We start from the raw sequence: 144,179 nt of genomic DNA, 5'->3' as shown, positions 1-144,179 counted from the left end.
CTTCAGGAGGCTAACAAAAAATCTAAGAGGTACTTTGACAGGAAACGTCAAGAGGTTTTGTTTACGGTTGGTGACATGGTTTGGTTGTCCTCTAAGAATCTGCGGTTGAGGATTCCTTCTAAAAAATTGGGTCCCAAGTTTGTAGGGCCCTTTAAGGTGCTTCAGGTAGTTAACCAATCTGCTGTTAGGTTGGAGGTTCCTACCTCCTGGAAGATTAATCCGGTGTTTCATGTTTCTCTATTGAAAAAAGCTTATGTATCAGATAGAGACGCCACTGCCAATGTTCCTCCGGTGGTGGTGGACGGGGAATATGAAATTTCCCGCATCCTTAATTCTAGACGGTATAGAGGGAGTTTGCAGTATCTCGTCGCTTGGAAGGGTTTCGGTCCCGAGGATAACTCATGGGTGAGGGCAGATGATGTTTCTGCTTCTAGACTTGTCAGAGCGTTTCACAAGAGGTTTCCTGATAAGCCTGGGCCTAGGGGATCCGGAGGATCCTCATAGAAGAGGGGGTACTGTTAGAACTCTCCTGTTAGTTTTTTTCTATTATGCTGGTCACATGACCGTTTTTGCCTATTTAATCCTGCTCCGCCCTTCTGGCCTTGCTGGACTTCATTGTAATTTCTACTCTTAAGCTAGCCAGGTGCTTTGTTACCTTTCTCAGTTAGTTTAGCTAGGTCTTTTGACCTCTATGTTCTATGTTGTTTGTTGTCTTTTTACTTCTACAATTTCTGCTAGGAGGTGTCCATATTTCTCCCAGTCCCTAGTTCTTGTAGGGATCCCTCCCTCACATCTATAGGTCTTCGTTCAGACTAGCTGAGGACTTTAGCGGGTCTGATCGCAGGATCAGGTTCCCCGTTACATCGTAGGGATCTAGCTTAGTTCTATTGTAGGGACAGATCTCCTGTCTTTCCTTAGTGCTTGTAGCAGATCATAACACTGACGGGTGCAGAGCCTTCCCAGGCGTGGGTTCAGGTACTCGCAGGTCTGTTGAGCTTTCCTGCTATGCTCCTAGCAGGTCCCAACACTGAACAACACTAATCCTTAATGCAGGGTTTTTAAAGGATCTGTGGCAAGAGCCACTGGAAAACCCGGTTTGGAGGAAGGAGGCCGCGCCCACTGCCTTCCTGTAGCCTCTTCCTAGAAATGAAGGCCCTGCCGGGTTTTACTTAATCTGCCTTAGCCAGATAGCCTGACCAAGTCAATGATCACCTTCATTCCTGCATTGCAGCCGCAGCTGTGTCTGTGACTGCAATGCACTCCAATGGGTTTAATAGGTCTCTGTACACATTCTGGGGGATATATACCGTCCCTCGTATACGATCCTCGTCACCGCCTCACATATCCCCCCCCTCTGTTCAAACTTGTGGGGGTGAACATTTGTTACCATACAGGGTGCACGGGACAAGGCATCCGCGTTTGCCTGCGACTTCCTAGGCCAATGTTCTACAGAGAAACTGAAATTTTGCAGTGACAGAAACCACCTGGTGACTCGTGCATTCCTCTCCTTGGCATTCCTCATCCATACCAAGGGTGAGTGGTCCGTCACCAAGCGGAACTGACGCCCAAGTAAATAATAACGTAGCGATTCCAAGGCCCACTTAATAGCCAAACACTCTTTCTCTACCACGCTATCGTTTTTCTCTGCCGGGATAAGTTTTCTACTTAAGTAGGTGACCGGGTGCTCTTCACCATTCACTTTTTGTGACAATACCGCCCCTAGGCCTACCTCTGAGGCATCTGTCTGTACAATGAAGGTTTCCTTGAAGTTGGGGCTGATGAGGACTGGCTGTCCACACAGGGTCAATTTCATGGACTGAAAGGCTTCTTCTGTCTGAGGGTACCACCGAACCATTACCAATTTTTTTCGTTTCAAGAGTTCGGTCAGGGCCGTCGTTCTCCCAGCAAAATTAGGTATAAACCGGCGGTAATACCCAAGGATGCCAAGGAACGCCCTCACCTGCTTTGTACTTGACGGTTTAGGCCAGTTTTTTATGGCCTCAACTTTATTGATTTGGAGTAGAACTGCCATTACAAGGAATGATTATTGTTGATATTGATTGCCGAGAAAGTCATCCTATGATAACCTTAGGCACCAATGTGATAGAAAATTGTCTTAGAGAAATTATTGTTTTGTTGCAACAGGTCGCAGAGACTGCCAGTTCCAGTCAGCAGCGAGTTCTGCAGAAGGAAATCAGAGCCTTGATGAAAAGACAACAGGTAGAACTGTCTGGTGGAGAAGTTGGCAGTGACAGGATGAGTGATCCATTCCCCATTGCAATGCCCCCTAAGAGTGAAATGTTGATATGGTGTCGGGCAGCAATAGGTCTCAGGGGTCAAGATTACCAGGCCCTGGTAGAATCCGTGTACTCTGATAGTAGGCCCACCATCTTGACAGCCAGGGGGGTAGTCGATGTCCGCAAGGGGAGAGTACCGATACGCATCCTGAATTGTGGGGAGAAAGAGGTCCATTTACCCCGGTATGCTACCCTTGCTAAGCTGTTCATTGTCAGTAACAATGCAATAAAGGCAGTGGATCCCTTGCCTTCATACAAACCGGGGGAGGAAAACGGCTCCAAGGGGCAGATGGAGGATTGGTGTCAGAAGCTACAAGTAGGCACTGACTCCACCCCTTTGCACCAAAAGCATGGAGTATACCGGGTGGTCCAAGAATATGAGCGAGTCTTCAGCAAACACCCACTAGACTTTGGGCTGGTAAAAGGGGACACCCACTAGACTTTGGGCTGGTAAAAGGGGTCCAACATCATATCCCCACGGGAGATCATCCGCCCATCAAAGAGAGGTACCGGCCTATACCCCCAGCTCATTATCAATGTGCCAAAGGAATGTCATGGGAGATGAAGGAGGCTGGGGTGATCAGAGATAGTTGTAGCCCCTGGGCAGCTCCATTAGTTCTCGTTAGAAATAAGGATGGTACAATGAGGATGTGTGCTGATTACAGGCAGATTAACCGCATTACACATAAGGACGCCTACCCATTACCCAGAATTGAGGAATCATTAGCAGCATTGAGATCAGCTAACTATTTCTCCACTTTGGATCTCACCAGTGGGTACTGGCAGGTTTCTGTGGCAAAGGCGGACAGAGAAAAGACAGCGTTTACAACACCAATGGGCCTCAGCGAGTTCAACTGCATGCCATTCGGGCTCTGCAATGCCCCAGGAACCTTCCAGCGGTTAATTCAGTGTTGCCTAGGACACAAAAACTTCAAAACCGTCCTGCTGTAACTAGATGATGTAATTGTCTACTCAAAGACATATGAAGACCACCTGGAGCACCTGGCCGAGGTGTTCGAAGCCCTATCTGGTTATGACCTGAAAGTGAAGCCATCCAAGTGCCACCTGTTGAAGCCCAAGGTGCAGTACCTAGGTCATGTGGTAAGCGCCGAAGGTGTAGCACCAGACCCTGAAAAAGTCACTGTGATCAAGGACTGGCCAAGACCCTCCACTATTAAGGAAGTGCAGCAGTTCCTCGGGCTGGTAGGCTACTACAGGAGAGTCATCAAGGGTTTCACCAAGATAGCGGCACCCATGCAGGACCTCTTAGTGGGCCAGTCCAAGAAGGCCAAGAACCCGAAACCTCTGTTCAAATGGAGTAAACCAGAAGACGAATCTTTCACTCGACTGAAAATGGCTCTTACGGGAGACGAAGTCCTGGCCTACTCCGACTATGGCCAACCCTTTATACTTCATACGGATGCCAGCAACGTGGGATTGGGAGCGGTGCTCTCCCAAGTACAGCAGGGCAGAGAGAGAGTGATTGCCTACGCCAGCAGGAAGCTCCGTCCTACGGAAAGGAACCCCGACAACTATAGTTCCTTCAAGTTGGAGTTTTTAGCCATAATTTGGGCTGTAACAGAGCGCTTCAAACACTACCTCGCCTCCTCCAGATTTTTTTAAATCAAATATTTTTTATTGTTAAAACTTTTTTTGTAACACAACAGTAAAACAAATAAAACAACCCAACCAAAGAAGGGACCCAGTCCCTATTCTATCCCTCCCCTCACAACACATCGCCCTTTCAAACAAAACATTTTGAGTTAAATGTTCCACAGTTCTGTCCACAGCAAATTAACAATCTTACAGTATGAATAGTCACAATTGTATTAAGGGGTATCTAACTCTTGCTTTGGAGCAGTTATATGCATGTCTAAAGCAGCCCAATGTAGGATTTTTCACCTGTCAAGTAATCTATACATCAATCATAGCAGGCCAAGTCGAAATCTATGCAGTTCTCTGGATGCTAGGCCGGAGCCGTCAATCCATGGAGCCCATATTTTTTCAAATTTAGAGATGGCCTTCCTTTTCAGATATATACTTTTTTCCAGATTTAATAACCAATTAATCTTATTTATAAATTTCGTCACCGTGGGCGCCTGCTCTGATAACCAATGTTGGGCTATTAGTTTCCTGGCCATGTATAACATGCGTGCCACCGCTATTTTGCCATGTTCGTCAGTGCTCAGATCTTCTATATATCCCAGTATACATACTAATGGTGAGGGATCTGAATCGACTGAGTATGTTCTATCAATGATCGCTATTACATCCCTCCAGAAGTTTTCCAGAGCAGGGCAGGTCCACATCATATGAAGCATGTTAGCCGAGGATGTTTTACATCTAGCACATAGTGTGTCTGGTCGAAGCCCTATATCGTGGAGAAATTGGGGTGTTCTATATGACTGGTGCAGGACCTGTAAGTGGGAGAATCTATGGGACTCACTCAGAGATAACTGGGGAACTCTTCCAGTATTTCAGACCACAGCCCCTCTTCAATAGGGCCTATCCAGCCCTCCCATTTTTCTTTTGATCTTATGGGGTGCTTTGCTAATACCAGGTCCAGCAGACCCCTATAAAGCAATGAGATTAGCCCCCCAGAATTATGTGAGCTAGCCATTCTCTGTATTATAGCATTTTGAGGTACTTCATTATTCAGCACAAGACCCTCTGCCTGATATGCATGTCGTAACTGAAGGTACTTATAAAATTCGGTGTTGGGCAGTCCATATTCATTTTGTATCTGTGAAAACTCCTTGAGTAAATCTCCCGCTAAAACATGAGTGAATCTTTCTAGTCCTTTTAGACTCCAATTTTTAAACCCTTCCAATTTATATAGGTTAGGGAGCCATGGCGTTTCCCACAGTGATGTAAATTGTGAGATCCCTTGTATCCCCTGTAATTTCCTCACTGCCCACCAAAGTTTGTGTATTAACAGCATAGTTGGGGTTCTACAAGAGGGTGTCTTAAATTTGTAAGCCTCCAATGCTTCATAGAGTTTGAGTGATTTAAAATGTAATTGGAGTAGAAGACGTTGAGCCCCCCTCCCCCTCCAGGGTCGTCCCACCAACGAATATGCTGGAGCTGAGCTGCCATATAATAAACTCACAGATTTGGTACAGCAAGACCACCCATTGTTTTATCTCTTTGCAAAGTTTCCAGTTTAATTCTTGGAGCTTGTTTTCCCCAGATTAAGTCCCTGAACATGCCGTTTGCTTTAAGGAAATATCTCTGGGGAATCCATATTGGAGAATTATGCAATACATATAGCAATTGTGGCATCCAGATCATCTTGACCAAGTTAGTGCGGCCCACCACTGACAGTGGCAATTTAGACCACGTGTCCAGTTTACACTTGAATCTGGCCAGTATTGGGTTGAGGTTTAGTTTCTCATAGTCAGTGACTTTAGATGTTATATTAATACCCAAATATTTAAATTCATTGACCACTTGTAAGCCCGAATCAGTATAGTGAGGTGCATTAATGTTCCCATTATCTATTGGAAGCAATACTGACTTAGTCCAATTAATCGCCAAACCCGAAAATTTCCCAAACTTCTCGATTGTCTCCATAGCTACAGATAATGTTTTGGAGGCTTCCGCTAAAAATAGTAGTGCATCATCAGCATAAAGCGCAATTTTCTCCTCTATATTCCCTCTGCAAAATCCCATTATGCCAGGGTGCATCCTGATAGCCGCAGCTAGTGGTTCAATGGCCAGTGCGAACAGTAAAGGGGACAACGGGCATCCCTGCCGGGTGCCCCTCCCCAGTTCAAAGGCTGAAGACGCCCATTTACCCTTAATCGTGCCAATGGCCTCTCATATAGTAGCTTGATCCATGAAATAAATCCAGCGCCCATACCAAATTTCTTCAAAACTGCCCATAGATATTCCCATTCAACAGAGTCAAATGCTTTAGCAGCGTCTAGCGAGCAAATAACCCTGTCTCCTGCATTGTCCACTGGCAGCTGAAGATTAAGAAATAGTCTACGGATATTAACGGCTGTAGACCTAGCTGGCATAAAGCCCGATTGAACACTATCTGTAACATTAGATATTATGTTATTTAACCTGAAGGCCAGAACTTTTGCTATAATTTTAATGTCCGTAGGTAGCAGGGATATAGGCCTATAGGATTCGGGAAGCAATGGATCCTTACCCGGTTTGGGTATCACTACGATAACTGCTTCTCTCATTGAGAGGGGCAGAATGCCTTCCCTGGCTGCCTCCTGGAAGGTGCACAGCAATTGAGGTAGTAATATATCCCCAAATTTCTTGTATATTTCCATAGGGAACCCGCCCAACCCTGGTTATTTATTATTGGCCATTGAAGCTGTGGCCATTTGTAACTCCTCAAATTGCAGGGTACTATTTAAGTATTTTTTATCTGCTTCAGAGATAGCTGGAAGATCAATCCCCTCCAAATAAGTCAGGATTTGTTCTCTGCTAAATCGTGTTTTGGTTCTGTATAAGTCCTGATAAAATTCTCTGAAAGTATTTGATATTTGATCTGGCTGATTAACCATTGTACCTTCCTTATTTTTTAAAGCGCCTATAAAGGATGTCCCTATTTGAGCCCTTGCAATCATAGCCAGTAAATGCCCTGCCTTTTCCCCTTCTTCATAAAAATGTGTTTGGGAAAATAGTCGCTTATTCTTGGCCTTCTCCCTAATGTGTGTGGAGTATGCCTCCTGCGCCTCTTTCCAGGTCATTAGGTCCTCCTCTGTACCTGATTGGACAAATTTATTTTCCGTGAGTCTAACCCTGTCTTGCAAGAATTCCCCAAATTGGTTAGTTTTAGTCTTGGATCTATTTATAGCTTGTATCAGGACTCCCCTCAGACAGGCCTTCATAGCGTCCCATAGTGAGTTCTGCATCACAGAGCTGTTATTTTCTATAAAATAGTTTTGAAGAGCTGATGTAATCAAATTTGTTTCTATGATTTGCAACCAAAAGGGATTCATGGACCATCTAGTAAGGGTAGCTTCCATTCTGGGTAAAAGACTCCTCCAGATTTACAGTCTTCACAGACAACAACCTGCTGACGCACTTGGAGACTGCGAAGCTTGGTACCCTAGAACAACGATGGATGGCCCGACTGTCTAGCTACGAGTTTACCATCAAGTATCGGGCGGGGCATAAAAACACTAATGCTGATGCGCTGTCCAGGATGCCCAACTTGCCAGATGGGGCAGAAGACCCGGAAGAGCTGGAGGAGAGGAGGAGATAGAGCTACCCGCTTTCCATCGTCATGGGGTGACCCAGTGCTCCCACTGTGTGAGGGACAACCGCTCCGCCAGCAGAGAGGCCACGTTCAACCCATTGCCCCATCATGGATGGGCAGAGACGCAGGATAGCAACCTAGCTGTCTGCCTGGCAAAGGAGTTGCTGACGCAAACTGACTCGCACCCTGATCCAGATGCTCCACAGGAGACCCAACAGTTGTGGAAGGGCAAACTGTTCATCTACGAGGGAAAGCTGTGTCGAAGAAGTATCAACTCCCGGACACACAAACTGGTCTGGCAGGTGGTAGTCCCGAGGCGGGATGCGCCAATGGTCTTAGAAGCGTACCATGATGGAGCAAGACACTTCGGGTAGAAGAAGTTGGAAGTCCTGCTACGTGAGCGATTCTACTGGGTTGGCATGAGGAAAGCAATCGAGAGATGGTGTCGAGAATGTGGTCCATGCAACCTGAGACGGAAAGACCGTGATAGCCAGAGGGCTCCCCTGCAGCCTATAATCACCAAACAACCATTTGAACTGGTAGCCTTGGACCACGTGAAGCTAGCCCCAAGCCTGTCAGGCTATGTCTACACTCTCACCATAGTAGACCACTACTCCAGACTCTTGGTAGTAGTGCCAGTGAAAGATCAGACGGCTCAGACGGCAGCCAAATTGTTTCAACAACACTCTTGTCGTCCGCACGGTTACCCTGAACGAGTGCTTACCGACCAAGGTCCAGCCTTTGAAGCAGAGGTGTTCCAGGAATTCTGTAACTTGTACGGCTGCAAGAAAATAAGGATGACGCCGTATCATCCCCAGACCAACGGGTTGTGCGAGAAAATGAACCAGGTGGTGATAGACCTGTTGAAGACGTTGCCCCTTGAAGAACGTAGCCTGTGGCCAGAGAAGTTACCAGATTTGGTGGACCTATATAACCACATCCCGGTGAACTCCACCAACTGTACACCCGCTTACCTGATGAGAGCAAGACCTGGTAAGCTACCCATCAACTTAGACATGGGAGTGTTAACACCAGCGACGACATCACCAGATGCAGATTGGGATACAGAGCGGCAGCAACAATACCACAAGGTGCAAGAATGTGTGGAGAGAAGTTTGTCCCAGGCAAGACAGAAGCAGGAGAAAACTTACAATCAGCACGCACCTGCAGTTCCCTTGTCACCTGGAGAACAAGTACTCAAAAGGAAGAGACAAGTCCACAAATTAGATGACCAGTGGGAGGTTGAGCCATACACCGTCCTACCCTCAAATTACGATATCACCAAAGTGTGCCTCATCAGTAAAGATGGAGGGGAAACTTCAGCGACAGTCTCAAGAGACCACTTGAAGATATGTCCTGAACAGTTGAAACACAGAGAAGACCAAGACAGCCCTCAGCCCACAGAAGAGATGGAAGAAACGGTCCAGACAGTCCTTGGAGCATTTGCCCGGTCTTGGACACAGGTGAACAGAGCAATTGTGGTACCGGTCCTGACCTTCCTCCAAGCGGCCTCACCGGAAGTTGCAGAGGCTCCAGAACATCTGGAAGACCAGTCGGCCTCAGAGACAGATGCTTCATCAGCGGCAGATCAGGAGAATCTACCCTCTGCTAGCAGTGAACCTGTCGTACCCAGGGTGAGTCAAAGAATTCGTAGGAGATTACCCACCCAGCCTACCAGTGTTACCTCAGACTACCCGTAGTGTAGTTCACACGGAACCCACTACACCAGGGGTAGACACTAGGGACCAGGGTAGGTCAGTGACAACAAATGTACTACGTAGATCGACCTGGAGTACTAAAGGTCAGCTCCCTGCCTGCTGGAGGAACTAAAGTGTAGGTTATATATAGTTGTAACCGTTAAATAATCTGGGATATATATAGTTGTTAAATTTATGGACAATTGGACCACAGGACTAGGTGTGGTCAGGACAATATTGAAAATAGTTAATAATTGGCCTAGAAAATAAACCGCAGGCGGGGCTGAAGACCAGGCCCAACGAAAGAGTTCCCTGAAGCCACACCCAGGGACGATACACAAAATGGGTTGATGCGGTTCCCACCAGCCAAATTTAAATTATCCCGAAAAAGACAATTCCCGGATTGTGGTGTAAAAACTAAACGCTGCAGTGACTGCTATACGTTTTTGTTGTTTTTTTTTGTAATTTTTTATTTTGTAAACTGTTTGTAATGTGAATTGTTATTGTTGATTGTTAATTTTAAAAAAAGGTATCCTCAGTCCGGGAGTACTGAAGTTAACTAGGGGGGAATGTGGCACCTCAGGAGTCCGGTTGCCACAGTGGCATTGCCTCCCTCACAAGGGGGTAATGCCATGCCTGGAAGCAAGCAGGGGTCCCCTAATCAGGTTTTGCTAGCATGCAACACGTTCCTGGCTCCAGACCAGCAAGGGGAGCTCCTCCCCTTAGCAACTGGGATCTGGAGGCGGGGTTAGTTAGTGTGAGGAGAGCAGACAGGAGTTGAAGTCAGGACGTCGACGAGGAAGGACCTAGGCAGTTTACCCCAGAGGGAGCGCAGAAGAACCGGACACCGGAGTCCGAAAGCCCAGCAGCAGAAACCGGAGGACAGGAGACTGCAGGTCTCCTGGCCCCATCAGACGCCCGGAGGCTCAGCAGCACGATAGGGTCCAGCACCGCCACGTGGGAGCGACACTCCAGGAAGGCCCGAGCTGCCTGCCATAAGGGTGAGCACAAAGACGTTTTACTCAGGGACGAAGGCCGCAGCATAGCTATACGCTGCAGGGCCAAAGAAGTAGTGCAAAGGGAAGGCCTACAACTCCACCTGGCTAGGTGGATCCCCCAACTTGCTTCCAGGTCGCCCGGACCTCTACTACCAGCTAGTACCCGTGCCCCGGTCTGCCTAACCACCGCAAGTAAAGATAAGAGGAAACCACCATTAAGTTGTGGACTGATTATTAACTGCGCCATCCTCTGCACTACACCGCACAGCAACATCTATAAAATCATTACTTCCTGCCCTGGAGCTGAGCTCTGCCTGTGGAGAGCTGAACCAACTCTGCTGCATTAACAACGGCTCCAGAGGTTCTGCACCGCAGCGGCGGCTCCCTTTAACCGCATACCACAGGTTGTGTCACAAACTCCATACAAGAACTATAAATCCCCTGTAAATATCCCCTTTTATTGACTGCCCTGGGTCACGGACCAGGTCACCGCCACTGTGACATCTCCCCTAGCAACAACCGGCCAGGCACCGAGTACCCCACGGCCCAGAGGGCGCATCACATCCCTGGCTGAAGGTAGAGAACTCTCTAACGGCATGCCCGAAGTGACGTCTGTGACTAAACACTCTCGATCTTTCCAAGGTTTTAGCAGGTTTACATGATAAAGCTGCACCGGTTTCCTCCTTCTGGGCTGATAAACCTGGTAATTTACCTCCTCCACCTTTTCTCGAACCTCATATGGCCCTTACCACTTAGCCATGAGCTTACTCTCGTCTGTGGGTACAAGTATTAACACCCAATCGCCCTTGTTAAAAGACCTGACCTTGGCTCTTTTGTTATATGGGCAACTCTGGGCTGCCGGAGCATCTAACAGATGTTCTTTCACGATGGGCATGACTGCCGCGATCCGGTCCAGCATACTAGCCACGTGTTCAATTATACTCCTATGTGGAGTCGGCTCTTGTTCCCACGTCTCTTTGGCTATGTCCAACAGACCCCTGGGGTGTCTGCTGTACAATAACTCAAAGGGAGAGAACCCTGTGGAAGCCTAGGGTACCTCACGGACGGCGAACATCAAATAGGGTAGCAACATGTCCCAATCCCTTCCGTTCTTAGAAACCACCTTTTTTAACATGGACTTGAGGGTTTTATTGAACCGTTCTACTAGTCCGTTGGTCTGAGGGTGGTACACCGAGATGCGCAATTGTTTTATTTTTAGCAGTTTGCACAGTTCCCTCGTCACCTTGGACATAAAAGGGGTCCCTTGATCCGTTAGGATCTCCTTAGGTAGCCCAAGGTGACAGAACATCGGAAACAGCTCCCGTGCAATCAGTTTCGCCGAGGTGTGGCGTAACGGTATAGCCTCCGGGTACCGGGTGGCATAGTCGACGACCACAAGTATATGTTGGTGGCCACAAGTGGATTTTACAATGGGCCCTACCAAGTCCTTTGCAATCCATTCAAAAGGTACCTCTATCACTGGCAGAGGTACCAATGGGCTACGGAAAGTGGCGGTGGGTGTGGTCAGCTTACATTCGGGGCAGGATTCGCAGTACTTTTGGACCTCTGCATAAATCCCAGGCCAAAAGAACCGCTGCAAGATACGTTCTTGCGTCTTTTTAACCCCTAAGTGTCCACCCAGCAGGTGTGTGTGCCATCTCCAGAACCACCCGACGGTACGACTGAGGTACCACTAACTGTTCCACGACCTCGTCCCTGATTTTGTCTACCCTAATGAGCAACTCACCGTTGACTACCATGCTTGGAAATACAGTATCTGCACCGGGCTGTTGAGCTACGCCATTTACCTCTAACACCCTTTCCCGCGCCCGAGTCAGTGTGGGATCCTGTATCTGAGCAGTCCCAAAAGTGTCTCGGGACACTTCCAGCTCGGTGATCGATGGGGTCTCCTCAACCTCTCCTGCCAGCACCTTAGGAGAGACCTATAGGGGTCACACTCTGTCCCTATGTTGTACACCACTATGGCAGGTACCCCTGACTCGGGTTCGTCGGGTACAGCGCCTGTAATAAATTTTACCCGGGAAGAGTGAATTTTGTTTTTCCACAGAGTCCAGAACAGGGGCAAGTCTCTTCCCAACACAGTCCCATAGGGAAGAGTTTTTACCACCCCCACCACATGTTTTATGTAGCCACATGGCGTGAACAAAACTACCTCCTCGGTTGGGTACTCTCGGAGGTCCCCATGGATACACACAACCCTGACTGTCCGTCCACTGGGGTTGTCTCCTGCTACCAGCAACCCATGTACCAAAGTCACTAGGCTCCCCGAGCCTAGGAGGGCCTCCGTTGGATACCCATTAACCAGTACCTGGCACAGTTGGGGTTCGCTATGCGGGTCAGCACTCGCAGTGCAGACGGTCTGGGAGTACATTGAGACCCGGCGGTTATCCATGGGCTCCGTAGTCTGGGGGCAGTTAGCAACCACATGGCCCAGCCCCTGACACTGCCAGCACCTAATGGCGGAGGCACGGTTAGTTCTTGAGACAGTTTGGGAGGGAACCGGTCTCCCGCCACTCTCACCCCAGGGTACCCCTTCAGCACAGGTACGGTGCTGACTGTCCTCAGCAGAGGGATGCGACCCCTTTCCCGGTTCCCGGGTTGGCAGGGATCAGCGTGACAGTCGTGAGGGGGCAGAGTCCCGGATAAAGTCCTCAGTGGCCAAGTAACGTTCGATCAGGCTGACCACGTGGTCGAGGGTGCCGGGGTCCCCTTGCCCCACCCAACCGGCAGAGTCCTCACCAGCCGGTCGACTACCACCCTCTCCACCATCTGGGCTGGAGTCAAAGACTCAGGCTGGAGCCACCTCTTTACCAGCTGCAGAAGGTTATAAGCCTGAGACTGGGCAGGTCGGGTCTCCACATAAGCCCATGAAAATACGCGCTGAGCCCTCACGTATGTATTGACCCCCAGTCGGGCAAGGATCACCTTTGAGCCTCTGGTGGTCCTGGGTGTCCTCCCGACTGAGGTTGAAATAGGCCTTCTGGGCATCGCCGACCAAAAACGGAGTCACCACTTCCACCCACTGGCCGGCTGGTAGGTTTTCCCGCTCTGCTGTGTGTTCGCAGATGGTCAGGAAGGCTTCCACGTCGTCCTCCGGTCCCATCTTCCTCAACGCTGAATGAACCTTGTCCCAGGCCTCTCGACGTTCTGGAATCGGCTTTGTAGCTGTTTCCCGCAGGGAAATCAGCTGCTGCTGATTGTGCTGCTGTTCCCACCTCCTGCTGTTGCCACTGAGACTGCAGCTGCTGCTGATTGTGCTGCTGTTCCCTCTCCTGCTGTTGCCGTTGGAGATTCTGGTGCTGCTCCTGCAGTTGCCGCTGAGACTACATCTGCTGCTGCTGGGTGAGTACCAACTGCTTTAACAGCTCCTCCATTTTGTCCACGGTGTGGGACTGAAACGTGGCAGGCCGGATTGTGGTCATGCAGCTGCCGGTGGGGTATGCCTCAGTCACAATGCCTGCATCCTCCACCAAGCTGTAAGGCGGCGGTGTTCACACCGTGCAGTAACTGAGGCAGTGACCCAAGCAAGTCCAAGCAGCTTTTATTCAGCAGACTCACGGGTAAACAGGAAAGTCCTCCGGTTTGCAGGCAGGTTAACACAAATCAAAAACAATGGTTGCCTGGGGCAATGGCCGCGCTGGGCCGCTCAGAGCCTGCCGGGTGCAGAGCCTTCCCAGACGTGGGTTCAGCTACTCACAGATCCGCCGAGCTTTCCCGCTATGCTCCTAGCAGGTCCCAACACTGAACAACACTAATCCTTAATGCAGGGTTTTTAAATGATCTGTGGCAAGAGTCACTGGAAAACTCGGGTTGGAGGGAGGAGGCCGCCCCACTGCCTTCCTGTAGCCTCCTCAAATAAATGAAGGCCCTGCCGGGTTTTACTTAATCTGACTTAGCCAGATAGCCTGACCAGGTCAATGCTCACCTTCATTCCTGCATTGCAGCCGCAGCTGTGTCTGTGACTGCAGTGCACTCCAACGGGTTTAATAGGTCTCTGTACAAATTCTGGGGGATATATACCGTCCCTTGTATACGATCCCCGTCACTGCCTCGCAGGTGTCAGAACAGCAGAACCCCCCCAGATGACCCCATATTAGTAACTTCACTGCTTAAGGAATTCATCTAGGGGTGTAGTGAGTATTTTGAACCCACAGGTGAGGGCAGCACGGTGGCTCAGTGGTTAGCACTGCAGCCTTGCAGCGCTGGGGTCCTGGGTTCAAATTCCCACCAAGGACAACATCTGTAAGGGTTTGTGTGTTCTCCCCGTGCTTGTGTGGGTTTCCTCCGGGTTCTCTGGTTTCCTCACACACTCCAAAGACATATTGATAGAGAATTTAGACTGTGAGCCCCAATGGGGACAGTGCCAATAATGTCTGTAAATTGTCTGAATTGTAAAGCGCTGCAGAATGTGTTGGCGCTATATAAATAAAAAGATTATTATTAAGATTATTACAGGTTCCTCACAAAATTCTCTAACATTGGGACATGGAAATATGTGGTAAAAATGTAATTTTTGTATTTACTGCATATTTGTCAGGTACACAAAGGTTAATAGGTGAAACTGGTGCCCACAATTTATTGCGCACTTTCTCCCGAATGTAGTGATGCCCCCTATGTAGTCAGAAACTACTGTCAGAGCTGAGAAGGCAGGAGTGCTATTTGGCATTTGGAGCACAGTTTTTGTTAGAAAGAGTTGTGGGCGACATTTGCAGAGCCCCTAAGGTGCCAGAACAGCAGAAAAACCCCCAAAGTGACCCCATTGTAGAAATTGCACCTCTCAATGAATTCAACGGCTGCATGACTATTTTGTAACAACCACACCAGGCTTTCTTGAGAATTGCAAATATGCCAGTTTAATGCCCAAACATTGTGCACCCAATCAAGGTAGTGCCCCCATATATTGTAGAGCCCCCATGCATTGTGCCCAGTTTGTGCTTCTGGAGACGCACACTCCGTAAATTGTTAAGTGCTCTCTCCCCATTACAATAATGCCAAACGTGGCTCTAGGTACTGTGGGGCTCTGAAGGAGGGGGCATTTAAATTTGGGAGCACAGAAGTCACTGGATTTTATTTGAGGGGGTGGGAGCCATGTGACTTTTCCAGTCTTTGTTCAATCAGTAACGTGGGAACCTCCTATATTTCCAGTGACAGATGACGGACCTGAGTGGGGACTGGTTTTATGCTGGAAAAATTAGGAGTTTTACTGGTAACATTTTGGTGTACATAACATTTTTTGATCGCTTCCAGTATAAGGCTGGATCACATTCTTGTGTTCTATGCTGAGCATTTCTGTGTATGTCCCACAAAAATGAGATTCAGACGAAACCCCGGATGGAGCCACCCACCATGATGAGGCAGATGGAGACACTTTGGAGTCCATTTAGCATCTGTTCCTGATGTCCATATTTTTAGGGGTTCACAGAACTGTGATCGTCCACACTTGTGCGCTAAAAAGACACCTAAAATAACGTGACACCACCAGAACAAAGATCAGACGGAGTCCAAAGTGACTCCATCTGCCTCGTAAGTGGGTGGTTCAGTCAGGGGTTTTGTCTGAATCGCGTTTTTTGGAATTTGCACGGAAACCCCGAAGTAAGCGCTTAGCGGAGAGCGCAGGATAAATGTGAGCTGGGCATTATTCCAATTTTTGGGAGGCAGAATGAACATATAGACAGCAGTACAAGAATGGTTCGTATTTTTATTTTTGCGCGGTTCACCGAGCGGTATAAGTGATGAGGCGGCTTTATTCTTCTGGTCGGTGCGATTACAGCGATACCAGATTTATATTGGATTTTTTAGGTTTTTCTGCGATCACACAGAAAATGTTTTTTTTATTAAAAGAAATTGTTATTTTGTCGCCATATTATATTGTAACTTTTTATTTTTTTTGGCGAACCGAGCTATATGAGGGCCTTTTTTTTGCGTTACGAATTGAAAATTTTTTGATTGCTTTTTAATCAGGTTTTTCAGATACAGAATGAACAAAAAACTGCAGTTTAGTTATTGTTTTTATTTTTTATGCTGTTCACCGTGCGGTAAAAGTGATAAGACCGTATTATTCTTTGGGTCAGTATGATTATAGTGATACCAGATTTATATAATTTTTTTATGCTTTGCTGCTTTTACAGACAATATTTAACAAAAATGTATTTGTTTTTGTATCACCGTATTCTGAGAGCTGTAAGTTTTTTATTTTTTTTCCCGAATGAGCCATATTAGGGCTTGTTTGGCGATTTCATTTTTACCATTCTTTTTACATATGACTCTTTGATCGCTTTTTATTAAATTTTTTTGTGCATCAGTATGATGAAAAACGACATTTTTGGAGTGTTTTTTACAATTTTTTTATGGCGTTCACCATACGGAATAAATACATTCCAGTTTTATAGATCGTGTCTTTACGGACGCAGCGATACCAAGTATGTGTACTATGTTTTGTTTATTTGATTTTTATTACAAAGGCTTCGTTTTTAGTGGCAAATCGTCTTTTCGTGACTTTTGTCTGCTTTTTTTTTTTTTTTATTTATTTACGTTTTATTTTACTTTTATTATTATTATTATTATTATTATTTATTATTATAGCGCCATTTATTCCATGGCGCTTTACATGTGATAGGGATATACATAACAAAAGCTTTTATTCACTTTTCCACTTAATCCCACTGTGGGATATGAATTTTTATTACTTTGATCACTTGCTCAGTCATTGAAGTACTCGTGTACTGCCGTGCCAGAGACGTGTTAGTGACTCACTGACAGGATCCTGTAAAGCTTAGATCAGGATCTTACAGGCCACCGTACCCTGGGGTCATCAGATGAACTCTGGCAATGATTGTCTCCTACGATTACAATAGCGGGGGGATTGATCCTGTCATAGGGAGTCTTTTAACCCCCTTTGAACCACTTAGATAACGCTGTCATTTAAGGGGTTAATCGGTCCAGATGGTTTCGGCGGGGGCTGATACCGCAGGTTGTCGGGTGGCATGTACAGCTGTCACCTGTTGGAATTCCGGCAGTGAGGCGGCGCTATTTACTTATTGAGGGAATAAGGCCCCTTTAAGGTACCTGGCGCACAAATTTGCCAATTCAATTGTAGGCTTTCAGCCCAGATGAGGCATATTAGGTTAGGATCCTTCCAAAGGGGTACACCTTGTCGCGGATAATAAATTGGCCAAGTTGTACCTTCATTTTTAAACATATTTTCTATAGCAGTAATGCAGTTCCAATTGCATATATTCAATTTAGCATTTTATGACATTTCAGAATGCAACTGTATTTTCTTGGTTATATTGAATAGTCATAACGGCTTGCACCTGTTCACACTTGTCAGTTTTGTTTTTTTTTATTCTTCATGTACACAGTCAGGAGAGCTCATACTGAAAAGTCCTCTGGTTACCCTTTAAATAAAGTAGACATTTTCTTTATCAACATGTTGTATGTCTGACAAAATAGCAATTCTTCTGGATCTAATACCTCCATGTTCTACGGGAGTGAATACCAACCTTTTTTCCATGAGGAACCCACACGAAAGTCTTTACTTAACTAGGTGTAACACAATGCCTTGGTGTGCTTAGCAGTTAGCACACATGTGCATTAGGTGGTCAGATAACATTCAGTCAGCTGCCATCTGCAGTGTATGGCCGGCCTTAACAACAGCAGAACACAGTGTCACCAGCACTCACTGGGGTCTTTTCACTGTACTACCCCAAAACGTGCCTTCCATGTGGTACTGCAGTACAGCCCTATTATAGTAAATGGGACTAAGCTGTGACTGACCTGCAGTGCAAGACACATCTGGATGACTGAAGGCAGAACTGCGTTGGGTACATTGGTGATTCTGAACATATACTTTCCATGTATTGACTTCCTGGTGGGCTTGTGGTGAGACTTCCTGGTGAGCATGTGGTGGGCTTGTGGTGAGGCTTCCTGGTGAGCTTGTGGTGAGACTTCCTGGTGACCTTGTGGTTGGCTAGTGCTGAGATTTACTGGTGAGCTTGTGGTGAGACTTTATGGTGAGCTTGTGGTGGGACTTCCTGGTGAGCTTGTGGTGGGCTTGTGGTCAGACTTCCTTGTGAGCATGCAGTGGGCTTGTGGTGAGATTTCCTGGTGGACTTGTGGTGAGACTTCCTGGGGGGCTTGTGGTGAGACATCCTGGTGAGCATGTGGTGGGCTTGTGGTGAGACTTCCTGGTGAGCTTGTGGTGAGACTTCCTGGTGAGCTTGTGGTGAGACTTCCTGATGAGCTTGTGGTGTGCTTGTGTTGAGATTTCCTGGTGAGCTTGTGGTCAGACTTCCTCGTGAGCTTGTGGTGGGCTTATGGTGAGACTTCCTGGTGAGCTTGTAGTGGGCTTGTGGTGAGACTTTATGGTGGGCTTGTGGTGAGACTTCTTGGTGAGCTTGTGGTGAGACTTCCTGGTGAGCTTGTAGTGGGCTTGTGGTTAGACTTTATGGTGAGCTTGTGGTGAGACTTCCTTGTGGTGGGCTTGTACTTCTACACAGCAGTCAACCTGAACAGGCAGAGCTGCAGTTCTAAGTGGTTTATGACAATTCTGCCTGATTATCATGTTGCCATTTGCAGCAGTGACTACATCTACACTATATAAGATAATAGTATTTTTCTAAGCTAATTGCATAAACCAAAATTAAACGTAAACTTGAATGAAAGTACAGACTATTTAATCCTCACATACATGTGAGAAATAGGAATGAGACATTTAAAAGTCAAGGTTATACAATAGTGTGGTAATGATGACTCATATTGACAGGAAGCTCATATTATTATGTACCGCTGTCTATAATCTCTTTAGAACAAAATAATGTTCTGACATTGACCAGAGGCTTGAATTTCTCCATGTCAGATGATGATCTCAGAAACACAGCATGGCTTCAAAACTTCATGTTACTGTCAGGAAGCGCAAGCGTGCCCCTCGTGCTTCCAGGCATACTCCAGTTTCCCGGCGAGTTGCCTCTCGCCACTTTCTGATGTTAAAATGTGCACTGACAGCGGTCCAGTGATGAGCAGGAGACAAGATATGCCATTTATTGTTCAACGCGTTTTGAAGTGACAAACGTGTTGACCAATAAACCGCATTTCTACATACAGTACAGACCAAAAGTTTGGACACACCTCATTTAAAGATTTTTCTGTATTTTCATGACTATGAAAATTGTACATTCACACTGAAGGCATCAAAACTATGAATTAACACATGTGGAATTATATACAGTGGTGGCCAAAAGTATTAGCATCCCTGCAATTCTGTCAGATAATACTCAGTTTCTTCCTGAAAATGATTACAATCACAAATTCTTTGGTCTTATTATCTTCATTTAATTTGCTTGCAAGGAAAAAACACAAAAGAGAATGAAGCAAAAATCAAATCATTGATCATTTCACACAAAACTCCAAAAATGGGCCAGACAAAAGTATTGGCACCCTCAGCCTAATACTTGGTTGCACAAAATTTAGCCAAAATAACTGCGAACAACCGCTTCCGGAAACCATCAATGAGTTTCTTACAATGCTCTGCTGGAATTGTAGACCATTCTTCTTTGGCAAACTGCTCCAGGTCCCTGATATTTGAAGGGTGCCTTCTCCAAACTGCCATTTTGAGATCTCTCCACAGGTGTTCTATGGGATTCAGGTCTGGACTCATTGCTGGCCACCTTAGAAGTCTCCAGTGCTTTCTCTCAAACCATTTTATAGTGCATTTGGAAGTGTGTTTTGGGTCATTGTCCTGCGGGAAGACCCATGACCTCTGAGGGAGACCCAGCTTTCTCACACTGGGCCCTACATTATGCTGCAAAATTTGTTGGCAGTCTTCAGACTTCATAATGCCATGCACACGGTCAAGCAGTCCAGTGCCAGAGGCAGCAAAGCAACCCCAAAACATCAGGGAACCTCCGCCATGTTTGACTGTAGGGACCGTGTTCTTTTCTTTGAATGCCTCTTTTTTTTTCCTGTACACTCTATGTTGATGCTTTTTCCCAAAAAGCTCTACTTTTGTCTCATCTGACCAGAGAACATTCTTCCAAAACATTTTAGGCTTTCTCAGGTAAGTTTTGGCAAACTCCAGCCTGGCTTTTTTATGTCTCGGGGTAAGAAGTGGGGTCTTCCTGGGTATCCTACCATACAGTCCCTTTTCATTCAGACGCCGACGGATTGTACGGGTTGACACTGTTGTACCCTCGGACTGCAGGGCAGCTTGAACTTGTTTGGATGTTAGTCGAGGTTCTTTATCCACCATCCGCACAATCTTGCGTTGAAATCTCTCGTCAATTTTTCTTTTCCGTCCACATCTAGGGAGGTTAGCCACAGTGCCATGGGCTTTAAACTTCTTGATGACACTGCGCACGGAAGACACAGGAACATTCAGGTCTTTGGAGATGGACTTGTAGCCTTGAGATTGCTCATGCTTCCTCACAATTTGGTTTCTCAAATCCTCAGACAGTTCTTTGGTCTTCTTTCTTTTCTCCATACTCAATGTGGTACACACAAGGACAAAGGACAGAGGTTGAGTCAACTTTAATCCATGTTAACTGGCTGCAAGTGTTATTTAGTTATTGCCAACACCTGTTAGGTGCCACAGGTAAGTTACAGGTGCTGTTAATTACACGAATTAGAGAAGCATCACATGATTTTTCAAACAGTGCCAATACTTTTGTCCACCCCCTTTTTTAGGTTTGGTGTTGAATTGTATCCAATTTGGCTTTAGGACAATTTTTTTTGTGTTTTTTCATTGAAGACAAATTAAATGAAGATAATAATACCAATGAATTTGCGATTGCAATCATTTTCATGAAGAAACTGAGTATTATCTGACAGAATTGCAGGGGTGCCAATACTTTTGGCCACCACTGTAGTTAACAAAAAAGTGTGCAACAACTGAAAATGTCTTATATTCTAGGTTCTTCAAAGTAGCCACCTTTTGCTTTGATGACTGCTTTGCACACTCTTGGCTTTCTCTTGATGAGCTTCAAGAGGTAGTCACCGGAAATGGTCTTCCAACAATCTTGAAGGAGTTCCCAGAGATGCTTAGCACTTTTTGGCCCTTTTGCCTTCACTCTGCGGTCCAGCTCACCCCAAACCATCTCGATTGGGTTCAGGTCTGGTGACTGTGGAGGCCAGGTCATCTGGCGTAGCACCCCATCACTCTCCTTCTTGGTCAAATAGCCCTTACACAGCCTGGAGGTGTGTTTGGGGTCATTGTCCTGTTGAAAAATAAATGATAGTCCAACTAAACGCAAACCGGATGGAATACCATGCCGCTGCAAGTTGCTGTGGTAGCCATGCTGGTTCAGTATGCCTTCAATTTTGAATAAATCCACAACAGTGTCACCAGCAAAGCACCCCCACACCATCACACCTCCTCCTCCATGCTTCATGGTGGGAACCAGGCATGTAGAGTCCATCCGATCACCTTTTCTGCGTCATACAAAGACACAGTGGTGGGAACCAAAGATCTCAAATTTGGACTCATCAGACCAAAGCACAGATTTCCACTGGTCTAATGTCCATTCCTTGTGTTCTTTAGCCCAAACAAGTCTCTTCTGCTTGTTGCCTGTCCTTAGCAGGGGTTTCCTAGCAGCTATTTTACCATGAAGGCCTGCTGCACAAAGTCTCCTCTTAACAGTTGTTGTAGAGATGTGTCTGCTGCTAGAACTCTGTGTGGCATTGACCTGGTCTCTAACCTCAGCTGCTGTTAACCTGCGATTTCTGAGGCTGGTGACTCGGATAAACTTATCCTCAGAAGCAGAGGTGACTCTTGGTCTTCCTTTCCTGGGGCGGTCCTCATGTGAGCCAGTTTCTTTGTAGCGCTTGATGGTTTTTGCAACTGCACTTGGGGACACTTTAAAAGTTTTCCCAATTTTTCAGACTGACTGACCTTAATTTCTCAAAGTAATGATGGCCACTCGTTTTTCTTTACTTAGCTGTTTTTTTCTTGCCATAATACAAAGTCTAACAGTCTATTCAGTAGGACTATCAGCTGTGTATCCACCTGACTTCTGCACAACACAACTGATGGTCCCAACCCCATTTATAAGGCAAGAAATCCCACTAATTAAACCTGACAGGGCACACCTGTGAAGTGAAAACCATTTCCGGTGACTACCTCTTGAAGCTCATCAAGAGAATGCCAAGAGTGTGCAAAGCAGTCATCAAAGCAAAAGGTGGCTACTTTGAAGAACCTAGAATATAAGACATATTTTCAGTTGTTTCACACTTTTTTGTTAAGTATATAATTCCACATGTGTTAATTCATAGTTTTGATGCCTTCAGTGTGAATGTACAATTTTCAAAGTCATGAAAATTCAGAAAAATCTTTAAATGAGAAGGTGTATCCAAACTTTAGGTCTGTACTGTATCTTGTCCCCTGCTCATCACTGAACCGCTGTCAGTGCAGATTTTAACCCACTCTTCTCCAGCTTTATATGTTCCTTTTTCTAAGCTTTTACAGCGGTTGTGACTTCACAACCCAAACAAGTTAGCATAACTGCCCCTTGTCTCTCTGTTTTTCTTTAGGATAAAAACCTATTGCATTTATTGTCTTTCCAGCTTCTCTTACTCATCTTCCTAAGGCTGGGGTCACAAGAGCGTATTTCACGGTCTGTATACGCAGGGGTGGATTAAGAGCAGCAAGGGCCCCGGGCAGTTTAGACGGCGCGGTGCCCCCCCCCACACACACCTGATGTATCACATGACATGTCACATGATCCCCTGTGATAGATCATGTGATAGTTCACGTGAAATTAATTTGGCACAATATTAATATATTAATTATAAGATTTTTTTTACATTAATTGTATGACTTAATATTGAGCACAATTAAGTATGCTGACATCCCCTATATACAGTATAAGACCCTACACACAATATGAGCTGCCACATAATCTTCCTATACACAGCAGGAGGCCGCACATAGCCATCTATACACAGCAGGAGGCCGCACGTAGCCATCTATACACAGCGGGAGGCCTCACGTAGCCATCTATACACAGCAGGAGGCCGCACGTAGCCATCTATACACAGCGGAAGGCCGCACGTAGCCATCTATACACAGCGGGAGGCCGGACGTAGCCATCTATATACAGCGGGAGGCCGCACGTAGCCATCTATACACAGCAGGAGGCTGCAGGTAGCCATCTATACACAGCGGAAGGCCGCACGTAGCCACCTATATACAGCGGGAGGCCACACGTAGCCATCTATACACAGCAGGAGGCCGCACGTAGCCATCTATACACAGCGGGAGGCCGCACATAGCCATCTATACACAGCGGGAGGCTGCACATAGCCATCTATATACAGCAGGAGGCTTCACGTAGCTATCTATACACAGCAGGAGGCCGCACGGCGCCATCTATACACAGCGGGAGGCCACACTGTGCCATCTATACACAGCGGGAGGCCACACGGTGCCATCTATACACAGCGGGAGGCCGCACGTAGCCATCTATACACAGCAGGAGGCCGCATGGCGCCCCCCCAGAGACAGCGGGAGGCCGCACGCTGCCCCCCCAGAGACAGCGGAAGGCCGCACGCAGTCATGCACACACACAAACATATACAGACATATACATACACGTATAAAAACATTTGAAACACAAAAATACATATAAACAGACATCACACAATGATATCAGCCTACACACACACACACTCACTCACACACACTCACACACACACACACACTCACACACACACACACACACACACACACTCACTCACCATCCCCCGGGTCGGCTCCAGTCGTCCAGCTCCTCTCCGGTGCAGCAGTGCAGGGTGCACACTGCATGACGTCACACTAGCAGACACGGCCACGCACAGGACCGTGTCTCCTAGCTGTGACAAGGCCGGGCCAGCACACAGGGAAGTTAACAGGTGCAGTGCTGGCCCAGCCAAAGAAGAAGCAGGGGCACTGCGCAGCTGCTGGGGGAGCGGTCCAGGGGCCCCCCGCCTCTGCCTGCCAGTGTGTGCCGCATTGGCGCCGGCGCCGCACATATTATAATGAGGGCAATCTGGCCATGGGCCCCCGGGAGCCCCAGGCCCCGGGTGGTAGCCCAGATTGCACTCATTATAATCCACCTATGGGTATACGGACTACAATGCCCGGACTGATCGCTGGTCTCCTGACCTGAATTTGCAGCCTCATGTGTGTCTTTTAGGTTGTAAGTTAGGGTCGGGAGACCCATGGCCAGTCTTGGCATTGCGGTCTGCACATAGACTGTGAAATACGCTCATGTGAACCTGGCCTTAAGGGGCTTAAGCACTTTAAAGAGGAACAGAACTCATAAGAGTCCATTCAGAGATATTGCCAATTTAAAATCTCTATAATTTTATGAAATTCACACCATCTACAGTGGGGAAAATAAGTGTTTGATACACTGCTGAGTTTGCAAGTTTTCCCACATACAAAGAATCAAGAGGTCTGTAATTTTTATCGTAAGTTTGCTTCACCTGTGAGAGACAGAATCTTAAAAAAAAAATCCAGAAAATCACATTGTATGATTTTTACATAATTAATTTGCATTTTATTGCATGAAATAAGTATTTGATACAATAGAAAAACAGACCTTAATATTTGGTACAGAAGCCTTTGTTTGCAATTACAGAGGTCAGAGGTTTCCTGTCATTCTTGACCAAGTTTGCACACACTGCAGCAGGGATTTGGGCCCACTCCACCATACAGATCTTCCCCAGATCATAGAATCATAGAATCATAGAATGTAGAGTTGGAAGGGACCTCCTGGGTCATCTGGTCCAACCCCCTGCTCAAAGCAGGAATCTTTCAGGTTTCGGGGCTGTCGCTGGGCAACATTGAGTTTGAGCTCCCTCCTAAGATTTTCTATTGGGTTCAGGTCTGGAGACTGGCTAGGTCACTCCAAGACCTTGAAATGCTTTTTATGAATCCACTCCTTAGTTGCCCTGCCTGTGTGTTTTAGGTCATTGTGGTCATTCTAGTCCTCTTCCTCTCTGAAGAGACAATTTGCATATTTTCCAGAGGAGCATTGCAGCTTTAAAAGTCTCCTCACCTGACGTGCTTAACACGTCACTCTCCGCAAGGAGAAATATTACCCCTAGATACCGGTCTGACGCCTCTCATCCAGCCAAACCAGAACTCACACTTTGCACTGACGAGGGGCAGTACCCCTGAACACAGTGTCTGCAAATTGAGTTTCTGGTCTTGGCTTTTTATCCTAAGTCATGTGATAAGGCTCGTTAAAGGGTCACTATTAACTTTTAGGATTGCTACTTCTTGTAGGTGGCACTAGAGTTCTAGTCATCTTCCTCTCTGAAGAGACAATTTTCAGGTCATTGTTACGCTGGAAGACCCAGCCACAATCCATCTTCAATGCTCTTAATGAGGGAAGGATGTTGTTGGCCAAAATCTTGCGATACATGAACCCATCCATCCTCCCTTCAGTCGTCTTGTCCCCTTTGCAGAAAAGCACCCCAAAAGTATGGTGTTTTCCCCATCATGCTTCACGGTTGCAATGGTGTTCTTGGGGTTGTACTCATCCTTTTACTTCCTCCCAACACGGCGAGTGAAGGTGATACCAAAAAGTTCTATTTTGGTCTCATCTGACCACATGACCTTCTACCATGCCTCCTCTGGATCATCCAGATGGTCATTGACGAACTTCAAACGGGCCTGGACATGTGCTGAGGTGAGCAGGAGGACCTTACGTGCCCTGCAGGATTTTAATTCATAACAGCGTAGTGTGTTACTAACGATAATGTTTGAGACTGTGGTCCCAGCTCTCTTCAGGTCATTAACCGGGTTCTCCCATGTAGTTCTGGGCTGATTCCTGACCTTTCTCAGAATCATCCTTACCCCACGAGGCGAGATATGGCATGGAGCCCCAGACCGAGGAGAATTGACAGTAATCTTCCATTTTCTAATAATTGTGTCAACAGTAGTTGCCTTCTCACCAAGCTGCTTGCCTATTTTCCTGTAGCCCATCTCAGCCTTGTGCAGGTCTACAATTTTGTCCCTGGTGTCCTTAGACAGCTCTTTGGTCTTGGCCATGGTGGAGAGGTTGGAATGTGATTGATTGAGTGTGTGGACAAGTGTCTTTTATACAGGTAACAAGTTCAAACAGGTGCAATTAATACAGGTAATGAGTGCAGAGTAGGAGGGTTTCTTAAAGAAAAACTATCCGGTCTGTGAGAGCCAGAATTCTAGCTGGTTGGTAGATGATAAAATACTTATTTCATGCAATAAAATGCAATTTAATTATTTAAAAATCATACAATGTGATTTTCTGTGTTTTTTTTATTTTTAGATTCTGTCTCTCACACTTGAAGTGATGCAAATTACAGATCTCTCCATTCTTTGTAGGTAGGAAAACTTGCAAAATTGGCAGAGTATCAAATACTGTATGTTGACTCAGATTAATGCATCCAATATTGATATATCTCCTTAATTATATCAGAAGATGCCTTGGTAAGGAACTTGATGGTGGCAAACTCCAAGGCAACTGAACACAACACTATCTGACTACTTAGACACCACATGTGTGTTTAAGTTAACCTGAAAAGAATAGAGTTTACATTTAAAGGCAATATTTTCTTTCAAAATATTACACCTTTTCTAAACATTGTATTCACTTTTATTTTTGGGCAAAATATATATGGAATTCTGCATCACAATCAGTAAGCAATGTGAAAATAAAATGATAAGAAACACATTTATTGAATCATTTTAAAAAGAACTCCACCCCGACTCATAAAATAAGGAACCTGAGCTTAACCATAGATGTCTAGTAGATCTCATTTCTGTGGAAGCACAGATAGATACACTGAAAGTTCCTCATTTTTTTTTACTTATTTGTAGAGTTTATTTTAAGACTCAATATAACAGCAACAACTTTGCATTTCTAACTTTGGACACATGCAGTGTATGGATAGCCCATTAAACACATGGACCAGACAAGTTTACATCATTGGTTGTACAGCTATAAGGCTTCATCAAGCTTCATTTAATGCTGTCTCATTGCCAGGCTGAGAATGTGAGAATGGGCTGAGATGAGCAAGCATAACTCATGAAAGCATTAGTTGTGATCTTGTGGTATAACCGTATTAGGTCTTATCTTTAGTTCCTTTTTTTTCTGTCGCTGTTTTTTCATAAGAAAAAGTTCAACTTCTTCCAGCTTCTCAAGCCTGAAATCAATGGTACATACACGCATGGACAAAATTGATGGTACCTATCTGTTAGGCTAGGGTCACACGACCATTTTCTCCACTTCTGAGAAAAATGGTCCGATTATTCTGATTACAGTTTGATCAGAGTGGCATCAGTTTTTCTCAGATGTGGAGAGTAAAAAAAAAAAAAAGAACCTCCACCTTCTCCATTTTGTCAGTCCGTGAAAATTGGACCTCACTAGGATCAAAATCGGACAGGTCTTCGATTTTTCCACGGATCACCCAATCGAGAAAAATATCGGACATGTGCACAGCCCCTTAGAATATCATAGGTACCTGTGCTATCTGTGAAAACCATGGATAGCACTCGCGTGAAAAAATCTGTTCTGTGCATGAGCTCCTAAAGTAAGAAAGCCCACAATGGTCACTGAAATAACTAGAAACTGACAAAAGTAATTTTCAATAGAAATTTACCGAATATCAACTAATGACAATCAGACATTGCTTTTGAATTGTGGTTCAACAGAAAATTTTAAAAAACAAAATAATGAAAATGGCTTGGAAAAAAAATGACAGTACTCTTAACTTAATATTTTGTTGCACAACCTTTTGAAGCAATCACTGCAAACAAACGATTTCTGTAACTCTCAATGAGACATCTGCACCTGTCCACAGATATCTTGTCCCACTTCTCATGAGCAACCTACTCCAGCTGTTTCAGTTGTGAAGGTGCCTTCTCCAGACTGGAGGTTTCAGCTCCTTCCTCAGATGTTCAATAACATTTAGATCAGGGCTGATAGAAGCCACTTCAGAATAGTCCAATGCTTTGCTCTTAGCCATTCTTGGGTATTTTTAACTGTATGATTTGGGTCATTATTAGTGTTGAGCGAGTATGTTCTGTTAACCCTTTCGCCGAGTACGCTCGGCCGAGCTCCAAGTATTTATAGCTGCTCGGTGATATGGTTGAATCGCTCCCGTGTGTATGATTTGCGACTGTTTGACAGTTTTATTACATGTGAGTAATGTCTATTTCTTACACATTCCTCACATGTAATAAAACTGTCAAACAGTTGCAAATCATGCACACGGGAGCGATTCAACCATATCACCGAGCAGCTGTAAATACTCGGAGCTCGGCCCGAGCATACTCGGATAAAACATAATCGCTCAACACTACACTGTGTGCAGAATTATTAGGCAAGTTGTATTTTAGAGGATTATTTTTATTATTGATGAACAACTATGTTCTCAATCAACCCAAAAGACTCATAACTATCCAAGCTTAATATTTTTGGAAATTGGAGTGGTTTTTTTTTAGATTTGGCTATCTTAGGAGGATATCTGTTTGTGCAGGTAACTATTACTGTGCAGAATTATTAGGCAACTTAATAAAAACCAAATATAATCCCATCTCACTTGTTTATTTTCACCAGGTAAACCAATATCAGTGCACAAAATTTAGAAATAAACATTTCTGACATGCAAAAACCAAAACCAAAAAATTACTGATCAATATAGCCACCTTTCTTTATGATGACACTCAACAGCCTTCCATCCATAGATTCTGTCAGTTGCTTGATCTGTTTTCGATCAACATTGCGTGCAACAGCCACCACAGTCTCCCAGACACTGTTCCGAGAGGTGTACTGTTTTCCCTCCCTGTAGATCTTACATTTTATGATGGACCACAGGTTCTCTATGGGGTTCAGATCAGATGAACAAGGGGGCCATGTCATTATTTTTTCTTCTTTTAGACCTTTACTGGCCAGCCATGCTGTGGAGTAGTTGGATGCATGTGATGGAGCATTGTCCCGCATGAAAATCATGTTTTTCTTGAACGATACCGACTTTTTCCTGTACCACTGCTTGAAGAAGTTGTCTTCTAGAAACTGGCAGTAGGTCTGGGAGTTGAGCTTCACTCCATCCTCAACCTGAAAAGGTCCCACAAGTTCATCTTTGATGATACCAGCCCATACCAGTACCCCACCTCCACCTTGCTGGTGTCTGAGTCGGAGGGGAGCTCTCTGCCCTTTACTGATCCAGCCTCTGGCCCATCCATCTGGCCCATTAAGAGTCACTCTCATTTCATCAGTCCATAAAACCTTTGAAAAATCAGTCTTAAGATATTTCTTGGCCCATTCTTGACGTTTTATCTTATGTTTCTTGTTCAAAGGTGGTTGTTTTTCAGCCTTCCTTACCTTGGCCATGTCCCTGAGTATCGCACACCTTTTGCTTTTTGATACTCCAGTAACGTTGCAGCTATGAAATATGGCAAAACTGGTGGCGAATGGCATCTTGGCAGCTTCACGCTTGATTTTCCTCAATTCATGGGCAGTTATTTTGCGCCTTTTTGGCCAACACGCTTCTTGCGACCCTGTTGGCTATTTGCCATGAAACGCTTGATTGTTCGGTGGTCATGCTTCAAAAGTTTGGAAATTTCAAGACTGCTGCATCCCTCTGCAAGACATCTCACAATTTTGGACTTTTCAGAGCCCATCAAATCTCTCTTCTGACCCATTTTTCCAAAGGAAAGGAAGTTGCCTAATAATTAAGCACACCTTATATAGGGTGTTGATGTCATTAGTCAACACCCCTCCTCATTACAGAGATGCACATCACCAGATTTACTTAATTGGGAGTTGGCTCTCAAGCCTATGCAGCTTGGAGTAGGACAACATGTATAAAAAGTATCATGTGATCAAAATACTTATTTGCCTAATAATTCTGCACACAGTGTAGTCATTATCCTTTTGGAGGACCCATGACATGCGCTTCAGACCAAGCTTTTTGACAATGGGCAGCACTTTTCGCTCCAGAATGATCAGATCAAGTTTTGAGATATCAGGAAAGTGCTTATTTCCCAATTGCAATTTTTTTTTTATAAAACATGGGAGCAGTTTGGTTACTGGAATTTCAATCCTGACTCAGAGATGTTAATTCAGTCTCATTGGAGTGTAACTAGGATGAATTTATTGGCACAGTTCTTTTAACCTGGGCAGAATAATATTGATTTTCTTGGTATACGTGGTGCCATGTGGCTGAAGAAGCAGTGCATTTAGAAGGAGGCTTATCATGTTTTCATAATAATATTAAAGTTGGTTTGATTTGTTATAAATTGCAGTTCTGGACAATTTATTGTATGTCAGTATATATAATGATTCCAATTAATATTATGCTATAAACTCCTTCTGATGATGTCTGCCTTTAGTCAGAATTTTTTTTTTACAATTGAAGCCTATTGGTTGAGTATATCTATACAATGGCCTATGTCTCAGGCATCCATTGGAGGTAAGTGTCAGGTGATCCTCCCAATGTTCACCTCTGACGAAATCCACGATGAATGCAGAAATGTTGTGACCTCTTATGGCCCTCAATCTGGCCATAGTTATTTATTTTTATCTGCTAATAACCTAATGTTGTTGTGGCCTGGAAGACCCTCATATGAGACCCTCATGGGATGGCGTTCTTTTGTCTATTTCCATGGTTCCACCAGGAGATAAGCAGCCATGTCCCACCCCGAGTGTGACTACTTTGGTGGAGCTGGTCAGGACTGGTATAAAAGACCAAAAGTCACAAAATTTTGATACAACCTTGAGTTGCACAAACATTTTATGACATTTCAAGGTGTTTTAAACCAGAAAACTGGCAAAAAGACCTAAATGAATCAAGCAAACTGTCTATACTCACCAATCCCATTCAAATTTATGTAAATAAGCCCATAGACATTAGAACTAACTTGGCCAAACCCACCAATTTCTGCTCAACCTGCTGAGTATCTTATTTCAGGGGAAAAAAGAGTCAAGCATTTTGGAATCCAATGTCCAAACCCTTGATGCTAAATTGAGATAAGCCCCTGCCAGAGTTGCCTGACAGCAGATTACATTCTTTTTACCTAGTGAAAAACCCTCGACCAAACTGAGCAAGCATATGTATGGGGGTTGGTATAAATAGCTGTGGCCAAATTAGTGTTGTGCCAAAAGTTAATCTAGGTGTGTGGGCAGCATAAGGCAGGTTACATAATAAAAACAGAGTCAACTTCTTTCTCTCGAGTTTCCTGCCAGCCTATCTTTTATTGTCACTGTCTTATGACTGAAATATAGTTTAAAGGTCCATTTATACTGCACTATTATTGTCAACAAGAGTTCTTAGAAATCCTCATTTACCGATAATCGTGCAGTCTAAACACCCTGCTGCTGGTCATATGATGAACGAGCAAAATACGTGTTCATGAGGTGAAATGTTCAACTGGTTTGTCCAAAAGATCATGGTTCTCGGCAGCGCATCATTTTGTGTAAGCATGACCTTCACTGCAGAAAAGAATGGCAGCCTGTGTGCACTGAATGATTTATGACGGATCATTCAGTGCACATCTGAAGCACGGTCTGCTTGTGTGAACAGGTTATTAAATGACCAGCGTTGGACTGGTGTGTCTTGGGCCCACCAGAGAAAATCATTCCTGGGGCCCACTATGTAGCTACATAGAAATAATACAAAGAATGATTTTCCCCGGACCTTCAGGAGGGGAATACATGGCATTATCTGGTGCTTTGTATTGAAGGGGTTAAATGGAAGGAAGATGTTTTCCCGCTATTTTTTTTAGGTCACGTCAACAAGGTGATAGGGTGAAGTGATTGGTCAGTGGGTCCAGCCACTTAGGGGTCAGTAGTAGGGCAGACAGTATTTTTTGCCCTGGTGACTGCCCCTGATTGGTCTGGACTTTGGTTACCGGGGAAGTGCAGGGTGATATAAGTGGGCAGCACCGGAGGTGTGTGTCTGTTCTCCGGCACTGTCATACCTGGGAGCTGCAGGACATCTGGACATGGAAGCCCTCCTGGATGAGCTGCGGGTGAAGATGGGAGAAGAAGGAGCGCGGGCTGTAATCCAGCGGTGCCTTGCCGAAGCAAGCGGTGATGTTGCTGTGCCTGCGGTCGGAGCGCAAGTGAGCCGGGACCAGGAAGTGAGCGGGGACCTCACGGATGATGCGACCCCTGGTGAGGAAGTGTCATCAGGACTCGCCGGTGTGCGCGCTGGAGCGCGCATGAAGAAGAGGAGGATTGCCTTTTCACCACCACAGGGCACCGTGGCCAGACGGTCTGACAGGAGGAGGAAGCGGAGGGCACCAGGAGAAAGTGCAGAGTGTCTGCGGGCTGGCCAGGACTCGGTTGACCTCCGGCTGCCTAAAGCCGTTGATGGTCCCGGGTCAGGCAGCGTGCAGGCTGGAGGTGCTGGCGGTCACAGCGGCAGGATCCAGGATAGCACATCAGGTGGTGAGTACAACACTGTTCATCCCCAACTCCCCACTACCTTGTCTCAGCTAGCTAGTTTATTGGGATCGCTGAAGGGTATGCTCCCCTGTCAGTCTGACATGTCAGCCTCTGCGAGCCGGTCTTCTCAGCTTCAGGATGCTGCTGAAGTATGGAGGCATTTGGATGAGGGTCTGGACGGACCTGTGGGGGGGCATGACTCGGTAGTGACACCCATAGCATCAGGAGCCAAGGGGGTGGGGGAGACATGTTATAAAGAGGCACTAACCTGCGCAGTTTCGCCATTAGGTTATCATTTGCCTATGGCTATTAAATAAAAAATATGGCACGGTGAGTTTATAGATGTATTGTCATTACTACCAGCAACTAAAGAAGTGTTAGCACGTATAGAGAGGAAGGATGAGGATGATAGGAGGAGACCTACTGCGAGGTCTTTTAATAACTGGTTGCAGACGTTTTGTATATACGCTAGCATAATGGGGGAAAGGTTCCCTGGTAGATGTTCAGGCTTATTCCAGCATGTAGATATTGTCCTTGAAGCATATAGAAATTTTAATGTATTAAGCTGGTTCTTCTATAATGAGAATTTCAGGCAGAAATTAGCTGTGTACCCGTCATTAAAATGGGGGATCAAAGATGTGGGGTTGTGGTTAAATTTAATGACACCTACTAAGGTTAATAATTTTCAGAAGCCACAAACCCATGGGCTGAGTTCGGATACACGGAGTGCTTATCTGCTGAGAAAAGGGACGTGTTTTGCATTTAATGAAAATCAGTGTAAATGGCCTAACACCTGCAGATATAGACACGAGTGCTCCTTTTGTGGAGGGGCGCACCCAATGGCGAGATGCTTTAAAAAAGCCAGCTTGCCAGGGCAGCCCTCCACAAGGGAGTACCTTAACAAGGGCATTGACGCCGGTAAAGGTGGAGAACATGCGGGTATGGTTAAATCAGTACCCAAATCACAGGACAGCCAGGCTGTTAATTGATGGGTTTACAAATGGTTTTGTTATACCGTCTTTTGGTGGTACTGGTTGTCAATGGGTAAATAATTTAAAGTCTGTAGCTTTACACCCGGAGGTGGTGAAGGCGAAAATTGATATGGAAATTACGGCAGGTAGAGTGGCGGGACCATTTGATGTTCCACCTTTTGTCAATTTTCATTTATCACCGCTTGGGGTTGTACCCAAGAAAGAACCTAATGCGTTCAGACTTATTCATCACTTGTCTTATCCTTATGGTGCATCCCTTAATGACAGTATTGATGAGAATCTAAAGACAGTGTGTTATACTTCATTTGATACTGCAGTGGAGATAGAAAAGGGGTTTGGGACTGGTGCGCTGATGGCTAAGGCTGATGTGGAAGCTGCGTTCAGATTATTGCCTATTCATCCAGATAGTTTTAACTCTTTAGGTTTTCAGTTTGACGGTTCATTTTATGTTGATAAATGTCTTCCGATGGGTTGTGCGTTGTCATGTTCTTATTTTGAGGCATTTTCTACTTTTATAGAATGGGTTGTTGCCATGCAGTATGCTAAAGGTGGCGTGGTCCATTATTTAGACGATTTCTTGTTTGTAGGGCCTAAGGAGAGTGAGGTTTGTTTGGAATTGTTGAGGACATTTGAGAATATTTGTCATGATTTTGGTATACCACTAGCATTTGAAAAGACAGTTTATCCAACTTGTTGTATGGAGTTTTTAGAAATTGTCATTGATTCATTGAGAGGGGAGCTCAGATTACCAACTAATAAGGTTGAGAAATGTAAGACGGCAATTTTAGAGCTGTATGTCAAGAAGAAAACTAAAGTTAAGGAAATTGAATCTGTTCTCGGCTTATTAGCTTTTGCTGCTAGAGTGATTCCTATGGGTAGAGTGTTTTGTAGAAGATTATCATTGCATATAGCAGGTATTAGGAATTCATCATTTTATGTCCGTGTTACCAAGGAGATTAAGGAGGACCTTGAAGTATGGTTGGAATTTTTACAGGATTTTAATGGAATGGCAGTTTGGCAGGAGCCGTTTATAACAAGTGATGAGTTGAATTTGTGTATAGACGCTTCAAGTGCAGTAGGTTTTGGAGTATATTATAACGGTAATTGGTGCGCGGAGGGTTGGCAGCATATGTGGGTAGCTAATAAGGTTACAAAGAATAAGGTGTTGTTGGAGCTTTTTTCAGTGGTAGTCACTTTAGTTTTATGGGGGCAGAGTTAGGCTAATAGATGTATTTTGTTACAGTCAGATAGCAAAGGGTTAGTTTTTGCTATTAATTGTGTGTCCTCTAAATGCTCTATGGTGGTGAAGTGGTTGCGTCATTTAGTCCTTATTTGCCTCAAGCGTAATATTTGGTTGAAGGCTGTGCATGTTGAAAGGAAGGTGAATTTAATAGTCAATGCACTTTCTCATTTGCAGTTCGGCAAGTTTTTTCGAGCTGGTGCCGGAGGCCAGAGCAACAGGAGAAAGGTGTCCGGATTACTTATGGGGCTTAATATGGTCCTAGTTATGGAATTATTGAAGCGTTCGGTTGCAGCATCCACATGGAAAGGTTATTTAGCAGCGTGGGAATTGTGGGTTTCCTTTTGTAGTAGTAGAGGTTGAGATAGGTTTAGGAGTAGTAGAACAAGCGCTTTGTCTTTTTGCATGTCTATCTGTGAGAAAGGTTTGGCATATAATACGTTAGTGAAACAGTTGGCAGGTATTTCATTTTTCCTGAAAATAGCAGGTAAGCGTCCCTTTAATAGTTATTTTGTAGTTAAACAGGTATTGAAAGGGTATAGAAAGGATCATTGTGTAAGAGATGGTAGGTGTCCTATCACTCCAGGTATACTAGTTGATTTATGTAAAGCAGCCGAGTCCTGTTGTTATAATGCTTTTGAAGCAGTGCTTTTTTCCACAGCAGCATCTTTGTTATTTTTTGTGGCCCTTAGAATTGGGGAATTGTTACCTAGGGGGAAGAGAGGAGGAGATGGTTTGAAGTTGGGGTGCATATCAGTTGGATCGGGCTATATGTTAATTAATATTGCTAGATCCAAAACTGATCAGTTAGGCAAAGGGGTTTGTTTAAAGTTGATATGTTTCCCAGAAAGCAATATATGTCCAATATGTTTACCACGTAAGTATTTGGATATACACCCTATCAAGGGTGAGCATTTACTGTTCCACCAGTCTGGCGTGCCTCTGACACAGTTTCAGTTTAGAAGCATCTTTCACAAGTGTATGGCTGACATAGGTTTTGGTCATAAATTCTTCTCCACACATTCTTTTCACATTGGAGCTGCTACAGAGGCACCGAGACTGGGTTTGGACGCATCAGTTATAAATTGTATATTAGGAAGAAATATTTAATATCTATTTATGTAGTTTTTACAGGTTTCACAGTTTGGATCCTAGGCCATTCATTTGTACATTGGGCGGAGCAGAGAGCGCTTGAGAGGTGCTATGGACCGAATCTATCTTTGCCCACGGAGCGGGTAAGAGGGTATTGGATGGGCGTGAGAGGGCAAAAATAGGATGGACTTCTGGAGCAAATTTCGGTCATGAGTGATACCTTTCCAGCGCCGGACATTATAATTGTGCATCTTGGGGGTAATCATATCGGAAAATTAGGAACTGTGGACCTTTTGTTTATGATGAAAAGAAGTTTGCAGAGAATCACCAGTTTATTTTCAGGAGTGAAGATCATCTTTTCAGAAATTATCCCAACATTGGTGTGGTCGGAGTCAAAGGAGCTGCGCTTTTGTAGCAAGATTAGAAAAAGGTTGAATAGATATATGTGTAATTTTTTGCCATCCTTAGGAGGTTTTGCATTTCGACACATTGATTTAGAGGGCGATATCCGCGGCCTGTTTTGGAATGATTTGGTTCATTTATCGGATATCGGTAATGATATCTTTAATTTAAATTTGCAAGCAATGGTGGAGATAGCCCTTGGTGGGGTGTGGCCATGCTTGCCTGGTTAGGCAAGATGGCCAGTTGGTGTTAGTCGTCCAGGGATCTGGATGGACAGGTAATTTTGGTTAACGGGCTTGAGCCTTATGGCTAAGCTGCGGGTTGATAAAGGTTTGAACTTGTTTTTTAATAAAGTTGAAATATTTATTGGTTTATACTTAAAGTTATGAGTTTTTAATATTTTAAATATTTAAATAAAGGCCGTGGCCAATTGTTTTCCATCTAATCAATGTGTCGAGTATGTTGTTTTTTGCGCTGTTTAGATAAAGGTTGGAGTAATGTATAATGCCATAGAATGGAACTATTTAAATAAGTAGAGACCATAGTAACCCAAGGGTCCTCCCAAACTAGATATGAACAACAATAAGAAACACCAGGGAGTTGTAACCCAAAAAGGAGTCAATACAAAAGTAATGCATATAAAACATAATGACATTTATTTAATCAGTTAAAAAACAGAACTAATTGTTATCATAATGGTGAAAAGTGAATGATAAAAGACACAAATGTGTGACAAATTTGGCACTTATATATAACAAAGTATAGTATTGCACATAGGGTGTCTAGACACCTAGGAAGATCAAAGCAGATATCTTCCATGTATGGGGGATGGTCAGGGTATATATATATAGAGATAGTTATAAGGTCCCTGTAACAATGAGTGTTAATAAACCCCAATACTAGCCAAAGTGGCCATGTGTCCAGAAAAGCACAGTGGCGTATAAAGTCAGTAGACTCACCCATAAAGTGCTGCAGTGCCAAGTTGGTCAGAAACAGGAGCTCCTACGCGCGATTCACAGAGGCTTCGTCGGGGGCCTGTGTGTTCTATGTGCCAGATGAGTTTTTATATGTATGCCGCCAAAGACATGTGTGCGGTAACCATCACTAAAAGGGCACATGGGGGCGGAGTCTCCAACGTCACTTCTGTCCCTTTCGGCAAATCACGTGAGCGGTGCGTGTCAGGAAGAATACTTCCCATGATGTCAATGACACGCATCGCACCGTACTGATGCCATTGGGGGCGGGACGTATAGGGAACACCGCGCGCATGCGCACCCTGATGGTACCGCACATAAAGCTGCAATGTGTCTGACAAAGTTTGTAATTATGTATTGCAAGTATATTATGCAGGCACCCTTGTACTCAAGGACTCCGGGACAATATGTAAGTAAAATACAGTACAATATATAATATACAGAAATGTGCATACCAAAAAGATATAGATTAACCCCTTTACAACCCAAGGTGGTTTGCACGTTAATGACCAGGCCAATTTTTACAGTTCTGACCACTGTCACTTTATGAGGTAATTACTCTGGAACGCTTCAACGGATCCCCCTGATTTTGAGACTGTTTTTTCGTGACATATTGTACTTCATGATTGTGGTAAAATTTATTTGATATCATTTGCGTTTATTTGTGAAAAAAATGGAAATTTGGCGAAAATTTTGAAAATTTTGCAATTTTCAAAATTTGAATTTTTATGCCCTTAAATCAGAGAGATGTGTCACACAAAATAATTAATAAATAACACTTTCCACATGTCTACTTTACATCAGCACAATTTTGGAACCAACATTTTTTTTTATTGGGGAGCTATAAGGGTTAAAAGTTGACCAGCGATTTCTCATTTTTCCAACAAAATTTACAAAACCATTTTTTTAGGGACCACATCATATTTAAAGTCACTTTGAGGGGTCTTTATGACAGAAAATACCCAAAAGTGACACCATTCTAAAAGCTGCACCCCTCAAGGTGCTCAAAACCACATTCAATAACTTTATTAACCCCTCAGGTGCTTCACAAGAATTTTTGGAATGTAGAAGAAAAAAATTAACATTTAACTGTTTTCACAAAAATGTTACTTTAGACCCAATTTTTTTTATTTTCGCAGGGGTAACAGGAAAAAATGGACCACAAAATTTGTTGTGCAATTTGCCCTGGACACGCAGATACCCCATATGTGGGGAAAAACCACTGTTTGGGCGCACGGCAGGGTTCGGAAGGGAAGGAGCGCCATTTGACTTTTTGAATGTAAAATTTGCTTGAATAATTAGCGGACGCCATGTTGCATTTGGGGAGCCCCTGATGTGCCTAAACAGTGGAACCTGTAACGGGTCTGGGAGGCGGAACCTCTGAGCTACTATACAAGGGGGCGGTCCTTGTAAGGGAGCGGGTGGCGACCAGGCAGGCAGTCACAGCAGGTGACCGGGACAGTCTCTAGAAGAACGGGCAGGAGGTCACGGCAAGTGACCGGGGCAGTCTCTGGATGAACGGGCAGATGGTCACGGCAAGTGACCGGGGCAGTCTCTGGGTGAACGGGCAGATGGTCACGGCAAGTGACCGGGGCAGTCTCTGGGTGAACGGGCAGATGGTCACGGCAAGTGACCGGGGCAGTCTCTGGGTGAACGGGCAGATGGTCACGGCAAGTGACCGGGGCAGTCTCTGGGTGAACGGGCAGATGGTCACGGCAAGTGACCGGGGCAGTCTCGGGGTAAAGGGTTGGTACGACCTGTGGCGGCTGATGGTAGACGTGAGCTCCCAGGTGAGCAGACGAGAGTCTCTGGATAAACGGGTGGTCACAGCATGTGACGGCGGAGCCTCCAGGAAGACCAACAGACAGGCGGCAGATGAGCGCTCCCAGGTGAGCGGGCAGAAGTCTCTGGACAGGCGGGTGGTCACAGCACGTGACGGCAGAGCCTCCAGGTAGGCTAGCAGACAGGCAGCAGATGAGCGCTCCCAGGTGAGCGGGCAGGAGTCACTGGACAGGCAGGTGGTCACAGCACGTTACGGCAGAGCCTCCAGGTAGGCTAGCAGGCAGGTAGCAGATGTGCGCTCCCAGGTGAGCGGGCAAGCTGGTCCATAGACAGACTGACAAGAGTTGGAAGGCAGACCGTCGGACCTCAGGCAAGCAGGCAGGTAGTTGATGTGCGCTCCCAGGTGAGCGGGCAAGCTGGTCCTTAGACAGACTGACAGGAGTAGTAAGGCAGACCGTCGGACCTCAGGCTAGCAGGCAGGTAGCAGAATATTAGGCAGGAATAAGACAGCAAGCTGGCAGGAATCTGGCAGGTATCTGGCAGGTAACTGGCAACGGGACCTGAGGGCTGAAGCAGAGTAGTGAACAGTGCAACAACATTGCTCGGGCACCTCCATTTTGGAGGAGGTGCCTTATATATGGAGAAGTCCTCCGGCCATTGGCCGGGGACTCCTTAGGACGGCGCGCGCGGCCCCTTTAAGAGGGAGGGAGAGCGCGCGCGCGCGCCCTAAGCACAGTGGCCGGGAAGGAGCGCGCGCTGCCAGCAGAGCGGGAGGAGGACGCCGGGCACGAAGCAGAGAGGTGAGGGGAACAGCGTCCCTGCCTAGCAGAGGGCAGGGACGCCGGCGCTACAGTACCCCCCCCTTTAGGCCCCCCCTTTTTTAGGCCAGACAGAAATTTAGCAAGGATGAGCGGGGCATGGATGTTCTCCCGGGGCTCCCACGTTCTCTCCTCAGGACCAAACCCCTTCCAATCTACTAGAAAAAAGGTCTTTCCTCTTACCCTTTTGGTGGCAAGAATGTTCTCTACCTCAAACTCGTCCTCAGCAGAAACCGGAGCAGGAGGCGTACCTGTAGACTTGGAAAAAGAGTTAAGTACCACAGGTTTGAGGAGAGATACATGGAAGGAGTTAGGGATCCGTAAGTTGGCCGGGAGTTTCAATTTATAGGCCACCGGGTTGATCTGACTGATGACCTCCAGAGGACCGATGAACTGAGGCCCTAACTTGTAAGAAGATATCTTGAGTCGGACATATTTAGATGAGAGCCAGACTTTATCTCCAGGACGAAATTGTGGAGGATCCAGGCGTTTTTTGTCAGCGTGTCTTTTCATCCGTTCGGACGACTGAAGGAGTGCGGATCGGGTACTCTCCCAAATGGAGGAAAATTTGCTAACGAGAGATTCCGCAGCCGGGTTGTCCACAGAGGTGGAGACAGGAAAAGGAATCCGAGGATGCTGACCGAAGACTACAAAAAACGGGGATTTGGAGGAGGATTCGCTCTCGTGATTGTTATAAGAGAACTCGGCCCATGGTAGGAGATCCACCCAGTCTGAATGATGGGCATTAACGAAGTGCCGGAGGTAACTGGTCAGGTTCTGATTGATCCGCTCCACTTGACCATTGGACTGTGGGTGGTAAGCGGAAGAGAAGTCCAGGGTGACGTCTAGCAGTTTACAAGTGGCTCTCCAGAAGCGTGAGGTGAACTGTACCCCACGATCCGACACGATGTGGAGGGGCAGGCCATGAAGACGAAAGATGTGACGAATAAAGTCTTTCGCTAGCTCGGGTGCAGACGGGAGGCCTGGCAGGGGAACGAAATGAGCCATCTTGGAGAAGCGGTCAGCGACCACCCAAATGACCGTACAACCGGCAGAGACTGGGAGGTCAGTTATAAAGTCCATTGCTATATGCTGCCAGGGGGCAGCAGGTACAGAAAGCGGAAGGAGGCGACCGGCTGGCAGATGTCTCGGAACCTTGTTGCGGGCGCAGGACACACAGGCAGAAACAAAGTCTATTACGTCCTTGTGCAGGGTAGGCCACCAGTAGTGCCGAGTAATAAGCTGGAGGGTCTTTTTCTGACCGGCGTGGCCAGCCAGTTTAGACGAGTGACCCCAGTGAAGGATCTTCTCCCGATCAGGTACTGATACGAACGTCTTTCCGGGAGGGAGACGATTTAGACTCACGGGAGCCACCTGCATTACTCTGGCGGGATCGATGATGTGTTTCGGATCTTCCTCGAGATCAGACACCAGAAAGGATCGAGACAAGGCGTCCGCCTTGACGTTTTTGTCAGCCGGGCGAAAATGAAGAACAAAATCAAAGCGAGCAAAAAACAAGGACCACCGGGCTTGGCGCGGGTTAAGTCTCTGGGCATGCTGGAGGTAAGCCAAGTTCTTGTGGTCAGTGTAAATTATTACCGGGTGAAGAGCCCCCTCGAGCAGGTAACGCCACTCCTCCAATGCCAGTTTGATGGCCAATAACTCTCGGTCTCCTATCGAATAATTGCGCTCTGAGGAGGAGAAGAGTTTAGAGAAGAAGCCGCAAGTTACCATCCTCCCGGAAGATGATTTTTGAGTAAGTACCGCTCCGGCTCCAGAGGAGGAGGCGTCAACTTCCAGGAAGAACTGCTTGTTGCCGTCCGGGCGATGCAGCACCGGGGCGGAAGAGAAGGCCTGTTTTAAGGAAAGAAAGGCCTCCTCTGCTTCGGGCGGCAACTCTTTGGGATTAGTACCCTTACGGGTGACCGCGGAAATTGGGGCAGTCCGGGAAGAGAAGTGCGGTATGAAGAGGCGGTAGTAGTTGGCGAAGCCCAGGAACCGCTGAATGGCCTTCAACCCCTCCGGTCGAGGCCATTTCTCGATGGCAGACAGTTTCTCTGGATCCATTTGTAGGCCGGTCTGAGAAATAATGTAGCCCAAAAACGGAAGCGAGGTCTGCTCAAAGAGGCACTTCTCGTATTTAGCGAAGAGGTGATTCTGCCTGAGCCTGAGCAGGACCTGACGAACGTCCCTCCGGTGAGTCTGGAGATCCGGAGAGAAGACCAAGATGTCGTCCAGGTACACCACTACGCAGGAGTAGAGAAGGTCCTGGAAGATGTCATTGACCAACTCTTGAAAGACGGCAGGAGCGTTACAGAGACCAAAGGGCATTACCAGATATTCATAGTGGCCGTCCCGGGTGTTGAATGCCGTCTTCCATTCATCCCCCTGACGGATACGAACCAGGTTGTACGCCCCACGGAGGTCCAGTTTGGTGAAGATTCTAGCCCCCCTCAGACGATCAAATAACTCTGGAATGAGCGGAAGGGGGTACTTATTCTTCACCGTGATCTGGTTAAGGCCTCTATAGTCTATACAGGGACGGAGAGAGCCATCCTTCTTTTTGACGAAAAAGAAGCCTGCTCCCGCCGGGGAGGTAGATTTCCGGATGAATCCCCTGGCCAGATTCTCCTCAATATATTCGGACATCGACCGGGTCTCAGCAGCGGATAATGGATAAATACGCCCACGGGGAGGAGTAGTACCAGGTAACAGGTCGTTCAAAGTGCAGGGTGCACTGATTTATGAAGCCCCGAGCCTGGGCGGAGTCGCCTCCGAAGCGAGGAGGTGCAGAAAGCCGGGGTCCGGGGTAGGATACCATGGTATTAGTGGACAGCGGAGCTGCCGGATTGCGAGTCATGGCACTGGCGGAGGTTGCTGGCGGAGCAGTCAGAGTGTCCAGGCGAGAATTGACATTCCGCAGGTGACCCAGGATGGACTCCTGTTGGGACCTCTGACGGGACAGTTCATGACACAGGTCCGAGAGCGAGGGCAGTCGTATGGTCTATGAGGGGGTAGTGTCTCTGCCTCCTTTTTATTAAAGACATCAGCATAAGACCAATAAGGAATCGGAAGTCCAGGTAGATTAGCTGGGGTAGGAGAAGGACGGACGGGATGGACGGGAACCAGACAGGTCTTATGGCAGTCCTGTCCCCAGCGAAGGACTTCTCCGGTCTGCCAGTCAAGCACGGGTGCATGTCTCTGGAGTCAAGGTAGACCTAGCAAGAGGGCGTGAGAGAGTCCAGGCAGAACATGAAAGGAGATACTCTCAGAATGCAGCATTCCCACCTGCAGAGTAATGGATTCGGTGATGAGTTGGATGGGGCGTGGTAAGAGACCCCCATCCACGGCAGCAACAGACAAGGGTACAGCCAGAGGTTTGGTGGGGATGCGGTATTTCTCTACCAGGGACTGTGAAATAAGATTCCCGGCTGCTCCAGAGTCAAGTTGGGCTAGTTCGAAAAAACGGTTCTCCCCGCAGACAATTGAGACTGACAGCAGCAGAGATGGAGAGGATTTATTCTTGTCTAGGTCGACCTCTCTGAGCGAACCTAGACACAGGCGTTTCCCGACCTCTCCGGGCAGGCACGGATCCGGTGCTCCTTACTGCCACAGTAGAAGCAGCTCCCCTCGGCACGGCGTAAGTCCTGACGGGTTTTGACCATCTTGGTCTGGTCGACCTGCATAGGCTCAGGAGAGTGTACCTGGGGAGAGACGGATTTCTGAAAAGTAAGAGCTAGACGTGGAAACCTCCTCTCACGGGTGACCTCTTTGTCACGCTCCTGGAACCGTAGGTCAATCCGGGTGGCAAGAGTTATTAGGTCATCGAGAGTGGTAGGAATGTCCCGACCGGCAAGTTCATCTTTAATACGGCCGGACAGACCCTCCCAGAAGACGGATACCAGAGCGTCGTTATCCCAGGCCAGCTCCGAGGCAAGGGTACGGAACCGTATGGCATATTGGCCCACGGTGAGACTTCCCTGACGGAGGCGTAGCAGTGATGATGCGGATGAGGTCTTCCGTCCGGGTTCGTCGAAGACTTTCCGGAAAGCCATGAGAAAGGCAGGCAAGTCGGACACCAGGGGGTCTCCTCTCTCCCATAGAGGATTTAGCCAGGCCAGGGCCTCCCCGGTGAGATGGGACATGATGAAGGCAATTTTGGCCCGGTCGGAGTTAAACTGGTGGGACAGGAGTTCAAAGTGCAGGGTGCACTGATTTATGAAGCCCCGAGCCTGGGCGGAGTCGCCTCCGAAGCGAGGAGGTGCAGAAAGCCGGGGTCCGGGGTAGGATACCATGGTATTAGTGGACAGCGGAGCTGCCGGATTGCGAGTCATGGCACTGGCGGAGGTTGCTGGCGGAGCAGTCAGAGTGTCCAGGCGAGAATTGACATTCCGCAGGTGACCCAGGATGGACTCCTGTTGGGACCTCTGACGGGACAGTTCATGACACAGGTCCGAGAGCGAGGGAGCTTGGGTGCCACCGGGTTCCATGGCCCGAGCAAACTGTAACGGGTCTGGGAGGCGGAACCTCTGAGCTACTATACAAGGGGGCGGTCCTTGTAAGGGAGCGGGTGGCGACCAGGCAGGCAGTCACAGCAGGTGACCGGGACAGTCTCTAGAAGAACGGGCAGGAGGTCACGGCAAGTGACCGGGGCAGTCTCTGGATGAACGGGCAGATGGTCACGGCAAGTGACCGGGGCAGTCTCTGGGTGAACGGGCAGATGGTCACGGCAAGTGACCGGGGCAGTCTCTGGGTGAACGGGCAGATGGTCACGGCAAGTGACCGGGCAGTCTCTGGGTGAACGGGCAGATGGTCACGGCAAGTGACCGGGGCAGTCTCTGGGTGAACGGGCAGATGGTCACGGCAAGTGACCGGGGCAGTCTCGGGGTAAAGGGTTGGTACGACCTGTGGCGGCTGATGGTAGACGTGAGCTCCCAGGTGAGCAGACGAGAGTCTCTGGATAAACGGGTGGTCACAGCATGTGACGGCGGAGCCTCCAGGAAGACCAACAGACAGGCGGCAGATGAGCGCTCCCAGGTGAGCGGGCAGAAGTCTCTGGACAGGCGGGTGGTCACAGCACGTGACGGCAGAGCCTCCAGGTAGGCTAGCAGACAGGCAGCAGATGAGCGCTCCCAGGTGAGCGGGCAGGAGTCACTGGACAGGCAGGTGGTCACAGCACGTGACGGCAGAGCCTCCAGGTAGGCTAGCAGGCAGGTAGCAGATGTGCGCTCCCAGGTGAGCGGGCAAGCTGGTCCATAGACAGACTGACAAGAGTTGGAAGGCAGACCGTCGGACCTCAGGCAAGCAGGCAGGTAGTTGATGTGCGCTCCCAGGTGAGCGGGCAAGCTGGTCCTTAGACAGACTGACAGGAGTAGTAAGGCAGACCGTCGGACCTCAGGCTAGCAGGCAGGTAGCAGAATATTAGGCAGGAATAAGACAGCAAGCTGGCAGGAATCTGGCAGGTATCTGGCAGGTAACTGGCAACGGGACCTGAGGGCTGAAGCAGAGTAGTGAACAGTGCAACAACATTGCTCGGGCACCTCCATTTTGGAGGAGGTGCCTTATATATGGTGAAGTCCTCCGGCCATTGGCCGGGGACTCCTTAGGACGGCGCGCGTGGCCCCTTTAAGAGGGAGGGAGAGCGCGCGCGCGCGCCCTAAGCACAGTGGCCGGGAAGGAGCGCACGCTGCCAGCAGAGCGGGAGGAGGACGCCGGGCACGAAGCAGAGAGGTGAGGGGAACACCGTCCCTGCCTAGCAGAGGGCAGGGACGCCGGCGCTACAGAACCCCCCCCACAAGTGACACCATTTTGGAAACTAGACCCCTCAGGGAACTTATCTAGATGTGTGGTGATCACCTTGAACCCCAAACTGCTTCACAGAAGTTTATAACATTGAGCCGTAAAAATAAAATTTTCACATTTTTCCCACAAAAATGTTATTCAGCCCCCACTTTTGCATTTTCATAAGGGTAACAGAAGAAATTGCACTAAGCAGTTTGTTGTGCAATTTCTCCTGAGTTAGCAGATACCCCATATGTAGGGGAAAACCACTGTGTGGGCGCGGCAGGGTTCGGAAGGGAGGGAGCGCCATTTGACTTTTTGATTGTAAAATTTGATTGAATAATTAGCGGATGTGCCCCTGATGTGCCTAAACAGTGGAAACCCCCCACAATTGACACCATTTTGGAAACTAGACCCCTCAGGGAACTTATCTAGATGTGTGGTGAGCACCTTGAACCCCCAGGTGCTTCACAGAAGTTTATAACATGGAGCCGTGAAAATAAAAAAATCAAACTTTTTCCACAAAAATTATGTTTTAGCCCCAATTTTTTTATTTTCACAAGGGTAAGAGGAGAAAATGGATCCCAAAAACTTTTGTGCAATTTCTCCTGAGTACCCCAGTACCCCATATGTGGGGAAAATACAGTGTTTGGGCGCACGGCAGAGTTCAGATGGGAAGGAGCACTGTGTGACTTTTTGAACGCAAAATCATCTGGAATTGAGAGCGGATGCCATGTCGCTTTTGGAGAGCCCCTGATGTGCCTAAATAGTGGAAACCCCCCATTTTGGAAACTACACCCCTCAAGGATTTTATCAATGTGTATAGTTAACATTTTGAACCCAGAGGTACGACACAGAATTTGATAACATTAGGTCATCATATTGAATAAGTTGTCATTAGTCTTGAGCGCAAGTGCTCACTACTTGAGTTTACATCGGGTACTCAGGTATGCACCATTTATCACGGGTGCTCAAGTGAAATGCTCAAGTCCCCGCCCGCATATTTCACGGTTATTAGACACCCCAAAAAAAACATGCGGGGATCGCTCGTGCATGGCAGGCAATCCCCGCGAGTTTTTTTTGGCCGCGAAGCATATGGGGCAGAGACTCGAGCACCCGCGATACTCAATGCATACCCGAGCACCCGATGCAAACTCAAGTAGCGAGCACTTGCTTTCAACACTAGTTGCCATATCGTCATCTTTTTTTTTTTTTTTTTTTTTACTTTTGAAAAAAAACAACCCTAACCCCAACCCTAACCCTGCCCTAGCCCAACCCTAACCCCAAACCTAACATTACCACAACCCTAACCCCAACCCCAGCCCTAGCGTTTATTTTTTATGCCGTTCCTAATGTGGTATAAGTGATTAGATGACTTTATTCTTCGGGTCGGTGCGACTACAGAGATACCAGAGTCATATAGTTTTTTTATGATTGACAGCTGTCACACACTAAAAGACAAATATTTAGTAAAATCTAGTTTTTGTATCGCCATATTTAGAGAGCTATAATTTTTCCATATTTTGGCCGACAGAGTCATGTGATTGCTTGTTTTTTGCGGGATGAGTTGATGTTTTTATTGGTGCCATTTTCAGGCATGTGACATTTTTTGATCGCTTTCTATTCCAGCTTTTGGGAAGAAAAATAAACAAAAACCAACAATTCAGGAATTATTTTTTTTTTATTTTTTTTATTCTACTCCACGTGTGGTAAAATTGATAAGGAAGCTTTATTTTTCGGGTCAGTACGTTTACAGCGGTACCACATTTAAATCGTTTTTCTATGTTTTGGCACTTTTACACAATACAAGCTATTTTATAGAAAAAATTATTTTTTTGCATCGCTTTATTCTGAGAGCTATAACTTTTTGATTTTTCAGATGATGGAGCAATATGGCGGCTTTTTTTTTGCGGAACAAGATGACGTTTTCAGCGGTACCATTTTTATTTATATTCGTATTTTTGATCGCGTGTTATTCCATTTTTTGCTTGGTGGTATGAAGATAAAGCATTGTTTTTTGCTTCGTTTTTTATTTTTATTTTTTACCGTGTTCACTGAAGGAGTTAACTAGTGGGACAATTTTATAGGTCAGGTCGTTCCGGACGCGGTGATACCAAATATGTGTACTTTTATTGTTTTTTTGTTTTTTTTTACTAATAATATTTATTGATGGGTACATTATATTTTTATTTTTGGTGGATTATTTTTTAAAATTTTTTAAAAATATTTTTACAATTTTTTTTTTTCACTTTCTGACAGTTTTTTTATTTGTTTACTTTGTCCCACTATGGGACTTTCACTTTTTTTTATTCTGATCACCTGCATAGCATAGGGATGGAGCACCATCCCTGTGCTATGCAGGCTGTCAGTGCTGCACAGTGAGAAGATAGTTTGGTCATGTACTGCGCATGACCAAAAAATCTTCCTGCTGTCTGGTGACCCGGATGTTGTCATGGCAATATCCGGGAAGCCGCGGCAGACAGCGCTGGAGGCCGGAAGAGGAGGTGAGTATACCGATCACCTCCCCTTAGCCACCGCAACGCTCTCTGCACATAGTACCGGGTGTCAGCTGTGACAATCAGCTGACACCCGGCGGCGATCGCGCCCGCACAGCCTGTGTGCGCGCGCGATCGCCATGACGTACTAATACGGGTCAGGCTCTTAAAGCCCAGGGTGAAATTGTGGTGAAATTGTAAAAAAAATCACTGCATGCTAAAACTGACCTGCCATTATTATTCTCCAGGTCATTACGAGTTCGTAGACACCAAACATGTATCGGTTCTTTTTTATTTAAGTGGTGAAAAAAAATTCCAAAGTTAGGTAAAATAAATAAATAGCGCCATTTTCTAAAACCTGTTGTAGCGCCCCGAGGGTTCGGCCGCTCCAGGGGTATTGCACCTCTGCCAGAGGTGTGATATTCCACTCCCGGGTAAGGATGGAGTATGGACCAGGGCTCAGGTAGCTGCATACAGCACACACACACCATTTCCGAGGGACAGTTCAACGGTGCTCCCATTAGACAGTAATGCAGGCACGACAGACCATGTCTCTGGCTGGAGTGGGGAGGGGGGAGGAAAACCCAGTGATGTAGGAGCAGAAGGGGACGGTTCCTGAGCGTAGACAGGAGCCCATTGGTTGCTGGTCACCTGGGCTCATGCTTTAGAGGGAGGTATAAAAGGTGGGCACCATCTTAGATCAGGGTCTGTTCAGAGAAGTTCAGTGGAGAGGTGACAGGGAGCAGAGGCTCTGTAGGAACTCTGCTCAGAGGCAGGCCTAGAGAAAAGGCCGGGGCCTGAGAGAATAAGGAACAGGAAAGAAGGAGAGAGAGAGAAACAGAAGGGCTCTGGAACAAGAAGGTGGAAGGGACCCTAAGAACCCATGAGAATACCGGGTGAAGGGTCAGGCAGATTAAGGGTACCGGATCCCAAGTTGGTGGATGAGAAACTACCCTCAGCCAAAGACCGGACGTCGTGATCATTTATTGGTGCGACACCTCATCAAACCTGCTAGGAAGGCACTATATAGGACAGCGGGGAACGGGGCCCACGTTTACCCACGCAGATCCGCGGCAGCTGGACAAAAGTGGGTCACTGGTGAGGCAGGCCAGAGAAAGGACAAAAGGGGGTCCTGAGTCAGACTTCTGAACTGCCTGGGAGTTGACCGAGCCCCACACCTGGTGGGCGCAGCACGGCTCGGGCGGTCACTACCTGTACAGAAGTGACCCGGAGCACATGAACTGTGAGTAAAAGACATTGGATTGCAGTACGTTGTCTGTGTACTTCCGCGCTTCTCTAGCACTACCGGTACTGGGACTCTCGTCACCATCACCTCCACCATCCATTGCACAACCCTGGGGCTACACTCTTCCCGTGGGGAGTTAAACAAGCTCAGCTGTGTACACCATCATCCTCAGGGGATTACCTTGCAGCGGCGGTTCATAATAACCGCAATCCACGGGTGGCGTAGTCGGACAAGATGAACAGCACATAGCAGACTGCCATTGGTCTGACCAGCCTGAGCCACGGAACCAGGTTGCCACTACTACCCCCATTGTTTCCCGATTGCCCGGCTGCGAGTGCCCCACGGCCCAGGGGGCGAGTCAGCTTTGGCGTAGTCGGCAGGATCCCTACCAGCCCGCCACAAGCGGGTATTGCGTGTCTGAAAAGAGACTGTTTCACTGTGTTAAAAAAAAATGGCGCCCACCCCAGAAGAATGAGCGCCATAATGTGCCCGCCAAAAGACCACAGGAAGCCACCTCCCATCGTGGGCCAGGTCCCAGAATGGCGCCAAAGAAGGAGCCCACCCCCAACAGCCATGAGTGTGGCAGTGGAGATGTCCATCAATGTGGGGGGGCTGCCCCTGAAAGTGATTGTCACCAAGTTGCCCCAGGACCACCCCCAATGGGGGTGGGAAGAGAAGAAAACTGTGGGGCAGGGCGCGGTCTGGATCAGTCTAGACAGACCGCACCCGGGAATGGAAGAAGCGTTCAGCAACACCAACCTCTTGGCCGGGAGTCTGCTGCAGGCTGAACCGCCATGCAGCCTGGCAGAGATCCTAGCGCAGCTCCCTAGAGATCCGGAGCGTGCGCAAGCTGCACTGGAGGACCTGGATCGGAGGATGGTCCGGGCGCAGCGGGGTGCACTCACCGAGTGGAAAGAAGAACTGGCCCGGCAGGCTGGAACCCGCCAGCGGCAGGCATCACCCGCACCCCAGAGTCCGCCTGCCTCTGAGGACGGTGCAGGAGGAGTGAAGGCCGGAGACGGCATCGCAGAGGGAGCCACGAGGACCGAGGCAAGTACAGGGGACGCTACCACCCCAGGCCCAGCAGCTGCAAGCCTGCCCCAGCCTCCCGTCGCAGAACCCGAAGCCCCACTCACCGCACCTGTTGCCATGCCGCCACTGCTCCCAGCTAGGCCTCAAGCGGCGAGTGCCGCGGCCACGCCCCGCCCTGCACCACGCCCCTTGACCCCGGGCGCCGTAAAGAGGGAAGCGTCACCGGCCCGGTCGCAAGGCCTAGTTAACCCGGGCGCCGTTACCCAACCAGCGCCCCCTTCCCGGACTGGGCCGCCACCGGGCACAACCAAAAGACCCCCGGCCTGGTCGCAAGGCCGAGTGCCCCCGGGCGCTGCTCCCAGATCGGGGTCCTCCGCTATACCACCGCTGGGCGCGGACTTGTTTGCCCAGCACACCGGTCCGGATGGACTGCCGCTGGAGTGGCCGGCCGAACTGACCAGCGGTCAGCCATGGAAGATCCAGCCCCCGCGCGAGCCCCTGATACCTGCTCCGGAGCCCGTAAAGGTCACCCCGCCCCCACTAGAGGACGCCCAATTTGAGTGGGACCCCGCCGGTGAGAACTCAATGGGGTTCACTCAGGAGACCCGGGCGGACGCGGTCTGTCGTCTGGAGGCCTGCCAACAGCAGCTGGTGACCTTCGAGCGGGAACGGCGGGAGAGGCGCGTCAGAGAGGAGTGGCTCCAGGCCCAGAGTGCCGAGCAGAAGCGCAGGGCCCGTCAAGATCCCCCGGCCGCCCGCGGTCCCCGAGCCACCGGGACCGTGATAAAGTTCCACATGGAAAATGGCTGGGGCTTTATAAGAGATCCGGAAACCGTCGGCGAAGTCTTTGTGACCCGCAGGGACATTGAAAGTCATCTACCCGAGGGACACCGTGGACGTGACCTCTACCCTGGTGATGTGGTCACCTTTACCCGACACGAGGGCGCAAAAGGACCGTACGCCCTCCATGTCCATCGGCTTACCGAGGAAGAACTGCAGCACTACGGCAACGAGGAGAGCCAAGAGGACCCGGACGGGTCTGAAGACTATCCTGAGCAAGGAGCATCAGGAGGACACCGTTACCAGTAAACGGTAGAGTGTGACTGTATATAGTTACCCGTCAGGGTATCAGAACTGTTTTTGGGACTGTTCCCGTTTTGAAAATGTGGTCCCCGTTGGGACAAATATTGAACTGTTACCTGTGTGCCCCTCATCCCTAACCTGGCTGAGGACTGAGAGCAGCCATTCCCCCTTTCCAACCGGCCGAGGACAGGGAACGGCCAATCCCCTGTAAATAGTTGCACTTCCTAAAGCGCCCCCTACTGGTTTTATAACAAGACTGCAACGTCTACCTTGGGACAGAGAGTCCCTCACGTCTAAAAGTTTGCTGCAGTTTTGGCACTTAAAAGAAGAATGAACACCTGGTTGCAAGTTGCACCGTGGCCAGGATCCAAGAATGTGTTTTGCTTAAAAATGTTTTATATGAATAAGTTTTATATGCTGCTAAATAGTAATGTGAAAAGTTTTGAAACAGTTTTGCATATCCTGTACTTAATTGTTTTTTTCGCTCTGTTCCAGCCCGAGGACGTGCTGTGGTTTACCAGGGGGGAATGTAGCTCCCCGAGGGTTCGGCCGCTACAGGGGTATTGCACCTCTGCCAGAGGTGTGATATTCCACTCCCGGGTAAGGATGGAGTATGGACCAGGGCTCAGGTAGCTGCATACAGCACACACACACCATTTCCGAGGGACAGTTCAACGGTGCTCCCATTAGACAGTAATGCAGGCACGACAGACCATGTCTCTGGCTGGAGTGGGGAGGGAGGAGGAAAACCCAGTGATGTAGGAGCAGAAGGGGACGGTTCCTGAGCGTAGACAGGAGCCCATTGGTTGCTGGTCACCTGGGCTCATGCTTTAGAGGGAGGTATAAAAGGTGGGCACCATCTTAGATCAGGGTCTGTTCAGAGAAGTTCAGTGGAGAGGTGACAGGGAGCAGAGGCTCTGTAGGAACTCTGCTCAGAGGCAGGCCTAGAGAAAAGGCCGGGGCCTGAGAGAAGAAGGAACAGGAAAGAAGGAGAGAGAGAGAAACAGAAGGGCTCAGGAACAAGAAGGTGGAAGGAACCCTAAGAACCCATGAGAATACCGGGTGAAGGGTCAGGCAGATTAAGGGTACCGGATCCCAAGTTGGTGGAGGAGAAACTACCCTTTGCCAAAGACCGGACGTCGTGATCATTTATTGGTGCGACACCTCATCAAACCTGCTAGGAAGGCACCATATAGGACAGCGGGGAACAGGGCCCATGTTTACCCGCGCAGATCCGCGGCAGCTGACAAAAGTGGGTCACTGGTGAGGCAGGCCAGAGAAAGGACAAAAGGGGGTCCTGAGCCAGACTTCTGAACTGCCTGGGAGTTGACCGAGCCCCACACCTGGTGGACGCAGTACGGCTCGGGCGGTTACTACCTGTACAAAAGTGACCCGGAGCACATGAACTGTGAGTAAAAGACATTGGATTGCAGTACGTTGTCTGTGTACTTCCTCGCTTCTCCAGCACTACCGGTACTGGGACTCTCATCACCATCACCTCCACCATCCATTGCACAACCCTGGGGCTACACTCTTCCCGTGGGGAGTTAAACAACCTCAGCTGCGTACACCATCAGCCTCAGGGGATTACCTTGCAGCGGCGGTTCATAATAACCGCAATCCACGGGTGGCGTAGTCGGACAACATGAACAGCACATAGCAGACTGCCATTGGTCTGACCACCCTGAGCCACGGAACCGGGTTGCCACTACTACCCCCATCGTTTCCCGATTGCCCGGCTCCGAGTGCCCCGCGGCCCAGGGGGCGAGTCACTGTAGCGTCTCCATTTTTCGGGATCTGGGACTGGGTGAGGGCTTATTTTTTGCGCTCCGAGCTGAAGTTTTTATTGATAACATTTTGGGGTAGATCCGATGTTTTGATCGCCCGTTATTGCATTTTATTGCAATTTTGCAGCGACCAAAAACGTAATTCTGGCATTTAGAATTTTTTCTCGTTACGCCGTTTACCGATTGGATTAATTCTTTTTTTATATTGATAGATTGGGCGATTCTGAACGCGGCGATACCAAATTTGTGTATGTAGGTTTTTTTTTAAATTATTTTATTTTGAATGGGGCGAAAGGGGGATGATTTCAACTTTTATATTTTTTTTAATTTTTTTAATATTTTTAAAAACTTTTTTTTTCACTTTTTGCTTGCTTCTATAGTCTTCATAGGAGACTAGAAGCAGCAACTGTCCGATCGCCTCTGCTACATACAGATGATCAGCAGATCACCAGTATATAGCTGAAATGGTCCTGTGCTATGAGCGCCGACCACTAGGTGGCGCTCATAGCGACCAGCTCATGACAACCACAGGCGTCTGCTGCAGACCATGGGTTGTCATGCCCACCCATCGGTGACCTGCGATCATGTAACGGGGTCACCAATTGGCGGGGTAAGTGACGTGCTTCTGGCGCGGTGCTGTTAAATGCCGCTGTCAGAGATTGACAGCGGCATTTAACATGTTAACAGCCGCAGGTGGATCGCGATTCCACCCGCGGCTGTTGCGGGCACATGTCAGCTGTAATAATCAGCTGACATGTGCTCGGTTCAGTGCGGGCTCAGCACCGGAGCCCTCACTGAACCGGGGGATTACAGCCTGTGCGTACTAATACGGCACAGCCTGTAAAGGGGTTAAATGTCTTCTTCTTGTAAGAAGTGAAATGCTTATTACACCCCAATCTCTCAGTTAGAGTGGAACTCACACTTGAGTTTGACGGGAGGCCATCCTCTGCCGAGGATATGGATGAGAAAGAACCAGAGCGGGTATGTATTTTTCTTCCTATGCCTTTACCCCTCCATTTGTACACATGATTAGTTTTAAAATCTGTGCAATCCCTCTGATACTTCTTAGTTTTCACTGTTACAATCTCCTTTTCCCACTTCCGAAAGTCATTATCCATATCCACGTTTAATTTGGACATGTCATCAGGGGAAAGGTGTGTGCTCAAATGCTCATGAATTAGAGTAATTTCCTTCTCAATTTCCCCAAGGGTTGTCTCATTAGAAAGTAAGAGTAAGTTCATAAAACCCCTAGAGCAAGTAGAGGATAGCTCTTCCCATTGTTGATTAAATACACCATCTGAGACCACAAACGAGGGGAAAACCTGTACGAGTAAGCCTCTCGGTATCAGATATGAGTTTTTCACCATTTTTATGAATTTGACTTTCATGGAATATCCTAAACAATCCTTATTTTCTTTTTCTTCCCCTTCCTATCCTTTTACCCTCCTCCCCCCTTTTTTCCTTCCCTCTTTCCCCTCTTTTCCCTCATCCCATCCCCTTTTTACTGGCGTTTTAGATTTGCCACCCTGGTATTGTTTTTTAATTAATTAATTTTGTATGTTCTGTGTTTATTTCATTTTATTTAGAAGCCTCTCTTTTTTATGGTGTCCGCCATCAACCCAGCTTCCTTGTGTCTGATTCTTCTTTGTCCATCATGGAAAGCATTTTAGCTTTTCGAATACCATCTGCGGCAGCACTCCTCTTTTATAATTGGATATTATGTTTATGCTGTACATTAATTTGTGCTGATTATATGTATTTAATCTATATCTTTTTGGTATGCACATTTCTGTATAATATATATTGTACTGTATTTTACTTACATATTGTCCCGGAGTCCTTGAGTACAAGGGTGCCTGCATAATATACTTGCAATACATAATTACAAACTTTGTCAGACACATTGCAGCTCTATGTGCAGTACCACCAGGGTGCGCATGCGCGCGGTGTTCCCTATACGTCCCGCCCCCAATGGCATCAGTAGGGCGCGATGCGTGTCATTGACGTCATGGGAAGTATTCTTCCTGACACGCACCGCTCACGTGATTTGCCGAACGGGACGTTTTAGTGATGGTTACCGCACACATGTCTTTGGCGGCATACATATAAAAACCCATCTGGCACATAGAACACACAGGCCCCCCGACGAAGCCTACGCGAAACGCGCGTAGGGGCTCCTGTTTCTGACCAACTTGACACTGCAGCACTTTATGGGTGAGTCTACTGACTTTATACGCCACTGTGCTTTTCTGGACACATGGCCACTTTGGCTAGTATTGGGGTTTATTAACACTCATTGTTACAGAGACCTTATAACTAGCTCTATATACACTGCTCAAAAAAATAAAGGGAATACTTAAACAACACATTGTAACTCCAAGTCAATAACACTTCTGTGAAATCTACCTGTCCAGTTATGAAGCAACACAGATTGTGAATCAATTTCTCCTGCTGTTGTGCAAATGGAACAGACAACTGGTAGAAATGATAGGCAATTAGCAAGATACCCCCTATAAAGGAGTGGTTCTGCAGGTGGTGACCACAGACCATTTCTCTGTTCTCATCCTTTTTGGCTGTTGTTTTGGTCACTTTTTCATTTTGCCATTGCTGTCACCCCTAGAGGTACAGTAGCATGAGGCGGTGTCTACAGTACAACCCACAGAAGTTGCTCAGGTAGCGCAGTTCATCCAGGATGGCACATCAGGGCGAGCTGTGGCAAGAAGGGTAGCTGTGCCTGTCAGCACAGTGTCCAGAGCATGGAGTAGATACCAGGAGATGTGGAGGGAGTCATTGGAGGGCAACAACCCAGCAGCAGGACCGTTATCTCCTCCTTTGTGCAAGGAGGAACAGGAGGAGCACTGTTGGAGCCCTGAAAAATGACCTTCAGCAGGCCACAAATGTGCATGTGTCTGCACAAACGGTTAGAAACCGACTCCATGAGGGTGGTATGAGGGCCCGACGTCCACAGATGGGGTTGTGCTCACAGCCCAACACCGTGCAGGATGCTTGGCATTTGTCACAGAACACCAGGATTGGCAAAGTCGCCACTGGTGCCCTGTGCTCTTCACAGATGAAAGCAGGTTCACACTGAGCACAAGTGACAGATGTGACAGAGTCTAGAGACACCGTGGAGAGCGATCTGCTGCCTGCAACATCCTTCAGCATAACCGGTTTGGCAGTGGGTCAGTAATGGTGTGGGGTGGCATTTCTTTGGAGGGCTGCACAGCCCTCCATGTGCTCGCCAGTGGTAGCCTGACTGCCATTAGGTACCGAGATGAGATCCTCAGACCCCTTGTGAGACCATATGCTGGTGCGGTTAGCCCTGGGTTCCTCCTAATGCAGGACAATGCCAGACCTCATGTGGCTGGAGTGTGTCAGCAGTTCCTGCAAGATGAAGGCATTGAAGCTATGGACTGGCCCGCCCGTTCCCCAGACCTGAATCCGATTGAACACATCTGGGACATCATGTCTCGCTCCATGCGCCAACTCCTGCACCACAGACTGTCCAGGAGTTGGCGGATGCTTTAGTCCAGATCTGGGAGGAGATCCCACAGGAGACCATCTGCAACCTCATCAGGAGCATGCCCAGGCATTGTAGGGAGGTCATACAGGCACGTGGGGGCCACACACAATACTGAGCCTCATTTTGACTTGTTTTAAGGACATTACATCAAAGTTGGATCAGCCTGTAGTGTGTTTTTCCACTATAAGTTTGGGGGTGACTCCAAATCCAGGCCTCCATTGGTTAATAAATTTTATTTCCATGGATGATTTTTGTGTGATTTTGTTGTCAGCACATTCAACTTTGTACAGAACAAAGTATTCAATGAGAATATTTCATTCATTCAGATCTAGGATGTGTTGTTATTTGAGTGTTCCCTTTATTTTTTTGAGCAGTGTATATACCCTGACCATCCCCCATACATGGAAGATGTCTGCTTTGATCTTCCTAGGTGTCTAGACACCCTATGTGCAATACTACACTTTGGTATATATAAGTGACAAATTTGTCACACATTTGTGTCTTTTATCATTCACTTTTCACCATTATGATAACAATTAGTTGTTTTTTTAACTGATTAAATAAATGTCATTATGTTTTATATGCATTACTGTTGTATTGACTCCTTTTTGGGTTACAACTCTCTGGTGTTTCTTATTGGTGTTCATAGAAATAATACAAGCCCAACAATTGTGTGGTAAAACGTGCTAATATTGTGGTGTAACAAAAACACAATGGTTCAAATTTATAAAAAATGGCGTAATTTGAGCCAAATCTTGTGTACTCACTTCAACTCCATTATTCCATATTTATCATATTTCGTCCCTAATGATAAATTTGATGCTAATTATTTAAGAACATTTTAATCATGGTAGCACACTTTTCAATGTTAAAAAAGAGCTGATGTCCAGTGTGTCAAATGTTGCATAGTTATTAGTTATATAATGTTCAAATTGCAACTTTTTGTGCATGTAAAAAAGGTGCTAATGTGGCACCCCAGGGGTCTGGTTTCCACAGTAACGGCAATGTTATGTCTGAGAGCAGGTGGGAGGTCTCTTGGTCAGGAATCCTATGCATGCCACACCTCCTGCCCAGTCCTGGGAGGGGAAGAACTTCCCCTATATAAACCTGGGGCTGAGGCAGGGTTAGAGAGTTCAGAGGGAGAGTTCAGCCAGGAGGGCTGACAGGGAGCTGTGGCAGAGAAGAGAAGCAGCTATGGGAAGAAACAACAGGAGCTCTGTGGGAGCAGTGTTATAAGGAGTCAGGGGCTGGCAGCTGCAGAGCTCGCCCTGACTGAGAAGATTTCTTACCGGACCCGGAGTCCGAGGCTGTGGGGACTAACTCCTACCCAGCAGCAGAATCCGTCAGGCAGGGGATTGCAGGTCCTCTGGCCCAGTAACCCGAAGGCACGGTCACACGCGTGGGACCAGCACCGCCATCGTGGAGCGGAAGCCATTAGAAGGCCCCGAGTCACCGGCCATACGAGTGAGCACCACACGGTACACTCAGGGACGTGGGCTACTTTTACCCGCCTCTAGCAAGGTAGCCAGAAGAGTACAGTTAGCTGGGAAGGCCTACAACTCCGCCTGGCCAGGGGAGATCCCATCTGCTCAAGGACTGACCAGGCCCCGATCGCTAGCAAGTACTCCGGGAGGGTCTATCTTTGTCACCAGTAAAGACCCTGAACTACACGCATCGTCTCTGAGTGGTTCCTGCTACCCCCATCATCCACGTCGGCTGCCCTGAGGCCATACCCCTCCCGTTGGGGGTTATACCATCCCCGCTGCACCATCCTTCCACCGGCCTCAGCGGTCTGCCCTGCAGCGGCAGCTCCAAAGCTGCATTCAACGGGTGGCGTAGTCATCCAACATCTACCGCTGATACAGCGCCACTTAGTCTGACTCCCTGGGCACGGACCGGATCACCGCCATGAGACTACAACCCTCAACAGATCCGGCTCCGGGTAAGCTCCCGCGTGCGCAACGCTGCGCGACACAGGCCCAGGGGCGCGTCAGCTTTTGGCGTAGTCGGCAGGATCTCGTGCCCGCAACCACCGGGTACTGCGTGCCTGAAAAAGACTGTTCAAACTTACCAGTGGTGAAGATTCCCGCCATCCGGCGCCATCTTCCGCTTCCTTCCCGCCATCGGTGGAGTTTTCCCGCCATCCGGCGCCATCTTCGGCCTTCTTCCCGCCATCCGTGGAGTTTTCCCGCCGTTGGACGCCATCTTGAAGACGCCGCGCGGGAAGAAGAGGGGCGTGGACTCCGAAAGCGAGCGTGAACTGAAGCCCCGCCTCACGTCCGGACGTTGCGTAAGGTCCTGGAAGGAGCCCAGCAGACGCCGACGTCACAGGAGCGCGACGGAAGGTCCTCAACCCTGTAGGCCACGGTCCACTAGGGGGGAGAAGGATGCCGGATACGGAGGAGAGCTTCACCGCTTCAACCCCCGCCAGCGCCACCGCTGTTGCGGTCATGCCTTTTACCATGCCCTATATCCCGGGGGCAGCCTGGCTACCCCAGTACTCAGGGGAGTCACATACCCTGCATGACTTTAGAGAAAAGCTGGATAGCCTCTTCCAGGTGTACCCCCTCACAGAGGAGCAAAAAGTGAGCATCCTGGTGGCTCAATTAACCGGGGCAGCCCAAAGGGGGGTAAAGTCCTGGCCACCTGGGAGGAGGACTGTCGCAGAGATACTAACCCAGCTAACCGAGGAGGAGCTGCAGTACTACCAATACGAGGAAAGCCAAGAGGTCCCGGACGGGTCTGAGGACTACCCTCAGGAGGGAGCACAAAGAGGACATAGCTACTGAAGGGAAGTAGCGTGAATAAAGAGCTGTAAATAGTTACCCGTAAGGGTACAAGGACTGCTGCTAATTAAAATATGGTCCCCGTTGGGATTAGTGAATTGTTCCCCATGTGCCCCTATCTTAAACCAGGCTGAGGACTGTGAGCAGCCATTCCTTATCCCCACTGGCCGAGGACTGAGAGCGGCCATATCCTGTAAATAATTATGTGTTTCTAGTAATTTATGGGAGTCTTTGGTGGATTTACCGGGAATCCTTTGTACATAGTTGGAGCGTAACCCAGGACGGACTAAAGACTGTTAAGGACTCGGGCCAGGACAGACCCCTACCTGGTTACGTCTCCCTGATTTGGTGAAATGGACACCTTGCTTTTCTTCAAAAACTGCACCCGGTTGCGGACACGCCGTGACCATCTTTATATGTTTTTCTTATTGTACTATTATTGTTTATACCTTGTTATGTTTTTCTAAAAATATGTTTAGTCCCGGAGTACTAAATTTCACTAGGGGGGAATGTGGCACCCCAGGGGTCTGGTTTCCACAGTAACGGCAATGTTATGTCTGAGAGCAGGTGGGAGGTCTCTTGGTCAGGAATCCTATGCATGCCACACCTCCTGCCCAGTCCTGGGAGGGGAAGAACTTCCCCTATATAAACCTGGGGCTGAGGCAGGGTTAGAGAGTTCAGAGGGAGAGTTCAGCCAGGAGGGCTGACAGGGAGCTGTGGCTCCGGCTGGGCCCAGCTCCTGGGCCATGCCAGAAGTAGAGACAGAGAAGAGAAGCAGCTATGGGAAGAAACAACAGGAGCTCTGTGGGAGCAGTGTTATAAGGAGTCAGGGGCTGGCAGCTGCAGAGCTCGCCCTGACTGAGAAGATTTCTTACCGGACCCGGAGTCCGAGGCTGTGGGGACTAACTCCTACCCAGCAGCAGAATCCGTCAGGCAGGGGATTGCAGGTCCTCTGGCCCAGAAACCCGAAGGCACGGTCACACGCGTGGGACCAGCACCGCCATCGTGGAGCGGAAGCCATTAGAAGGCCCCGAGTCACTGGCCATACGGGTGAGCACCACACGGTACACTCAGGGACGTGGGCTACTTTTACCCGCCTCTAGCAAGGTAGCCAGAAGAGTACAGTTAGCTGGGAAGGCCTACAACTCCGCCTGGCCAGGGGAGATCCCATCTGCTCAAGGACTGACCAGGCCCCGATCGCTAGCAAGTACTCCGGGAGGGTCTATCTTTGTCACCAGTAAAGACCCTGAACTACACGCATCGTCTCTGAGTGGTTCCTGCTACCCCCATCATCCACGTCGGCTGCCCTGAGGCCATACCCCTCCCGTTGGGGGTTATACCATCCCCGCTGCACCATCCTTCCACCGGCCTCAGCGGTCTGCCCTGCAGCGGCAGCTCCAAAGCTGCATTCAACGGGTGGCGTAGTCATCCAACATCTACCGCTGATACAGCGCCACTTAGTCTGACTCCCTGGGCACGGACCGGATCACCGCCACGAGACTACAACCCTCAACAGATCCGGCTCCGGGTAAGCTCCCGCGTGCGCAACGCTGCGCGACACAGGCCCAGGGGCGCGTCACTAATATAAATGCATTTGTTTTGTGCCTTTTTTAAGACAGCCAGTGCCAATAAGGGCGCTCCTCTCCTCATGCACATACATAAAATCAATTAAAAATATTAATCCATTGGCACAGATGAACATACAGTACAGCAGGCTCCGCATGTGTGGAGTTGGCTCAGGAGTGGAGATCAATTCACACGCAACATATGACAACTGCGTTATACAGAGGGCATGTGCCTATATGGTTACCATTCAGCTGTGCGCCCCCATCTTAAAACACAAAACAAGCAGGGGCGTAATGATCGCGGTCATAGAGGGTGCAACCGGGACCAGACAAATTCTGAAGCGTGGCCCACCGACACCAATTTCACCTGGATGTGTGTCCTCTGACGCACATTCTGCTGAAATGTATTGTGATGCAGAGACCTACCAGCTCCCTGCACTGCAATACACGCTGCCAGCCAATCAGAGGCTGGCAGCAGATGTCGGCTCGCCAATGATGGGTTGCACATGGCAGTGACGTCATTCGCTGCCCTTTGGAGGCCCGCAAAAGTCAGCTCCCAGCTGGGGGAACATTATACCAGGATCATGGACATTATACCAGGATGGATCACATTATATCAGGATGGAGAACATTATACCAGGATGGCGGCCATTATACCAGGATGGCGGACATTATATCAGGATGGAGGACAATATACCAGGATGGCGGACATTATATCAGGATGGGAGACATTATATCAAGATGGAGACATTATATCAGGATGGCGGACATTATACCAGAATGGCGGAAATTGTACAAGGATGGGGGATAATATACCAGGCTGGGGACATTATATTAGGATGGGGACAATATACCAGAATTGGGGATAATATGCCTGAATGGATGACATTACACCAGGATGGCAGACATTATACCAGAAGGGGGACATGGTTATAGCATGGGGCCCAGGATGGGAAACATTATACCAAAATGGGGACATTATATCAGTCAGGGGTGATACGGGGAGGCTCAGTCAGTCAGGGGTGAAATAAAAAAATGAGGGAAATCCTCCTTTAGTGACTGAGCCCTCTCATCCTCTGTCACCAATGAGTAAAGCCCCCTATGACACTCACTGTAGGTGTTGGTGGGGGTTCACTTAGTTAAGGGTGATAATCCTGCTCAGCTACATACATCTAACCTTTGGTGAGTGATGTAGCAGGCAGCTATTCCTCTCCCTGTGCTTCTTACTGTCAGCATGTGATACAGTGGGAGCGGAGCAGTGTTACTCAGCACAGCATGGCTCATTACCTGAGCTGAATGCTCAACGCAGGGAAGATGCCACAAACAAAATTAAGACTGATTGGCTGCACTGCTGCCAATCACTGTTAGACTTATCAACAGCAGCACCGCTCTCCCTGCTTGTTCCAGGTGCGGTATCGCAGTGACAAGGATCCAGCATTATTGATCAGTGTTCTGTCAGCATGAGAAGTGAGCTGCAGTCTGCACTGTAGCAGAAGAGATTCAATGACCCATGCACTCTGCCGGGATGTCTAATGCTGGGAGGAGCAGTGATACTAATCAGTAGCACTGAAACGTGGGAGCTGCCGTGCTCAAAAGGGTGCTTCTACTCAATACTGAGCAAAGGGTCTGAATACTTATGATCATGTGATATTTCAGTTTTTATTTCTTAATAAATTTGCAAAAAATTCTACATTTCTGTTTTTTTTTCAGTCAAGATGGGGTGCAGAGTGTACTTTCATGAGCTTTGGTACCATTGCCCTTAAACTGAATGACTTGGGTCAAACGTTTGGGATATCCTTCCACAAGCTTCTCACAATAGTTGGTTGGAATTTGGGCCCATTCCTCCTGACAAAACTGGTGTAACTGATCCAGGTTTGTAGGTCGCCTTGCTTGCACCTGTCGTTTCAGTTATGCCCATAAATCTTTAATAGGATTGAGATCAGGGCTTTGTGATGGCCTCTCCAAAACATTGACTTTGTTATCCTTAAGCCACTTTGTTACCATTTTGGCAGTATGCTTCAGGTCATTGTCCATTTGGAAGACCCATTTCTGCCTAAGCTTTAACTTTCTGGCTGATGTCTTGAGATGTTGCTTCAGTATTGTCACATAATCTTTTTTTTCTTATGATGCCATTTATTTTGTAAGGTGCACCAGTCCCTCCTGAAGCAAAACAACCCCACAACATGATGCTGCCACCCCCATGTTTCACAGTAGGGATGGTATTCTTAGGCTTCCAAGCTTCTCCCTTTTTCCTCCAAACGTAATGATCGTCATTATGCCCAAAAACTTAAATTTTAGTTTCATCAAACTACAGGACATGTTTCCAAAAATGAAGGTCTTGGTTCCTGTGTGCATTTGCAAACATTGATCTGGCTTTTTTAGGTTTCTTTTGGAGCAATGGCTTCTTCCTGACAGAGTGGTCTTTAAGCCCATATTGATACAGTGCTCGTTTCACTGTGGATATTGACACAATCTTACCAGCTTCCGCCATCATCTTCACAAGGTCTTTTGCTTTTGTCCTTGGGTGGATATGCACATGTTGGACCAAAGCGCGTTCATCTCTGGGACAAAGAACCCATCTCCTTCCTGAGTGGTATGATGGCTGGACATTCCATCTTGTTTGTACTTGCGTATAATTGTTTGTACAGATGATCGAGTCACCTTCAGGATCTTGAAATTGTACCCAAGGATGAGCCAGACTTGTGCAAGTGCACAATTCTCTTCTGATATCTTGGCTGATTTCTTTAGACTTTCCCATGATGCTACACAAAGAAGCAGTATGTTATTAAAATACATCCACAGGTGTGTCTCTAATTAACTCAGATGTTGCCAAAAAAACTATCAGAAGTTTCCAAACACATGACATTATCATATGGGCAGTCCAGAATTGTTTGAAGACATAGTAATCTTAGTGTATGTAAACTTTTGACTTTGCAGTAAGTAATAAAAATGCCTTAAAACATTCTCTCTCTCTCATTATTCTGGCATTTAGCAAATATTAAAAATTATGATAATCCTAATTGACCTAAAACGGGAAAGGTTTAGTCTGATGTCATGTCAGATATTGAAAAAAACATGCATATGTGTCTTTTTATATAGTGTATGTAAACTTCTGGTTTCAACTGTATATTCACCTCTTCTCACTCCTGTTATTGGTCTCACCTGGAACTCAAACTCACAATCACAGTGTCACAACGTGCTTTCCAATAGCTCACAGGCTGTGTGCGCTAACCACTGCACAACAGCCCATAATGATAAAGATAGGAGATTTTGGTTATCTTGACTCTACATTGCAATGAATCCAGAAGCAGATTATACATCTTCATAGAAATACATTGTATATATAACAATGTATTTTTATGGTGGCTGTATACTGAGGTGAAAAAAAATATTTATCTTGTTCCTATGAGGCTATAAGCCCACGCTCCGTAATGGCAGCGTTTTGGACACAGCTTACCTGCACTGCGTAAACTCGCCAACGGCGCGGATTTACAAACCGCAGCTTTTCAATTTCTGTTGCAGAGACTCTGGTCTCCACTATAAAATGTCATTAGATGCGGTAACTCCACATGGTTCAGTGAACATATGTGGATTTACATGCGTGATTATAACGCAGTGTTTTAGATATGACGCGTTCCCTGGGCCATGGTGTACTCGGTAGCCGGGCCGGTTGATGCTGGGGCATGTCACGGTGGCAGTGACCGGGTCCGTGACCCAGGACAGTCAATTAATGGGAGAAGTAAAAGGGGAATAAAGCTTTTATAGAGATAATGTTCGTGACGCCACCTGTGGTATGCGGCTATATGGAGCCGCCGCTGCGGTGCAGATCCTCTGGAGCTGATGGTGATGCAGCAGAGTTGGTTCAGCTCTCCACAGGTAGAGCTTAGCCCCAGGGCAGGATATAGTGATGCTATGAGGTAGATGTTGTTGGTGCGGTGTAATACAGGTGATGGCGCAGATAAAGACCAGTCCGCAGCTTAATGGCGGTTTCCTCTTATCTTTACTTGCGGTTGTTAAGCAGACCGGGGCACGGGTATTAGCTGGTAGTAGAGGTCCGGGCAGCCTGGGAGCAAGTTGGGAATCCACCTCGCCAGGTGAAGTTGTAGGCCTTCCCTCTGTGCTAATCTCTCTGGCCTTGCTGCTTGTAGCTATGCTGCGGCCCTCGTCCCTGAGTAAAACATCTTTGTGCTCACCTGTATGGCATGCAGCTCAGGCCTTCCTGGAATGTCGCTCCCACGTGGCGGTGCTGGGCCCTGCGGTGCTGCTGAGTCTCCAAGCGTCTGGTGGGGCCAGGAGACCTGTAGTCTCCTGCCCTCCGGTTTCTGCTGCTGCGCCTTCAGTGCCCCATAACCTCGGACTCCGGTTCTTCTGCGCTTCTCTCCTCTGGGGTGAGCTTGAACACAGCTCCCTTCCCCAGGTCCTTCCTCGTCACCTGTCTCCAACTCTTACTAACCCCGCCTCCAGATTGAAGGGGAGGAGCTCCCCTTTCTGGTCTGGAGCCAGGAAAGTGTTGTATGCTGGTAAACCTGATTAAGGGACCCCTCCTTGCTTCCAGGCATGGCATCACCCCTTGTGAGGGAGGCAATGCCACTGTGGCAACCGAACCCCTGGGGTGCCACAGATACAGTGAGAATTTTTTTTTTTTTTTTGTGTCTACTCAGGTCTTGAACTCACAAATCTTCACACATTACAGATAAATGGTAGCTTTAGTGTGCTGAGCCACAAGCTCTTGTGGGGTAATGAGCAGAATTCCATGTACTTGATCTGTATTGCAGACTCTGACTAGGCTGATAGAAATACACTGCTGTGTGCAATGTATGTATTTGTATTCTACAGGGAGGATCAGGGTATGTGCCCACGATGCGTGCCAGCCTGCGAGCCTGACTCTCTGGAATAGCCGCTGGCTGCTTCCACTCAATATGCAAATGAGCGGCACTATTTTTTTTTTCACCTGTGGGCTTTCCTCATAGAGGTTAGGTCTATAGGAAAAGCCCGCATACGGACCCGCAAGAGAAATTGACATGCTGCAGATCTGAAAGACGCGCCGCATTTCAGTCTCCGCGGGTGATTCGCAGGTGCATGGGAGACGCATAGTGCACATGGGATTTCTACAAATCCCATCCACTATGTTGTAACATCGGCCCGCTGTGGGATTGACGCTGCATAACATGCAGCGGCTCTGGATCGTGTGTACATACCCTAAAAGATTTTTTCATCTTATAAAATTACTAAAAAAATAATGAAAAACACTTGATAATGAAAAAAAAATGTTATTTTTAATGCGTTTATTTTTAAATAATAAACATCACAAATCAGCAAATAACATGGACATATTTGGTGTTCCCTTAATCGTAACGACCCGCACAACACAGTGATCAGATTATTTACAGGGATCGGTAAATGACATAAAAAAAAAATGGCGGAATTTATATTTTTCTCTATTAACCCCATAAAAATGTAATAAAACTGTAACGCTGAGGCCGTGTTCACACGTAGTGTAAATGCTGTGTTCTTTCTGCTGCTTTTTTTCTGCAGGTGTTCGCAACCAGACGACACAGTAACAATCATCTCTGATTATGGCGTCTTTGCTGCGTTTCTTTTATGCGTTTTCCTCTTTGATGAGATTTTGGGGAAGATATGAAGCAGAGTTTTTAACACTTTTTAACAGTACAGAAAAGCTTTTATTCTTATTGTTAGTTTGGTGCGGATCCTGCAGAAAACAAAGAACACAGTATTTCTGCACTGTGTGAACACGGCCTTACAGACACAAAAAAAGCCAGATCTCATATAGTGAAGCTACATAAAGATGAGAAAGTTATGGCGGCTCCGACTGTAAATGAGGGAACAAAAAATAATCCACAACTAGAGATGAGCAGGACGCACAGAAGACGTTGCTCTGCCCTGGGTGATCAAAAGCTGCCGGGGACACTGGGTAGTTAGAGATTCGTGGCCTTCTGTCCAGCCGCCAGGTAACACTGATCTGGACACTGGACCAGAGACCCGGGAATCCATCCTCTCATCTCTAGTCCCATCTGTCCCAGATAAAACGGACAGTACTGGATTTGGGTCTACGCCCTGCAGTCTATGGAGTCTGCTGAATGCCCCTCATTACCAGTGCCCCTCTGACAACTCCTCCTGGTGGGGGAGAAAGAAATAGTAAATGGGCGTGGATTGGGGTGTGGTCAGGGGCGTGGTCAAATTTTTCCGCTGCACGCTACACACGCCGCATGATATATCCCTCTTTCTATTCTTCAAAAGTTGGGAGGTATGTGTATATCAGCTGTCCCTATAGTTAGATTTTCTTTCAGTGGTAATTACTATTGTCCCTTCAGGCTGAGTGCCCACATAGCGTTTTTCAAGCGTTCATGCTGCGGAATTTCCGCAGCGTAAACGCTTGTTAAACGCTAGGTAATCCGCACCCCATAGTCCCCAAGGGGATTCCACATGTTCTATGCACATGCTGCGGATTTTTCCGCAGCGTTTATGCTGCGTACAAAAATCCGCAGCATGTCATTTAATTTTGCGGAAGCGCAGCGGAACTCCCGCCATTGACTTGCATTGAAACGCATAGAAACCGCGACTGTACATTTGTACAAGCGGCTTCTATGCGTCTCTATGTGCGGATGGTACCCAGTTCTGGAGGAGAGGAGACTCTCATCCAGACCTGGGTACCATTGTACCTGTAAAAAAAGAATAAAATAACAAATAAAGTTTATATTCACCTGTCCGGCGGCTTCTCTCTGAATGCCGGCATCGCTTGAGGACCTGCGGTGACGTCACAGTCATGTGACCGCAGGCCCTTCACCGCTCTGTCTCGCGATATGCCGGCAGCCGGGAACCAGCCAGGAAGCAGCACTGCAGCCACGCCGGGCATCGGGGGTGAGTATAGCTTTATTTGTTTTAATTTTTACGGTCACACTGTATAAATCCATGCCGTTTGCATGGATTTATGCAGTGTGACCTAGTTGTCAAGCACTTTCCAAGTGATGCTATCGCCTGGAAAGCGCTTGTCAATCTGCATGCGTTTTTTTCTGCCAGGGAGATGCAGAAATGCTGCAGAAATTTTCTGCTTCATTTCTGCATCGTGGGCACATAGCCTCATTGTCTGCGCCGTTGCATCTAAATAACCTGTTCACAAAATCAAAGTATGTCATTGGGTTGGAAGGGGTTAAACAGGCAGTTTTGATGACATCACAAAGCACATAAACATCATAGACATCGTGTGACATCACAATTGGTGTAGAATGTACAGAGTGTAACACCGGAGCCATCTTGTTTTATTAGAGCCGGACAGCTTGAAGGGAACAAGTCCAGGTAGGGAACTCCTCACTTACGTCCTCACTCATACATTGTATAGATGGGGGGTTAGTGGTGGGATTCAGAACTGCATCATTCACCTGAAAATCTCAGCAGAAAGCGCTGGATCCTGTGTCCTGTGCTGTGATTGTTATAATGATTCTATGATTGAAAAAAAATGTTATTGACCAGATTCCAAGGAAAATCTGCACATTTTGGTGCTTTAGTAAGACAGTGTGAGCCCGGCCTAACAGGGGTTACCAATCTAGACAACCCCTTCCCTAAATGAGGACTCACTGGTCGATCAGCTGATCATCTGTCAGAGGTCTTGAAGACCCTCAGCAATCGGCTGTTTTTTCCCTCTATAACACCCATGTGCTCTAATAAAAGCATATAGAAAGGGGTGGGGCAGTTGAGACCACTCCATTTGGTTCCATTTTTCGGTAGCTTTGCCATTAATGTTGTCAAAACATAACGTTTTCATAACATAAATGTAATTGCAGACTGCTCCAGTTCTCCATTGTCAGCTCTCTTGGTCGTGTTGAACCGGGGGTGACCGGGAACTGACGGTTTATTGTAATCAGTATTTGCAGTATGGCGTCCGGTGTTTTCCCTTAGGTCATAGAGCAGTAGGTGATGCGGATTAGAATAAAAGAGTGGAAATGTTTAGGTTATAACGTGCGTCATGACTCAATTGATAATGAGGCCGGTGGTTCTTTGCAGCCTGTGATTTTGTTTTATTAATTCAACTCTTCATTGATGTTGGAAACGTGATACATAACACAGCAGAGGCAGATATTATGACATCACAGGGCACATGACATCATAGATATAACATGACATCACAATTGATACAGAATGTATAAAGTTCTAATCCTGAACCATCTTGTGTCCTGGAGGCAGCAGCTTGAGGAAGACAAGTCCAGGTAGGCAGCTGTTCACTGAACACTAAGACCCCATTCACACTTTATAATTGCACCATTTACCCCTAAAAAATCTCAGCAAACATCTGAGTGAGGTGTTCTCTGTTGTGTATCAGGATGATTCCTTAAATAGGACCTATCATTGATTCCTCTTTTTTGTAATGATAGGTGTTATGTCACATCTAGTTCAGATGAGCAGCTGTAATGAAGCACGGACAGATGACGGTGGCGCAGCAGGATGGCCGAGCAGAAACAACGGAGAACATAGTAGCTTGACAAGAGGACCAGAACCAGAATTTAAGCAACGGCTACTGGTGTAATAGAGTTACAGACTCTGTATGCCCTCAGGAGCAGCCTGTATATTGTATATTAGAGTGTAAACTCCTAGGAAAGGGTGTAGATTATTCTGTATGCTCTCAGGAGCAGCCTGTATATTGTATATTAGATTGTAAGCTCCTAGGACAGGGTGTAGATTATTCTGTATGATCTCAGGAGCAGCCTGTATATTGTATATTAGAGTGTAAGCTCCTGGGACAGGGTGTAGATTATTCTGTATGCCCTCAGGAGCAGCCTGTATATTGTATATTAGATTGTAAACTCCTAGGACAGGGTGTAGATTATTCTGTATGCTCTCAGGAGCAGCCTGTATATTGTATATTAGATTGTAAGCTCCTAGGACAGGGTGTAGATTATTCTGTATGTCCTCAGGAGCAGCCTGTATATTGTATATTAGATTGTAAGCTCCTAGGACAGGGTGTGCATTATTCTGTATGCTCTCAGGAGCAGCCTGTATATTGTATATTGTGTCACCCAGGCCTGGATGCCACAAGTGTAATTAAAGCTGTGTCTGAGAGCAAGGGCGAGGTTCTCTGGTCAGGGGAACATTAGCATGCAATGCCTCCTGTCTCAGGCCAGTAGGGGGAGCAGGCTGCCCCTATAAAAGCTGGTACTGGGGACAGGGTTAGGGAGAACTGGATTGCCTGTCTCAGCTTTGAGACGTGTCCCAGAGTGGAGCAGGGACAGACAGTTGTATTGCACCCTAAGAGGAAGTGTGGCAGTAGGAGAGAGCCACCAGTCAGAGACAAGAGGCGAAGAGAGCCTGTCTTGGCAGAGAAAAGACTTAATTTTACCAGACTTTGGTGTCTGAGGCTGGAAGGATTCCACATCCCCCAGCAGAGAACCAGTCCGCAAGGGACTATACATTCCTTGGCCTAAGAAGCCTGGAGGCCCTGCCACAACCGAAGGGACCAGTAAAGCCGTACAAGGCTGGGAGCAAAAAGGAACCCACGTCGCAGGCCATACAGGCGAGAAAGCACGGAAAGCTCGGAAACGTGGGCTGTTATCCTATCAGGAGGAGATAGTCAGAAGGAGCGCAGAAAGCACGGTAGGCCTACACCCTCACCCTGACCAGGGCCAATTTCCCCGTTGCTCTCAGACATCCAGGTCCCCTCCTAGCTGGGACTGTTTGTGGGTCAGTTTACCAGTTTAGTAAAGACCCTGGACTGCAACCTGTTGTCTGTGTGCTCCTTGCTCCTCCAGCACTACCATCACTCCCACCATCCACTATACTGCCCTGGGGCCGCACTCTTCCCGTGGGGAGTCACACTACCTTAGCTGCACACCTCATCAGCCCCAGCGGTCAGCATGCAGCGGCGGTTCCTAATAACCGCAATCCACGGGTGGCGTAGTCGGACATAATCAATATAACGGACTACCACTGGCCTGACCACCCTGAGCCACGGACCGGGCAGCCACTACTACCCCCATCGTTCCCCTAATTGCCCGGATCCGAGTGCCCCACGGCCCAGGGGGCGAGTCAGCTTTGGCGTAGTCGGCAGGATTTCGTGCCCGCAACCACCGGGTACTGCGTGCCTGAAAAAGACTGTTGTAAACTTACCTGTGGAGAAGTTTCCTGCCATCCGGAGCCGATTCCCGCCATCAGACGCCATCTTGGACCTTTTCCCGCCGTCTTCTGCCGTCTTCCCGCCATCCGCAGCTGTTTCCCGCCATCGGACGCCATCTTCAGGACGCCGCGCGGGAAGAAAAGGGGCGTGGACGTCAAAACCGCGCGAGATCCGAAGCTCCGCCCCACGCACCGACGCTGCGCAAGGTCCTGGAAGGGAGAGAGAGCGACGCTGAAGTCATCGGAGTGCGACGCCAGGTCCTCGTCCAGAGCAGCAGCGGAGCCGCGGCCTACGGAAGTGGATCGTCGGAAGGTAGGCCACACTTCACTAGGGGGGGAGGAAGATGTCGGACACAGAGGCGCCCACTACCACCAACGCAGCTGCAGCAGCGGTTATGCCCTTTTCCTTACCCTACATCCCGGGAGCGGCCTGGCTGCCCAAGTACTCAGGCGAGCCCCATGCCCTAACTGACTTCAAGGAAAGACTGTATAGTTTGTTCCAAGTTTACCCCCTGACAGAGGAACAGAAGGTCAGCATATTGACAGGGCAGTTAACTGGCGTAGCCCAAAGGGAGGTAAAATCATGGCCCACTGAGGAGAAAAGGACTGTGAAGGGTATTCTGGCCCGGCTGCGGGGTACCTTTGATACACGTACCTCCGCTGAGATTAAAATGAGGTTCTATGGATGTAAGCAGCGGGCACAGGACAGCATCAGAGACTATGCCCTAAATCTGCAGGAAGCCTTGAGGGCTATTCAACAAACTGACCCTGGCAGTGTGCAGGAAACCGATAAGCTGCTAACAGAACAATTCATAGAGGGTCTGCTGTCTAGCGCCCACAGGGCCCAACTGCGCCTCATGTTCTTTCAGAACCCCGACCTGACCTTTGCCCAATTTAAGGACAGGGCCATAAGGGTGCTCCGTGAATCTGCAACCAGTGGCGCTATAAACCCCCGGCGCCCTGCTATCACCTACCACCAGGAGGCGGCGCCCTCCTCTATGGACTCTGTGGAGGCTGATGCACAGGCCCTGAACCAAGCCCCGTCGAAAGGCCTGCACCACCAAGTCCAGGAGCTGACCAGGAGCGTCGCGGCGTTGACCAGGACCGTCCAGGCATTGCAAGTGGACCCGTCAAGACCCATCGAGCTGGCTTCAAGTCCGGAGGATGTCCCGTGGCGTCGACAGAGGAGGATCCCGTCGTTCCGAGGGAGGCCCACAGACCGCTATGCAGAGGATGGACAGCCCGGACACATTTCCAGGTACTGTAATTTAAACGGGTCCAACCTGGGGCAGAGGGCCGACTCCCAGGCATAAGATCACCAGGCCCTTACAATTGGCGTAATAAGTACGTTGGGGGGCGCCCGGTTTTACCCGTGGTGCTGGACGGTATCCCCATGAGCGCCTTGCTGGATACTGGGTCACAAGTAACCACAATCCCTTATGTACTTTTTAAGCAGTATTGGACTGATGCTGATATCACACGGTATTCAGACAGTAACTTGAGCATCATCGCCAGTAATGGCTTACCCGTGCCGCAGATGGGGTTCAAGGAGATGACCATTAAAATTGGTAAAGTTGAACTGCCGGCACAGGGAGTAATTATTGTGGACATTGACCGTCGTGAAAGTCACCCTAAAATAACTGTGGGTACTAACATAATTGAAAATTGTCTTTCAGAAGTAATTGTAATTCTACAACAGGTGGTGGTGAATGCTAGTTCCAGCCAACAGAGAGTCCTCAACAAGGAGATAAAAGCCCTGATGAGACGGCAGCAGGTAGAACTGTCTGGTGGTGAGATCGGTAGCGTAAGACTCAGTGATCCATTCCCCATTTCCATGCCTCCCAAAAGTGAAATGATGATCTGGTGTCGGACTGCAATCGGGTTGAGAGGTAGAGACTACCAAGCCATGGTAGAACCCGTGTACTCAGACAGCAGGCCCACCATTTTGACAGCCCGGGGGGTGGTTGATGTCCGTCATGGGAGGGTGCCCGTCCGCATCCTCAACATTGGGGAGAGGGAAGTACACTTACCCAGGTACGCTACACTCGCCAAACTGTTTGTCGTCGAACACCAAGCTATCAGGGCCGTGGAACCCTTGCCTCCATCTCCACAGGCGGAGGGTAATGGCTCCCAGAAACAAAAGGAGGACTGGTGCCAGAAACTCCACGTGGGTGCTGACTCCACTCCCCTGCACCAAAAACAAGGAGTCTACCGGGTGGTACAGGAGTACGAGAGAGTCTTTAGTAAGCACCCGCTAGACTTCGGCAGAGTAAAGGGGATAGAACACCACATCCCCACAGGGAGCCACCCACCAATAAAAGAGAGACACAGGCCTGTACCCCCAGCACATTATCAGAACGCAAAGGGCATGCTAAGAGAGATGAAAGAAGCTGGGGTCATTAGAGACAGCTGTAGCCCCTGGGCAGCCCCTTTGGTTCTGGTCAAAAAGAAAGACGGCACCATGAGAATGTGCGTGGACTATAGACAAATCAACCGTATCACCCACAAAGACGCATATCCGCTGCCTAGAATAGAAGAGTCTTTAGCCGCACTAAAATCTGCTAACTTCTTTTCTACTTTGGACCTTACTAGCGGGTACTGGCAGGTTCCTGTGGCAGAGGCTGACAAGGAGAAGACCGCCTTCACCACCCCGATGGGACTGAGCGAATTCAGCTGTATGCCTTTCGGGCTCTGCAACGCACCAGGGACCTTCCAGCGGCTGATGGAATGCTGTCTAGGGCACCGAAACTTCGAGACGGTCCTCCTTTACCTGGACGACGTGATCGTCTATTCGAAGACCTACAAGGACCATCTCAAGCACCTGGCCGAGGTGTTCGAAGCCCTGGCAGGCTATGGCCTGAAGGTGAAACCATCGAAGTGCCACCTGCTGAAACCAAAGTTCCAGTACCTAGGGCACGTGGTAAGTGCGGAAGGAGTGGCCCCCGACCCTGACAAGGTCACGGCAATCAAGAGCTGGCCAAGCCCCTCGAACATCAAAGAGGTGAGACAGTTTCTCGGGTTGGTAGGCTACTACCGAAGGTTCATCCCCGGGTTCACTAAGATGGCAGCTCCTATGCAGGACCTCCTGATCGGACAGTCCAAGTCCAGAAGTCAAAAGCCACCCTTCAAGTGGGATAAACCGGAAGAGGAGTCCTTCCGCCAGCTAAAGTTGGCCCTCACTGGGGATGAGATCCTGGCCTACCCTGATTATGGCCAGCCTTTCATTCTCCACACAGATGCCAGTAATGTGGGACTGGGAGCCGTACTGTCCCAAAACCAACAGGGCAGAGAACGGGTGATCGCATACGCCAGCCGGAAGCTGAGGCCCACCGAAAGGAACCCGGAGAATTACAGCTCCTTCAAGCTAGAATTCTTGGCGGTGGTGTGGGCCGTGACGGAACGCTTCAAGCATTACCTGGCCTCCGCAAAGTTCACCGTGTACACGGACAACAACCCGTTGACACACCTGGACAATGCAAGACTGGGTGCCCTAGAACAGCGGTGGATGGCCCGTCTCTCCAACTATGACTTCGTGATCAAGTACCGGGCAGGCAAAGCCAACGCGGACGCCGTATCAAGAATGCCTCACTTACCTGAAGGTGACGAAGACCCAGAAGAGCTGGAGGAGGTAGAACTCCCCGCGTTTCACCGGTATGGAGCCGCTCAACACTCTCACTGCGTGAAGGAGGAGGATCTAACAACTGTGATGATGAATCCCCTACCTCACCACAGCTGGGCCGAGACCCAAGATAGTGACCCTGCAGTCCGCCTGGTGAAAGATCTGCTGACCCGGGAAGACGCCCGCCTAGATCCAGATGCCCCAGAGGAAGCCAAGCAGCTATGGAAGGAGAAGAGCAAGCTGTTCCTCTATGAAGGCAAGTTGTGCAGAAGGATTGTCAACCACCGGACGCACGAGCTGACCTGGCAAGTCGTGGTCCCAAGGCGGGATGCAGCTATGGTCCTGGGGGCTTACCATGACAGAGCGGGACACTTTGGTTGGAAGAAACTGGAGTTCCTGCTAAGAGGAAGATTCTTTTGGGTCGGCATGAGAGGAGCTGTAGAAAAATGGTGCAGAGACTGTGGCCCTTGTCACCTGAGGAGGAAGGACCGCACCAGCCAGAAGACACCCTTGAGGCCCATCGTCACCACGCAGCCTCTTGAGCTGGTAGCTCTGGACCACGTCAAATTGGCTCCAAGCCGGTCCGGATACATCTATGCCCTGACAATCGTGGACCACTATTCCCGTTTTCTAGTGGTGGTCCCGGTAAAGGACTTGACAGCCCAAACAGCGGCCAGAACCTTCCAGCAATACTTCTGCCATCCACACGGGTATCCGGAACAGGTCCTGACAGACCAGGGTCCAGCGTTTGAAGCTGAAATCTTCCAGGAGTTCTGCAACCTCTATGGCTGTAAGAAGATTCGTACAACGCCTTACCACCCCCAAACCAACGGGATGTGTGAGAAGATGAACAATATAGTCATTGATCTCCTGAAGACGTTGCCCCTGGAGGAACGCAGCCTGTGGCCAGAAAAACTGCCGGACCTGATAGACATGTACAACAATATCCCGGTGAATGCTACAAACTGCACCCCGGCTTACCTGATGCGAGCTAGACCGGGTAAGCTGCCAGTAGACCTGGAGATGGGAGTCCTAATACCTGAGGACACCTCCCCGGATGCGGAATGGGATACGGAAAGGCAACTGCAGTACAAGAAGGTACAGGAGAGTGTGGAGAAGAGCCTGGCCCAGGTGAGAGAGAAGCAAGAAAGACTCTTCAATCAACACGCCCCTGCTAGTCCCCTAGAACCTGGTGAGCAAGTCCTAAAGCGAAAAAGAAGGCTACATAAGTTGGACGACCAGTGGGAAAGGGAACCCTACACCGTACTGCAGTCTGACCACGACAACCCAAAGGTGTGCGTAATCACCAAGGACGGAGGAGAAACCACTAGTGTCGTCTCCAGGGACCACCTCAAAAGATGCCCCGAGCAACTCCGTAGTGCAGAAGAGGATCAGAGTGACCTTGAACCCGCAGAGGACAAGGAAGAAATGATCAGCACCGTTCTCGGAGAGTTCCCTCAGTCCTGGACTCGCATAAATGATGCCATAGTGGTACCTGTCCTGCATTTCCTGCAACCGGCACAGCAACAACCAACACCAGAGCCGGAAGGTGAAGAGGAGCAAGCGGTTCCAGAGGCAGAAGAGCCTGTTCCAGCAGCCCAGGAGAGTCAACCCTCTGCTGACAGTGAGCCTGCCATGCCTGCGGTAAGCCAAAGAACCCGCAGACAGCTGCCTGCCTTACCTGTACACCCAGCTGGTAGCTGTACCCCTAACGCTAGTGGGGAAAGCCAAGTCAATCCACCACCAGACAGTGGGTTAAGGAGGTCAACCAGGAGCACAAAGGGACAGATACCCGCTCGCTGGAGAATATAGAGTGTACTAAAAGTGTAAATAACCCTGTTGCCAAATGTTGAATTGTTTGCCAAGTTACATGCTTGTTTGGTAATTCTGTGTTTCAGTTTCTTGCAGCTACCGTAAGGATTCACAGGTTATGGACTTTTTATAACCGGGACCTTGTATGGACTGCGTTCTGAGCCTAACCCAGGAATGAACTAAGACTGTAAAGGACTTGGGGTAGGACAGACCCCCACCTGGTTAAGGCTCCCGTTGTTTTGGTGATATGGACACCCGGTCACAGACCACACTGTGACCTAAAGAACTCAATTTGTGCGTCATCTGTCTATTAATGTTTTATTGATTATGCATATTGTCTTTGTTTATTGTTTAGTCCCGGAGTACTAAATTTCACTAGGGGGGAATGTGTCACCCAGGCCTGGATGCCACAAGTGTAATTAAAGCTGTGTCTGAGAGCAAGGGCGAGGTTCTCTGGTCAGGGGAACATTAGCATGCAATGCCTCCTGTCTCAGGCCAGTAGGGGGAGCAGGCTGCCCCTATAAAAGCTGGTACTGGGGACAGGGTTAGGGAGAACTGGATTGCCTGTCTCAGCTTTGAGACGTGTCCCAGAGTGGAGCAGGGACAGACAGTTGTATTGCACCCTAAGAGGAAGTGTGGCAGTAGGAGAGAGCCACCAGTCAGAGACAAGAGGCGAAGAGAGCCTGTCTTGGCAGAGAAAAGACTTAATTTTACCAGACTTTGGTGTCTGAGGCTGGAAGGATTCCACATCCCCCAGCAGAGAACCAGTCCGCAAGGGACTATACATTCCTTGGCCTAAGAAGCCTGGAGGCCCTGCCACAACCGAAGGGACCAGTAAAGCCGTACAAGGCTGGGAGCAAAAAGGAACCCACGTCGCAGGCCATACAGGCGAGAAAGCACGGAAAGCTCGGAAACGTGGGCTGTTATCCTATCAGGAGGAGATAGTCAGAAGGAGCGCAGAAAGCACGGTAGGCCTACACCCTCACCCTGACCAGGGCCAATTTCCCCGTTGCTCTCAGACATCCAGGTCCCCTCCTAGCTGGGACTGTTTGTGGGTCAGTTTACCTGTTTAGTAAAGACCCTGGACTGCAACCTGTTGTCTGTGTGCTCCTTGCTCCTCCAGCACTACCATCACTCCCACCATCCACTATACTGCCCTGGGGCCGCACTCTTCCCGTGGGGAGTCACACTACCATAGCTGCACACCTCATCAGCCCCAGCGGTCTGCATGCAGCGGCGGTTCCTAATACCCGCAATCCACGGGTGGCGTAGTCGGACATAATCAATATAACGGACTACCACTGGCCTGACCACCCTGAGCAACGGACCGGGCAGCCACTACTACCCCCATCGTTCCCCTAATTGCCCGGATCCGAGTGCCCCACGGCCCAGGGGGCGAGTCATATATTAGATTGTAAGCTCCTAGGACAGGGTGTACATTATACTGTATGCCCTCAGGAACAGCCTGTATATTGTATATTAGATTGTAAACTCCTAGGACAGGGTGTGCATTATTCTGTATGCTCTCAGGAGCAGCCTGTATATTGTATATTAGATTGTAAACTCCTAGGACAAGGCGTAGATTATTCTGTATGCTCTCAGGAGCAGCCTGTATATTGTATATTAGATTGTAAGCTCCTAGGACAGGGTGTGCATTATTCTGTATGCCCTCAGGAGCAGCCTGTATATTGTATATTAGATTGTAAGCTCCTAGGACAGGGTGTACATTATTCTGTATGCCCTCAGGAGCAGCCTGTATATTGTATATTAGATTGTAAGCTCCTAGGACAGGGTGTGCATTATTCTGTATGCTCTCAGGAGCAGCCTGTATATTGTATATTAGATTGTAAGCTCCTAGGACAGGCTGTGCATTATTCTGTATGCCCTCAGGAGCAGCCTGTATATTGTATATTAGATTGTAAACTCCTAGGACAGGGTGTGCATTATTCTGTATGCTCTCAGGAGCAGCCTGTATATTGTATATTAGATTGTAAACTCCTAGGACAAGGCGTAGATTATTCTGTATGCTCTCAGGAGCAGCCTGTATATTGTATATTAGATTGTAAGCTCCTAGGACAGGGTGTGCATTATTCTGTATGCCCTCAGGAGCAGCCTGTATATTGTATATTAGATTGTAAGCTCCTATGACAGGGTGTACATTATTCTGTATGCCCTCAGGAGCAGCCTGTATATTGTATATTAGATTGTAAGCTCCTAGGACAGGGTGTGCATTATTCTGTATGCTCTCAGGAGCAGCCTGTATATTGTATATTAGATTGTAAGCTCCTAGGACAGGCTGTGCATTATTCTGTATGCCCTCAGGAGCAGCCTGTATATTGTATATTAGATTGTAAGCTCCTAGGACAGGGTGTGCATTATTCTGTATGCTCTCAGGAGCAGCCTGTATATTGTATATTAGATTGTAAGCTCCTAGGACAGGGTGTAGATTATTCTGTATGCTCTCAGGAGCAGCCTGTATATTGTATGTTAGATTGTAAACTCTTAGGAAAGGGTGTAGATTATTCTGTATGCTCTCAGGAGCAACCTGTATATTGTATATTAGATTGTAAACTCCTAGGACAGGGTGTAGATTATTCTGTATGCTCTCAGGAGCAACCTGTATATTGAATATTAGAGTGCAAGCTCCTGGGACAATGTTTGCATTATTCTGTATGCCCTCAGGAGCAGCCTGTATATTGTATATTAGAGTGTAAGCTCCTAGGACAGGCTGTACATTATTCTGTATGCTCTTAGGAGCAGCCTGTATATTGTATGTTAGATTGTAAACTCCTAGGACAGGGTGTAGATTATTCTGTATGTCCTCAGGAGCAGCCTGTATATTGTATATTAGAGTGTAAGCTCCTAGGACAGGGTGTAGATTATTCTGTATGCTCTCAGGAGCAGCCTGTATATTGTATATTAGAGTGTAAGCTCCTAGGACAGGGTGTGCATTATTCTGTATGCTCTCAGGAGCAGCCTGTATATTGTATATTAGATTGTAAACTCCTATTACAGGGCGTAGATTATTCTGTATGCTCTCAGGAGCAGCCTGTATATTGTATATTAGATTTTAAGCTCCTAGGACAGGGTGTAGATTATTCTGTATGCTCTCAGGAGCAGCCGGTATATTGTATATTAGATTGTAAACTCCTAGGACAGGGTGTAGATTATTCTGTATGCCCTCAGGAGCAGCCTGTATATTGTATATTAGAGTGTAAGCTCCTAGGACAGGGTGTAGATTACTCTGTATGCCCTCAGGAGCAGGCTTTATATTGTATATTAGATTGTAAACTCCTAGGACAGGGTGTAGATTATTCTGTATGCTCTCAGGAGCAGCCTGTATATTGTATATTAGATTGTAAGCTCCTAAGACAGGGCGTAGATTATTCTATATAACCTCAGGAGCAGCCTGTATATTGTATATTAGATTGTAAACTCCTAGGACAGGGCGTAGATTATTCTGTATGCTCTCAGGAGCGGCCTGTATATTGTATATTAGATTGTAAGCTCCTAGGACAGGGCGTAGATTATTCTGTATGCTCTCAGGAGCAGCCTGTATATTGTATATTAGATTGTAAGCTCCTAGGACAGGGCATAGATTATTCTGTATGCCCTCAGGAGCAGCCTGTATATTGTATATTAGATTGTAAGCTCCTAGGACAGGGCGTAGATTATTCTGTATGCTCTCAGGAGCGGCCTGTATATTGTATATTAGATTGTAAGCTCCTAGGACAGGGTGTAGATTATTCTGTATGCCCTCAGGAGCAGCCTGTATATTGTATATTAGATTGTAAGCTCCTAGGACAGGGCGTAGATTATTCTGTATGCTCCCAGGAGCAGCCTGTATATTGTATATTAGATTGTAAACTCCTAGGACAGGGTGTAGATTATTCTGTATACTCTCAGGAGCAGTCTGTATATTGTATATTAGATTGTAAACTCCTAGGACAGGGTGTAGATTATTCTGTATGCTCTCAGGAGCAGCCTGTATATTGTATATTAGATTGTAAGCTCCTATGACAGGGTGTAGATTATTCTGTATGCCCTCAGGAGCAGCCTGTATATTGTATATTAGAGTGTAAGCTCCTAGGACAAGGTGTAGATTATTCTGTATGCTCTCAGGAGCAGTCTGTATATTGTATATTAGAGTGTAAGCTCCTAGGACAGGGTGTGCATTATTCTGTATGCTCTCAGGAGCAGCCTGTATATTGTATATTAGATTGTAAACTCCTAGGACAAGGCGTAGATTATTCTGTATGCTCTCAGGAGCAGCCTGTATATTGTATATTAGATTGTAAGCTCCTAGGACAGGGTGTGCATTATTCTGTATGCCCTCAGGAGCAGCCTGTATATTGTATATTACAGTGTAAGCTCCTAGGACAGGGCGTAGATTATTCTGTATGCTCTCAGGAGCAGTCTGTATATTGTATATTAGAGTGTAAGCTCCTAGGACAGGGTGTGCATTATTCTGTATGCTCTCAGGAGCAGCCTGTATATTGTATATTAGATTGTAAGCTCCTAGGACAGGGTGTGCATTATTCTGTATGCTCTCAGGAGCAGCCTGTATATTGTATATTAGATTGTAAGCTCCTAGGACAGGCTGTGCATTATTCTGTATGCCCTCAGGAGCAGCCTGTATATTGTATATTAGATTGTAAGCTCCTAGGACAGGGTGTGCATTATTCTGTATGCCCTCAGGAGCAGCCTGTATATTGTATATTAGATTGTAAGCTCCTAGGACAGGGTGTGCATTATTCTGTATGCTCTCAGGAGCAGCCTGTATATTGTATATTAGATTGTAAGCTCCTAGGACAGGCTGTGCATTATTCTGTATGCCCTCAGGAGCAGCCTGTATATTGTATATTAGATTGTAAGCTCCTAGGACAGGGTGTGCATTATTCTGTATGCTCTCAGGAGCAGCCTGTATATTGTATATTAGATTGTAAGCTCCTAGGACAGGGTGTAGATTATTCTGTATGCTCTCAGGAGCAACCTGTATATTGAATATTAGAGTGCAAGCTCCTGGGACAATGTTTGCATTATTCTGTATGCCCTCAGGAGCAGCCTGTATATTGTATATTAGAGTGTAAGCTCCTAGGACAGGCTGTACATTATTCTGTATGCTCTTAGGAGCAGCCTGTATATTGTATGTTAGATTGTAAACTCCTAGGACAGGGTGTAGATTATTCTGTATGTCCTCAGGAGCAGCCTGTATATTGTATATTAGAGTGTAAGCTCCTAGGACAGGGTGTAGATTATTCTGTATGCTCTCAGGAGCAGCCTGTATATTGTATATTAGAGTGTAAGCTCCTATGACAGGGTGTAGATTATTCTGTATGCCCTCAGGAGCAGCCTGTATATTGTATATTAGAGTGTAAGCTCCTAGGACAAGGTGTAGATTATTCTGTATGCTCTCAGGAGCAGCCTGTATATTGTATATTACAGTGTAAGCTCCTAGGACAGGGCGTAGATTATTCTGTATGCTCTCAGGAGCAGTCTGTATATTGTATATTAGAGTGTAAGCTCCTAGGACAGGGTGTAGATTATTCTGTATGCTCTCAGGAGCGGCCTTTATATTGTATATTAGAGTGTAAGCTCCTAGGACAGGGTGTAGATTATTCTGTATGCTCTCAGGAGCGGCCTGTATATTGTATATTAGAGTGTAAGCTCCTAGGACAGGGTGTGCATTATTCTGTATGCCCTCAGGAGCAGCCTGTATATTGTATATTAGAGTGTAAGCTCATAGGACAGGGTGTAGATTATTCTGTATGCTCTCAGGAGCAGCCTGTATATTGTATATTAGATTGTAAGCTCCTAGAACAGGGTGTAGATTATTCTGTATGCCCTCAGGAGCAGCCTGTATATTGTATATTAGAGTGTAAACTCCTAGGACAGGGTGTACATTATTCTGTATGCTCTCAGGAGCAGCCTGTATATTGTATATTAGATTGTAAGCTCCTAGGACAGGGTGTAGATTATTCTGTATGCTCTCAGGAGCATCCTGTAAATTGTTTATTAGATTGTAAACCCCTAGGACAGGGTGTAGATTATTCTGTATGCTCTCAGGAGCAGCCTGTATATTGTATATTAGAGTGTAAACTCCTAGGACAGGGTGTACATTATTCTGTATGCTCTCAGGAGCAGCCTGTATATTGGATATTAGATTCTAAGCTCCTAGGACAGGGTGTAGATTATTCTGTATGCTCTCAGGAGCAGCCTGTATATTGTATATTAGATTGTAAACTCCTAGGACAGGGTGTAGATTATTCTGTATGCTCTCAGGAGCAGCCGGTATATTGTATATTAGATTGTAAACTCCTATGACAGGGTGTAGATTATTCTGTATGCCCTCAGGAGCAGCCTGTATATTGTATATTAGAGTGTAAGCTCCTAGGACAGGGTGTAGATTATTCTGTATGCTCTCAGGAGCAGGCTGTATATTGTATATTAGAGGGTAAGCTCCTAGGACAGGGCGTAGATTATTCTGTATGCTCTCAGGAGCAGGCTGTATATTGTATATTAGAGGGTAAGCTCCTAGGACAGGGCGTAGATTATTCTGTATGCTCTCAGGAGCAGGCTGTATATTGTATATTAGAGGGTAAGCTCCTAGGACAGGGCGTAGATTATTCTGCATGCTCTCAGGAGCAGCCTGTATATTGTATATTAGATTGTAAGCTCCTAGGACTGGGCGTAGATTATTCTGAATGCTTTCAAGAGCAGCCTGTATATTGTATATTAGAGTGTAAACTCCTAGGGCAGGGTGTACATTATTCTGTATGCTCTCAGGAGCAGCCTGTATATTGTATATTAGATTGTAAGCTCCTAGGACTGGGCGTAGATTATTCTGAATGCTCTCATGAGCAGTCTGTATATTGTATATTAGAGTGTAAACTCCTAGGACAGGGTGTACATTATTCTGTATGCTCTCAGGAGGAGCCTGTATATTGTATATTAGATTCTAAGCTCCTAGGACAGGGTGTAGATTATTCTGTATGCTCTCAGGAGCAGCCTGTATATTGTATATTAGAGTGTAAGCTCCTAGGACAGGGTGTAGATTATTCTGTATGTGACGCGCCCCCTGGGCCATATTCTTTTAGGGGGAATACCCGGAGCCGGATCAGATGGGAGTTGTAGTCTTCCGAGTGGCTGTGACCCGGTCCGTGCCCAGGGTGTCAAACTCAGTTGTATGTGGCAGTCCTACAGATGTTAATAAGTTCTTAATGTCGACTACGCCACCCGTTGTATTGCGGTCACTATGGCCGCCGCTGCAGCAGGGTCCGCTGAGGCTGATGGTGTAGGTGCAGCTTTTGATGGTATAACCCCCAACGGGTGGGGTATAGCCTCAGGGGGTCAGGTGCAGAGGATGGGGGTTGTGGTGGAGCAGCATAGATGTTAAAGGAAGACAGAGTCGGGTTATGCAGTTAAGGGTATTTACTCACTGCTGATGTTCCGGTCACTCCAGCTTCAAGTGACCTCCCGAGCCGTGCTGCATCCACCAGGTCCTGGATCCAGCCAACCCCCAAGCGAGTCCGGAGCGTGACCCTGAGCTCTCCTTCTGTCCTTTCTCTGGCCGTCCCCACTAGTGATCCACCCAGGTCCAGCTCCCTCGGGCCTTCTGTTGGGAGACCCTTGGCCTTGGGTTCCCTGACCCTCCACGTGGTATGCCTTCGGGGTGGATGTGGTGGGTGGCCGTGGCAGACGCTGCCCACGGCCTCCGGTCTCTGGCTGGGGTGTGTTTTTGCCCCCACCAGCTTGGGTTCCGGTACCCTGATGCCGACTCTTCACCCGTGGATTGGATTTGGGGTCTCAGAGTCCTCTCTTCTGTTTCCCCCTCTGGGTCTCTCTTTCTTCTCCTCTCTCACTCTGGCTCAGGCTTCTCTGCTCTGCTCTTCTGCTCTCCAACAGACTCTTTGCAAAAGGCTGACTCACTCCTCCTCTACAGCAGACTGACTGACCCTGTTCTTTGATGGTGCCCACCTTAAATACTCCCTCTATGTGTGAGCTCAGGTGACCAGCACCCAATGAGCTCCTATCTTTACCCAGGCTGCTCCCCCTATCTGCCCCTACACTACTTGGGATGTACCACCCCCCTCCCACTCCAGCCAGGAACAGACTCGGTCGTACCTGCACATTTCTAAGTGGGAGTACCGTCGGCCTGTTCCTCGGAAATGGGATGTATGTAGTGCATGCAGCCTACCGAGCTCAGTTCCACACTCCATCCTTACCCGGGAGTGGAATATCACACCTCTGGGTTGAGGTGCAATACCCCTGTAGCAGCCGAATCCTCAGGGTGCTACATTCCCCCCTGGTAAATCACAGCACGTCCTCGGGCTGTAAGACATAATACCAAAACATACAAATTTTTGCATAAACATATAAAACATATAAAACACTATATATATATATATCAATATAAAACATTCTCGTCGCCTCTGGCTCCTCCTCCGGTCACTGTGCAACGTGTGACCGGGTAAAGTGCGACAGTCTCTCTAGAAAACTGGTTTTCCTATAAAACCGGTAGGGGGCGCTTTAGGACGCGCAACTATATACAAGGATTATGGCCGCTCTCAGTCCTCGGCCAGGTAATGGGAAAGGAATGACCGCTCTCAGTCCTCGGTCAGTGGGATTTAGGGAAATACGGGTAACAGTTCAATTTGCTGGTCCCAACGGGGACTATATTAGCAACAGCAACAGTTTCAGTTTCAGTTCCAGTTCCAGTTTCAGTTTCAGTTCACGGTTTCAGTTCACGGTGCCCCGACGGGCAACTATATACAGCTTCTGCTTCGCTGTCCTTAGCGACGGCGTCCTCCTGCTCTTGCTTTATGGTTACCTTTGGCTTCAGACCCGTCCGGGTCCTCTTGCTCTTCCTCCTCACACCGCAGCTCTTCCTCCGTCAGGCGATGCACATGGAGGGCGTAGGGACCTTTGGCACACTTGTGCCGGGTGAAGGTGACCTCGTCCCCGATGTAAAGGTCACGACCTCTGTGTCCCTCCGGTAGGTGGGACTCAACGTCTCTCCTGGTTACGAAGACGTCGCCTAGGGTGTGGTGGTCTCGGATGAAGCCCCACCCATGCTGCAGGTTAAACTTTATCACAGTCCCGTTGGTGCGGGGACTATGCGCTGCACGGGGGTCTCTCCTGGCCCGGCTCTTCTGCTCCGCGCTCTTTACTTGAGCTTGCTGTTCCCGGACCCGCCTCTCTCTCCGCTCCCTCTCGAAGTCCTCGAGCTGTTGGCGGCAGCACTCAGCACGCTCCGCTGCAGCTGCCCGAGTCTCTTGAGTGAACCCCATAAGATCTTCTCCGGTGGGGTCCCACTCAAACTGTGCTTCCGCTAGCGGGGGCGAGATCCTCTTGACGGGCTTTGGAGCCGGGATCAGGGGTTCATCCAGGGGTCTCTCTCTCCGGAGTCGGGGATGGTGGAACTCCGGTGGCCATATAAATGGCTGCCCATCCGGGCACGTATGCTGGGCGTACAGGTCCTCTCCCAGATGCGGCACTCTTGGTCTTATGGGCGCGGTGGTGGTGGCGCCCGGGTTGTCCGGGCCTTGCGGCCAGGCCTGGGGTATCTGGAAGGTGAAGGGCACCGTAAGGACGGCGGCGCCCTGGGCTACTTGGCCCTGCAACCAGGCCGGGGGCTCCGCGGAGGTAGGGGGCGCTGTTGGTATTGCGGCGCCCGGGGGTACTGGGCCTTGCGACCAGGCTGGTGGTACTTCCTGCTTGGTCACGCTCGGGGTCGGGGCGTGTGACGTCACAGGGGTCGCGGCTCCCGTTTGAGGCCTAGTCTGCGGCGGTGACGTTGCAGCGACGGGCACGGCAGGATAGACTTCGGGCTCTGCGACGGGGAGCTGGGGCAGGTACGCGGTTTCCCGGTTTGGGGTATAGACGTCCCCTTTACCTGCCTCCACTTGTTCGGCTCCCTTCTCGGCGCCGTCTCCGGCCTTCAGTCCTCCCGCGCCATCCTCAGAGGCGGTCTGTCTCCTCGTCTCGGGTGGCGTGCTCCGCTGACAGGTCTCGGTCTGCTGGGCCATCTCACGGCTCCATTCCGCCAACGTCTCTCGCTGCACCCGGGCCATCCTCCTTGCGAGGCCCTCCAGAGCGGTCTGTGCACACTCCCGGTCTCGGGGGAGCTGTGCTAGGACCTCCACTAGGCCTAGTGGGGTCGTTGTTTCCAGCAGGCTCCTGACCAACGGGTCGGTGCTGCTCTGCTCTCCTACAGTCGTCTCCAGCAGGCTCCTGGCCAGCGGGCCGGTGCTGCTCTGCTTTCTCGCCATCTCCGGGTAAGCTCCTCCGATATTCTTCTCCAGGCTTCTTGCCTCCGGGTGCGCTCGCTCCAGACTGCTCCAGGCGGCACCCATCTTTGTTCTCTCCTTTCGTCTCCTCCCACCTCGAGGGCGGTCCCGGGGCCACTTGGTGACTGTCAGCTCCAGGGGCAGTTCTTTCACGCTGACAGACACCTCTAGCATCACAGTCTCTGTTGGTGGGGGCGGTTTCCACTTTTGGCGCCATTTTCGGTCCTGGCCCACGATGGGAGGCGGCCTCTTGCCATCCTCTGGCACGCCCATAATGGCGTCCGCTCTGACAAGGCGGGAAATCCTTGGAAATGGCGGGAACCGCTTCCCAGTGGCGGGAAACTCTGCAGATGGCGGGAAAAAGCTGTTTATGGCGGACAACCGGCGGGAATCGACTGGTGATGGGGTCCGATGGCGGGGACCCTCCGGAACCGGCAGGAGACTTCTTTCTGAGGTAAACTTGTTCTTTTCTTCAGGCACGCAGTACCCGGGTGTTGCGGGCACGTAATCCTGCCGACTACGCCAAAGTTGACGCGCCCCCTGGGCCATATTCTTTTAGGGGGAATACCCGGAGCCGGATCAGATGGGAGTTGTAGTCTTCCGAGTGGCTGTGACCCGGTCCGTGCCCAGGGTGTCAAACTCAGTTGTATGTGGCAGTCCTACAGATGTTAATAAGTTCTTAATGTCGACTACGCCACCCGTTGTATTGCGGTCACTATGGCCGCCGCTGCAGCAGGGTCCGCTGAGGCTGATGGTGTAGGTGCAGCTTTTGATGGTATAACCCCCAACGGGTGGGGTATAGCCTCAGGGGGTCAGGTGCAGAGGATGGGGGTTGTGGTGGAGCAGCATAGATGTTAAAGGAAGACAGAGTCGGGTTATGCAGTTAAGGGTATTTACTCACTGCTGATGTTCCGGTCACTCCAGCTTCAAGTGACCTCCCGAGCCGTGCTGCATCCACCAGGTCCTGGATCCAGCCAACCCCCAAGCGAGTCCGGAGCGTGACCCTGAGCTCTCCTTCTGTCCTTTCTCTGGCCGTCCCCACTAGTGATCCACCCAGGTCCAGCTCCCTCGGGCCTTCTGTTGGGAGACCCTTGGCCTTGGGTTCCCTGACCCTCCACGTGGTATGCCTTCGGGGTGGATGTGGTGGGTGGCCGTGGCAGACGCTGCCCACGGCCTCCGGTCTCTGGCTGGGGTGTGTTTTTGCCCCCACCAGCTTGGGTTCCGGTACCCTGATGCCGACTCTTCACCCGTGGATTGGATTTGGGGTCTCAGAGTCCTCTCTTCTGTTTCCCCCTCTGGGTCTCTCTTTCTTCTCCTCTCTCACTCTGGCTCAGGCTTCTCTGCTCTGCTCTTCTGCTCTCCAACAGACTCTTTGCAAAAGGCTGACTCACTCCTCCTCTACAGCAGACTGACTGACCCTGTTCTTTGATGGTGCCCACCTTAAATACTCCCTCTATGTGTGAGCTCAGGTGACCAGCACCCAATGAGCTCCTATCTTTACCCAGGCTGCTCCCCCTATCTGCCCCTACACTACTTGGGATGTACCACCCCCCTCCCACTCCAGCCAGGGACAGACGCTGTCGTACCTGCACATTTACTGGTGGGAGTACCGTTGTTCTGTCCCCCGGAAATGGGATGTATGTAGTGCATGCAGCCTACTAAGCTCAGTTCCACACTCCATCCCTACCCGGGAGTGGAATACCACACCTCTGGCTCGAGGTGCAACACCCCTGCAGCAGCCGAATCCTCAGGGCGCTACATTTCCCCCTGGTAAATCACAGCACGTCCTCGGGCTGTAAAAGAACAAAAACATCCACAAACATACAAATTTTTTTCAAAAACATCATAAACATATAAAACATTATATATATCATCAGCATAAAACTTTTCATAGTAAACATTCTTGTTCCTCCGGCCACGGTGCAACTTGTGACCGGGTAAAGTGCAACAGTCTCTGGTAGAAAAAACAGTTTCCTATAAAACCAGTAGGGGCGCTTTAAGAAGCGCAACCATCCACAAGGGGAGGTATGGCCGCTCTCAGTCCTCGGCCAGCGGGATTAAGGAAAGAATGACCGCTCTCAGTCCTCGGTCAGTGGGAAAAAAGGAACATATTTAAATTAGCAGCATGGCATATACCCTTACGGGTAACTATATACAGTTTCAGTTCACCTCTTAATGGTGACGATGCCCTCCTGCTCCTTCCTGAGGGTAGGCTTCAGACCCGTCCGGGTCCTCTTGACCTTCCTCACACCGCAACTCCTCTTCCGTCAGGCGATGTACATGAAGTGCATAGGGTCCTTTGGCACACTGGTGCCGGGTAAAGGTGACCTCATCACCCAGGTAAAGGTCACGACCTCTGTGTCCCTCCGGTAGGTGGGACTCGACATCTCTTCTGGTCACAAAGACTTCGCCGGGGGTGTGATGGTCTCTGATGAAGCCCCAACCGTGCTGCAACTGGAATTTAATTACAGTCCCGGTGGCACGGGGACCGTGGGCTGCACGGGGGTTCCTTCGGGTCCGGCTTTTCTGCTCTGCACTTTTTATTTGCAGCCGCTGCTCACGGACCGGCCTCTCTTTCCTCTCTCTGTCAAAGACCTCTAACTGCTGCCGGCAGCACTCCGCACGCTCAGCTGCGGCCGCCCGGGTCTCCTGAGTGAACCCGATGAGGTCTCCTCCTGTGGGGTCCCACGCAAACTGCGCTTCCTCCAACGAGAGTGGGGTGATCTTGGCGGGCGCCGGAGCCGGGATCAGGGGCTCATCCAGGGGTCTTTCTTTCCGGAGTCGGGGATGGTGGTACTCCGGTGGCCACACAGGGGGCTGCCCATCTGGGCAAGTGTGCTGGGCGAATAGGTCTTCACCCAGGTGTGGCGCTGTGGACGTTGAGGGCGCGGTGGTGGTAGCGGTGCCCGGGTTTACCAGGCCTTGCGACCAGGCTTGGGGCACCCTAAATGTAAAGGGCACCGTGAAAACGGCGGCGCCCGGGGTTACTTGGCCCAGCGACCAGGCCGGTGGCTCGGCAGAGGTAGAGGGCGCTGTTGGTACTGCGGCGCCCGGGGGTACTCGGCCTTACGACCAGGCCGGTGGCGTCTCCCGCTTGGCCGCGCTCAGGGTTGAGGCGCGTGACGTCACAGGGGGCGTGGCCGCGGCTCCTGCCGCTTGAGGCCTAGTCGCGAGCGGTGACGGTGCAGCAACGTGAGTGGTGAGTGGGGTCTCGGGCTCTGCGACGGGGAGCTGGGGCAGGCTCACGGCTTCTCGGCTCGGGGTAGTGACGTCCCCTTTACCTGCCTCCGTTTCTTTAGCTCCTTCCTCTGCGTCGTCTCCGGCCTTGATTCCTCCTGCGCCATCCTCAGAGGCGGTCTGACTCCTCGTCTCGGGTGGCGTGCTCCGTTGGCGGGTTCCTGCCTGCAGGGCCATCTCTCTGCTCCATGTGGCCAGTACGTCTCGCTGCACTCGGGCCATCCTCTGAGCCAAGCCCTCCAGTGCAGTCCGTGCATGCTCCCGATCTCTGGGGAGCTGCGCCAGGATCTCCACCAGGCCTTCTGGGGTTGTCGCTTGCAACAGGCTCCTGACCGCTGGGTCGGTGCTGCCTGCCTCCCCCTCCATCTCCGGGTACGACTCCTCCAGACTCCTCCAGGCTGCTCCCATCTTCTCTCTTTTGTTCTGTATCCGCCCACATTGAGGGCGGTCCTGGGGCAACTTGGTGATTGTCAGTTCCAGGGGCAGACCCCCCACGCTGATGGACATCTCAAGCATCACAGTCTCTACTGGTGGGGGCGGTCTCCGTTTTTGGCGCCATTCTTGGTCCTGGCCCACGATGGGAGGTGGCCTCTTGCCACCCTCTGGCACGCCCATAATGGCGTCCGCTCTGCCAAGGCGGGAAATCTTCTCAGATGGCGGGAACCGCTTCCCAATGGCGGGAAACTCTGTGGACGGCGGGAAAAGACCGCAGATGGCGGGCAAACGGCGGGAACCGATCCGAGATGGCGTCCGATGGCGGGGACCCTCCGGAATCGGCGGGAGACTTCTTTTTGAGTTAAATGCGAACTTTTCTTCAGGCACGCAGTACCCGGTGGTTGCGGGCACGTTATCCTGCCGACTACGCCAAAGTTGGCCGCGGCTCCTAGGCCATGTTCAAGGGGATACCCGGAGCCGGATCTGTATGGGGGTAGTAGTCCTTGTGGCGGTGACCTGGTCCGTGCCCAGGGTGTCAAACTAAGTGGCAGTCTATGGCAGTAGATGTTGTTAAGTGTCGACTACGCCACCCGTTGAGTGCGGCTTTGAAGCCGCTGCTGCAGAGCAGTCCGCTGAGGCCGGTGGTATATGTGCAGCAGTGATGGTATAACCCCCAACGGGAGGGGTATGGCCTCAGGGCAGCAGGTGTGGATGATGGGGGTTGTGATGATGCAGGAAGGAGAGGCAGAGTCAGGAGATGCAGTTTCAGGGTTTTTACTCACTGATGTTGCTGTTAGTCACTTTGGCCTTGAGTGACCACCCGAGCCGTGCTGCGTCCACCAGGTCCTGGACTCGGCTAACCCCCAGGCAGTCCGGAGCATGGTCCTGAGCTTCCCTGTCTCTCTCTCTTCCTCCTGGCCATTCCCACCAGGGATCCACCTTTGGCGGGCTCCCTCGGGTCTCTTGGTGGTCAAACCTCCTCTGGGTTCCCTGACCCTATGCTTGGTGTGCCATTCTGGTGGATTTGGTGAGGGTCGTGGCAAATCTTGACCACGACCTCCGGTTCCTGGCTAAGGATTAGTAGCCTCCACCAGTTCGGGTTCCGGTACCCGTGTCCGCCAACCCTTCACCCTTTCTGGTCTGTTTCTGGGTTCTTGGGGTTCCCTCTGTCTTTCTCTCTGGGTCCTTCTTACTCCTCTCTCTCTGCAGGCCTTGCTCTGGAGCTGGGCCCAGCCGGAGCCACAGCTCCCTGTCAGCCCTCCTGGCTGAGCTCCTCTGCTCTGCTTCTCCTCAGGCTGAACTCACCCTGATCTAAGATGGTGCCCACCTTTTATACTCCCTCTATGTGTGAGCCCAGGTGACCAGCACCCAATGAGCTCTTACATTTACCCAGACTACTCCCCCTATCTGCCCCTACACTACTGGGATGTTCCACCCCCCTCCCACTCCAGCCAGGGACAGACGCTGTCGTACCTGCACATTTACTGGTGGGAGTACCGTTGTTCTGTCCCCCGAAAATGGGATGTATGTAGTGCATGCAGCCTACTAAGCTCAGTTCCATACTCCATCCCTACCCGGGAGTGGAATACCACACCTCTGGCTCGAGGTGCAACACCCCTGCAGCAGCCGAATCCTCAGGGCGCTACATAAGCTTCTAGGACAGGGTGTAGATTATTCTGTATGCTCTCAGGAGCAGCCTGTATATTGTATATTAGAGTGTAAGCTCCTAAGACGGCGTGTAGATTATTCTGTATGCTCTCAGGAGCAGTCTGTATATTGTATATTAGAGTGTAAGCTCCTCGGACAGGGTGTAGATTATTCTGTATGCTCTCAGGAGCGGCTTGTATATTGTATATTAGAGTGTAAGCTCCTAGGACAGGGTGTAGATTTTTCTGTATGCTCTCAGCAGCGGCCTGTATATTGTATATTAGAGTGTAAGCTCCTAGGACAGGGTGTGCATTATTCTGTATGCCCTCAGGAGCAGCCTGTATATTGTATATTAGAGTGTAAGCTCATAGGACAGGGTGTAGATTATTCTGTACGCTCTCAGGAGCATCCTGTAAATTGTATATTAGATTGTAAACCCCTAGGACAGGGTGTAGATTATTCTGTATGCTCTCAGGAGCAGCCTGTATATTGTATATTAGATTGTAAGCTCCTAGGACAGGGTGTAGATTATTCTGTATGCTCTCAGGAGCAGCCTGTATATTGTATATTAGATTGTAAGGTCCTAGGACAGGGTGTAGATTATTCTGTATGCTCTCAGGAGCAGCCTGTATATTGTATGTTAGATTGTAAGCTCCTAGGACAGGGTGTAGATTATTCTGTATGCCCTCAGAAGCAGCCTGTATATTGTATATTAGAGTGTAATCTCCTAGGACAGGGTGTAGATTATTCTGTATGCTCTCAGGAGCAGCATGTATATTGTATATTAGATTGTAAGCTCCTAGGACAGGGTGTAGATTATTCTGTATGCTCTCAGGAGCAGCCTGTATATTGTATATTAGATTGTAAACTCCTAGGACAGGGTGTAGATTATTCTGTATACTCTCAGGAGCAGTCTGTATATTGTATATTAGATTGTAAACTCCTAGGACAGGGTGTAGATTATTCTGTATGCCCTCAGGAGCAGCCTGTATATTGTATATTAGATTGTAAGCTCCTATGACAGGGTGTAGATTATTCTGTATGCCCTCAGGAGCAGCCTGTATATTGTATATTAGAGTGTAAGCTCCTAGGACAGAGTGTAGATTATTTTGTATGCTCTCAGGAGCAGTCTGTATATTGTATATTAGAGTGTAAGCTCCTAGGACAGGGTGTAGATTATTCTGTATGCTCTCAGGAGCGGCCTGTATATTGTATATTAGAGTGTAAGCTCCTAGGACAGGGTGTAGATTTTTCTGTATGCTCTCAGGAGCGGCCTGTATATTGTATATTAGAGTGTAAGCTCCTAGGACAGGGTGTGCATTATTCTGTATGCCCTCAGGAGCAGCCTGTATATTGTATATTAGAGTGTAAGCTCATAGGACAGGGTGTAGATTATTCTGTATGCTCTCAGGAGCAGCCTGTATATTGTATATTAGATTGTAAGCTCCTAGAACAGGGTGTAGATTATTCTTTATGCCCTCAGGAGCAGCCTGTATATTGTATATTAGAGTGTAAACTCCTAGGACAGGGTGTACATTATTCTGTATGCTCTCAGGAGCAGCCTTTATATTGTATATTAGATTGTAAGCTCCTAGGACAGGGTGTAGATTATTCTGTATGCTCTCATGAGCATCCTGTAAATTGTTTATTAGATTGTAAACCCCTAGGACAGGGCGTAGATTATTCTGAATGCTCTCAGGAGCTGCCTGTATATTGTATATTAGAGAGTAAACTCCTAGGGCAGGGTCTGCATTATTCTGTATGCCCTCAGGAGCAGCCTGTATATTGTATATTAGAGTGTAAGCTCATAGGACAGGGTGTAGATTATTCTGTACGCTCTCAGGAGCATCCTGTAAATTGTATATTAGATTGTAAACCCCTAGGACAGGGTGTAGATTATTCTGTATGCTCTCAGGAGCAGCCTGTATATTGTATATTAGATTGTAAGCTCCTAGGACAGGGTGTAGATTATTCTGTATGCTCTCAGGAGCAGCCTGTATATTGTATATTAGATTGTAAGGTCCTAGGACAGGGTGTAGATTATTCTGTATGCTCTCAGGAGCAGCCTGTATATTGTATGTTAGATTGTAAGCTCCTAGGACAGGGTGTAGATTATTCTGTATGCTCTCAGGAGCAGCATGTATATTGTATATTAGATTGTAAGCTCCTAGGACAGGGTGTAGATTATTCTGTATGCTCTCAGGAGCAGCCTGTATATTGTATATTAGATTGTAAACTCCTAGGACAGGGTGTAGATTATTCTGTATACTCTCAGGAGCAGTCTGTATATTGTATATTAGATTGTAAACTCCTAGGACAGGGTGTAGATTATTCTGTATGCCCTCAGGAGCAGCCTGTATATTGTATATTAGATTGTAAGCTCCTATGACAGGGTGTAGATTATTCTGTATGCCCTCAGGAGCAGCCTGTATATTGTATATTAGAGTGTAAGCTCCTAGGACAGAGTGTAGATTATTTTGTATGCTCTCAGGAGCAGTCTGTATATTGTATATTAGAGTGTAAGCTCCTAGGACAGGGTGTAGATTATTCTGTATGCTCTCAGGAGCGGCCTGTATATTGTATATTAGAGTGTAAGCTCCTAGGACAGGGTGTAGATTTTTCTGTATGCTCTCAGGAGCGGCCTGTATATTGTATATTAGAGTGTAAGCTCCTAGGACAGGGTGTGCATTATTCTGTATGCCCTCAGGAGCAGCCTGTATATTGTATATTAGAGTGTAAGCTCCTAGAACAGGGTGTAGATTATTCTTTATGCCCTCAGGAGCAGCCTGTATATTGTATATTAGAGTGTAAACTCCTAGGACAGGGTGTACATTATTCTGTATGCTCTCAGGAGCAGCCTTTATATTGTATATTAGATTTTAAGCTCCTAGGACAGGGTGTAGATTATTCTGTATGCTCTCATGAGCATCCTGTAAATTGTTTATTAGATTGTAAACCCCTAGGACAGGGTGTAGATTATTCTGTATGCTCTCAGGAGCAGCCTGTATATTGTATATTAGATTGTAAGATCCTAGGACTGGGCGTAGATTATTCTGAATGCTCTCAGGAGCTGCCTGTATATTGTATATTAGAGTGTAAACTCCTAGGGCAGGGTGTACATTATTCTGTATGCTCTCAGGAGCAGCCTGTATATTGTATATTAGAGTGTAAGCTCATAGGACAGGGTGTAGATTATTCTGTATGCCCTCAGGAGCAGCCTGTATATTGTATATTAGATTGTAAGCTCCTAGAACAGGGTGTACATTATTCTGTATGCCCTCAGGAGCAGCCTGTATATTGTATATTAGAGTGTAAACTCCTAGGACAGGGTGTGCATTATTCTGTATGCTCTCAGGAGCATCCTGTAAATTGTATATTAGATTGTAAACTCCTAGGACAGGGTGTAGGTTATTCTGTATGCTCTCAGGAGCAGCCTGTATATTGTATATTAGAGTGTAAGCTCCTAGGACAGGGTGTAGATTATTCTGTATGCTCTCAGGAGCAGTCTGTATATTGTATATTAGAGTGTAAGCTCCTAGGACAGGGTGTAGATTATTCTGTATGCTCTCAGGAGCAGTCTGTATATTGTATATTAGAGTGTAAACTCCTAGGACAGGGTGTAGATTATTCTGTATGCTCTCAGGAGCAGCCTGTATATTGTATATTAGATTGTAAGCTCCTAGGACAGGGTGTAGATTATTCTGTATGCTCTCAGGAGCATCCTGTAAATTGTATATTAGATTGTAAACCCATAGGACAGGGTGTAGATTATTCTGTACGCTCTCAGGAGCATCCTGTAAATTGTATATTAGATTGTAAACCCCTAGGACAGGGTGTAGATTATTCTGTATGCTCTCAGGAGCAGCCTGTATATTGTATATTAGATTGTAAGTGTAGCACCCTGAGGATTCGGCTGCTGCAGGGGTATTGCACCTCAACCCAGAGGTGTGGTATTCCACTCCCGGGTAAGGATGGAGTATGGAACTGAGCTTAGTAGGCTGCATGCACTACATACATCCCATTTCCGGGGGACAGAACAACGGTACTCCCACCAGAATATGTGCAGGTACGACAGCGTCTGTCCCTGGCTGGAGTGGGAGGGGGGTGGAACATCCCAGTAGTGTAGGGGCAGATAGGGGGAGTAGTCTGGGTAAATGTAGGAGCTCATTGGGTGCTGGTCACCTGAGCTCACACATAGAGGGAGTATATAAGGTGGGCACCATCTTAGGACAGGGTCAGTCAGTCAGTCAGTGAGTTAGCAGTAACTCCAGGAGAGGAGAAGGAAGAGGGACCCAGAGGCGCAGGACGAGAGGGGACCCCAAGATCCCAGAATAAGGACAGAAGGGTGAAGGGTTGGCGGACAAGGGTACCGGATCCCAAGCTGGCGGAGGCCAAAGCAAACCTTAGCCAGGAACCGGAGGTCGTGGGCAAGATTTGCCACGACCCTCACCAAATCCACCAGAATGGCACACCGAGCATAGGGTCAGGGAAGCCAGAGAAGGTTCAACCACCAAGAGACCCGAGGGAGCCGGACACAGGTGGATCCCTGGTGGGAACGGCCAGAGAGAGAGAAGAAGGGAGCTCAGGACCATACTCAGGAATTGCCCGGGAGTTGACCGAGTCCCGCACCTGGTGGACGCAGCACGGCTTGGGTGGTCACTGCTGTACAGAGTGACCCGAGCAACACCAGTGAGTAAAAACCCTGAAACTGCATTTCATGCCTCTGAGTCTCCTTGCTGCACCTTCACAACCACCATCCTCCACGTCTGACCCCCTGAGGCTATACCCCTCCCGTTGGGGGTTATACTACCACAGCTGCACACACACCACCAGCCTCAGTGGACCATTCTGCAGCGGCGGCCTTTTGACCGCAAATCAACGGGTGGCGTAGTCGACACTAAGAACATCTGCAAGGACTGCCGCACACTGAGTTTGACACCCTGGGCACGGACCGGGTCACAGCCACTCGGAGACTACAACCCCCATCTGATCCGGCTCCGGGTATCCCTAACAACATGGCCCAGGGGGCGCGTCAACTTTGGCGTAGTCGGCAGGATCACGTGCCCGCAACCACCGGGTACTGCGTGCCTGAAGAAAAGTTCATATTTACCGTAAAAAGAAGTCTCCCGCCAATTCCGGAGGGTCCCCGCCATCGGACGCCATCTCGGATCAGTTCCCGCCATTTGCCCGTCATCTGCAGTCTTTTCCCGCCATCTGCAGTGTTTCCCGCCACTGGGAGACGATTCCCGCCATCAGAGAAGATTTCCCGCCTTGGCAGAGCGGACGCCATTATGGGCGTGCCAAAGGATGGCAAGAGGCCACCTCCCATCGTGGGCCAGGACCGAAAATGGCGCCAAAAGTGGAAACCGCCCCCACCAGCAGAGACTGTGATGATTGATATGTCCATCAGCGTGAGGGAACTGCCCCTGGAACTGGCAATCACAAAGTTGCCCCAGGACGACCCCCAATGTGGGCGGATACAGAACAAAAGAAAGAAGATGGGAGCAGCCTGGGAGAGTCTAGAGAGAACACAACCGGAGATGGAGGGAGAGTCAGGCAGCACCGACCCAGTGGTCAGGAGCCTGTTGCAGGCCGCCACTCCAGAAGGCCTGCTGGAGATCCTGGCGCAGCTCCCCGGAGATCGGGAGCGTGCACAGACCGCGCTGGAGGGCCTAGCACGAAGGATGGCCCGGGTGCAGCAGGAAACACTGGCGGAGTGGACCCGAGAGATGGCCCGGCAGGCCGGAGCCCGCCAGCGAAGCATGCCACCCGCAGCGAGGAGCAAATCCACCTCTGAGGACGGCGAAGGATGGACGACGGCCGGAGACGACGCCGCGGAGGGAGCCGAAGAGATGAAGGCAGGTAATGGGGACGACAACATCCCGTGCCCAAAAGCCGTAAACCTGCCCCAGCTCCCCGTCGCAGAGCCCGAAGCCCCACTCACCGTTCCCGTAGCCGCTGCGTCATCGCTCCAAGCTAGGCCTCAAGCGGCTGGAGCCGCGGCCACGCCCCCTGTGACGTCACGGGCCTCAATTCTGAGCGCGGCCAAGCAGGAAGCGCCACCGGCCTGGTCGCAGGGCCGAGTACCCCCGGGCGCCGCAGTACCCACAGCGCCCTCTACCACCATCATGCCACCGGCCTGGTCGCTGGGCCAAGTAACCCCGGGCGCCGCCGTCTTCACGGTGCCCTTCACCTTCAGGGTGCCCCAGGCCTGGTCGCAAGGCCTGGCGAACCCGGGCGCCGTTACCACCACCGCGCCCTCAACGTCCACAGCGCCACACCTGGGTGAAGACCTATTTGCCCAGCACACTTGCCCGGATGGGCAGCCCCCTGTGTGGCCACCGGAGTACCACCATCCCCGACTCCGGAAAGAAAGACCCCTGGATGAGCCCCTGATCCCGGCTCCGGCGCCCGCCAAGATCACCCCACTCTCGTTGGAGGAAGCGCAGTTTGCGTGGGACCCCACAGGAGAAGACCTCATCGGGTTCACCCAAGAGACCCGGGCGGCCGCAGCTGAGCGTGCGGAGTGCTGCCGGCAGCAGCTAGAGGTCTTTGACAGAGAAAGGAGAGGCGGGTCCGCGAGCAGCGGCTGCAAATAAAAAGTGCAGAGCAGAAAAGCCGGACCCGAAGGAACCCCCGTGCAGCCCACGGTCCCCGTGCCACCGGGACTGTAATTAAATTCCAACTGCAGCACGGTTGGGGCTTCATCAGAGACCATCACAACCCCGGCGACGTCTTCGTGACCAGAAGAGATGTCGAGTCCCACCTACCGGAGGGACACAGAGGTCGTGACCTTTACCTGGGTGATGAGGTCACCTTCACCCGGCATCAGTGCGCCAAGGGCCCGTATGCCCTGCATGTGCATAGACTGACTGAGGAGGAGCTACGGGGTGAGGAGGATCAAGATGACCCGGACGGGTCTAAAGATTACCCTCAGCCAAGAGCACACCGCCACTGATGAACTGTAAATAGAATATGTAAAATAGTTACCCGTGAGGGTACAGGAACTGTTACCATTATAGTCCCCATTGGGACCAGCAAATTAAACTGTTACAACTGCTGCTAATTTAAATATGTTCCGCGTTGGGACAAGTGTGAACTGTTCCAGTGTGTCCCATCTCCCCACAGGCTGAGGACTGTGAACAGCCATTCCTTAATCCCACTGGCCGAGGACTGAGAGCGGCCACCTCCCTTTGTACATAGTTGCGCTTTTTAAGGCGCCCCCTACCGGTTTTATAGGAAACTGTGTTTTTTTTCCAGAAAAGACTGTTGCACTTTACCCGGTCACAAGTTGCACCGTGGCCGGAGGAACAAGAATGTTTATATGAAAAGTTTTATGCTGATGATATATATAATGTTTTACATGTTTATGATGTTTTTGAAAAAAATTGTATGTTTTTGGATGTTTTTATTCTTTTACAGCCCGAGGACGTGCTGTGATTTACCAGGGGGGAATGTAGCACCCTGAGGATTCGGCTGCTACAGGGGTATTGCACCTCAACCCAGAGGTGTGGTATTCCACTCCCGGGTAAGGATGGAGTATGGAACTGAGCTTAGTAGGCTGCATGCACTACATACATCCCATTTCCGGGGGACAGAACAACGGTACTCCCACCAGAATATGTGCAGGTACGACAGCGTCTGTCCCTGGCTGGAGTGGGAGGGGGGTGGAACATCCCAGTAGTGTAGGGGCAGATAGGGGGAGTAGTCTGGGTAAATGTAGGAGCTCATTGGGTGCTGGTCACCTGAGCTCACACATAGAGGGAGTATGTAAGGTGGGCACCATCTTAGGACAGGGTCAGTCAGTCAGTCAGTGAGTTAGCAGTAACTCCAGGAGAAGAGAAGGAAGAGGGACCCAGAGGCGCAGGACGAGAGGGGACCCCAAGATCCCAGAATAAGGACAGAAGGGTGAAGGGTTGGCGGACAAGGGTACCGGATCCCAAGCTGGCGGAGGCCAAAGCAAACCTTAGCCAGGAACCGGAGGTCGTGGGCAAGATTTGCCACGACCCTCACCAAATCCACCAGAATGGCACACCGAGCATAGGGTCAGGGAAGCCAGAGAAGGTTCAACCACCAAGAGACCCGAGGGAGCCGGACACAGGTGGATCCCTGGTGGGAACGGCCAGAGAGAGAGAAGAAGGGAGCTCAGGACCATACTCAGGAATTGCCCGGGAGTTGACCGAGTCCCGCACCTGGTGGACGCAGCACGGCTTGGGTGGTCACTGCTGTACAGAGTGACCCGAGCAACACCAGTGAGTAAAAACCCTGAAACTGCATTTCATGCCTCTGAGTCTCCTTGCTGCACCTTCACAACCACCATCCTCCACGTCTGACCCCCTGAGGCTATACCCCTCCCGTTGGGGGTTATACTACCACAGCTGCACACACACCACCAGCCTCAGCGGACCATTCTGCAGCGGCGGCCTTTTGACCGCAAATCAACGGGTGGCGTAGTCGACACTAAGAACATCTGCAAGGACTGCCGCACACTGAGTTTGACACCCTGGGCACGGACCGGGTCACAGCCACTCGGAGACTACAACCCCCATCTGATCCGGCTCCGGGTATCCCTAACAACATGGCCCAGGGGGCGCGTCATAAGCTCCTAGGACAGGGTGTAGATTAATCTGTATGCTCTCAGGAGCAGCCTGTATATTGTATATTAGATTGTAAGGTCCTAGGACAGGGTGTAGATTATTCTGTATGCTCTCAGGAGCAGTCTGTATATTGTATATTAGATTGTAAACTCCTAGGACAGGGTGTAGATTATTCTGTATGCCCTCAGAAGCAGCCTGCATATTGTATATTAGAGTGTAATCTCCTAGGACAGGGTGTAGATTATTCTGTATGCTCTCAGGAGCAGCATGTATATTGTATATTAGATTGTAAGCTCCTAGGACAGGGTGTAGATTATTCTGTATGCCCTCAGGAGCAGCCTGTATATTGTATATTAGAGTGTAAGCTCCTATGACAGGGTGTAGATTATTCTGTATGCTCTCAGGAGCAGCCTGTATATTGTATATTAGATTGTAAGCTCCTAGGACAGGGTGTAGATTATTCTGTATGCCCTCAGAAGCAGCCTGCATATTGTATATTAGAGTGTAATCTCCTAGGACAGGGTGTAGATTATTCTGTATGCTCTCAGGAGCAGCATGTATATTGTATATTAGATTGTAAGCTCCTAGGACAGGGTGTAGATTATTCTGTATGCCCTCAGGAGCAGCCTGTAAATTGTATATTAGAGTGTAAGCTCCTAGGACAGGGTGTAGATTATTCTGTATGCCCTCAGGAGCAGCCTGTATGTTGTATATTAGAGTGTAAACTCCTAGGAGAGGGTGTAGATTATTCTGTATGCCCTCAGGAGCAGCCTATATATTGTATATTAGATTGTAAGCTCCTAGGACAGGGTGTAGATTATTCTGTATGCTCTCAGGAGCAGCCTGTATATTGTATATTAGATTGTAAACTCCTAGGACAGGGTGTAGATTATTCTGTATGCTCTCAGGAGCAGCCTGTATATTGTATATTAGATTGTAAGCTCCTAGGACAGGGTGTAGGTTATTCTGTATGCTCTCAGGAGCAGCCTGTATATTGTATATTAGATTGTAAGCTCCTAGGACAGGGTGTAGATTATTCTGTATACTCTCAGGAGCAGTCTGTATATTGTATATTAGATTGTAAACTCCTAGGACAGGGTGTAGATTATTCTGTATGCCCTTAGGAGCAGCCTGTATATTGTGTATTAGATTGTAAGCTCCTATGACAGGGTGTAGATTATTCTGTATGCCCTCAGGAGAAGCCTGTATATTGTATATTAGAGTGTAAGCTCCTAGGACAGGGTGTAGATTATTCTGTATGCTCTCAGGAGCAGCCTGTATATTGTATATTAGAGTGTAAGCTCCTAGGACGGCGTGTAGATTATTCTGTATGCTCTCAGGAGCAGTCTGTATATTGTATATTAGAGTGTAAGCTCCTCGGACAGGGTGTAGATTATTCTGTATGCTCTCAGGAGCGGCTTGTATATTGTATATTAGAGTGTAAGCTCCTAGGACAGGGTGTGCATTATTCTGTATGCCCTCAGGAGCAGCCTGTATATTGTATATTAGAGTGTAAGCTCATAGGACAGGGTGTAGATTATTCTGTACGCTCTCAGGAGTATCCTGTAAATTGTATATTAGATTGTAAACCCCTAGGACAGGGTGTAGATTATTCTGTATGCTCTCAGGAGCAGCATGTATATTGTATATTAGATCGTAAGCTCCTAGGACAGGGTGTAGATTATTCTGTATGCTCTCAGGAGCAGCCTGTATATTGTATATTAGATTGTAAGGTCCTAGGACAGGGTGTAGATTATTCTGTATGCTCTCAGGAGCAGCCTGTATATTGTATGTTAGATTGTAAGCTCCTAGGACAGGGTGTAGATTATTCTGTATGCCCTCAGAAGCAGCCTGTATATTGTATATTAGAGTGTAATCTCCTAGGACAGGGTGTAGATTATTCTGTATGCTCTCAGGAGCAGCCTGTATATTGTATATTAGATTGTAAGCTCCTAGGACAGGGTGTAGATTATTCTGTATGCTCTCAGGAGCAGCCTGTATATTGTATATTAGATTGTAAACTCCTAGGACAGGGTGTAGATTATTCTGTATACTCTCAGGAGAAGTCTGTATATTGTATATTAGATTGTAAACTCCTAGGACAGGGTGTAGATTATTCTGTATGCCCTCAGGAGCAGCCTGTATATTGTATATTAGATTGTAAGCTCCTATGACAGGGTGTAGATTATTCTGTATGCCCTCAGGAGCAGCCTGTATATTGTATATTAGAGTGTAAGCTCCTAGGACAGAGTGTAGATTATTTTGTATGCTCTCAGGAGCAGTCTGTATATTGTATATTAGAGTGTAAGCTCCTAGGACAGGGTGTAGATTTTTCTGTATGCTCTTAGGAGCGGCCTGTATATTGTATATTAGAGTGTAAGCTCCTAGGACAGGGTGTGCATTATTCTGTATGCCCTCAGGAGCAGCCTGTATATTGTATATTAGAGTGTAAGCTCATAGGACAGGGTGTAGATTATTCTGTATGCTCTCAGGAGCAGCCTGTATATTGTATATTAGATTGTAAGCTCCTAGAACAGGGTGTAGATTATTCTTTATGCCCTCAGGAGCAGCCTGTATATTGTATATTAGAGTGTAAACTCCTAGGACAGGGTGTACATTATTCTGTATGCTCTCAGGAGCAGCCTTTATATTGTATATTAGATTGTAAGCTCCTAGGACAGGGTGTAGATTATTCTGTATGCTCTCAGGAGCATCCTGTAAATTGTTTATTAGATTGTAAACCCCTAGGACAGGGTGTAGATTATTCTGTATGCTCTCAGGAGCAGCCTGTATATTGTATATTAGAGTGTAAACTCCTAGGACAGGGTGTACATTATTCTGTATGCTCTCAGGAGCAGCCTGTATATTGTATATTAGATTGTAAGCTCCTAGGACTGGGCGTAGATTATTCTGAATGCTCTCAGGAGCAGCCTGTATATTGTATATTAGAGTGTAAACTCCTAGGGCAGGGTGTACATTATTCTGTATGCTCTCAGGAGCAGCCTGTATATTGTATGTTAGATTGTAAGCTCCTAGGACTGGGCGTAGTTTATTCTGAATGCTCTCAGGAGCAGCCTGTATATTGTATATTAGAATGTAAACTCCTAGGACAGGGTGTACATTATTCTGTATGCTCTCAGGAGCAGCCTGTATATTGTATATTAGATTGTAAGCTCCTAGGACAGGGTGTAGATTATCCTGTATGCTCTCAGGAACATCCTGTAAATTGTATATTAGATTGTAAACTCCTAGGACAGGGTGTACATTATTCTGTATGCTCTCAGGAGCAGCCTGTATATTGTATATTAGATTGTAAGCTCCTAGGACAGGGTGTAGATTATCCTGTATGCTCTCAGGAACATCCTGTAAATTGTATATTAGAATGTAAACTCCTAGGACAGGGTGTACATTCTTCTGTATGCTCTCAGGAGCAGCCTGTATATTGTATATTAGATTGTAAGCTCCTAGGACAGGGTGTAGATTATCCTGTATGCTCTCAGGAACATCCTGTAAATTGTATATTAGATTGTAAACTCCTAGGACAGGGTGTAGATTATTCTATATACTCTCAGGAGCAGCCTGTATATTGTATATTAGATTGTAAACTCCTACGACAGGGTGTAGATTATTCTGTATGCTCTCAGGAGCAGCCTGTATATTGTATATTAGAGTGTAAGCTCCTAGGACAGGGTGTAGATTATTCTGTATGCTCTCAGGAGCAGGCTGTATATTGTATATTAGATTGTAAGCTCCTAGGACAGGGCGTAGATTATTCTGTATGCCCTCAGGAGCCGCCTGTATATTGTATATTAGAGGGTAAGCTCCTAGGACAGGGTGTAGATTATTCTGTATGCTCTCAGGAGCAGGCTGTATATTGTATAATAGAGGGTAAACTCCTAGGACAGGTTGTACATTATTCTGTATGCTCTCAGGAGCAGCCTGTATATTGTATATTAGATTGTAAACTCCTAGGACAGGGTGTAGATTATTCTGTATGCCCTCAGGAGCAGCCTGTATATTGTATATTAGAGGGTAAGCTCCTAGGACAGGGCGTAGATTATTCTGTATGCTCTCAGGAGCAGCCTGTATATTGTATATTAGATTGTAAACTCCTACGACAGGGTGTAGATTATTCTGTATGCCCTCAGGAGCAGCCTGTATATTGTATATTAGAGTGTAAGCTCCTAGGACAGGGTGTAGATTATTCTGTATGCTCTCAGGAGCAGGCTGTATATTGTATATTAGATTGTAAGCTCCTAGGACAGGGCGTAGATTATTCTGTATGCCCTCAGGAGCAGCCTGTATATTGTATATTAGAGGGTAAGCTCCTAGGACAGGGTGTAGATTATTCTGTATGCTCTCAGGAGCAGGCTGTATATTGTATATTAGAGGGTAAGCTCCTAGGACAGGGTGTAGATTATTCTGTATGCCCTCAGGAGCAGCCTGTATATTGTATAATAGAGGGTAAGCTCCTAGGACAGGTCGTAGATTATTCTGTATGCTCTCAGGAGCAGCCTGTATATTGTATATTAAATTGTAAACTCCTAGGACAGGGTGTAGATTATTCTGTATGCCCTCAGGAGCAGCCTGTATATTGTATATTAGAGTGTAAGCTCCTAGGACAAGGTGTAGATTATTCTGTATGCTCTCAGGAGCAGCCTGTATATTGTATATTATAGGGTAAGCTCCTAGGACAGGGCGTAGATTATTCTGTATGCTCTCAGGAGCAGCCTGTATATTGTATATTAGATTGTAAACTCCTAGGACAGGGTGTAGATTATTCTACATGCTCTCAGGAGCAGCCTGTATATTGTATGTTAGAGTGTAAGCTCCTAGGACAGGGTGTACATTATTCTGTATGCCCTCAGGAGCAGCCTGTATATTGTATATTAGAGTGTAAGCTCCTAGGACAGGGTGTAGATTATTCTACATGCTCTCAGGAACAGCCTGTATATTGTATATTAGATTGTAAACTCCTAGGACAGGGTGTAGATTATTCTGTATGCCCTCAGAAGCAGACTGTATATTGTATATTAGAGTGTAAGCTCCTAGGACAGGGTGTGCATTATTCTGTATGCCCTCAGGAGCAGCCTGTATATTGTATATTAGAGTGTAAGCTCATAGGACAGGGTGTAGATTATTCTGTATGCCCTCAGGAGCAGCCTGTATATTGTATATTAGATTGTAAGCTCCTAGAACAGGGTGTATATTATTCTGTATGCCCTCAGGAGCAGCCTGTATATTGTATATTAGAGTGTAAGCTCCTAGGACAGGGTGTAGATTATTCTGCATGCTCTCAGGAGCATCCTGTAAATTGTATATTAGATTGTAAACCCTTAGGACAGGGTGTAGATTATTCTGTACGCTCTCAGGAGCAGCCTGTATATTGTATATTAGATTGTAAACTCCTAGGACAGGGTGTAGATTATTCTGTATGCTCTCAGGAGCAGCCTGTATATTGTATATTAGATTGTAAGCTCCTAGGACTGGGCGTAGATTATTCTGAATGCTCTCAGGAGCAGCCTGTATATTGTATATTAGAGTGTAAACTCCTAGGACAGGGTGTACATTATTCTGTATGCTCTCAGGAGCAGCCTGCATATTGTATATTAGATTGTAAGCTCCTAGGACAGGGTGTAGATTATTCTGTATGCTCTCAGGAGCATCCTGTAAATTGTATATTAGATTGTAAACCCCTAGGACAGGGTGTAGATTATTCTGTAAGCTCTCAGGAGCATCCTGTAAATTGTATATTAGATTGTAAACCCCTAGGACAGGGTGTAGATTCTTCTGTATGCTCTCAGGAGCAACCTGTATATTGTATATTAGATTGTAAGCTCCTAGGACAGGGTGTAGATTATTCTGTATGCTCTCAGGAGCAGCCTGTATATTGTATATTAGATTGTAAGGTCCTAGGACAGGGTGTAGATTATTCTGTATGCTCTCAGGAGCAGACTGTATATTGTATATTAGATTGTAAGCTCCTAGGACAGGGTGTAGATTATTCTGTATGCCCTCAGAAGCAGCCTGTATATTGTATATTAGATTGTAAGCTCCTAGGACAGGGTGTAGATTATTCTGTATGCCCTCAGGAGCAGCCTGTATATTGAATATTAGAGTGTAAGCTCCTATGACAGGGTGTACATTATTCTGTATGCTCTCAGGAGCAGCCTGTAAATTGTATATTAGAGTGTAAGCTCCTAGGACAGGGTGTAGATTATTCTGTATGCCCTCAGGAGCAGCCTGTATATTGTATATTAGAGTGTAAACTCCTAGGAGAGGGTGTAGATTATTCTGTATGCCCTCAGGAGCAGCCTGTATATTGTATATTAGATTGTAAGCTCCTAGGACAGGGTGTAGATTATTCTGTATGCTCTCAGGAGCAGCCTGTATATTGTATATTAGATTGTAAACTACTAGGACAGGGTGTAGATTATTCTGTATGCTCTCAGGAGCAGCCTGTATATTGTATATTAGATTGTAAGCTCCTAGGACAGGGTGTAGGTTATTCTGTATGCTCTCAGGAGCAGCCTGTATATAGTATATTAGATTGTAAGCTCCTAGGACAGGGTGTAGGTTATTCTGTATGCTCTCAGGAGCAGCCTGTATATTGTATATTAGATTGTAAGGTCCTAGGACAGGGTGTAGATTATTCTGTATGCTCTCAGGAGCAGCCTGTATATTGTATATTAGATTGTAAGCTCCTAGGACAGGGTGTAGATTATTCTGTATGCTTTCAGGAGCATCCTGTAAATTGTTTATTAGATTGTAAACCCCTAGGACAGGGTGTGCATTATTCTGTATGCTCTCAGGAGCAGCCTGTATATTGTATATTAGAGTGTAAGCTCATAGGACAGGGTGTAGATTATTCTGTATGATCTCAGGAGCGGCCTGTATATTGTATATTAGAGTGTAAGCTCCTAGGACAGGGTGTAGATTATTCTGTATGCCCTCAGGAGCAGCCTGTATATTGTATATTAGATTGTAAGCTCCTAGAACAGGGTGTATATTATTTTGTATGCCCTCAGGAGCAGCCTGTATATTGTATATTAGAGTGTAAACTCCTAGGACAGGGTGTACATTATTCTGTATGCTCTCAGGAGCATCCTGTAAATTGTATATTAGATTGTAAACCCTTAGGACAGGGTGTAGATTATTCTGTACGCTCTCAGGAGCAGCCTGTATATTGTATATTAGATTGTAAACTCCTAGGACAGGGTGTAGATTATTCTGTATGCTCTCAGGAGCAGCCTGTATATTGTATATTAGATTGTAAGCTCCTAGGACTGGGCGTAGATTATTCTGAATGCTCTCAGGAGCAGCCTGTATATTGTATATTAGATTGTAAACCCTTAGGACAGGGTGTAGATTATTCTGTATGCTCTCAGGAGCAGCCTGTATATTGTATATTAGAGTGTAAACTCCTAGGACAGGGTGTACATTATTCTGTATGCTCTCAGGAGCATCCTGTAAATTGTATATTAGATTGTAAACCCCTAGGACAGGGTGTAGATTCTTCTGTATGCTCTCAGGAGCAACCTGTATATTGTATATTAGATTGTAAGCTCCTAGGACAGGGTGTAGATTATTCTGTATGCTCTCAGGAGCAGCCTGTATATTGTATATTAGATTGTAAGGTCCTAGGACAGGGTGTAGATTATTCTGTATGCTCTCAGGAGCAGACTGTATATTGTATATTAGATTGTAAGCTCCTAGGACAGGGTGTAGATTATTCTGTATGCCCTCAGAAGCAGCCTGTATATTGTATATTAGAGTGTAATCTCCTAGGACAGGGTGTAGGTTATTCTGTATGCTCTCAGGAGCAGCATGTATATTGTATATTAGATTGTAAGCTCCTAGGACAGGGTGTAGATTATTCTGTATGCCCTCAGGAGCAGCCTGTATATTGAATATTAGAGTGTAAGCTCCTATGACAGGGTGTAGATTATTCTGTATGCTCTCAGGAGCAGCCTGTAAATTGTATATTAGAGTGTAAGCTCCTAGGACAGGGTGTAGATTATTCTGTATGCCCTCAGGAGCAGCCTGTATATTGTATATTAGAGTGTAAACTCCTAGGAGAGGGTGTAGATTATTCTGTATGCCCTCAGGAGCAGCCTGTATATTGTATATTAGATTGTAAGCTCCTAGGACAGGGTGTAGATTATTCTGTATGCTCTCAGGAGCAGCCTGTATATTGTATATTAGATTGTAAACTACTAGGACAGGGTGTAGATTATTCTGTATGCTCTCAGGAGCAGCCTGTATATTGTATATTAGATTGTAAGCTCCTAGGACAGGGTGTAGATTATTCTACATGCTCTCAGGAGCAGCCTGTATATTGTATATTAGAGTGTAAGCTCCTAGGACAGGGTGTAGATTATTCTGTATGCTCTCAGGAGCAGCCTGTATATTGTATATTAGAGTGTAAGCTCCTAGGACAGGGTGTATATTATTCTGTATGCTCTCAGGAGCAGCCTGTATATTGTATATTAGATTGTAAGCTCCTAGAACAGGGTGTATATTATTCTGTATGCCCTCAGGAGCAGCCTGTATATTGTATATTAGAGTGTAAACTCCTAGGACAGGGTGTACATTATTCTGTATGCTCTCAGGAGCATCCTGTAAATTGTATATTAGATTGTAAACCCTTAGGACAGGGTGTAGATTATTCTGTACGCTCTCAGGAGCAGCCTGTATATTGTATATTAGATTGTAAACTCCTAGGACAGGGTGTAGATTATTCTGTATGCTCTCAGGAGCAGCCTGTATATTGTATATTAGATTGTAAGCTCCTAGGACTGGGCGTAGATTATTCTGAATGCTCTCAGGAGCAGCCTGTATATTGTATATTAGAGTGTAAACTCCTAGGACAGGGTGTACATTATTCTGTATGCTCTCAGGAGCAGCCTGCATATTGTATATTAGATTGTAAGCTCCTAGGACAGGGTGTAGATTATTCTGTATGCTCTCAGGAGCAGCCTGTATATTGTATATTAGATTGTAAGGTCCTAGGACAGGGTGTAGATTATTCTGTATGCTCTCAGGAGCAGACTGTATATTGTATATTAGATTGTAAGCTCCTAGGACAGGGTGTAGATTATTCTGTATGCCCTCAGAAGCAGCCTGTATATTGTATATTAGAGTGTAATCTCCTAGGACAGGGTGTAGGTTATTCTGTATGCTCTCAGGAGCAGCATGTATATTGTATATTAGATTGTAAGCTCCTAGGACAGGGTGTAGATTATTCTGTATGCCCTCAGGAGCAGCCTGTATATTGAATATTAGAGTGTAAGCTCCTATGACAGGGTGTAGATTATTCTGTATGCTCTCAGGAGCAGCCTGTAAATTGTATATTAGAGTGTAAGCTCCTAGGACAGGGTGTAGATTATTCTGTATGCCCTCAGGAGCAGCCTGTATATTGTATATTAGAGTGTAAACTCCTAGGAGAGGGTGTAGATTATTCTGTATGCCCTCAGGAGCAGCCTGTATATTGTATATTAGATTGTAAGCTCCTAGGACAGGGTGTAGATTATTCTGTATGCTCTCAGGAGCAGCCTGTATATTGTATATTAGATTGTAAACTACTAGGACAGGGTGTAGATTATTCTGTATGCTCTCAGGAGCAGCCTGTATATTGTATATTAGATTGTAAGCTCCTAGGACAGGGTGTAGGTTATTCTGTATGCTCTCAGGAGCAGCCTGTATATTGTATATTAGATTGTAAGCTCCTAGGACAGGGTGTAGGTTATTCTGTATGCTCTCAGGAGCAGCCTGTATATTGTATATTAGATTGTAAGGTCCTAGGACAGGGTGTAGATTATTCTGTATGCTCTCAGGAGCAGCCTGTATATTGTATATTAGATTGTAAGCTCCTAGGACAGGGTGTAGATTATTCTGTATGCTTTCAGGAGCATCCTGTAAATTGTTTATTAGATTGTAAACCCCTAGGACAGGGTGCGCATTATTCTGTATGCCCTCAGGAGCAGCCTGTATATTGTATATTAGAGTGTAAGCTCATAGGACAGGGTGTAGATTATTCTGTATGCCCTCAGGAGCAGCCTGTATATTGTATATTAGATTGTAAGCTCCTAGAACAGGGTGTATATTATTTTGTATGCCCTCAGGAGCAGCCTGTATATTGTATATTAGAGTGTAAACTCCTAGGACAGGGTGTACATTATTCTGTATGCTCTCAGAAGCATCCTGTAAATTGTATATTAGATTGTAAACCCTTAGGACAGGGTGTAGATTATTCTGTACGCTCTCAGGAGCAGCCTGTATATTGTATATTAGATTGTAAACTCCTAGGACAGGGTGTAGATTATTCTGTATGCTCTCAGGAGCAGCCTGTATATTGTATATTAGATTGTAAGCTCCTAGGACTGGGCGTAGATTATTCTGAATGCTCTGAGGAGCAGCCTGTATATTGTATATTAGAGTGTAAACTCCTAGGACAGGGTGTACATTATTCTGTATGCTCTCAGGAGCATCCTGTAAATTGTATATTAGATTGTAAACCCCTAGGACAGGGTGTAGATTATTCTGTATGCTCTCAGGAGCATCCTGTAAATTGTATATTAGATTGTAAACCCCTAGGACAGGGTGTAGATTCTTCTGTATGCTCTCAGGAGCAACCTGTATATTGTATATTAGATTGTAAGCTCCTAGGACAGGGTGTAGATTATTCTGTATGCTCTCAGGAGCAGCCTGTATATTGTATATTAGATTGTAAGGTCCTAGGACAGGGTGTAGATTATTCTGTATGCTCTCAGGAGCAGACTGTATATTGTATATTAGATTGTAAGCTCCTAGGACAGGGTGTAGATTATTCTGTATGCTCTCAGGAGCGGCCTGTATATTGTATATTAGAGTGTAATCTCCTAGGACAGGGTGTAGGTTATTCTGTATGCTCTCAGGAGCAGCATGTATATTGTATATTAGATTGTAAGCTCCTAGGACAGGGTGTAGATTATTCTGTATGCCCTCAGAAGCAGCCTGTATATTGTATATTAGAGTGTAATCTCCTAGGACAGGGTGTAGGTTATTCTGTATGCTCTCAGGAGCAGCATGTATATTGTATATTAGATTGTAAGCTCCTAGGACAGGGTGTAGATTATTCTGTATGCCCTCAGGAGCAGCCTGTATATTGAATATTAGAGTGTAAGCTCCTATGACAGGGTGTAGATTATTCTGTATGCTCTCAGGAGCAGCCTGTAAATTGTATATTAGAGTGTAAGCTCCTAGGACAGGGTGTAGATTATTCTGTATGCCCTCAGGAGCAGCCTGTATATTGTATATTAGAGTGTAAACTCCTAGGAGAGGGTGTAGATTATTCTGTATGCCCTCAGGAGCAGCCTGTATATTGTATATTAGATTGTAAGCTCCTAGGACAGGGTGTAGATTATTCTGTATGCTCTCAGGAGCAGCCTGTATATTGTATATTAGATTGTAAACTACTAGGACAGGGTGTAGATTATTCTGTATGCTCTCAGGAGCAGCCTGTATATTGTATATTAGATTGTAAGCTCCTAGGACAGGGTGTAGATTATTCTACATGCTCTCAGGAGCAGCCTGTATATTGTATATTAGAGTGTAAGCTCCTAGGACAGGGTGTAGATTATTCTGTATGCTCTCAGGAGCAGCCTGTATATTGTATATTAGAGTGTAAGCTCCTAGGACAGGGTGTATATTATTCTGTATGCTCTCAGGAGCAGCCTGTATATTGTATATTAGATTGTAAGCTCCTAGAACAGGGTGTATATTATTCTGTATGCCCTCAGGAGCAGCCTGTATATTGTATATTAGAGTGTAAACTCCTAGGACAGGGTGTACATTATTCTGTATGCTCTCAGGAGCATCCTGTAAATTGTATATTAGATTGTAAACCCTTAGGACAGGGTGTAGATTATTCTGTACGCTCTCAGGAGCAGCCTGTATATTGTATATTAGATTGTAAACTCCTAGGACAGGGTGTAGATTATTCTGTATGCTCTCAGGAGCAGCCTGTATATTGTATATTAGATTGTAAGCTCCTAGGACTGGGCGTAGATTATTCTGAATGCTCTCAGGAGCAGCCTGTATATTGTATATTAGAGTGTAAACTCCTAGGACAGGGTGTACATTATTCTGTATGCTCTCAGGAGCAGCCTGCATATTGTATATTAGATTGTAAGCTCCTAGGACAGGGTGTAGATTATTCTGTATGCTCTCAGGAGCATCCTGTAAATTGTATATTAGATTGTAAACCCCTAGGACAGGGTGTAGATTATTCTGTATGCTCTCAGGAGCATCCTGTAAATTGTATATTAGATTGTAAACCCCTAGGACAGGGTGTAGATTCTTCTGTATGCTCTCAGGAGCAACCTGTATATTGTATATTAGATTGTAAGCTCCTAGGACAGGGTGTAGATTATTCTGTATGCCCTCAGGAGCAGCCTGTATATTGAATATTAGAGTGTAAGCTCCTATGACAGGGTGTAGATTATTCTGTATGCTCTCAGGAGCAGCCTGTAAATTGTATATTAGAGTGTAAGTGACGCGCCCCCTGGGCCATATTCTTTAGGGGGAATATCCGGAGCCGGATCAGATGGGAGTTGTAGTCTTCCGAGTGGCGGTGACCCGGTCCGTGCCCAGGGTGTCAAACTCAGTTGTATGTGGCAGTCATACAGATGTTATAAGTTCTTTATTGTCGACTACGCCACCCGTTGTATTGCGGTCACTATGGCCGCCGCTGCAGCAGGGTCCGCTGAGGCTGATGGTGTAGGTGCAGCGTTTGATGGTATAACCCCCAACGGGTGGGGTATAGCCTCAGGGGGTCAGGTGCAGAGGATGGGGGTTGTGGTGGTGCAGCATAGGTGTTAAAGGAAGACAGAGTCGGGTTGTGCAGTTTAGGGTATTTACTCACTGCTGATGTTCCGGTCACTCCAGCTTCAAGTGACCTCCCGAGCCGTGCTGCGTCCACCAGGTCCTGGATCCAGCCAACCCCCAAGCGAGTCCGGAGCGTGACCCTGAGCTCTCCTTCTGTCCTTTCTCTGGCCGTCCCCACTATTGATCCACCCAGGTCCAGCTCCCTCGGACCTTCTGTTGGGTGACCCTTGGCCTTGGGTTCCCTGACCCTCCACGTGGTATGCCTTCGTGGTGGATGTGGTGGGTGGCCGTGGCAGACGCTGCCCACGGCCTCCGGTCTCTGGCTGGGGTGTGTTTTTGCCCCCACCAGCTTGGGTTCCGGTACCCTAATGCCGACTCTTCACCCGTAGCTTGAATTTGGGGTCTTAGAGTCCTCTCTTCTGCTTCCCCCTCTGGGTCTTTCCTTCTTTCTCCTCTCTCTCTCTTTGGATCTGCTCTGCTCCTCTTCCTGTGACTCCTCTGCAAAGGCTGACTGACTGACCCTGATCTCTGATGGTGCCCACCTTATATACACCCTCTATGTGTGAGCTCAGGTGACCAGCACCCAATGAGCTCCTATCTTTACCCAGGCTGCTCCCCCTATCTGCCCCTACACTACTTGGGATGTACCACCCCCCTCCCACTCCAGCCAGGAACAGACTCGGTCGTACCTGCACATTTCTAAGTGGGAGTACCGTTGGTCTGCTCCTCGGAAATGGGATGTGTGTAGTGCATGCAGCCTACCGAGCTCAGATCCACACTCCATCCTTACCCGGGAGTGGAATATCACACCTCTGGGTTGAGGTGCAATACCCCTGTAGCAGCCGAATCCTCAGGGTGCTACATTCCCCCCTGGTAAATCACAGCACGTCCTCGGGCTGTAAGATAAAAACAACACCAAACATACATTTTTTTCATAAACATATTAAACATATTAAACAACATATCTTTAGCAGATAAAACATTCTCGTCGCCTCAGGCTCCTCCTCCGGTCACTGTGCAACGTGTGACCGGGTAAAGTGCGACAGTCTCTCTGGAAAATTGGTTTTCCCTATAAAACCGGTAGGAGGCGCTTTAGGACGCGCAACTATATACAGGGGTAGTGGCCGCTCTCAGTCCTCGGCCAGGTATTAGGGAGGAATGACCGCTCTCAGTCCTCGGTCAGTGGGATTTAGGGGTTAAACGGGTAACAGTTCACACATGCTGGTCCCAACGGGGACTATATTTAGCAACAGTAACAGTTTCAGTTTCAGTTTACTGTGCCCCAACGGGCAACTATATACAGCTCCTGCTTCGCTGTACTTAGCGACGGCGTCCTCCTGCTCTTTCTTTATTGTTACCTTTGGCTGTAATTTCAGACCCGTCCGGGTCCTCTTGTTCTTCCTCCTCACACCGCAGCTCTTCCTCCGTCAGACGATGCACATGGAGGGCGTAGGGTCCTTTGGCACACTTGTGCCGGGTGAAGGTGACCTCGTCCCCGATGTAAAGGTCACGACCTCTGTGTCCCTCCGGTAGGTGGGACTCAACGTCTCTCCTGGTCACGAAGACGTCGCCTAGGGTGCGGTGGTCTCGGATGAAGCCCCACCCATGCTGCATGTTAAACTTTATCACAGTCCCGGTGGTGCGGGGACTATGCGCTGCACGGGGGTCTCTCCTGGCCCGGCTCTTCTGCTCCGCGCTCCTTATTTGAGCTTGCTGTTCCCGGACCCGCCTCTCTCTCCGCTCCCTCTCGAAGTCCTCGAGCTGTTGGCGGCAGCACTCAGCACGCTCCGCTGCAGCTGCCCGAGTCTCTTGAGTGAACCCCATGAGATCTTCTCCGGTGGGGTCCCACTCAAACTGCGCTTCTGCTAGCGGGGGCGAGATCCTCTTTACGGGCTTTGGAGCCGGGATCAGGGGTTCATCCAGGGGTCTCTCTCTCCGGAGTCGAGGATGGTGGAACTCCGGTGGCCATATAAATGGCTGCCCATCCGGGCACGTATGCTGGGCGTACAGGTCCTCTCCCAGATGCGGCACTTTAGGTCTTATGGGCGCGGTGGTGTTAGCGCCCGGGTTGCCCGGGCCTTGCGGCCAGGCCTGGGGTATCTGGAAGGTGAAGGGCACCGTAAGGACGGCGGCGCCCTGGGCTACTTGGCCCTGCGACCAGGCCGGGGGCTCCGCGGAGGTAGGGGGCGCTGTTGGTATTGCGGCGCCCGGGGGTACTAGGCCTTGCGACCAGGCTGGTGGTACTTCCTGCTTGGTCACGCCCGGGGTCGAGGCGTGTGACGTCACAGGGGTCGCGGCTCCCGTTTGAGGCCTAGTCTGCGGCGGTGACGTTGCAGCGACGGGCACGGCAGGATAGACTTCGGGCTCTGCGACGGGGAGCTGGGGCAGGTTCGCGGTTTCCCGGTTTGGGGTATAGACGTCCCCTTTACCTGCCTCCACTCGTTCGGCTCCCTTCTCGGCGCGGTCTCCGGCCTTGAGTCCTCCCGCGCCATCCTCAGAGGCGGTCGGTCTCCTCGTCTTGGGTGGCGTGCTCCGCTGACGGGTCTCGGTCTGCTGGGCCATCTCACGGCTCCACTCCGCCAACGTCTCTCGCTGCACCCGGGCCATCCTCCTAGCGAGGCCCTCCAGAGCGGTCTGCGCACACTCCCGGTCTCGGGGGAGCTGTGCTAGGACCTCCACTAGGCCTAGTGGGGTCGTTGTTTCTAGCAGGCTCCTGACCAACGGGTCGGTGCTGCTCTGCTCTCCTTCAGTTGTCTCCAGCAGGCTCCTGGCCAGCGGGCCGGTGCTGCTCTGCTTTCTCTCTTCTGTTTCTAGCAGGCTCCTGGCCAACGGGCCGGTGCTGCTCTGCTTTCTCGCCATCTCCGGGTAAGCTCCTCCGATATTCTTCTCCCGGCTTCTTGCCTCCGGGTGCGCTCGCTCTAGACTGCTCCAGGCGGCACCCATCTTTGCTCTCTCCCTTCGTCTCCTCCCCCTTCGAGGGCGGTCCCGGGGCCACTTGGTGATTGTCAGCTCCAGGGGCTGTTCTTTCACGCTGACAGACACCTCTAGCATCACAGTCTCTGTTGGTGGGGGCGGTTTCCACTTTTGGCGCCATTTTCGGTCCTGGCCCACGATGGGAGGTGGCCTCTCACCACCCTCTGGCACGCCCATAATGGCGTTCGCTCTTCCAAGGCGGGAAACCTTTGGAAATGGCGGGAATCGCTTCCCAGTGGCGGGAAACTCTGCAGATGGCGGGAAAACGCTGTTAATGGCGGACAACCGGCGGGAATCGACTGGTGATGGGGTCCGATGGCATGGACCCTCCGGAACCGGCAGGAGACTTCTTTTTGAGGTAAATTCGTTCTTTTCTTCAGGCACGCAGTACCCGGGTGTTGCGGGCACGTAATCCTGCCGACTACGCCAAAGTTGACGCGCCCCCTGGGCCATATTCTTTAGGGGGAATATCCGGAGCCGGATCAGATGGGAGTTGTAGTCTTCCGAGTGGCGGTGACCCGGTCCGTGCCCAGGGTGTCAAACTCAGTTGTATGTGGCAGTCATACAGATGTTATAAGTTCTTTATTGTCGACTACGCCACCCGTTGTATTGCGGTCACTATGGCCGCCGCTGCAGCAGGGTCCGCTGAGGCTGATGGTGTAGGTGCAGCGTTTGATGGTATAACCCCCAACGGGTGGGGTATAGCCTCAGGGGGTCAGGTGCAGAGGATGGGGGTTGTGGTGGTGCAGCATAGGTGTTAAAGGAAGACAGAGTCGGGTTGTGCAGTTTAGGGTATTTACTCACTGCTGATGTTCCGGTCACTCCAGCTTCAAGTGACCTCCCGAGCCGTGCTGCGTCCACCAGGTCCTGGATCCAGCCAACCCCCAAGCGAGTCCGGAGCGTGACCCTGAGCTCTCCTTCTGTCCTTTCTCTGGCCGTCCCCACTATTGATCCACCCAGGTCCAGCTCCCTCGGACCTTCTGTTGGGTGACCCTTGGCCTTGGGTTCCCTGACCCTCCACGTGGTATGCCTTCGTGGTGGATGTGGTGGGTGGCCGTGGCAGACGCTGCCCACGGCCTCCGGTCTCTGGCTGGGGTGTGTTTTTGCCCCCACCAGCTTGGGTTCCGGTACCCTAATGCCGACTCTTCACCCGTAGCTTGAATTTGGGGTCTTAGAGTCCTCTCTTCTGCTTCCCCCTCTGGGTCTTTCCTTCTTTCTCCTCTCTCTCTCTTTGGATCTGCTCTGCTCCTCTTCCTGTGACTCCTCTGCAAAGGCTGACTGACTGACCCTGATCTCTGATGGTGCCCACCTTATATACACCCTCTATGTGTGAGCTCAGGTGACCAGCACCCAATGAGCTCCTATCTTTACCCAGGCTGCTCCCCCTATCTGCCCCTACACTACTTGGGATGTACCACCCCCCTCCCACTCCAGCCAGGAACAGACTCGGTCGTACCTGTACATTTCTAAGTGGGAGTACCGTTGGTCTGCTCCTCGGAAATGGGATGTGTGTAGTGCATGCAGCCTACCGAGCTCAGATCCACACTCCATCCTTACCCGGGAGTGGAATATCACACCTCTGGGTTGAGGTGCAATACCCCTGTAGCAGCCGAATCCTCAGGGTGCTACATAAACTCCTAGGACAGGGTGTAGATTTTTCTGTATGCCCTCAGGAGCAGCCTGTATATTGTATATTAGAGTGTAAACTCCTAGGAGAGGGTGTAGATTATTCTGTATGCCCTCAGGAGCAGCCTGTATATTGTATATTAGATTGTAAGCTCCTAGGACAGGGTGTAGATTATTCTGTATGCTCTCAGGAGCAGCCTGTATATTGTATATTAGATTGTAAACTACTAGGACAGGGTGTAGATTATTCTGTATGCTCTCAGGAGCAGCCTGTATATTGTATATTAGATTGTAAGCTCCTAGGACAGGGTGTAGGTTATTCTGTATGCTCTCAGGAGCAGCCTGTATATTGTATATTAGATTGTAAGCTCCTAGGACAGGGTGTAGGTTATTCTGTATGCTCTCAGGAGCAGCCTGTATATTGTATATTAGATTGTAAGGTCCTAGGACAGGGTGTAGATTATTCTGTATGCTCTCAGGAGCAGCCTGTATATTGTATATTAGATTGTAAACTCCTAGGACAGGGTGTAGATTATTCTGTATGCTTTCAGGAGCATCCTGTAAATTGTTTATTAGATTGTAAACCCCTAGGACAGGGTGCGCATTATTCTGTATGCCCTCAGGAGCAGCCTGTATATTGTATATTAGAGTGTAAGCTCATAGGACAGGGTGTAGATTATTCTGTATGCCCTCAGGAGCAGCCTGTATATTGTATATTAGATTGTAAGCTCCTAGAACAGGGTGTATATTATTTTGTATGCCCTCAGGAGCAGCCTGTATATTGTATATTAGAGTGTAAACTCCTAGGACAGGGTGTACATTATTCTGTATGCTCTCAGGAGCATCCTGTAAATTGTATATTAGATTGTAAACCCTTAGGACAGGGTGTAGATTATTCTGTACGCTCTCAGGAGCAGTCTGTATATTGTATATTAGATTGTAAACTCCTAGGACAGGGTGTAGATTATTCTGTATGCTCTCAGGAGCAGCCTGTATATTGTATATTAGATTGTAAGCTCCTAGGACTGGGCGTAGATTACTCTGAATGCTCTCAGGAGCAGCCTGTATATTGTATATTAGAGTGTAAACCCCTAGGACAGGGTGTAGATTATTCTGTATGCTCTCAGGAGCATCCTGTAAATTGTATATTAGATTGTAAACCCCTAGGACAGGGTGTAGATTATTCTGTATGCTCTCAGGAGCATCCTGTAAATTGTATATTAGATTGTAAACCCCTAGGACAGGGTGTAGATTCTTCTGTATGCTCTCAGGAGCAACCTGTATATTGTATATTAGATTGTAAGCTCCTAGGACAGGGTGTAGATTATTCTGTATGCTCTCAGGAGCAGCCTGTATATTGTATATTAGATTGTAAGGTCCTAGGACAGGGTGTAGATTATTCTGTATGCTCTCAGGAGCAGACTGTATATTGTATATTAGATTGTAAGCTCCTAGGACAGGGTGTAGATTATTCTGTATGCCCTCAGAAACAGGCTGTATATTGTATATTAGAGTGTAATCTCCTAGGACAGGGTGTAGGTTATTCTGTATGCTCTCAGGAGCAGCATGTATATTGTATATTAGATTGTAAGCTCCTAGGACAGGGTGTAGATTATTCTGTATGCCCTCAGGAGCAGCCTGTATATTGAATATTAGAGTGTAAGCTCCTATGACAGGGTGTAGATTATTCTGTATGCTCTCAGGAGCAGCCTGTAAATTGTATATTAGAGTGTAAGCTCCTAGGACAGGGTGTAGATTATTCTGTATGCCCTCAGGAGCAGCCTGTATATTGTATATTAGAGTGTAAACTCCTAGGAGAGGGTGTAGATTATTCTGTATGCCCTCAGGAGCAGCCTGTATATTGTATATTAGATTGTAAGCTCCTAGGACAGGGTGTAGATTATTCTGTATGCTCTCAGGAGCAGCCTGTATATTGTATATTAGATTGTAAACTACTAGGACAGGGTGTAGATTATTCTGTATGCTCTCAGGAGCAGCCTGTATATTGTATATTAGATTGTAAGCTCCTAGGACAGGGTGTAGATTATTCTACATGCTCTCAGGAGCAGCCTGTATATTGTATATTAGAGTGTAAGCTCCTAGGACAGGGTGTAGATTATTCTGTATGCTCTCAGGATCAGCCTGTATATTGTATATTAGAGTGTAAGCTCCTAGGACAGGGTGTATATTATTCTGTATGCTCTCAGGAGCAGCCTGTATATTGTATATTAGATTGTAAGCTCCTAGAACAGGGTGTACATTATTCTGTATGCCCTCAGGAGCAGCCTGTATATTGTATATTAGATTGTAAACTCCTAGGACAGGGTGTAGATTATTCTGTATGCCCTCAGAAGCAGCCTGTATATTGTATATTAGAGTGTAAGCTCCTAGGACAGGGTGTGCATTATTCTGTATGCTCTCAGGAGCATCCTGTAAATTGTATATTAGATTGTAAACCCTTAGGACAGGGTGTAGATTATTCTGTACGCTCTCAGGAGCAGCCTGTATATTGTATATTAGATTGTAAACTCCTAGGACAGGGTGTAGATTATTCTGTATGCTCTCAGGAGCAGCCTGTATATTGTATATTAGATTGTAAGCTCCTAGGACTGGGCGTAGATTATTCTGAATGCTCTCAGGAGCAGCCTGTATATTGTATATTAGAGTGTAAACTCCTAGGACAGGGTGTACATTATTCTGTATGCTCTCAGGAGCAGCCTGCATATTGTATATTAGATTGTAAGCTCCTAGGACAGGGTGTAGATTATTCTGTATGCTCTCAGGAGCATCCTGTAAATTGTATATTAGATTGTAAACCCCTAGGACAGGGTGTAGATTCTTCTGTATGCTCTCAGGAGCAACCTGTATATTGTATATTAGATTGTAAGCTCCTAGGACAGGGTGTAGATTCTTCTGTATGCTCTCAGGAGCAGCCTGTATATTGTATATTAGATTGTAAGGTCCTAGGACAGGGTGTAGATTATTCTGTATGCTCTCAGGAGCAGACTGTATATTGTATATTAGATTGTAAGCTCCTAGGACAGGGTGTAGATTATTCTGTATGCCCTCAGAAGCAGCCTGTATATTGTATATTAGAGTGTAATCTCCTAGGACAGGGTGTAGGTTATTCTGTATGCTCTCAGGAGCAGCATGTATATTGTATATTAGATTGTAAGCTCCTAGGACAGGGTGTAGATTATTCTGTATGCCCTCAGGAGCAGCCTGTATATTGAATATTAGAGTGTAAGCTCCTATGACAGGGTGTAGATTATTCTGTATGCTCTCAGGAGCAGCCTGTAAATTGTATATTAGAGTGTAAGCTCCTAGGACAGGGTGTAGATTATTCTGTATGCCCTCAGGAGCAGCCTGTATATTGTATATTAGAGTGTAAACTCCTAGGAGAGGGTGTAGATTATTCTGTATGCCCTCAGGAGCAGCCTGTATATTGTATATTAGATTGTAAGCTCCTAGGACAGGGTGTAGATTATTCTGTATGCTCTCAGGAGCAGCCTGTATATTGTATATTAGATTGTAAACTACTAGGACAGGGTGTAGATTATTCTGTATGCTCTCAGGAGCAGCCTGTATATTGTATATTAGATTGTAAGCTCCTAGGACAGGGTGTAGGTTATTCTGTATGCTCTCAGGAGCAGCCTGTATATTGTATATTAGATTGTAAGCTCCTAGGACAGGGTGTAGGTTATTCTGTATGCTCTCAGGAGCAGCCTGTATATTGTATATTAGATTGTAAGCTCCTAGGACAGGGTGTAGATTATTCTGTATGCTTTCAGGAGCATCCTGTAAATTGTTTATTAGATTGTAAACCCCTAGGACAGGGTGTGCATTATTCTGTATGCCCTCAGGAGCAGCCTGTATATTGTATATTAGAGTGTAAGCTCATAGGACAGGGTGTAGATTATTCTGTATGCCCTCAGGAGCAGCCTGTATATTGTATATTAGATTGTAAGCTCCTAGAACAGGGTGTATATTATTCTGTATGCCCTCAGGAGCAGCCTGTATATTGAATATTAGAGTGTAAGCTCCTATGACAGGGTGTAGATTATTCTGTATGCTCTCAGGAGCAGCCTGTAAATTGTATATTAGAGTGTAAGCTCCTAGGACAGGGTGTAGATTATTCTGTATGCCCTCAGGAGCAGCCTGTATATTGTATATTAGAGTGTAAACTCCTAGGAGAGGGTGTAGATTATTCTGTATGCCCTCAGGAGCAGCCTGTATATTGTATATTAGATTGTAAGCTCCTAGGACAGGGTGTAGATTATTCTGTATGCTCTCAGGAGCAGCCTGTATATTGTATATTAGATTGTAAACTACTAGGACAGGGTGTAGATTATTCAGTATGCTCTCAGGAGCAGCCTGTATATTGTATATTAGATTGTAAGCTCCTGGGACAGGGTGTAGGTTATTCTGTATGCTCTCAGGAGCAGCCTGTATATTGTATATTAGATTGTAAGGTCCTAGGACAGGGTGTAGATTATTCTGTATGCTCTCAGGAGCAGCCTGTATATTGTATATTAGATTGTAAGCTCCTAGGACAGGGTGTAGGTTATTCTGTATGCTCTCAGGAGCATCCTGTAAATTGTTTATTAGATTGTAAACCCCTAGGACAGGGTGTAGATTATTCTGTATGCTCTCAGGAGCAGCCTGTATATTGAATATTAGAGTGTAAACTCCTAGGACAGGGTGTACATTATTCTGTATGCTCTCAGGAGCAGCCTGTATATTGTATATTAGATTGTAAGCTCCTAGGACAGGGTGTGCATTATTCTGTATGCCCTCAGGAGCAGCCTGTATATTGTATATTAGAGTGTAAGCTCATAGGACAGGGTGTAGATTATTCTGTATGCCCTCAGGAGCAGCCTGTATATTGTATATTAGATTGTAAGCTCCTAGAACAGGGTGTATATTATTTTGTATGCCCTCAGGAGCAGCCTGTATATTGTATATTAGAGTGTAAACTCCTAGGACAGGGTGTACATTATTCTGTATGCTCTCAGGAGCATCCTGTAAATTGTATATTAGATTGTAAACCCTTAGGACAGGGTGTAGATTATTCTGTATGCCCTCAGGAGCAGCCTGTATATTGTATATTAGAGGGTAAGCTCCTAGGACAGGGTGTAGATTATTCTGTATGCTCTCAGGAGCAGGCTGTATATTGTATATTAGAGGGTAAGCTCCTAGGACAGGGTGTAGATTATTCTGTATGCCCTCAGGAGCAGCCTGTATTTTGTATAATAGAGGGTAAGCTCCTAGGACAGGGCGTAGATTATTCTGTATGCTCTCAGGAGCAGCCTGTATATTGTATATTAGATTGTAAACTCCTAGGACAGGGTGTAGATTATTCTGTATGCCCTCAGGAGCAGCCTGTATATTGTATATTAGAGGGTAAGCTCCTAGGACAGGGCGTAGATTATTCTGTATGCTCTCAGGAGCAGCCTGTATATTGTATATTAGATTGTAAACTCCTACGACAGGGTGTACATTATTCTATATGCCCTCAGGAGCCCTCCTAGGACAGGGCGTAGATTATTCTGTATGCTCTCAGGAGCGGCCTGTATATTGTATATTAGAGTGTAAGCTCCTAGGACAGGGTGTAGATTATTCTGCCTGCCCTCAGGAGCAGTCTGTATATTGTATATTAGATTGTAAACTCCTAGGACAGGGTGTAGATTATTCTACATGCTCTCAGGAGCAGCCTGTATATTGTATATTAGAGTGTAAGCTCCTAGGACAGGGTGTAGATTATTCTGTATGCTCTCAGGAGCAGCCTGTATATTGTATATTAGAGTGTAAGCTCCTAGGACAGGGTGTATATTATTCTGTATGCTCTCAGGAGCAGCCTGTATATTGTATATTAGATTGTAAGCTCCTAGAACAGGGTGTACATTATTCTGTATGCCCTCAGGAGCAGCCTGTATATTGTATATTAGATTGTAAACTCCTAGGACAGGGTGTACATTATTCTGTATGCCCTCAGAAGCAGACTGTATATTGTATATTAGAGTGTAAGCTCCTAGGACAGGGTGTGCATTATTCTGTATGCCCTCAGGAGCAGCCTGTATATTGTATATTAGAGTGTAAGCTCATAGGACAGGGTGTAGATTATTCTGTATGCCCTCAGGAGCAGCCTGTATATTGTATATTAGATTGTAAGCTCATAGAACAGGGTGTAGATTATTCTGAATGCTCTCAGGAGCAGCCTGTATATTGTATATTAGAGTATAAACTCCTAGGGCAGGTTGTACATTATTCTGTATGCTCTCAGGAGCAGCCTGTATATTGTATGTTAGATTGTAAGCTCCTAGGACTGGGCGTAGATTATTCTGAATGCTCTCAGGAGCAGCCTGTATATTGTATATTAGAATGTAAACTCCTAGGGCAGGTTGTACATTATTCTGTATGCTCTCAGGAGCAGCCTGTATATTGTATATTAGATTGTAAGCTCCTAGGACTGGGCGTAGATTATTCTGAATGCTCTCAAGAGCAGCCTGTATATTGTATATTAGAGTGTAAACTCCTAGGACAGGGTGTACATTATTCTGTATGCTCTCAGGAGCAGCCTGTATATTGTATATTAGATTGTAAGCTGCTAGGACAGGGTGTAGATTATTCTGTATGCTCTCAGGAACATGCTGTAAATTGTATATTAGATTGTAAACTCCTAGGACAGGGTGTAGATTATTCTGTATACTCTCAGGAGCAGCCTGTATATTGTATATTAGATTGTAAACTCCTAGGACAGGGTGTAGATTATTCTGTATGCTCTCAGGGGCAGCCTGTATATTGTATATTAGATTGTAAGCTCCTAGGACAGGGTGTAGATTATTCTGTATGCTCTCAGGAGCAGACTGTATATTGTATATTAGATTGTAAGGTCCTAGGACAGGGTGTAGATTATTCTGTATGCTCTCAGGAGCAGACTGTATATTGTATATTAGATTGTAAGCTCCTAGGACAGGGTGTAGATTATTCTGTATGCCCTCAGAAGCAGCCTGTATATTGTATATTAGAGTGTAAACTCCTAGGACAGGGTGTACATTATTCTGTATGCTCTCAGGAGCATCCTGTAAATTGTATATTAGATTGTAAACCCCTAGGACAGGGTGTAGATTCTTCTGTATGCTCTCAGGAGCAGCCTGTATATTGTATATTAGATTGTAAGCTCCTAAAACAGGGTGTAGATTATTCTGTATGCTCTCAGGAGCATCCTGTATATTGTATATTAGATTGTAAGGTCCTAGGACAGGGTGTAGATTATTCTGTATGCTCTCAGGAGCAGCCTATATATTGTATATTAGATTGTAAGCTCCTAGGACAGGGTGTAGGTTATTCTGTATGCTCTCAGGAGCAGCCTGTATATTGTATATTAGATTGTAAGCTCCTAGGACATGGTGTAGATTATTCCGTATGCCCTCAGGAGCAGCCTGTATATTGTATATTAGAGTGTAAACTCCTAGGACAGGGTGCACATTATTCTGTATACTCTCAGGAGCAGCCTGTATATTGTATATTAGTTTGTAAGCTCCTAGGACAGGGTGTAGATTATTCTGTATGCCCTCAGGAGCAGCCTGTATATTGTATATTAGAGTGTAAACTCCTATGACAGGGTGTAGATTATTCTGTATGCTCTCAGGAGCAGCCTGTAAATTGTATATTAGAGTGTAAACTCCTAGGACAGGGTGTAGATTATTCTGTATGCCCTCAGGAGCAGCCTGTATATTGTATATTAGAGTGTAAACTCCTAGGTGAGGGTGTAGATTATTCTGTATGCCCTCAGGAGCAGCCTGTATATTGTATATTAGATTATAAGCTCCTAGGACAGGGTGTAGATTATTCTGTATACCCTCAGGAGCAGCCTGTATATTGTATATTAGAGTGGAAGATCCTAGGACAGGGTGTAGATTATTATTTTTTCCCGTCAGGACCAGCTTGTATATTGTATATTAGATTGTAAACTCCTAGGACAGGGTGTAGATTATTCTGTATGCCCTCAGGAGCAGCCTGTATATTGTATATTAGAGTGTAAGCTCCTAGGACAGGGTGTAGATTATTCTGTATGCCCTCAGGAGCAGCCTGTATATTGTATATTAGATTGTAAACTCCTAGGACAGGGCGTAGATTATTCTGTATGCCCTCAGGAGCAGCCTGTATATTGTATATTAGAGTGTAAGCTCCTAGGACAGGGTGTAGATTATTCTGTATGCTCTCAGGAGCAGCCTGTATATTGTATATTAGAGTGTAAGCTCCTAGGACAGGGTGTACATTATTCTGTATGCCCTCAGGAGCAGCCTGTATATTGTATATTAGATTGTAAACTCCTAGGACAGAGTGTAGATTATTCTGTATGCTCTCAGGAGCAGCCTGTATATTGTATATTAGATTGTAAGCTCCTAGGACAGGGTGTGCATTATTCTGTATGCTCTCAGGAGCAGCCTGTATATTGTATATTAGATTGTAAGCTCCTAGGACAGGGTGTAGATTATTCTTTTTTCCCGTCAGGAACAGTCTTTATATTGTATATTAGATTATAAGCTCCTAGGACAGGGTGTGCATTATTCTGTAGGCTCTCAGGAGCAGCCTGTATATTGTATATTAGATTGTAAGCTCCTAGGACAGGGTGTAGATTATTCAGTATGCTCTCAGGAGCAGCCTGTATATTGTATATTAGATTGTAAGCTCCTAGGACAGGGTGTAGATTATTCAGTATGCTCTCAGGAGCAGCCTGTATATTGTATATTAGATTGTAAGCTCCTAGGACAGGGAGTACATTATTCTGCATGACCTCAGGAGCAGCCTGTATGTTGTATATTAGAGTGTAAGCTGCTAGGACAGGGTGTAGATTATTCTGTATGCTCTCAGGTGCAGTCTGTATATTGTATATTAGATTGTAAGCTCCTAGGACAGGGTGTAGATTATTCTTTTTTCCCGTCAGGAGCAGCCTGTATATTGTATATTAGATTATAAGCTCCTAAAACAGGGTGTGCATTATTCTGTATGCTCTAAGGAGCAGCCTGTATATTGAATATTAGATTGTAAGCTCCTAGGACAGGGTGTGCATTATTCTGTATGCTCTCAGGAGCAGCCTGTATATTGTATATTAGAGTGTAAGCTCCTAGGGCAGGGTGTAGATTATTCTTTTTTCCCGTCAGGAGCAGCCTGTATATTGTATATTAGATTATAAGCTCCTAGGACAGGGTGTACATTATTCTGTATGCCCTCAGGAGCAACCTGTACATTGTATATTAGAGTGTAAGCTCCTGGGACAGGGTGTAGATTATTCTGTATGCCCTCAGGAGCATTCTGTATATTATATATTAGAGTGTAAGCTCCTAGGACAGGGTGTAGATTATTCTGTATGCCCTCAGGAGCAGCCTGTATATTTTATATTAGATTGTAAGCTCATAGGACAGGGAGTACATTATTCAGTATGCTCTCAGGAGCAGTCTGTATATTGTATATTAGATTGTAATCTCCTAGGACAGGGTGTAGATTATTCTGTATGCCCTCAGGAGCAGCCTGTATATTTTATATTAGATTGTAAGCTCATAGGACAGGGAGTACATTATTCTGTATGCCCTCAGGAGCAGCCTGTATATTGTATATTAGAGTGTAATTTCATAGGGCAGGGCATAGATTATTCTGTATGCTCTCAGGAGCAGCATGTATATTTTATATTACATTGTAAACTCCTAGGACAGGGTGTAGATTATTCTGTATACCCTCAGGAGCAGCCTGTATATTGTATATTAGAGTGTAAGATCCTAGGACAGGGTGTAGATTATTCTGTATGCCCTCAGGAGCAACCTGTATATTGTATATTAGAGTGTAAGCTCCTAGGACAGGGTGTAGATTATTCTTTTTTCCCGTCAGGAACAGTCTTTATATTGTATATTAGATTATAAGCTCCTAGGACAGGGTGTGCATTATTCTGTAGGCTCTCAGGAGCAGCCTGTATATTGTATATTAGATTGTAAGCTCCTAGGACAGGGTGTAGATTATTCAGCATGCTCTCAGGAGCAGCCTGTATATTGTATATTAGATTGTAAGCTCCTAGGACAGGGAGTACATTATTCTGCATGACCTCGGGAGCAGCCTGTATGTTGTATATTAGAGTGTAAGCTGCTAGGACAGGGTGTAGATTATTCCGTATGCTCTCAGGAGCAGTCTGTATATTGTATATTAGATTGTAAGCTCCTAGGACAGGGTGTAGATTATTCTTTTTTCCTGTCAGGAGCAGCCTGTATATTGAATATTAGATTGTAAGCTCCTAGGACAGGGTGTGCATTATTCTGTATGCTCTCAGGAGCAGCCTGTATATTGTATATTAGAGTGTAAGCTCCTAGGACAGGGTGTAGATTATTCTTTTTTCCCGTCAGGAGCAGCCTGTATATTGTATATTAGATTATAAGCTCCTAGGACAGGGTGTACATTATTCTATATGCCCTCAGGAGCAGCCTGTATATTGTATGTTAGAGTGTAAGCTCCTCGGACAGGGTGTACATTATTCTATATGCCCTCAGGAGCAGCCTGTATATTGTATATTAGAGTGTAAGCTGGTAGGACAGGGTGTAGATTATTCTGTATGCTCTCAGGAGCAGCCTGTATATTGCATATTATAGTGTAAACTCCTAGGACAGGGTGTAGATTATTCTGTATGCTCTCAGGAGCAGCCGGTATATTGTATATTAGATTGTAATCTCCTAGGACAGGGTGTAGATTATTCTGTATGCTCTCAGGAGCAGCCTGTATATTGTATATTAGATTGTAAACTCCTAGGACAGGGTGTAGATTATTCTGTATGCTCTCAGGAGCAGCCTGTATATTGTACATTAGAGTGTAAGCTCCTAGGACAGGGTGTAGATTATTCTGTATGCTCTCAGGAGCAGACTGTATATTGTATATTAGAGTGTAAGCTCCTAGGACAGGGTGTAGATTATTCTGTATGCTCCCAGGAGCAGCCTGTATATTGTATATTAGATTGTAAACTCCTAGGACAGGGTGTAGATTATTCTGTATGCTCTCAGGAGCAGCCTGTATATTGTATATTAGAGTGTAAGCTCCTAGGACAGGGTGTAGATTATTCTGTATGCTTTCAGGAGCAGCCTGTATATTGTATATTAGATTGTAAGCTCCTAGGACAGGGTGTAGATTATTCTGCATGCTCTCAGGAACAGCCTGTATATTGTATGTTAGATTGTAAGCTCCCTGGACAGGGTGTAGATTATTCTGTATGCTCTCAGGAGCAGCCTGTATATTGTATATTGGATTGTAAGCTCCTAGGACAGGGTGTAGATTATTCTGTATGCTGTCAGGAGCAGACTGTATATTGTATATTAGAGTGTAAGCTCCTAGGACAGGGTGTAGATGATTCTGTATGCTCCCAGGAGCAGCCTGTATATTGTATATTAGAGTGTAAACTCCTAGGACAGGGTGTAGATTATTCTGTATGCTCTCAGGAGCAGTCTGTATATTGTATATTAGATTGTAAACTCCTAGGACAGGGTGTAGATTATTCTGTATGTTCTCAGGAGCAGCCTGTATATTGTATATTGGATTGTAAGCTCCTAGGACAGGGTGTAAATTATTCTGTATGCTCTCAGGAGCAGACTGTATATTGTATATTAGATTGTAAGCTCCTAGGACAGGGTGTAGATTATTCTGTATGCTCTCAGGAGCAGACTGTATATTGTATATTAGAGTGTAAGCTCCTAGGACAGGGTGTAGATTATTCTGTATGCTCCCAGGAGCAGCCTGTATATTGTATATTAGAATGTAAACTCCTAGGACAGGGTGTAGATTATTCTGTATGCTCTCAGGAGCAGTCTGTATATTGTATATTAGAGTGTAAGCTCCTAGGACAGGGTGTAGATTATTCTGTATGCTCCCAGGAGCAGCCTGTATATTGTATATTAGAATGTAAACTCCTAGGACAGGGTGTAGATTATTCTGTATGCTCTCAGGAGCAGTCTGTATATTGTAGATTAGATTGTAAACTCCTAGGACAGGGTGTAGATTATTCTGTATGCTCCCAGCGGCAGCCTGCATATTGTATATTAGATTGTATACTCCTAGGACAGGGTGTAGATTATTCTGTATGCTCTCAGGAGCAGCCTGCATATTGTATATTAGATTGTAAGCTCCTAGGACAGGGTGTAGATTATTCTGTATGCTCCCAGGGGCAGCCTGTATATTGTATATTAGATTGTAAACTCCTAGGACAGGGTGTAGATTATTCTGTATGCTCTCAGGAGCAGCCTGCATATTGTATATTAGATTGTAAGCTCCTAGGACAGGGTGTAGATTATTCTGCATGCTCTCAGGAACAGCCTGTATATTGTATATTAGATTGTAAGCTCCTAGGACAGGGTGTAGATTATTCTGTATGCTCTCAGGAGCAGCCTGTATATTGTATATTAGATTGTAAGCTCCTAGGACAGGGTGTAGATTATTCTGCATGCTCTCAGGAACAGCCTGTATATTGTATATTAGATTGTAAACTCCTAGGACAGGGTGTAGATTATTCTGTATGCTCTCAGGAGCAGCCTGTATATTGTATATTAGATTGTAAGCTCCTAGGACAGGGTGTAGATTATTCTGCATGCTCTCAGGAACAGCCTGTATATTGTATATTAGATTGTAAGCTCCTAGGACAGGGTGTAGATTATTCTGTATGCTCCCAGGAGCAGCCTGTATATTTTATATTAGAGTGTAAACTCCTAGGACAGGGTGTAGATTATTCTGTATGCTCTCAGGAGCAGTCTGTATATTGTATATTAGATTGTAAACTCCTAGGACAGGGTGTAGATTATTCTGTATGTTCTCAGGAGCAGCCTGTATATTGTATATTGGATTGTAAGCTCCTAGGACAGGGTGTAAATTATTCTGTATGCTCTCAGAAGCAGACTGTATATTGTATATTAGAGTGTAAGCTCCTAGGACAGGGTGTAGATTATTCTGTATGCTCCCAGGAGCAGCCTGTATATTGTATATTAGATTGTAAACTCCTAGGACAGGGTGTAGATTATTCTGTATGCTCTCAGGAGCAGCCTGTATATTGTATATTAGATTGTAAACTCCTAGGACAGCGTGTAGATCAGGGGTCTCAAACACGTGGCCCGCGGGCCGCATGCGGCCCCTGAGGCTGCTTTATGCGGCCCGCAGGCACAGACCCCTTGATGATCCTGACCAGGTCCAGGAGGAGCCGCCGACAGCAGCGCTGAATTGACACACAGAGACTCTTTCCCAGCACAGCATTTCCAATGACAGCCGCTGGCCAATCAGAGGCCAGCAGCTGATATCTGCGTGTCGGCGCAGTGAGTATGACGTCATTGCCATATGCAGATGTCAGCTGCTGGCCTCTGATTGGCCGGCGGCTGGCATTGGAAATGCTGTGCTGGGAGACAGTCTGTGTGCGGCAATGCAGCGCTGCTGTCGGCGGCTCCTCCTGGACCAGGTCGGGATCGTCAAGGGGTCTGACTCTGTGGTGCCTGCGGGCCACATCTGCAGGAAGGCCGCCGAGGGAACGGAGGACAGGTGAGAATCATCTTTTTTTTTTTTATGTGTGTGAAGAACAGCACAGGGGGCACATAGCCACAAGAGGGGACCTGGATGGGGCACATAGCCAAAAGATGGGGACCTGGATGGGGCACATAGCCAAAAGATGGGGACCTGGATGGGGCACATAGCCACAAGATGGGGACCTGGATGGGGAACATAGCCACAGGATGGGGTCTTGGATGGGGCACATAGCCACAAGATGGGGACCTGGATGGGGCACATAGCCACAAGATGGGGACCTGGATGGGGAACATAGCCACAGGATGGGGTCCTGGATGGGGCACATAGCCACAAGATGGAGACCTGGATGGGGGCACATAGCCACAAGATGGGGACCTGGATTTGGCACATAGCCACAAGATGGGGACCTGGATGGGGCACATAGCCACAAGATGGGGACCTGGATGGGGCACATAGCCACAAGATGGGGACCTGGATGGGGCACATAGCCACAAGATGGGGACCTGGATGGGGCACATAGCCACAAGATGGGGACCTGGATGGGGCACATAGCCACAAGATGGGGACCTGGATGGGGCACAGAGCCACAGTATGGGGACCTGGATGGGGCACATAGCCACAGTATGGGGACCTGGATGGGGCACATAGCCACAAGATGGGGACCTGGATCGGGAACATTGCCACAGGATGGGGACCTGGATGGGGCACATAGCCACAGGATGGGGACCTGGATGAGGCACATTAGTACAAGATGGGGGCAAGGATGGGGAACATTGCCACAAGATGGGGACCTGGATCGGGAACATTGCCACAGGATGGGGACCTGGATCGGGAACATTGCCACAGGATGGGGACCTGGATGGGGCACATAGCCACAGGATGGGGACCTGGATGGGTCACATAGCCACAGGATGGGGACCTGGTTGGGGCACATTAGTACAAGATGGGGACATTACTACAAGATGTTTGCCATTATTACTATATGATGCTAATTGTAAGACAATTTTACTGTATGTGGCCAATTGGGGGAAACAAAATTGTAAAAATCAAAAAAATAAAAATAAAGCATGAAAAAATATTGGGCACTAAAAATGCTGTTTTATATGTAAACTAAAGTAAACACAAAAAAGTACACGTTTATTATCGCCACATCCATAAGGACCCAAGCCATAAAAAAATAAATACGGCAAAAATGTTCAAAAGGTGTATACAAAAAAAAATGGTATCACTAAAAATGTCACATTGAACAAAAAATGCGGCCCCCCAAATTCAAATTTTTTCCATTTGCGGCCCATATACCCAGCCGAGTTTGAGACCCCTGGTGTAGATTATTCTGTATGCTCTCAGGAGCAGCCTGTATATTGTATATTAGATTGTAAACTCCTAGGACAGCGTGTAGATTATTCTGTATGCTCTCAGGAGCAGCCTGTATATTGTATATTAGATTGTAAGCTCCTAGGACAGGGTGTGCATTATTCTGTATGCCTCATGAGCAGCCTGTATATTGTATATTAGATTATAAGCTCCTAGGACAGGGTGTGCATTATTCTGTATGCTCTCAGGAGCAGCCTGTATACTGTATATTAGATTGTAAGCTCCTAGGACAGGGTGTATATTATTCTGTATGCCCTCAGGAGCAACCTGTATATTGTATATTAGAGTGTAAGCTCCTAGGACAGGGTGTACAATATTCTATATGCCCTCAGGAGCAACCTGTATATTGTATATTAGATTGTAAGCTCCTAGGACAGGGTGTAGATTATTCTGCATGCTCTCAGGAACAGCCTGTATATTGTATATTAGATTGTAAGCTCCTAGGACAGGGTGTAGATTATTCTGTATGCTCTCAGGAGCAGACTGTATATTGTATATTAGAGTGTAAGCTCCTAGGACAGGGTGTAGATTATTCTGTATGCTCCCAGGAGCAGCCTGTATATTTTATATTAGAGTGTAAACTCCTAGGACAGGGTGTAGATTATTCTGTATGCTCTCAGGAGCAGTCTGTATATTGTATATTAGATTGTAAACTCCTAGGACAGGGTGTAGATTATTCTGTATGTTCTCAGGAGCAGCCTGTATATTGTATATTGGATTGTAAGCTCCTAGGACAGGGTGTAAATTATTCTGTATGCTCTCAGAAGCAGACTGTATATTGTATATTAGAGTGTAAGCTCCTAGGACAGGGTGTAGATTATTCTGTATGCTCCCAGGAGCAGCCTGTATATTGTATATTAGATTGTAAACTCCTAGGACAGGGTGTAGATTATTCTGTATGCTCTCAGGAGCAGCCTGTATATTGTATATTAGATTGTAAACTCCTAGGACAGCGTGTAGATCAGGGGTCTCAAACACGCGGCCCGCGGGCCGCATGCGGCCCCTTAGGCTGCTTTATGCGGCCCGCAGGCACAGACCCCTTGATGATCCTGACCAGGTCCAGGAGGAGCCGCCGACAGCAGCGCTGAATTGACACACAGAGACTCTTTCCCAGCACAGCATTTCCAATGACAGCCGCTGGCCAATCAGAGGCCAGCAGCTGATATCTGCGTGTCGGCGCAGTGAGTATGACGTCATTGCCATATGCAGATGTCAGCTGCTGGCCTCTGATTGGCCGGCGGCTGGCATTGGAAATGCTGTGCTGGGAGACAGTCTGTGTGCGGCAATGCAGCGCTGCTGTCGGCGGCTCCTCCTGGACCAGGTCGGGATCGTCAAGGGGTCTGACTCTGTGGTGCCTGCGGGCCACATCTGCAGGAAGGCCGCCGAGGGAACGGAGGACAGGTGAGAATCATCTTTTTTTTTTTTATGTGTGTGAAGAACAGCACAGGGGGCACATAGCCACAACATGGGGACCGGGATGGGGCACATAGCCACAAGAGGGGACCTGGATGGGGCACATAGCCAAAAGATGGGGACCTGGATGGGGCACATAGCCAAAAGATGGGGACCTGGATGGGGCACATAGCCACAAGATGGGGACCTGGATGGGGAACATAGCCACAGGATGGGGTCTTGGATGGGGCACATAGCCACAAGATGGGGACCTGGATGGGGCACATAGCCACAAGATGGGGACCTGGATGGGGAACATAGCCACAGGATGGGGTCCTGGATGGGGCACATAGCCACAAGATGGAGACCTGGATGGGGGCACATAGCCACAAGATGGGGACCTGGATGGGGCACATAGCCACAAGATGGGGACCTGGATGGGGCACATAGCCACAAGATGGGGACCTGGATGGGGCACATAGCCACAAGATGGGGACCTGGATGGGGCACATAGCCACAAGATGGGGACCTGGATGGGGCACATAGCCACAAGATGGGGACCTGGATGGGGCACATAGCCACAAGATGGGGACCTGGATGGGGCACAGAGCCACAGTATGGGGACCTGGATGGGGCACATAGCCACAGTATGGGGACCTGGATGGGGCACATAGCCACAAGATGGGGACCTGGATCGGGAACATTGCCACAGGATGGGGACCTGGATGGGGCACATAGCCACAGGATGGGGACCTGGATGAGGCACATTAGTACAAGATGGGGGCAAGGATGGGGAACATTGCCACAAGATGGGGACCTGGATCGGGAACATTGCCACAGGATGGGGACCTGGATCGGGAACATTGCCACAGGATGGGGACCTGGATGGGGCACATAGCCACAGGATGGGGACCTGGATGGGTCACATAGCCACAGGATGGGGACCTGGTTGGGGCACATTAGTACAAGATGGGGACATTACTACAAGATGTTTGCCATTATTACTATATGATGCTAATTGTAAGACAATTTTACTGTATGTGGCCAATTGGGGGAAACAAAATTGTAAAAATCAAAAAAATAAAAATAAAGCATGAAAAAATATTGGGCACTAAAAATGCTGTTTTATATGTAAACTAAAGTAAACACAAAAAAGTACACGTTTATTATCGCCACATCCATAAGGACCCAAGCTATAAAAAAATAAATACGGCAAAAATGTTCAAAAGGTGTATACAAAAAAAAATGGTATCACTAAAAATGTCACATTGAACAAAAAATGCGGCCCCCCAAATTCAAATTTTTTCCATTTGCGGCCCATATACCCAGCCGAGTTTGAGACCCCTGGTGTAGATTATTCTGTATGCTCTCAGGAGCAGCCTGTATATTGTATATTAGATTGTAAACTCCTAGGACAGCGTGTAGATTATTCTGTATGCTCTCAGGAGCAGCCTGTATATTGTATATTAGATTGTAAGCTCCTAGGACAGGGTGTGCATTATTCTGTATGCCTCATGAGCAGCCTGTATATTGTATATTAGATTATAAGCTCCTAGGACAGGGTGTGCATTATTCTGTATGCTCTCAGGAGCAGCCTGTATACTGTATATTAGATTGTAAGCTCCTAGGACAGGGTGTATATTATTCTGTATGCCCTCAGGAGCAACCTGTATATTGTATATTAGAGTGTAAGCTCCTAGGACAGGGTGTACAATATTCTATATGCCCTCAGGAGCAACCTGTATATTGTATATTAGAGTGTAAGCTGCTAGGACAGGGTGTAGATTATTCTGTATGCTCTCAGAAGCAGCCTGTATATTGTATATTAGAGTGTAAGCTCCTAGGACAGGGTTTAGATTATTCTGTAAGCTCTCAGAAGCAGCCTGTATATTGTATATTAGATTATAAGCTCCAAGGACAGGGTGTGCATTATTCTGTATGGTCTCAGGAGCAGCCTGTATATTGTATATTAGAGTGTAAGCTCCTAGGACAGGGTGTAGATTATTCTTTTTTCTCGTCAGGAGCAGCCTGTATATTGTATATTAGATTATAAGCTCCTAGGACAGGGTGTACATTATTCTATATGCCCTCAGGAGCAGCCTGTATATTGTATATTAGAGTGTAAGCTGCTAGGACAGGGTGTAGATTATTCTGTATGCTCTCAGGAGCAGCCTGTATATTGTATATTAGATTGTAAGCTCCTAGGACAGGGTGTAGATTATTCTGTATGCTCTCAGGAGCAGACTGTATATTGTATATTAGAGTGTAAGCTCCTAGGACAGGGTGTAGATTATTCTGCATGCTCTCAGGAGCAGCCTGTATATTGTATATTAGATTGTAAGCTCCTAGGACAGGGTGTAGATTATTCTGTATGCTCCCAGGAGCAGCCTGTATATTGTACATTAGAGTGTAAACTCCTAGGACAGGGTGTAGATTATTCTGTATGCTCTCAGGAGCAGACTGTATATTGTATATTGGATTGTAAACTCATAGGACAGGGTGTAGATTATTCTGTATGTTCTCAGGAGCAGCCTGTATATTGTATATTAGATTGTAAACTCCTAGGACAGCGTGTAGATTATTCTGTATGCTCTCAGGAGCAGCATGTATATTGTATATTAGATTGTAAGCTCCTAGGATAGGGTGTAGATTATTCTGTATGCTCTCAGGAGCAGACTGTATATTGTATATTAGAGTGTAAGCTCCTAGGACAGGGTGTAGATTATTCTGTATGCTCTCAGGAGCAGACTGTATATTGTATATTAGAGTGTAAGCTCCTAGGACAGGGTGTAGATTATTCTGTATGCTCCCAGGAGCAGCCTGTATATTTTATATTAGAGTGTAAACTCCTAGGACAGGGTGTAGATTATTCTGCATGCTCTCAGGAGCAGTCTGTATATTGTATATTAGATTGTAAACTCCTAGGACAGGGTGTAGATTATTCTGTATGTTCTCAGGAGCAGCCTGTATATTGTATATTAGATTGTAAACTCATAGGACAGGGTGTAGATTATTCTGTATGTTCTCAGGAGCAGCCTGTATATTGTATATTAGATTGTAAACTCCTAGGACAGCGTGTAGATTATTCTGTATGCTCTCAGGAGCAGCATGTATATTGTATATTAGATTGTAAGCTCCTAGGATAGGGTGTGCATTATTCTGTATGCTCTCAGGAGCAGCCTGTATATTGTATATTAGATTGTAAGCTCCTAGGACAGGGTGTGCATTATTCTGTATGCCTCATGAGCAGCCTGTATATTGTATATTAGATTATAAGCTCCTAGGACAGGGTGTGCATTATTCTGTATGCTCTAAGGAGCAGCCTGTATATTGAATATTAGATTGTAAGCTCCTAGGACACGGTGTGCATTATTCCGTATGCTCTCAGGAGCAGCCTGTATATTGTATATTAGATTGTAAGGTCCTAGGACAGGGTGTAGATTATTCTTTTTTCCCGTCAGGAACAGCCTGTATATTGTATATTAGATTATAAGCTACTAGGACAGGGTGTACATTATTCTGTATGCCCTCAGGAGCAGCCTGTATATTGTATATTAGAGTGTAAGCTCCTAGGACAGGGTGTGCATTATTCTATATGCCCTCAGGAGCAACCTGTATATTGTATATTAGAGTGTAAGCTGCTAGGACAGGGTGTAGATTATTCTGTATGCTCTCAGGAGCAGCCTGTATATTGTATATTAGAGTGTAAGCTGCTAGGTCAGGGTGTAGATTATTCTGTATGCTCTCAGAAGCAGCCTGTATATTGTATATTAGAGTGTAAGCTCCTAGGACAGGGTGTACAATATTCTATATGCCCTCAGGAGCAACCTGTATATTGTATATTAGAGTGTAAGCTGCTAGGACAGGGTGTAGATTATTCTGTATGCTCTCAGAAGCAGCCTGTATATTGTATATTAGAGTGTAAGCTCCTAGGACAGGGTTTAGATTATTCTGTATGCTCTCAGAAGCAGCCTGTATATTGTATATTAGATTATAAGCTCCAAGGACAGGGTGTGCATTATTCTGTATGGTCTCAGGAGCAGCCTGTATATTGTATATTAGAGTGTAAGCTCCTAGGACAGGGTGTAGATTATTCTTTTTTCTCGTCAGGAGCAGCCTGTATATTGTATATTGTATATTAGATTATAAGCTCCTAGGACAGGGTGTACATTATTCTATATGCCCTCAGGAGCAGCCTGTATATTGTATATTAGATTGTAAGCTCCTAGGACAGGGTGTAGATTATTCTGTATGCTCTCAGGAGCAGCCTGTAAATTGTACATTAGAGTGTAAGCTCCTAGGACAGGGTGTAGATTATTCTGTATGCTCTCAGGAGCAGACTGTATATTGTATATTGGATTGTAAGCTCCTAGGACAGGGTGTAGATTATTCTGTATGCTCTCAGGAGCAGACTGTATATTGTATATTAGAGTGTAAGCTCCTAGGACAGGGTGTAGATTATTCTGTATGCTCCCAGGAGCAGCCTGTATATTGTATATTAGAGTGTAAACTCCTAGGACAGGGTGTAGATTATTCTGCATGCTCTCAGGAGCAGTCTGTATATTGTATATTAGATTGTAAACTCCTAGGACAGGGTGTAGATTATTCTGTATGTTCTCAGGAGCAGCCTGTATATTGTATATTAGATTGTAAACTCATAGGACAGGGTGTAGATTATTCTGTATGTTCTCAGGAGCAGCCTGTATATTGTATATTAGATTGTAAACTCCTAGGACAGCGTGTAGATTATTCTGTATGCTCTCAGGAGCAGCATGTATATTGTATATTAGATTGTAAGCTCCTAGGATAGCGTGTGCATTATTCTGTATGCCCTCAGGAGCAGCCTGTATATTGTATATTAGATTGTAAGCTCCTAGGACAGGGTGTGCATTATTCTGTATGCCTCATGAGCAGCCTGTATATTGTATATTAGATTATAAGCTCCTAGGACAGGGTGTGCATTATTCTGTATGCTCTAAGGAGCAGCCTGTATATTGAATATTAGATTGTAAGCTCCTAGGACACGGTGTGCATTATTCCGTATGCTCTCAGGAGCAGCCTGTATATTGTATATTAGATTATAAGCTACTAGGACAGGGTGTACATTATTCTGTATGCCCTCAGGAGCAGCCTGTATATTGTATATTAGAGTGTAAGCTCCAAGGACAGGGTGTACATTATTCTATATGCCCTCAGGAGCAACCTGTATATTGTATATTAGAGTGTAAGCTGCTAGGACAGGGTGTAGATTATTCTGTATGCTCTCAGGAGCAGCCTGTATATTGTATATTAGATTGTAAACTCCTAGGACAGGGTTTAGATTATTCTGTATGCTCTCAGAAGCAGCCTGTATATTGTATATTAGAGTGTAAGCTCCTAGGACAGGGTGTAGATTATTCTGTATGCTCTCAGGAGCAGCCTGTATATTGTATATTAGAGTGTAAGCTCCTAGGACAGGGTGTAGATTATTCTGTATGCCCTCAGGAGCAGCCTTTATATTGTATATTAGATTGTAAACTCCTAGGACAGGGTTTAGATTATTCTGTATGCTCTCAGAAGCAGCCTGTATATTGTATATTAGAGTGTAAGCTCCTAGGACAGGGTGTAGATTATTCAGTATGCCCTCAGGAGCAGCCTGTATATTGTATATTAGATTGTAAGCTCCTAGGACAGGGTGTAGAGTATTCTGTATGCTCTCAGGAGCAGCCTGTATATTGTATATTAGATTGTAAGCTCCTAGGACAGGGTGTAGAGTATTCTGTATGCTCTCAGGAGCAGCCTGTATATTGTATATTAGATTGTAAACTCCTAGGACAGGGTTTAGATTATTCTGTATGCCCTCAGGAGCAGCCTGTATATTGTATATTAGATTGTAAACTCCTAGGTCAGCGTGTAGATTATTCTGTATGCTCTCAGGAGCAGCCTGTATATTGCATATTAGATTGTAAGCTCCTAGGACAGGGTGTGCATTATTCTGTATGCTCTCAGGAGCAGCCTGTATATTGTATATTAGATTGTAAGCTCCTAGGACATGGTGCAGATTATTCTGTATGCTCTCAGGAGCAGCCTGTATATTGTATATTAGATTGTAAGCTGCTAGGACAGGGAGTACATTATTCTGCATGCCCTCAGGAGCAGCCTGTATATTGTATATTAGAGAGTAAGCTCCTGGGACAGTGTGTGGATTATTCTGCATGTTGTCAGGAGCAGCCTGTATATTGTATATTAGAGTGTAAGTGACGCGCCCCCTGGGACATATTCCTTTGTGAGGGGAATACCCGGCACCGGATCAGATGGGGGGTTGTAGTCTCCGAGCGGCTGTGACCCGGTCCCGTGCCCAGGGCGTCAAGCTAAGTGTTATGTGGCAGTCCTTACTGATGTTATTAAAGTTCGTTGTGTCGACTACGCCACCCGTTGTGATGCGGTCACTGTGGCCGCCGCTGCTGCAGGGTCCGCTGAGGCTGATGGTGGATGCGCAGCTTGGTGGGATAACCCCCAACGGGAGGGGTATAGCCTCAGAGGGGACAGGCGCAGAGGATGGGGGTTGTGGTGGTGCGGTGCAGCCGGTAATGATTACAGACTCGGGTAGTGCAGTTAAGGGTCTTTACTTACTGCAGATGTTCCTGGTCACTCTAGCTCCAAGTGACCTCCCGAGCCGTGCTGCGTCCACCAGGTCCTGGATCCGGCCAACCCCCAAACAAGTCCGGAGCGTGGCCCTGAGCTCTCCCTCTGTCCTTCCTTCAGCCGTCCCCACCAGTGATTCACCTAAATCCAGCTCCCTCGGGCCTTCTGTTGGGCAACCTTTGGCCTCAGGTTCCCTGACCCTCCATGTGGTGTGCCTTCAGGGTGAATGTAGTGGGTGACCGTGACAGACTCTGCCCACGGTCTCCGGTCTCTGGCTGGGGAATGTCTTTACCCCCACCAGCTTGGGTTCCGGTACCCTTCTGCTGACTCCTCACCCGGTGTTCTTATTTGGGTTCTTGGGTCCCTTCTTTGTCCCCCTCTGGGTCTTTCTGTACTCCACTCTCTCACTCTTCAGGCTCAGGTCTGTTCTGCTCCCTTGCTGCAGGCTGACTTCCTCTGCAGCAGACTTACTCTCTGCGTCTGACCCTGATCTTTGATGGTGCCCACCTTATATAGCCCTCTATGTGTGAGCTCAGGTGACCAGCACCCAATGAGCTCCTACCACTACCCAGACTGCTCCCCCTATCTGCCCCTACACTACATGGGATGTTCCTCCCCCCTCCCACTCCAGCCAGGAACAGGCTCGGTCGCACCTGCACATTTCTAAGTGGGAGTGCCGTCGGCCTGCTCCTCTGGAATGGGATGTATGTAGTGCATGCAGTCTATCTGAGCTCAGTTCCACACTCCTTCCTTACCCGGGAGTGGAATATCACACCTCTGGGTTGAGGTGCAATACTCCTGTAGCAGCCGAATCCTCAGGGTGCTACATTCCCCCCTGGTAAATCCCAGCACGTCCTCGGGCTGCAAAGACAAAAAAAAACACCAAAACATACAACATTTTATAAACATGTAAAACATATTAAATATTATACGAAATACTATATAAATATATATATAAACTTTTTCAGGTAAACAACATTCTCGTCGTCTCTTTCTCTCTTCTGTTCCTCTGGTCACCGTGCAACTCGTGACCAGGTAGAGTGCGACAGTCTTTTAGAAAAATGGTTTTTCCTATAAAACCGGTAGGGGGCGCTTTAGGACGCGCAACTATATACAGGGGATATTTTGGCCGTTCTCAGTCCCCGGCCAGGTAAAGGGAAAGGGATGGCTGCTCACAGTCCTCAGCCTGGTATGGAAAGGGTTACAGGTAACAGTTCGCTGGTCCCAACGGGGACTATTTTAGCAGCAACAACAGTTCCAGTTTCAGTTTCAGTTCCGATTCACTGTGCCCCGACAGGCAACTATATACAGTCTCCTGCTCTGCCGCACTCAACGGCGTCTGCCTCCTGCTCTTATCTTACGGCTGGTGGTTTCTTCAGACCCGTCCGGGTCCTCTTGCTCCTCCTCCCAGATGTGGCACCCTAGGTATTACGGGCGCGGGCGCGGTGGTGGTGGCGCCCGGGTTGCCCAGGCCCTGCGGCCAGGCCTGGGGCACCTGGAAGGTGAAGGGCACCGTTAGGACGGCGGCGCCCTGGGTTACCTGGCCTTGCGACCAGGCCGGAGGCTCCGCGGAGGTAGATGGCTCTGCATTGGATGCGGCGCCCGGAAATGCTAGGCCCTGTGACCAGGCCGGAGGCTCCTCTTCCGGCGCCACGCTCCGGGTCACGATGCGTGACGTCATCGGGGTCGCGACGGCGGCTTCCGGTCGGGGCCTAGTCGGTGGCGATGTCATGGCGGTCTCGGGTACGGCCGGGGGACCTTCGGGCTCTGCGACGGGGAGCCGGGGCAGGTAAGCGGTGTCACGGCTTGGGGTATAGGCGTCCCCCTTACCTGCTGCCATACGTCTCGCTCCCTCTTCTGCGCCGTCTCCGGCCTTGGGTCCTCCCGCGTCATCTGCAGAGGCAGTCGATGTCTTCTTCCAAGGGAGCGGGTTAAGTGGACGGGTTCCAGCTTGCTGGGCCATCTCCCGGCCCCACTCCGCCAGGATCTCCCTCTGCACTCGGGCCATCCTTCCCGCGAGGCCCTCCAGGGCACTCCGCGCGCACTCCCGATCTCGGGGAAGCTGCGCCAGGATCTCCGCTAAGCCTAGCGGGGTTGTTGACTCCAGCAGGCTCCTGACCATCGGGTCGGTGCTGCTCTGCTCTGCTTCCGGCAGGCTCCTGGCCAGCGGGCCGGTGCTGCTCTGCTCTCCTCCTTCTTCCTCCAGCAGGCTCCTGGCCAGCGGGCCGGTGCTGCTCTGCTGCCGCTCCATTCCCGGGTCCACTCTTTCTCTCCTCGACTCCGGGTGAGCTTCTCCGCTACTCCTCATTAGACCTCTTGCCTCCGGGTGCGCTCGTTCTACACTGCTCCAAGCGACACCCATCTTTGCTCTTTTCTTTCGTCTCCTCCCACTTCGAGGGCGGTCCCGGGGCAACTCGGTGACTGTCAGCTCCAGGGGGAGTTCTTTCACGCTGACCGACACCTCCAGCATCACAGTCTCTGTTGGTGGGGGCGGTTTCCACTTTTGGCGCCATTTTCTGTCCCGGCCCACGATGGGATGTGGCCTCTTGCCCTCCTTTGGCACGCCCATAATGGCGTCCGCTGCTCTTCCAAGGCGGGAAATCTGCGGTTTTGGCGGGAAGCGTCGCCCAGTGGCGGGAAACTCTGCAGATGGCGGGAACAAGCTGGAAATGGCGGACAATCGGCGGGAAACGACTGGTGATGGAGTCCGATGGCGTGGACCCTCCGGAACCGGCAGGAGTCTTCTTTCTGAGGTAAACTTGCACTTTTCTTCAGGCACGCAGTA

The sequence above is a fragment of the Phyllobates terribilis genome, unplaced genomic scaffold (genome assembly GCF_046119375.1).
Source record: "Phyllobates terribilis strain yellow unplaced genomic scaffold, ASM4611937v1 Scaffold_1__5_contigs__length_1240528914, whole genome shotgun sequence".
Classification (NCBI taxonomy): Eukaryota; Metazoa; Chordata; class Amphibia; order Anura; family Dendrobatidae; genus Phyllobates; species Phyllobates terribilis.
This window is presented reverse-complemented; position numbering follows the sequence as displayed.